The sequence below is a fragment of the Microtus oregoni genome, unplaced genomic scaffold, assembly GCF_018167655.1.
Source record: "Microtus oregoni isolate MIOR12 unplaced genomic scaffold, Mior012 000018F_ref0000195, whole genome shotgun sequence".
NCBI classification, from domain to species: Eukaryota; Metazoa; Chordata; class Mammalia; order Rodentia; family Cricetidae; genus Microtus; species Microtus oregoni.
The window spans coordinates 39,831,803-39,972,649 of NW_024543077.1; the positions used below are offsets into that span (position 1 = coordinate 39,831,803).

Consider the following 140,847-nt stretch of genomic DNA (forward strand, 5'->3'; position numbering starts at 1 on the left):
TACACATGAGGGAAAGTAAAACTTATCAATTTTAATATTGTTACATCTTCAGAATATGCGTAACGTTCTGGTTTTTAAAAAACGGTGAACATGAGGGCTGGTGAGATGTGTACCGGAACCAACATGGTAGAAGGAAAGAATTGACTCCCATGAGTTATCTTCTGATCTCCAAAGCACACTCTCCCACATACACACAACATAGGGATGGGTAAATGTTGCGTGATATTTTGTTTCTGTTCTGCCAACACTTGCCATAGAGATCTGGAGGTCTGTACAGACAGGAGATAGGAAGTGATAATGCTGGGTGGAGGGAGGAAGTGATAAGGCAGAGCATGAACAGGGTAGGTAAGAAGTGACCATGGCTGCCCCTTTGCTTCTCTGATCTTTCAGCACTTACCTCACTATCTGACTCCAGGTGTTTATTATTAAGACTAATTAGGATCATGCTTCATTCGTCACCCAGTGAGGTGCCAGACGTAAACGGTGACTTTTCTGTCCTGGCCAGTCCCTCAGCTGCTTTTAAAATAACCACTCAGAGGCTTAATACTAATTACAAACTGGCCTATTGCTCAGGTTTATTACCAACTAGCTCTTACATTTAACTTAACCCATTTCTATGAGTCTCTGAGTTTTTATTAATCGTGCTGCAAGATGAGGCACTTTTTCGGTAGCTAAGCCTTTTAAAACATCAAAGAACAGTCAGTATTAAAATTTCCCAATCTTGCATTTTTTACAGCTTGAATAATGATCTAGCAAGATCTTTATCTTGGATTTTGCTTGTGTTTCAATCCATATTAATGTATAGGTTTCTTCTCTATTTTTATATTTTTTTAAAAAACTGAGTTGTTTGTCCTACAAATTATTCTTTAGTATATATTTTTACTGAATTTGTGTTGGTAGAATTATATATTTTTATAAATAAACCGTCAGCGAGAAGAAAAGGTGGTTTTTAAAAAGTAGAACAACTTGTGAATTGAGCTTACTGTTTCTAGGGGATGGCTGTGTTGGCCTCTGCTGTTTCTGTTTTTTTTTTTTTGTTTGCTTGACAAATGGCATGTTCACGCGTGGGAAACATTCAGCCTCTAGTAATGACTTCCACGGCTGTGGAACAACATTCATAGTTGGCACTTAAAGAATCACTTCCACATGAAAAACACATTTGACCAGGCAGCGGTGGCTCACGCCTTTAATCCCAGCATTCAGGAGGCAGAGGCAGGCATGGGAGGAGGCTGGGGGGAGGCCGACCAGAGCCACGACGGGTTCTCCTAGTAGCCCTGATAGAGTCCAAGCCTTAGTTTCAGTTCACTAAAATGAGATGGTCCTCAGGAAAACCACAACGTAGGAACAACCAATCAGCAGGTGCCCTACAGCCTTCTGCCAACTCAGCAGGCTCCCAGAGCCCCTTTGCTGCCTCAGCAGGGGCCCCCATCCCCAGTCTCCTGATAACTAAAGATAGCTTTCCCTGCCCTGCAGCTGGAAGGTCCCCAACCACTAGAACCTCCCACCAATCAGCCCCAGATTAATCCCTCCTCCCTGGAATTTCCCTAACTCTGCTTCAAAGGAGCTTGTGACCCTCTTGGGGGTTGCCATGTGCCACCCCAATGTTGGAATTAATAAAGTGATCTTGTTATTGCATACGTGACTGGTTTTTCCTTGAGGGGCTTCTCTTGGACCCTAACAGTTCCAAGACAGTCAGGGGGGTTCATAGAGAAACCCTGTCTCGATAAACAAACAAAAAGCCAAACCAGAATTTGTTTTTTAATCAAAGGGCAGGCAATCCAATGAGTCTAAGAAATGTCGTGATGAGGGACGGCGTGGCTCTGAGTTCACCTCGGTTTGTGTAAGTCTCCACAGAGGCCTTGGCATCCTGCTTACATGATGGGTTCCTGTGTGTCCACCCCACTTCCATGTAGATGTTGGTCTCCTGTGGGTGTCTAGATTCTCATGATGATCAGAGACAGGGTAAATCGTCTCTTAGTCTTCTTGAGTCGTTGGGCTAAGGCGTATGATATATCAGCTAAGAAAATTTTTTTTGGAATTAAATCAATGAATTTTCGTGCTTGCTATGTGCCCTTGGGGGACAAGACTCACACCTCATAATGCATCCTTTAATAAGAATTCCCTTCAAGCCAGTCTCCGATCAAAATATGTAAGAAGCCGGAAAGGAAATATTTGCACAGAGCACAGAAGTTTCAACCCCAGGACAGACGACAACAGTTTTCACAGAAGATTCACGATACAATTGAGATAAGGTTTCAAACATTTCTAACCATTCTGGAGAATGCAAACTGTAAAAAAAAAAAAAAAAAAAAAAAAAAAAAAAAAAAAAAAAGAGACAAAAATAAAGTCGTAACAACCCATCTGCCTTTCTCCAGAAAGCCTTGCTGGAGTCCGTAGTAGTTCCGTAGGAGCTGCGTGGCAGCGTACACAGCTGGGGAGCGCGGTTCGTTATCTACGTTTGGGCAAGTCAGACTCAAGCGAACAAGGAGTAGCAGACGCCGACATGTCGGACATTTCACTCTTGGTCACCATCTTTTGCCTGTAAGAAGAACCGCACATTGCTGCTATAGCCTCAAAGGGTAGACGGGATACAGGGTGTTTGCAGAGAAGTGTGGTTTTTCTCCTGTCCGAGGAAGTAATCTCCCTTGTCATAGTTAAAATCCTGATGAAATGTGGTATCTGGGGTGATCATATTCCCAGTGGAAATAGGCATGACGACGGGTAACTTATCTTCTGTGTTAGTGGTTTAAGAAGCACCTTCAGGGGCTGGAGAGATGGCTCCGTGTTTAACACACTGGATGCTTTTGCCAGAGGACCCAGGTTCAATTCCCAGCACCCACGTGGCAGCTCAAAGCTGTCAGTAACTCCAGTTCCAGGGGATCTGACATCCTCACTCTGATGCATATGAAATAAAATAATATATGTATGTATATGTATATATAAACCTCCAGACATACAACACACTCTAATTAACCTATATAATTTAAAAAAACAATAAAGGAAGCCCCTTCAGGAAATAGTGATTCTGATTGGCAGCTGGTCTCAACAGGAACCAGAAGAACCAAATCTGAAAGTTAAAACCCATTCAACTCTGAAAAACAATCCTTAGTCACAAGACAAAGCCATTCAGAGATCCATAGGCAAACTTCCTGTGTTTCACACAAAAACAGACTGAGGGGAGAGGACTCTAGATACCCCACAGACAAACCTCCCACCTCAGACAATCTACCTCCCAGGTAAGCTTCTGTCCAGGCACAGTGCCACGCCTGCTCGCAAAAGTCGGGAGTCGCTGGCTTGTCTTGATCTAGCCCTCGCTATGATGCCCTCCCCACTCTTAGGGGTAACTCAGCCAAGTCCCCTGAGCGGCAGCACCCGTACCCCGTACCCCGTACCTGAGGCAGATGTTTTCCTCCGTCAGGATCTGGATGGTGTACTTGTACTTCTCTTCAGCTTCAGCAAGCTTTGTCTGAAACAGTTTCTCCAGGTTTCCCACTACGGTTTTCTGAAAGATAAATTTGAATAGCCATCTTCCCCCAGACCCAGCGGGGCGGGGGCAAGGCTCCTGGGCAGCACAGCACAACGCTCTGGGCTTCCTCTGTGGCCAGCACTGCCTTCTCTCTCCAGCCAGGCCTCACCTCTCTCTGGAGTTCCAGCTGGCAGTGGTAGAGGCTCGTGTTCAGTGTCTCCAAGACGATCGCTTGTGCCTGCAACTCGGCCTCCAAGATCTGCGCAAGAGGAAACCGCCTCAGGACGTCGTGCGGATGCAAGGTCCCCGAGACAGGAGGGAACTCAAGGACTGTTTCCCTCTCGGGGACGCGTGGAATAGAATGCAGTGTGTCAGCTTCGGCGACTTTCCCTGTATCACTGACAGCCGACCAGCCGCCATGCTGTCTGCCCTTCCTTCTCCTTCTCTTTCCCACCTGTGTTCTGTCCATCAGTCTATCATCAGAGTGCCGGGGCCGGTAGTCACGGGTCACCAGCATGCATTTGCAGGTGTGGTCCTTTATTTTCTTCTATCTCTCTCCATCTATCTATCTATCTATCTATCTATCTATCCATCTATCTAATCATCTATCTATCTTATTTATCATCTATCACCTATCTATCTGTCTCTGTCGTCTGCCTATTTATCATCTATCTTATCTATCTATCTATCTATCTATCTATTTGTCTATCTAGCTATCTTATCTATCATCAATCTATTTGTCTATCTTATCTATTATCTATCTTATCTATCATCACCTATATACACGTCTGTCTGTCTATCTATCTATCTATCTATCTATCTATCTATCTATCTATCTATTTGTCTATCTATCTTATCTATCATCTATCTAACTTATCTGTCATCACCTATATACACGTCTGTCTGTCTATCTATCTATCTATCTATCTCCCTAACTATCTATTTTGGTTTTTCAAGACAAGGTTTCTCTGCGTAACCCTGGCTGTTGTGGAACTGTAGCCTAAGTTGGCCTCGAACTCAGAGATCTGCCTGTCTCTGCCTCCCGAGCGCTGGGATTAAAGGCATGAGCCACAACCACATGGCTAAAGTTTTTTTTTTTCCTGGAACTAGTTCTTGTAGACCATGCTGGCCTCGAAAGGGAATGGCACTGTTAGGAGGTGTGGTCTTTCTGGAGGAAGTGTGTCACTGAGGGGGAGGGCTTTGAGGTCTCACATATGCTCAAGTCATGCCTGGTAAGACAGTTCACTTCCTGCTGCCTGCAAGATGTAGAACTCTCAGCTACTTCTCCAGCACCAGGTCTGCCTGCACGCAGCCATGTCCCATCATGATGATAATGGACTGAACCTCTGAACTGTAAGCCAGTCCCAATTAAATGTTTTCCTTTTCAAGAGTTCCTGTGGTCATGGTATCTCTTCACAGTAGTAAGCAACACAATGACCAGCACCTACTCAAAGCTCAGCAGACTTGTAGACAAATAAATCAGAATGGAAACAGACTCAGGGATTATAGCCTCAGACAGAATTAGTAGAGACGCTCACAAGAGCTGTTCTGAGATTACATTAGGACTCCCTGGCTCTGAGGCCACTCTCTGGACTTGTTCGAATGCTATAGTTTGTTTGGCCCTTACATTGCTGGTCCTGCCTGGGCTTGAAGATAAGATTTCTTCATGATGCCTGTTCAGTGGCATGTCTATTCTGGACACAAATTACATTTTCAGAGAAAACGAAAAACACAAATTACTTTTATTTAACAGATATTTTTTTTCATCTGCCTTCACAAATGACCTTGTGTGTCCCAGCAGAAGAGAGCCCTGCAGAAACCACCGTGTCTAAGGTACACCCAAAGGAGGGGCTTAGCAACAAGGTTCTGTTGGAGACATTTGGAAGGTTCAGGGCTCCGAGGGAAGAACATGGTGTTCTGTGATTCAAAGTTCTGTGTTTTAAGTTATTCAACATGGTTGATCCCGCAGTCTGTTGCTGATGTATTTGCTCACAGCTGGCTCTGAGAAGGGCTGCATCTGCTTTACATACAGTTCAAGAGTCATTATGACTTAGTGAGCCCAACACATGGGTTTCGCCACTCCATTCATTTGACTTCTTTGAGTAAAATGGCTTTTACTTTTCCCGAGAGTGTATCATTTGCAAGATACCAGTTGCACAGAGATGCTTACCTCCTTGGATTTTCTCAGCTCCTGCATTTGCAACAGATCTTCATCATGCTGTTTAATGAGCTCCTAAAAACAAGTTTTTGAAAAAGTCAGTACTGTGGTTCTGGGTATTCTTTTAGAGAATTAAGAAGCCGCTCAAGGGTTCAAGAATACAACACTCACTGAACTTACGGCATTATCAATGGAGATGTGGCATTTTGAAGTAATATTTTGTGACTATCTTATTTAGTATATATATAGTCTGGACTGGACAAGCAGGATACAAGAAAAAAGACTGCCAAGCCTTGCCAAGAGAGGGTAAGATGGTTCTGAAAATGTTCCTGCCTCTGAAAATGATCTGTCAGCTACTCTAGGCTTTAGCCAAAGTTGGTTGCTCCAACATTTCAATTTGAGGATTGCCTCCATCGGATCAGCTAGAGGGCATGCATATGGGCATTTCCTTGACTGCCAATTGATGTCAAACAGCCCAACCTACGGTGGGCGGTCACCTCTCTAGGCAGGTGGGTTTGGGCTGTGTGAGAAAGGCAGCTGAACATGAAAGAGTAAGTCAGTACACAGTGTTCCTCTGTAGTCCCTGCTTCAGGTTCCTGCCTTGATTTCCTACATTAGAAGCTGATGAGGGACTGCAACCCTGTAGGATGAAATCAATCCCTTTCCTTCATATTGTTTTTGGTCATGGCTTATCACAGCAACCAAAAGCAAACTAGAACGGTCATTATTTTTGCATATATTTCCAGAAAACTTGAAGGAGAAGCGTGTCTATTGGGGACAAACAGTCACCTAAGTATGTAGACCCAGAAGGCTCAACTGCTTGCACCACCTGGACCACACTCTCACCCTGAGAGCATTCTGTTACCTCTTTCTCTCGGGTGAAGTTCTCGAAGACGGCACTGAAGGATTCATTCATTTTCCTCTTTTCTTCTTCCGACTCTAGCTCAAACTTTTTTGTTATCCTGTGTTCTGCGGAGGAGAGAGCAAAGCAGGTTTGAGTGTAAATGTGGAGGAAATGGGCCAGAGAGAAAGCCCCAGAATGACTGAATCAAGAAGCAATGAGGGCCTTTCACACGGGTTGCACGCTCTGACCCTCAGCTGGGGAGGTCAACTCCTCCTGCGTGTTGTGACGGTAGCCACATGGGATTATCTCAGTTCTTCAGTGTGTGGTTTAGCCCTAGCTGTCCTGGAACTCTCTCTGTAGACCAGGCTGGTCTCGAACTCACAGAGACCCTCCTGTCCTGAGTGCCGGGGTTAAAGGCGTGCGCTGTTTTGATACTCCCGGGGAAAAGCCCTCAGCTTCTGCGGTACTCACTCTGTTGCAGCAGGATCTTCTCCCTCTCCAGCTTCTCATCCTTCTCCCATTCTGCCTTCCGCTTTGTCCACTTGTCTTCCATCTCATCATAAATGCTGTCCTGTAGAGGCGCAATGGATAGAGCTATAACGTGGGGGACACTGCAGAGACTGTGGCTGCGTCCTTGGGTGCTCGGCATAGCATGGGGGGGGGCTCACCGGGGGCTCCTGGGTGGGTGGTCCTTAAGACAAAAAAAAAAAAAAACGATCCCAGCTAAACTCGCTGGAGAGCTGGGATAAGCCCAGGGGTCAAGGGCCGTCTACCAGCAGCATTCGCCAAGCTGGACCCCGACTTCCTTTGGAGACAAGTAAGGCTCCCTGTATCAGAGAATCCCGCCCAGTTCCGCAATCACTTGGGAGAGAGCTCCGACACGGGAACTTCATCAGACTCGGGGAAACGTCCTATTTTGTTTTCTATTGCTGCGCTGCGATAACAGTCTGATCGAAAGCAATTTGGGTAGGAAAGGGTTTGTTTGGCTTACACGCCCAAGTTACAGCCCATCCCTGGGAGATACCAGGGCAGGGGCTGACACAGAGGCCTTGGAGGAGTGCTGCTTACTGGCTTGCTCCTGTGGCTTGCCCAGCCTGCTAACCTGCCCAGAGGTGGCCCCACCCACAGTGGGCGGGGCTCTCCCACATGAATTATTAATCTGGAAAATGCTCTACAGACTTGTCCACAGGCAATGGAGGAGGCAATTTCTCCAATGAGTTTCCCTTCTCCCAGATGACTCCGTTTTGCGTCAAGTCAACAACTCTGTGAAAAGCCAGAACTATGTCCCTTCCGTTGACCAGCACTCCACGGCTAGGACCAAAGATGTTCAAAGTGCTATTTCCTGATACGCCGAGTGATGGAAATAGCACACAGTCACCTAGAAGGGGACAGTGAGATCCCCAAGGCCCGTTCACTAGGAGAGCAGTCACGAAAAAGAAGGCACAGGCACCAATATGCCCAGTGAGAAGAAGATACAAAAATGGACCTAGATTCGCTATACCACGGTCTCAGTGAAAGTTGAGACTAAGCACAGGTGTTTGCAGGGTCATCTCTGGGGAGTGGCGATTCTTTCTTTTTGGTGTTGCTGTTGTTGGTTATTTCCACTGGGCGGGGGGGAAACGGATGTACTTGTTTTATGTGTTCTGCCTGCATGTATGTCTGTGTGCTTACTGTGTGCCTGGTGCCTGAGGAAGCAGAAGAGGGCATTGGATCCCCTGGAACTATAGTTATACATGGTTTTGAGCCACCATGTGGGTGCTGGGAACTGAATTTGGGTCCTCTGGAAGCAGCAAGAACTCAGCTGCTGAGCCATCTCTCCAGCCCTAATCCTCTCCCCCACTTCCTTTTGGAAAAACAGTCAACAGCTATTACTGTGATGACCACAAACATTTTTTTTTTCAGTAGATTTGTGTCAGGGACCAGTCTCGACAAAAGTACCTCTCACCAGGGTAGAAGCATTGGGAATTAGAAATATGGCAAAGAATATGAAGACGTGAATGAAAATAATAAGATGGAGAAAGATGGAGTGGTATCGGGAGGGAATTCCAGTGAGTACTGAAATTTGCTCCTGTTTAATTTCCAACTGCTTAAAATACCCCGACCCCAAAAGGTAAGACAAAAAAATTACATTAACATGATACAAGGAAAGAACAAACCAATTGAAGGTTGAGGGCTGTAGCCACAGTTAAGCCTTCTGTTGCTAGAACAAAACAAGTCACACTCATACCCTAGACCAAAACATTCTGTAGGCAAACCACTCCGTGGGTGCAATCCAGTGTTATCTCCTTAAGGGAACTGAAGCTTTAATTGGAGTCTTAGACTTTTGTTTGAGGTAGGAACAGATCTGCTTCTCTATTCCTGAAGTGCAAGGTTTGGTTATTAGCCACACCTGTTAACAATAACCTTGAGAGAGCAGAACTGTCTGGTCTACAGCTAGGTTGGACCTTCGTTTGGGGCAGAAGCACAAAAACCTTGAAGGAACTAGAGGTCAGTTTCCACTCTCTGGTTGGAACTTCGGTCAACGTGGAAATAGGCTCACATTTCCGGGCCTCTTCAGATTTGCATGGCTGGTTTGTCAAGCGACTCATGCTTCCTGCTGGGTTCATAGCAACGCTGTGGTGGTGGCCGCTAGGTACCACAGTGGCACCAGAGGAAGGATCTGAGAATCTCAACAGATCTACACTCTTCCCACGTGGTCAGCCAGGAATGAGCCTTGCTTCTCTCCGAATCTACCATACAGCTCTGAATCTCACCTGATACCTGTGGAACATATTCTTCAGGTACTTATACTCTTTGCCCATGTCCTCTGGAAGAAAAGAAAGAAAACAAGGGCATCACTTTCTGACAGGCGCCCTTTCCAAACCTCGCGTGAATGCCTCAGCACCACGCCCCTGCTCCTCCCAGCTGATAAAATCTTTACCGATTCCCAGCTGCTTCTGGAAGCTTACTAAAAGCCCGGATGTTGGACCCTGCCTGAGCTGACTGATGGAGAACCTCCGGGTACTTTCTGACAAACAGGCTTCTCAGAGATGTTGAAACTAACAAGTCCTTTTCGTAGGAGCTCCCAGGAGTAAATCCTTGTCTGCAGGAGGAAGGATACCACCTCCCAGCGAGCATCCGTTTCTCTTTTTAGCCACGTTTCTCCCTTTATGACGGTTCTGAAAACCACACGCTCTCTTGAGGAAATTAGCAAGCAGGCGAAGTATAAATAAGATGCTAACGTAAAAGAAAGGACTGTAGTATAGACTCTATAGCGTAGGGTTTCTCCTTCCCTCTGTGGACGCTAGACTATAATCCCAGAACCGGAACGGTGCAGACACTGGTCTCTCTAAGGGCGCTGTAAGCAGTGTGATCCGCTCAGTACAGCCCTATGTACTACAGAACCTTGCAATCACAGTGTATCAATCAGGAGGTAACAAAACACTATCATTTTACGTGGGAGCAAACCTGAAGACATTATAACGATAATATAATTTTAAAACTTTAAAACGCACTTAAAACATTTCACATTCTCACTTTGCAGATAAAAACATATCCTCAGAGCAAAGCAAGGGCATGGCTCTCCCTTTCCAGTGTCATTCTCAAGTACCTCATCCCCTGGGCTTTGGAAAGGAAATCTTAGACTCTGGGCTGTGCTAACCTCCCAGAGTCTGATAGTACCTAGCTTTTCCTGGGCAGAAGCTTTTTCCGCCTTCAGGGCATCTTTGTAGCTGTTCTCTAACTTCTCGAGCTCCAGTTTGTGAGCCTTTTGGAGATCCCTGTGGGACAAATCAGTGAACAGAAATCCAGAGTCGGCAAGCCTGCTCAGCAGGTAAGGGGCTTGCCATGGAAGCTAAACTCGACCCCTGGAAGCCATGGCGGAAGGAAAGAGCTGACTTCCAAAAGCGGTCTTCTGCGATCCACAGGCACACTGTGACCAAGTGTACACACACACACACACACACACACACACAGGTTCAGAGTTGATTTGTTGCACTGACACCACACACACACATACATGCACACACACACGCATACATGTGCACACTCATCGAAGTGGTACCCTCACTTCCTGGAGCATTCTCCTGCCTTCTATCCAGAGTGAGATGTTTCTTACAATCACTGTTATTTGTGAGACCTCAACAGTCAACACTTGCTGCTTACAGTTCACTTACAGAAGCACCCAGGATAAGTTTAGAACCCCAGGTCCAGCCAGGATCCATACGCTGATAAGGTCTGAGTATCAAAGTGAGAGCCTCCAGGCCATAAATCAGATGAAAGACACAAACGTATATCACTAAAGGAGAAAGGCTAATCTGCAAAGATTGCATGCTGTACTATCCCAATGTTAGGCAAGAAAAATCTGTGGAGATGACAGACCAATCAGTGGTTTCTAGGCATTGCCTTGGGAGGGCGTGGGGAGGGACCAGTAGGCGGGGCATGCTGAGATAAATCCTAAAGCCCCTTTGTCCAACACTCTCACAGTGAAGACGTGTCTGCACACGCTTCTTCTCCAAACACACAGCGTGTTCTGCACCAGGGCTGACCCCTGAGCAGGTGATAACCATGTACCAATGCAGATTCATCGATTGTGACAAACGTGAATCTCCTCCAGAAGCCAGCATGGGCTTCAAGATGCTTCTCCCTCACAGACAACACACTCCCTTCTCCCTCCCTCGGACTTGCTCTGTTCCTTTCCCCCCATCTCTTTCTTTGTTGGCCAAGATCAGGGAAAGCAGGATGGAGGAGGAGGAAAAAAGAGAGGAAGAGGGGAGAGAGGGGGGAATAGGATCACAACAGATCGTGTACGACAAAATTTTGTGGAGAACAAAAAAAAAAAACAAAAAAAAAACGGCTTTTCTCAGCAACCGATCAAAAGAAATATTACAGTGGAAACGAAAAGGATGCATGATGGAAAAGCAGGAACACGAAGCACAAACGGCTTCATCTTAGCGGCTTCATACGAAGCCGCCCTGCTCTCTGAAGTCATGCGCGTCGCTCACACACAGCAACCAGCTGCGCTTGGCACCACTGGGAGCCCTCAGGGAACCGGGATCCCGTCCAGGCATTGCCCATGCGCCTTTGCCAGGAAGCCTACCTGTTCTCGTTTTCGAACTTCTGTTTCATCTCGGCGCAGCGGAGATCCATCTCATTGGAGAGCTGGAAATGGGGCCAGTGTTAATGTCACATGCAGGACTAGGCTGGCTCCGATTTACGTGAAGCCCCCCTCCTTCGGAGGGGAAGCCTGCCTCGGTCTCTCCTGGGTGGGCTCTGCGGTGCTGAGGGCGCACACTCAGGGAGGGTCCCCTGCCTGATCGTCAAGGCGGTGCCTAGGCACCACCTAGTTCCTTCGGTCATTTCATTGTGTGGCGTCGTCTTTGGATTCGTTCACACTTATAAACAGCTTATTTAGCAACAAAGTCCAAAAGAACCAGCCGTCAGACTGCAGACACATCAAAGGCCTACCTGTGGCCATACACTCCCCCCTCACTCTCCTCCTTGCCTCTACTGGGAAGTTAAACCATCTTGGCTGCAGGATCCTAGGAGAAGAACAATCGTCCCCACACTGTGGACGATTTTCAGAGTCCCAGCCTGCTGAGACCATGGGGTGTGGCCTTTTCAGAATCTTTGCCTGCTGTTATCTGTCTGTCTGTGGTGTTAGTGACTCTTTCAGAAATGTCTTATCCCTAACCACCATCTCACGAATAGGAACGCTTTCATGGGGCCTGGGCTGGAAAGCCAAACGTGAATTTATCTGAAGTCCCGCCATCTTACACAGAGGATGCAAGTTTCTCAAACCTCAGTTTCCCTTTTGTAGGAGAAGACATCAAAACGGCAGGGTAACAAGATAACAGATCGGAGGCAGGAAAGGTCTGGTCACGAGGCGGCTCACTGTAAGATTCAAACGGGCTGGGACAACCCAGTCTGAGAGGCTGCTATGGGGAGGGAGAGTTTTGCAGCAACACCAGGCAGGGTGTGTGTTCCTGGTGTGACTCTGGATTCTCAGGCTAGCCCTGGTCACCAGATATACACCTGCCTGAGCTGGGGAAGAAGGGATCAAATCAGAGCCGATGACCAAAATGTTAAAAAGGTCACCTGCTTTTAAAATGCATCAAATGTCAGAGGACCCAGCGACCCGCCCAGGGGCATCAGAGGTGACCCGCTGAGAGCAGCAGTGATCTCTGGGAGCCAAAGCAGCAGCGGTGTCCCCCAGTGGCTTCTGGACTATCATGAGAATCATGAGGAGTTCCTCTGGGAAAGAGCACCCGTGCCACAGCCGGCATCCACTGCCCCTCTCGATACAAGAAACCCTGCTGCCACAGTGACCAATGGAACCTCAGCTCCACCTACACTTAGAAGAGCGATCACCAGAACCACGGCCGCATATAATAACCAAAACACTAAACATACAGAATAAAGAAATAATGTTAAGAACTGCAAAGGAAAAAGGCTGAGTAACATATAAAGGCGGACTTATCAGAACTACATCTGACTTCTCATTGGAGACAATGAAAGCCAGAAAGCCCTGGAGAGACGTTATGCAGACATTAAGAGACCACAGATGCCAGCCCAGACTACTATACCCAGAAAAACTTTCAATCACCATAGATGGAGAACACAAGATATTCCATGACAAAACCAGCTTAAAACAATACCTGTTCACAAATCCAGCCCTATAGAAAGTACTACAAGGAAAACTCCAACCCAAGGAAGTCAGAAACATTCAAAAAAAACACAGACAATAGATGATCTCAAGGAGCTGGTGGGACAGACTTAGTTGACTTCCCAGGGGAGGCCTTACCATCTCTGAGGAGCAGATGGGGGTGGGGTGTGGGCAAGAGAGGGCGAGTAAGGAAAAGAGGGTGGGTGTGGGGGGGGGGACTGGGATTGTGCTGCTTCTGAAGAAAGGGCCCCAAGAACTTAATAGTAAGTACTAGAGAGTGGACACCGGGGGGGCTTCCTAGAAGCTTTTGCAGGACACTGAAGGCATCCTCCATGCTGGGGTCATTATCAGTAGCCTGGCAACCCCTGCAGCTTGTATCTCACAACAAAGGCAGGAGAGGGGAGTAACTAGTGACCCCAGGTTGGAGAAGATGGTGTTCACCATAGCCAGAGGCAGCGGGAGGATGCAGGCAGAGAGATATTGCTCAGTGCACCGTCTTCTTTGTAGAATCTGTGCCCGGATAGCACGGCTCACTACAGCAGACTGCCTGGCATCTTGCCTGGCACACAGATGTTCTGATAGTGTCAGTCCTGAGGGTGTGGTAAGTGCCAAGGTCACTCACCAGTTTCTGGGCAGACTGGTGGTCTCTGTTCATTTGCTCTATTATTGCCATCAACTCGGAGATCTGCTCCTCAAGGTCGGAGATGATGTCTGTCCTGTGGGGCGAACACCTCCGTCACCACCAGAGCAGCCCCAGGTCGCCTGCTCCGCCGCTATAGCACGGGATGTCTTATTCGGGGTGGTTCCGAATAAGATATCTCATAACAGAGTGCCTGGACCTCGTGCCTGGCCCTTCGGGTGAGCTAGCTGGAAGCGATGAGGGCAGCGTGGTGTCCTGCTGAGCAGGGGAGAAATAAGAGTGTGCAGGGCACTTATCGGAGTTTGGTTGTTGCTAACTAAAGGCAAGAGGGAGAAGGGCAGAGGATTAGGAACCGGGGAAGCTGTGGGAAGATGTATGTCTACAGTCAACAAGGAGTGGTCATGGATGGGACTAAGAGGAGGGTTATATGATTATGTGTGTGAGGCCATGTCTGCAATGCCAGCACTCAAGAACAGGAGGATAGTGAGTTCGTGTCCAGTCTGGGTTAGACAGCAATATAGTATTTAAGAAAAAAATTTTTTTTCCTGAGACAGAGGTTCTCTGAATCACAGCCCTGGCTGTCCTGGAACTTGCTCAGGCTGGTCTCCAACTAAGAGAAATTGTTAGGATTCACGCATTAAGCTGGCCCGTCATGTGGCAGGATGCCCCGCCCCCTCCTATGACTGCTAAGCCATTATGTATTCTGTAAGGTGCAAAAGGGACAAACTCCGCCTGTTTCTGCTCTCTTTCCCATTGCTCTTCTGAAGAGGCCTCTTCTTCCTCTTCCTCTTCCTCCCTTCCCTCCCCTCACTCCCTTTATCGTAACAAAACTCCCACGTAAGCTCTGTTTGCGTGGTGCCATCCTCCCTTACCCTCCACGGGCTCTCATTTGCTGCGTGGTCCACCTCGGGCTGTGTTTTGCAACAGAGATCTATCTGGCCCTGCCCCCACAACCCTCCTCCTTCCACAGAACTGGTGTTCAGGGTGCCTGACCCCGCAGTCTTCAGAACAACAGTTCCTAGGGCAGACTAAAGCTGGAAGGAGGAGACACCGGGGGAGCCGCCTAGAATACAGTAAGGCGTGAGAGGTCTGAATTGAGGTAGGACAGTGGGGAAATAAAAAGAGAGGTCGTGGAGGTAGAATTGAAATGTGTGGGTACGTGCACGAGAGTGACGTCAGAGGGTAGCAAAAGAGGCGGGGCTTCAGGGAAGGCAATGGCTGGCCCTCAGCGGGATGGACCGGGTCTGAACCTCTCAAGGGTTCTCCCTGGGTCATGGAGAAACTGCTTTTGCCCTTAATCCCCCTACTCAGGATCCAGACTATTTGTGAATATTTCACCTGTCCCTGCCCTGGCAGGAGCACCTTCCTCTTTAATGTAAGTTATGTTAGCTGGGCTGTTTCTGAGCAGGGACCTGGGACCTGGACGTGGATATCAGGTGTTTACTGGGCAGCTCTCAGACACTGGTGTTGATCCAAAGACTTTACCTGGAAAACTTGACTTTGTTCAAGATGTCCGATTCCAAGTGCTTCTTCCTACTGAACATCTCATCTCCCAAGGTGACAGAAATCTGTTCCCGATTTCGAATGAGTTTATAGCCAGGTGACACGTCAATCACCTCCTGGGTCTCGAGGTGGAAGGCGGAGAGAAGCCTTGAGGAGCTGAGGTTTCTCCACCTCCTCTGGGCCTCCTCATCTCTTATACACAGAGACACTGTGCTGAGATTCCGGGGCCCAAGACCCTTCTGTGCCCCCTTCTCTAGCCGCTACACTCAAATCTCGCAGATCCACTCCCAACACTCACCCCCACGCTGGGACCCCTTAAGCTCAGCAGTGCCAACTGATCCCTCCACACCGCTCCATGCCTCCTCCCCATCCTCCACTGCGGCCAGTAGCCGGGCATTGTGGGAACTGCTCAACGTTTGGAATTGGATAGGCCAATTTTAAATATTTGGACCTGGTGTTACTCCACATCTCTGTGACTCAGTTTCCTCTCCAGAAAAAAAAAAAACAGTGATGATAACTTCCGCAAAGGATGTTTTCCAGGGTGAGAACCAACCAAGTAGCACACCAGGAAATGATTGGCATGGGTGCGGCAATGTAGTGAGCTAACCCTTCTCCCTTCCTTAGCTGCCAAGCTGGAATCCTGGCAGAGCCATTGGCTAACATGGATACAGTCGTAGCTTCTAGACACATACAGAACACCCTGCACTACCACAAATGACCCAGGCCATCCATTGGCTAACATTACAGTCATAGCTTCTAGACACATACGGAACACCCTACAGTACCACAAGTGACCCAGGCCATTTGTGACCATCTCCTAACTGGCATCTCTGCCCTCACCTCCCTTTAAGTCCCATCCTAAACTGAGGTTTCATCATCTTGTGCTTGGGCTCTTTTTTTTTTTAATTTATTTATTCTTTATGTATACAATGTTTTATCTGCATATATACCTGGATGCCAGAAGAGGGCACTAGATCTCATTACAGGTAAGGTTGTGAGCCAACATGTGGGAACTGAACTCAGGACCGCTGAGTTCAATTAGTGCTCTTAACCTCTGAGCCATCTCTACAACCCTTGCACTTAGGCTCTTAAGACCCTGTCCCCACTGATCTGCTTTCACTCCTGGGCTCCCAGTGACACGACATTCCCACCTGATACTATCGTGTTTCTCTTCACTTACTTGGTTCCTGACCGTTCCCGCCCTTTAAAGGACTGTGTGGTCCTTGTTTAGGAAGGGGAGGAACAGGTGGAATGATAAAATAAGTGGTCTACGAGAAAGCGCATTTTCTAAAATGCAAATATAGGCCGGGCGGTGGTGGCGCACGCCTTTAATCCCAGCACTTGGGAACTTGGGAGGCAGAGGCAGGTGGATCTCTATGAGTTCAAGACCAGCCTGGTCTAAAAGAGCTAGTTCCAGGACAGGCTCCAAAACCACAGAGAAACCCTGTCTCGAAAAAGAAAAACAAAAATCAAAAACTAAAATGCAAATATAACCTGGTCTCATGCGTATGTCGGAACCACGGGGACTCATGTTCTGAGGCCCATGTCTGTCTTTGCCTTTGCTGGCTTTAGGTGCCTTGATGGCCCCGGCCTCAGGATTTGTGGCTTCCCGGTATGGCAGAGGACTTCCTGTATTGGGGCATGAGTCATAGCATGAACAGCCACTGTCTGTTCTCCCCCAGAGACCCACACAAAATAGGGGAGAGTTCCAGTTTGGCCACTTACCAGCTATATAAAACGTGCACCGTTAATGCTATAGGTTCTCTGTTAAAATTTGGCAGAGTGAGTGTGTAAAAACCCCGTGCTTGCACAGGGGAGATGCGAGATAAACGCTCTTCTGGCTCTTACCCCATTTCTACTCACAGAAGGAAGTTTGCCGCCTTCCTCCAGCTTTTCTGCCTGGGCTTTTTCTCTGCAAGAGAAGGACGTGCTTGGAGACTCAGTGGAGCAGACGAAAGGCCAAGTTCAGGGGACGAGCCCTGCGGCTGCCACCTCCAATGCCAGTCCCTTGACCTTCTGGGGGAACCCTGGGTAGCTGGGGAACACAGCGGTTCAGGGCCTCATGAACGGGCAGTCCAAAGAGGATGTGGGTGGGGCTGCACCCTAGAGCTCCCAGGGGGAACTGACTCCTGGTCCTTGCCAGCTTCTAGAGGCTCCCCGTGTCCCCAGGGGTCATCTTCACAGTGGTCACATCTCTTTCACTGACACTCTTCCTCATAACTGCACTGGCCCTACTTGGAGAATACAGGTGAAGGAACTTCTTCATCTCATGCAGCTACCTGACGACCTCCATCCTCCACCCGGCTGCTTCATCTTCCCACTCTCCAGGGACCAGGCAACTCTCTGTAGGCTATGCTCTTTCTGCCAGACACTGCTTCCTCACCTTCTCTGAGCTAAAATCACCATGGATTTGGTCTGAGGAAAAATCAGTGGGTTTTGGCAAATCGTTGACATCCCTGGTAGCAAGTTAGTTAAAGTCAGCATGAAGGTCCTGTGTGTGTGTGAGTGTGTGTGTGTGCGTGTGTGAGTGTGTGTGTGTGACCCCCTGGGTAGTTGGGAAATCTGTTGGTACAGGTCCTCAGTGATAGAGATATCCAAAACGGATGTGACCAGAGCTACACCCTGCAGCTCTCTGAGGGTGAGTCAATTCCTCGTGTGTCTGTTGACTATTGTATTCATTGCCTCACGAGCTATATGTACTTACTTTGGGGAAACAACAGGTTTGGTTGGTTGGGACTGAAGGTAGTTGCGTTCCCTTGAAACTGGTGTAAGATGAGTTTGTCTGAAAGCAAGACATAAACACTGGGAATTAGAAAACATGCCTCAGCACTCCCCAATGAGGGCATATCCATGGTGGATCCATGAAGTGATAACTGGTATCAGGAAGATTCGAGGCCTTGAAGACCTTGGGTCCAAGGAGTTCTCCTACTTGTCCTTGCCTACTATCTCCAAGAACTCCTGGTTACCAGGGCAAGCCCCAAAGCCACTCGGGACAGCTGCCACTAAAGCTCGCTCTGTTTGGGTGTTTTACATACACACACACACACACGCACACGCACACGCACATACGCACACACACATAGAGTACTGCAAAATTGCAAAGTCAAGTCTTCTTTACTGAAATATTGATTCAGACAGGCCTGCAAGATCAGGACAGCATCCAGGCTGGCCAGGAAGGCGGAAAACTGGGCTTCCTGTTCTGTGGGGAATTTGTGGCAAGTTATCCACTGGGGAACCTTATAAGACAAAGGGGACAACTGCAAAGGAAACCATCACTTCCTGTACCTAGCCCAACCCGGCTTATTCCTACCTAGGCTTTCCTGTGAGGGTCTTTGGAAGTGGATGAGGGGTCTTGATTAGCTTCCGTGGTCCCAAGTTCCAGGGGTCCCAGCAGGTGCAGTAGATGAGAGAATTGGGATACATTATGGCCAGGGTCAGATGCAGTCTTGGTTGCTATGGCCAGGGTCAGATGCAGTCTTGGTTGCGAGGTCAGGGACTCTTGCTGGGATGAGAAAAGAACCACAGAGAGTTAAACCATGCAGAATCAAAGCAAGCAGAGACTGGGAAGGATCAAGGGGCAGCAGGAAGAACCACGGTGGAGGATGAGCTAATGTAGGCTTCTACTGCAGGATGATGTCTCGCAGTTGGCCCCTTGACCTGAAAGCAATTAAGCAATTAAACCTTGTCCACAGTGGAGTTACCACCGTCATTCGAGGATAGCGTGCTTGCTCAGCTCTTGCTACCCAGGCTTCTAGGTGACAGAGATGTCACGGAGCACATGGCAGGGTTGGAAGCCCGTATTCCCTCCGTCCCTATGACCTGTTCCTCCTCAAGCTCATACCCGCTCACTCTGCCTGACAGAGATTCCCCACAGCGGACCTTGTGCAGAACATCCTGGGAAATGGGCTCTACGTCTCCAGCGATGGCATGAATGAGTCGCCCTGCTTCTCAGTTCGGGTCGCCTACCTGAATTGCAGAAGGGAACGGAGAACAAGCTCCTATCAGGGCAGCTGCACAGAAGGCAGCTGTCAGGTTACTCCAGACGTGGAGAGGTTTGCTTCCTGACGGCATTGATAGGAAGGGAGCTGACTTTCCATACCAGATCCGTCTCGGTACTCACCCCCAGACCTGTGGTTTTAAGATCGGGTAGGCATGACTACACCTTAGATACAGGACTGCAGGAAACCTGCTTTGTTGAGCCTGTTGCCTGGTCTTTAAAAATCCTGCCCATGCTGGTTCGTGCCGGGTTGCACATAATGAGACCTAGGCGAGGCTCTTGGTCCTGCACACAGAGATGACTGTTGTGAACTGCAGTGGCATACACATAGAGACTCTCCTTTATACTATTTTTTCTTTTTAAAAAACAGGAATATAGGTTTATTTGTGTGTGTGTATTACGATGAAATTAGCTCATTTTAGACACAGCCACAACAGAAAACACCAAGAAAGTAAAAAAAAATATAAAAAATGTAACATCCAAAGCTGACCACTGGAAATATTTGAAGGAATACCTTCCAGAACTTTCTGTGTTCTAAACGAATAGATTTACAAAACTTTCTGCAAACAGAAGCAAACTATATTTATAGCCCAGATATATTTTTATAAGATAATGCCATGAGTTTCTATTACGCAGAAATGTAACATGCCCTCATTTTCAAAATGTAAGCTTTTTGCAATCAAGAAATTCAAAAAAGCCAAATGTAGAAAAAGAATAAGAAACCATCCCATAGTTTTAATAGTTGTCAGTGTGACTAATCTTATTCGTCTACACCCCACCTCCACTCCATTTCACTCCTCCAACATATTATTATTATTATTATTAGAGACAGGGTTTCTCTGTGTAACAGCCCAGCTCTGGCTGTCCTGGAACTCGCTCTGTAGACCAGGCTGGCCTTGAACTCACAGAGATCCACCTGCCTCTGCCTCCTGAGTGCTGGGATTAAAGGCGTGCACCACTATCACCCAGCCAACATCATATTATTTTTAAAGCAAACTTAAAACAATCTTTCAAGTAAGTCAAGATCAGTTTCCATATCATTGCAATTCAAAAACTGAAAAAAAAGATTTATTTTGATTTTGTGTATGTGTTTTTGTCTGTGTGGGTATATGTCACGAGTGTTCAGGAACCCATGGAAGCCAGAAGAGAAGCTTAGAAATCTGGAACTGGAGTGGCAGGCTATTGGGAGCCACCAAATGTGGTTGCTCCGAACCAAATTAGGGTTTTCTGGAAAAGCAGCGAGCACCGTTGACCACTGAGCCGTTTCTCTTGGCCCACAACTGGGAATTTCTATGGCTGCGTTTATTTCTATTTTAACCAGTTTCGTATTGATAAATGTCTGTTTCCTTCTTCCTCAGTATAAAAATGCCTCGATGCTTATCAATTTGTGCTTTAAAAAAGTTCCTTTGGCATCCTCTGGGATCATATTCAAAGCGTTTAAAACCAGTAATCCAAAACTAATGAGCCCTCAGAACAGATGTGGACAAGTCATGAGGTGGGGCTGAGATGTGGGAGGAACGGGACAAGCAAGGTGGAATGGGGTACCTGGAGAGCCTTTGGGCACATGTTTACTGGTGTGTGTATTGTATGTGTATGTGTGTTATTTGGTGTGTGTGTTATATGTGTGTGTGTTATGTGGTGTGTGTGTGAGAGAGAGTGTGAGGTGTGTGGGGTGTGTATGTGTCTGTGTATGTATGTTGTGTGTGTGTGATATGTGTATGTGTGTGGTATGTGGTTGTGTGTGTGGTGTGATGTATGTGTGTGGTATGTAGTTGTGTGTGTACGTGTGTGTGATATGTGTGTGTGTGGTATGTGGTATGTGTGTGTGTGGTATATGTGTGTTTCCCCTTCTTTTCCTTTCCGGTGTTTTCTCCCCAGTGTTTCCCTCAAGGCCGGGAGTGAAGCCACAGAGCTTCAGACAGGGTCTGAGTCATAAACAGCCCACTGGAAAATCTTCCTACGATCTTACCTTAATTCTTTCAAAGATTCATTCCCTGTGGTTCCTTTCCACGCTGAGAGTCTTAAAGAAACCGTAATCTTTTAGGGAAACGAGACCTCATCAGAACAAAATCAGGGCTCATTTTACAGCAAATCAAGATGTTTATCCCCCAAGGGGTTGAGATGCCAAGGCCGAAAGCCACAGGACGGTGAAGACCTGCAGACCCAGACGAAGGCTTTCAGAAGGGCTGAGCAGGCATGCCAGGAGCGTCCCTTAGAAGACAGCTCAGTTGTCCCCAGGTATTTCAGTGAAAGTCACACTTGGAGAGAAAGCCACCCTCTACCCAGAGTCCTTTGACAGAGCCTGCTGTAGGGAGATGGCGGGAGGTTTGTTTCTTTTATCACTATGGAAACAGAATGGTCGCGTCTCATTGGCCCAAAGCACTCAGCTCTTAACAGAAGATTGGAGAAGCAGCCAGTTCAAGCTTCCTAGATGCAAATCAGGGGCCGTTCCCAGCGGCAGGGAATTTATGCAAGATTTTTTTTAAAATCTCATTATCAGCCAGGAAGATGCTTAAGACACGTTTCCAGAGCACTGGGATTATCAGCACCTGGGTCCAAGTGGCAGACAGCCAGGCCCCAGGCTTTTGTAATTGATTTTAACTTCCCCCGTTTTCTCTAAATCCTAGAACTCTACAGTGGATGTATCCTTCCTTGAAGTTTAGCCTTTGACTGTGGAAGTCCGCAGGGATGGGCTATTTGTCAGCTGCATGTTGTCCTGGATTTCTTTCTCCCTCCTAAACGAAGTAGATCTTGCCAAATAAAACAAAAGAGCGAAAACAGCCAAGCTAAACATTTGCTTGCTTATTCGTTTTGATTTTTCCACGGCTCAACTAAAAGATGCCTAATGAAGGTTCACGAACGATACCTGTTCGCTTACTATTCTGTTTTTCTTTTCTAAATCAAGGCTGATTCTAATCCACGGACTCCTGGTTCAGTGATGGCCCCACATCCCATAGTTCACAGAAGCTGGAAGCTCACAACCTACATGTGTTCTGCCTGAATGCCAGGCTCCATCCTAGGCACGGGGAGTATGTCCGTGTTAGGCTCAATAGAGCTAAAAGGCAAATTCAGAAACAACCAGTAACACATAAAGTGAAATGAAATGAGATAAAAGCACAATTAATCTTTTGGGGTTTTCTGTTTTCTTTTTATTTTTCAAGTCAGGGTTTCTCTGTATAGCCTTGCCTCTCCTGGAACTCTCTCTGTAGACCAGACTGGCCTCGAACTCACAGAGATCTGCCTGCCTCCTGAGTGTGAGCCACCACTGCATGGTTAGCAGGGGACATACAGCTCAGAGGTAGAACGCTTGCCTACGCGTGAGCCCTAGCTCAGATCCCCAGGACCACAGCAGAGATGAGGACACTGAGTGAGCCTTTGTATCAATTCCAACAGCGTCTACACTTAGAAACAATGCCTGAGAAGCTGTGTAATCAGAGGGTAGTGAACTACAGGGAAAGAACCGCATTGTCATTTCTGAACCTTGCCGCACTTACTGTCTGCTTAGTGATGACTTTATCCTTGATTGGTGTCACTCTGGGACGGAGCTATCGTGATGTGGCATAGTCTAGATCTAAAAATACCTGCGGGCCAGCAAGTGGATCAGTGGGAAAAGGCACTTGACGCCAAGCCTGACCGCCTGAATTTGATACCCAGAAGCTACGTGGCTGAAGGAGAGAAGTGACTCTTGGAGACTGTTTCTGACCCCCAAGACGATCCTCACAGTAACAAAAATAATTTAATTTAAATTTAAAAGAGCTGCTTACTCCTTGACTATTAATGATCTGGGTTTTTTTTTTTTTGGTATTAGTTCAACAAATATGGGATGCTTTCTATAAAGACTTCATGCTGGACTGTATAGGACTGAAACAAAAATCACAGGGAGACACAGGACAATGTAAGAAGCTACTTGTGTTTATTATCCGATTTACAATTGATAGAGCAAAGGAAGGTGCATTAAGAGCTATTTGACAAAGTCAGGTTCCAGATATGACACAAGGCTATTTTCCTGGAGCCCCCGGAGCCCCACGCCATACCTGCGGCCACACCTGACAGCAGAGGTGGCCCAGACACAGGCAGCCCTGGCTCCACTTGTCAACCTGGTGTGAGAAGCTCTCACTACTGATTATGACTAGGAGCTTGAATACTGTGTAAAGCGTGCCTTCACTATGGGCGAGGCTCCTGGGAGCCTCCTCCAACATCTTCCCACGACAGACTCTGACCATTTGTGTCAGATCAAGGGCGGTCACAAGACTGAAAAACAAAAGCTACTTAACTAACACTGGTCATGAATGTCTAAGGATTTAAACCTAAGGCTATTTACATAAGATTTGGGGATCTCCAAAATTCAGGGCAATTTTAATTCTGAGCTTAAGAAGACTCTCCTAATCGGTGACAGGACACTCAGAAGTACCTGAGAAATAATCAGAAAATCCTGAAGGAGAAAGCTGGGTTTCCCCATGTGCGCATCAAAGAACACACCAGCCGGTACCGTAAACAGACTGAAAGCACGAGCAGGGTATCCGAGCGTAATAGTTCCACGGAGGAAGAACCTGTGGGAAGGCTCCAGGTCCTACTACATTTTAGAGACAGCCTGGTCTAACCAGTTCTCAGTACCAAAAATAATTTTAGGTGCAAACTTCAAAATCACCATTAGAACATTAAAAAAAAAATCAATTTAATTTTCAAAAACCCATCTGGATTTCTTTAACCGGACTTGCTCGCTCGGTGCTAAGGCACCACCCTGCCTCCAGCGGTCACTCAGGCACTGAGTATACAGAAGTATAGAACTCTCAACACAACTTCACAATGGCTAGCCCAACTTAGAGTGATTTATGTGACATCTATGAACCCGCTACCTCCCTGTCAAGTCCATGCTTCCCTCCTTCCTCCTGCTCCTCTTCAGAAGCTGTGAAGGTCCAAGCGATGGACGTGTCCTTTCTTCAAAGCCTGGAGATTTTGCTGACGGAGGCACTCAGTTAGAGACAAGAAAAGTAATTTTTTTTTAAAAAATGCATTGGACTATTTAGGAAACTGAAACACTAGAAGAAATTCTTGTTTGAATGCGTTTGTGCAAGGTTGCTGCTAACCTGGAGTCCTTTGTGGACGTGTGCGTGATGATCTGTTGACAGCAGCTAGACCAGGCAAAAGGTGACCACCCTTGGTGGCTGAGAAATTTAGTTAGAAAAGTTTTATAAATTCTAGAAATATAGAAAGCCTATGTGTCCTTTACCATCATGTAGATTTGGGTTTTATCTCTTCTTGGGGAGGAGGCTCGAGACAGAGAAGGAAGCAACTTTCCTTGGGAATGAAGAATTCCTCTCAAGCAGAGCATTTGCAAGTTAAGCACCAAGAGGACCAAGGGAGAGACTTCCTGCTTTCACAGACAGAACAAAGAGTTCCCTCTTCTCCTCACGTGTGACCTTCTTTCCTGAAGGACCCCTCAAGACAAAGCCATGGCCGGCCACCTCAGAAAGCAGAGCTTTCTTCCCAACTCAAGGCCCGCGACGCACTGCTGAATCCCGGGACCCGACTCCAGGCCTCGCCTGTCTTAGCCATGAACAAGGTCCTCGGCTTCTGCAGGTGCCACTGACACCAGAAAAACAACGGAATCTGACAAACACGCTCGAGCAAGTGCCTGGGTTTCACTTCAGTGTGTAATTTAATGTGCCTGAGAATTTTTGTGCAAATACATGTCATCTTTCATTAAAAATATGCATAGCACACTTTGGAAGAAGTTAGTTACGACTAACTTTTCTTAAAGATTTACAGATATAAATATACAACATAATCTAAGTACTATTGATTGCACTTCTGGTCTAAGCCTTATGGCCTCCAAGGAAATCTGAGAAACATGCATTGTGTCTGCATTCCTTGGCCACCATATCATCCAGAAGAAACGTCCTGAAGAGCTTTCTTGATCCCCATTTACCCCCATTTTCCGTCCTAAATCCCTCCCAAGCCCGCTCACATGGTTATTTTTTAAATTTTTTGTTATGTTGTACAAAAATACAAGTTTAAAAAAACTGAAGTTTTAGTAATCGCAAATACAAAGCAATCAGGGTGGTGTTTGGCTCTCGATGTCCGAGAGTGTTCTGAAACGAGAAAGTCTCCACTTTTGAAGCAAGGGACAGAACGCTTATTTTGCTAATGTTGTGAGCGCACCATTGGACGGGTACACAATTTGACCGCGTATCAGCGGGGAAAATGCCTGCAGTCCCAGTAACAGACAACGCTGCACCAACCCTCTGGGACAGCCGCTGGCCAGGACAGCCGCGCTGTTCCTGGCTCTCCTTCCAGGCAGGCTCTTCCTGCTTGTGATCTCTAGGGACCGAGGGGCCAGCAGTTCAGTATTACTGCTGTGTTCCATAGGGCTGGATTTGTTTTTCTATTCATTTTTCATTTTCAAGGCAAGGAAACTCAGCTGGAGAAGCACGCTAACCCTTCCTTCCATTTCTGTCATTTCTGTCTCCGACCTACTCATGTCCCTACCTCCTGTTTATGACTCCATCCTCAAAGACCTCACCCAAATGCCTCCATCCCCCCCACAACACCCTCCGCACATCCACAGCCCTTCTTCGACTTTCCTTTGCTCTCCTTAGCCAGTTCCCATCCTCAGTGCATCCCTGTCCTTCATGTGCTAATAATTTATATGTGAGGTCAGTCGGTGCTGAGCCTCAGTCTTCCTTCAAAATTCCCATTTTGGGTGAGGTTGTGCAAACTGGGGCTCCAAAGCCACCCATCATGACCGGAAGGCTCTGATTCCTCCTCAGCCCACCTAGTAAACTTCCACTTGAATTTAAATAAACAGCAGACTCTGGTTTTGGAAGACCCGTTTCTACCTCTCGGCTTTTCCCATTCTCCTGGGGATCAGGGGTCTTGACCGCCCTGGCTATGCCCAGTCTCTTTAGCCTGTCTACCAAGTTCATCTTCAGCTGGCCAACATCGGGCGCGGTCCTTGAAGGTCTTAAGCCATACATTTCCTGCAGGAATGTTTCAGCTGGTCGGGAAGCCAAAAAATTCTCGGAGACGTGGACTCGGGGTTCGAAGGGCAAGGGAGAGGAGCACGGTGACTGTGATGGGGAGTTTGGTGGTGTGGAAGGGGTGGCCAGGGCCTTGGGGCGAGGCCACAGAAGCGGGATTTCTGAAGCCGGGCTGTGGTACACCTTCGCAGAGATGCCTCGCTCCTGCAGGAGCTTGGCTAGGCTCCGCGTGCTACTGAGTGTTATGGTGGAGTCACGCCGGTTGGTGATGGATTCACCAGTGCTGAGCCGGTAGGACATGGCAGGGGAGTTCACAGCCGGGCTGGAGGAGCTGCTCCCACCACCTCCACAGGACAGTGACGGGAACCTGGAGCTGGAAGAAAAGAGGGAGCATGCTCAGGGATCAGGAACCCCAAGTCGGCACTTAATGTTTGCTCTGCTCCATCAAGAAAATGCACTAAGTGCTCAGCCTTGTATGGAAAGCAACCTGCATCTGCACGGGGATGGCCAACCAGCTAAGTTCTAAAGGTAGCCTTTCCAACTTCATTTCACTGAAAACCAGTCTAATTGCTAACTGCCATTTTCTCGGATAGTATTAACCCTAAACAACAGTAAAACAGGGGTACCCATGAACAGCACTGTCAGTTCTTCTTAGGAATGTGTATTTTTAAGAAATTAAAAATGATGAAAAGCTTCAAAGCTACTAAATCTTGTTTCTTATTCTGTGCTTAGTTAAGAAAAAAAGCTAAATAAACCATATATTTACAGTCATGGTGGAATGGAAGGGCTCATCTTTCATCAGCTTTATTCATGAACAAATGTTACCAGGGTTTAATACATTTTCACTGGTAAAAGATAATATACATATCACAGTATCAAGAGTTTTAAAGATTGTGACAAGTATAAGATTAATAAATTAAGTAATAACTTTCCAGAGCTCTAACTTGTGCAGAGGACACAGCACTTGTGAACATTTGACTTCCTGTTTAGAGCAGCCTGCTCAGAGTCTCAGCTCTCACCCCACTTCCTGCTCAGAGCCTCAGCTCTGACCCCAATTCCTGCTCAGAACCTCTTCTCTGAACCCACTTTCTGCTTAGAACCTCTTCTCCGACCCCACTTCCTGCTCAGAGCCTCAGCTGTCACCCCACTTCCTGCTCAGAGCCTCAGCTCTGACCCCACTTCCTGCTCAGAACCTCTTCTCTGAACCCACTTTCTGCTTAGAACCTCTTCTCCGACCCCACTTCCTGCTCAGAGCCTCAGCTGTCACCCCACTTCCTGCTCAGAGCCTCAGCTCTCACCCCACTTCCTGCTCAGAACCTCAGCTCTCACTCCACTTCCTGCTCAGAGCCTCAGCTGTGACCCCCACTTCCTGTTCAGAGCCTCAGCTGTGACCCCCACTTCCCATGACAGGTGTGTCAGGGATGGAGGAGTTCCTGTGAAGGGTGTGTCAGGGATGGAGGAGGTCCTGTGAAGGGTGTGTCAGGGATGGAAGAGGTCCTGTGAAGGGTGTGTCAGGGATGGAAGAGGTCCTGTGAAGGGTGTGTCAGGGATGGAGGAGGTCCTGTGACGGGTGTGTCAGGGATGGAGGAGTTCCTGTGAAGGGTGTGTCAGGGATGGAGGAGGTCCTGTGACGGGTGTGTCAGGGATGGAGGAGGTCCTGTGACGGGTGTGTCAGGGAAGGAGGAGGTCCTGTGACGGGTGTGTCAGGGATGGAGGAGGTCCCGTGACAGGTGTGTCAGGGATGGAGGAGGTCCTGTGACAGGTGTGTCAGGGATGGAGGAGGTCCTGTGACAGGTGTGTCAGGGATGGAGGAGGTCCTGTGACAGGTGTGTCAGGGATAGAGGAGGTCCTGTGACGGGTGTGTCAGGGATGGAGGAGGTCCTGTGACAGGTGTGTCAGGGATGGAGGAGGTCCTGTGATGGGTGTGTCAGGGATGGAGGAGGTCCTGTGACGGGTGTGTCAGGGATGGAGGAGGTCCTGTGACGGGTGTGTCAGGGATGGAGGAGGTCCTGTGATGGGTGTGTCAGGGATGGAGGAGGTCCTGTGACGGGTGTGTCAGGGATGGAGGAGGTCCTGTGACGGGTGTGTCAGGGATGGAGGAGGTCCTGTGACGGGTGTGTCAGGGATGGAGGCAGTCTTGTGACGGGGTGTGGCACCTCACACCATGCAGCCTGGTTCACTTTGGGCACAAACAACCTCAGGGGAGTCACCTACATGTCAGCTCCTGGCTCAGTCACTTGACTTTTCTGTGCCTCAGTTTCCTCTCTATCCAGCATAGTCTGTCTACTTCAAAGGGTTATGATCAAATGGGAAAGTACAACGTCAAAACAGTCCAAAGACAATCAGTCTGTGACTACAGAACACTAATTAAAACCCTGGGAACTTAAGAAGGAAACCTGTGAGGCCCCTGCTTTCCCAGGCCCTCTTACCTAGGGGTGACCTGGGTGATGTCAGAGGGATGTAGGATCCTACAGGTGGTGAAGGTGAATGTGGAGTTTGTGCATGACAGACACTTCCCTGGGTTCGCAGTTGCAACTGAAACAGAGACTTTTAGGAAACCAAACACAGAAAAGAAAGACGAGGTTAATAACACAAAAGGCCTATCATTATTCTGTTAGCAACACAGCGTTTGTCAGCTGCCTTGTGTCGTAGAAAGCAAATGGAAACAGAATATATGTAGACTATGCTAGTATTAACTGATTAGTGTATAACTGAACTTCCAGTACTTTGAAATTATAAATAAAAGGATTAAAAATAACTCAGAAATGAGAAAAAAACACATTAAAAAAATAAGATCTAGTTATGCAGGTGCCTAGGTCAAGTCACTCTCCTGGTTCTTAAAGCATCGCATGTTGACTCTAGAAAACTTCATGGTCATTTGAGAATGAGGCTTTCTTTTTTTGATGGGATTGACATTTGCATGCCGGCACAAAAGCAGTGATGGGTGAAAATTCTGGTTCCTTAGCACGAATCAAGGCAATGACACCAGATTACACTTGTATTCTTCACCCTTATCTAGTCAAAGTCAGGTTTACTGAAGAAGGTTTCTGATGGAGTGAAATTATCATGAAGCCTTCAATCTTTTTGCTATGCAGTATGTGAACACAGGAAGTGTACACTAAATTCCCCCGCTGCCTACAATGCACCCGATACAAACAACAGTCACCTACAGAAAAGCATTTGTGCAGCTAAGTACAACACACAAGCTATAGTAAGTCAGACTTGGGAATCTGGCAGGCATTTCCTTGGGGGTGGAAAGCTGTCAATATTTAGTACCAAGCCTCAAGTGAAAATCAGTTTTGGAAAACTTACATCCATGACTGAGCATGAGAACACCCTAACAGCCTTTCAACCAGGTCACCAAACCATGCATGAGCAAATGTTCAAAGTGTGGAACAAACACTTTTAATAAAACCCAGAATGAAATGCATTGCCAGGGTTTCGGAGTCCACATTGCTGTAACTATTTAAGAAACTACCATTTACCAAGTTTTTATCTGAATTCAAACAATATCCATAATTCTTGAAGACTATTAAAATATTTTTTATGTTCTAGCTGCATATTCATATGAGGGTGTATTTTCTCACGTTGTTCATCTAAACAACATGGCGACAGACTGAATACAGAGAGTCTTCTACTAAGTCACAAATTAGACTTGCAAAATTGTAAAACAAGACCATTTCCTTACTATGTATACTATAGTTACTTTTCAGAAAACAGTATTTGTATAACAGAATTTTTATTTATTTATTTTGTTTTCTTTGAAACAGGGTTTCTCTATTTAGTCCTGACTGTCCTGGAACTTCCCCTGTAGACCAAGCTGACCTCCAACTCAGAGACCCACCTGCCTCTGCCTCCCGAGTGCTGGGATTAAAGGCGTGCGCCATTGCCAATCAGCTCAGAATTTTTATTCTTTTTTTTTTTTTTCGAGACAGGGTTTCTCTGTGGTTTTTTGGAGCCTGTCCTGGAACTAGCTCTTGTTGACCAGGCTGAGAATTTTTATTCTTTTTTTTTTTTTTTTTTTTTTTTTTTTTTTTTTTTTTTTGGTTTTTCGAGACAGGGTTTCTCTGTGGTTTTGGAGCCTGTCCTGGAACTAGCTCTTGTAGACCAGGCTGGTCTCGAACTCACAGAGATCCGCCTGCCTCTGCCTCCCGAGTGCTGGGATTAAAGACGTGCGCCACCATCGCCCGGCGAGAATTTTTATTCTTAAATAAGCTAATTTTTTTGGTAAGTTCTCAGTTTTTATTTTAACTTAATTAGTATCAACAGACATAACCCATATAGATAAACCTGGAGGCTCACGGACTCGTAAGAACATCAAGGGCCCTGAAAACAAAAGGCTTGCAAACCACTAATTGACCTGATCCATTTCTCTTCCCAATTTAGTTTGCAGGCTCGTAGGATAAAATGGAGAAAATTAGGAACGTCCGCGATGCTACAGATTTCTACTGTCTTGCTTCCGCTAGTATACGCGCCAGCAAGATGGCACAGGGGTAGCCGGGTAGCCACAACAGGACCACGCAATGCGCCGTGTGCAAGGCCAAGTGTCTCACCTGTAACGGGTCCACCTGCTGAGGTGATGGGTGGCAGGAAGATCCCTGTTACTGGCGTGGGAGCTGCAGGTTTCTGCTCCACATGAAGCGGCTGCTGGACCTGGAAAGTGATCCCCTCCTCCTCATCCTCCTCTAAATCTGAGAGGTGGTAGATAACCTCCTCGGGCATCTGGGTGAAGCCTTTGGTAATGACCCCTGGTCGTGGGTCAAGGATGGTTCCCAAGTTTGGTTGAGCGAGCTGCTGCCAGTGATGGAGAGTCTGCGATCCTGGACAGATGAGCAGGGGACGTAAGCGTTACATTTCCCACAGAGCCTCAGTCTCTAAGAAGCTAGAGTTCTGTGAGTCATGGCAATAATGATAAAGACAGTGACACTTATTTGGTTTTGATGTTTTGATAAAAGTTGTAAATTTAAGATCTCTGTAGAAAATGACATGGTGTTGGACGTCTGAGCGATAGCTTTTCTTTTCTTTATAAGATTTATTTATTTATCATGTATACAGAGTTCTGCCTCCATGTATGCCTGCAGGCCAGAAGAGGGCACCAGATCTCATTACAGATGGGTGTGAACCACCATGTGGTTGCTGGGAATTGAACTCAGGACCTCTGTGCTGTTAACCTCTGAGCCATCTCTCTAGCCTGCAATAGCTTTTCTATTTCAAAAGATAGTCTTCAAAGGGACATCTAAAGAAGAAGAGAAAAAAAAAAAACACTAAGGCACTTTTAACAGGACCCAGGCTGCTCGGGCAGGAGGGAGGCCGTGGACCTTAGAGGCGGGCTGCCCCCTCCAGGTGGTGAAAACCAGGGTTCGCCTGGCTTAGTCTAGGAACTCGGAAGCAAACGCTGGGCACTTAGGTCGGAAACTAACTTGGATTTCTTTATGCACTTCTCTACTTGCTCATGACTATTTCCCCTCAACTCCCAGAGGAGCAGGGAAATGGAGGCGACAGAGTAGAGAATGTGTCCCTTTAGCTGCGGCCTACGGGATGCTGACGAAGGTCATCCCTTGCCCGGGTACCAGACGGACACCTAATTGTGTCACTATGGGGATGTCATCCTGAAACTGGCAACTCTAACCAATACCTGGAGTCCCTACAGGCGGCCTACTCAAACTTTTGTCTAATAAGAAACTTTTTACCACAGGATCAGAGAATCACTCAGGAACCATCACGATCTCCTAAGTCAGATATTTATTCTGATTTTAACTTGCATCGCAGATAAAACTGAACTGAAGGAGAAAGAAGTACAGGCATGCACGCGTGCCCCTGTGTCAGTGACACCCCTTGGGTCGAGTTCTTTGCAGGAAGAGATGCAGTAGTAGTGATCACATCCTGTTGGGCTCACCCTGGTAACTGCTATCAGTGATTTGCCATAGCAACCGTTAAGAAAAGCCTGTTTCCCTCTTCTGCTGACACCGCCACACAGACAGACAGACAGCTCGTGCACACAGTGCTCTCGTAACTACTGGACAGATTTCCATTCTAGGAGGGACGTCTAACGCACACACAGCTTCTAAAAGCTGCTGTGGAATGATTACCTTCTAAAGGCTTGACGATTTGCAATTTTTCTGGCATGAAGCCTCGAAGGCAGCTGGCACTGCCAAGGTCTGTGGTCTCCGACTGATCAGCGCAGAATGAGTCGAGGGTCCCTGTGGGGGCGTCGCAGTTACTGACTTCTTCCTTCTCGGCCAGAACCTGGATCTTCCTCTCCCACTCTTGGGCGAAGAACTGCTTCTCACTTAAGTAGTTCTGTCTTCGCAGGCTAAGGCGATGCAGTGCCGTAGCCAAATCGCTGTCCTCAGTGGGTCCTGGGTGGCTGGTGGGCTGCGAGTTCCTGTGGGAAAATCACATTCGCTGACGAGACTGTAGGTTGTGTGTACAGTCTAGACCTCTGTTTTCTACAGAGCTTTCTACTCCATGGACTGACCTCAAGAATGAGCTGCTTTTAAGCTATTTGAAATACAGAAAAACAAAACAAAACCGTCCACAATACTATATTCCAGTACGTCTTTTCCAATTGTCCTTGCTAACTTTTCCATTCCATTTAATGATGAAACTGCAGGCATGTCTTCTTTTATGTTCAGGTGAGAGACTCACAAAGCCAAGTATTACTAGAGTCACCGAGGGCAGGAGGGTTCACTGTTTTACTCTGAACGAAGGGAAGTGCTAGCCATGAACTAGTCCATGCTATTAATCACAAAATGTAATTACTTAAAAAACTGTGAGTAGGGTGTGGTGGGACATGCCAGGAAATCTAGCACTCAGAAGATGGAGGCAGGAGAATCATGATTTTGATGGTAGCCTGGGCTGCATAGAAAGTTCAAGGTAGCCTGTTTATATAATAAAACACCCACCAAAAGCAAGCAACAATAGATGAAAAAAAAAAAGGAAGGAAGGAAGGAAGGAAAGAAGGAAGGAAGGAAGGAGGAAAACGGGAAGGAAGATGGGAAGGAGGTTAAGTGATGCTAAAAATGTGTGTAAAGATTTAGTCTGGGCCACAAACATCCCATATATATATATATATATATATATATATATATATATATATATATATACACATACATACAGAATATTTAAAAGAAAGCGAGGATTATAAATGATAAAATATCGCATCCTCATGGGTCTCTGGAATTAGGAGGTGGCTCAGAGCTGATGCAGCAGGAATGGGCCCCCCAACCTCTGCAAGGGAACGAGTGTGAGTCTGCCAGCCCCCTAGGGATGCAGGCCCACAGCTCGGACCCGGGCTTACCCTGGAGTCTCCATGCTGCTCCCTTGGCTCAGGAGTGCTTTGTCCTCTGTCTGCTGGACGCCAGACTCAAAGGGCTTTGCTGTCATGATGACACTTGAGCGGTTGGAGCCTGGGATGGGAAGCAGGGCTGGGAAGGGGACGGAGCGGCTCCGAGTGTCATTGGCAACCTTGACAGTGTCGAACACCCGCTTCTGCTGGACCCTGTCAAGGAGAGAAGCATTCGTTTCTGTCGCTGTCACCCACTAGAGGGCACCCACGAGACTAACGGTGACAATAAACTTTGGTCCAGGAGGGCTCCCACCTGAGAGGACAATCTGCATGGTACAGCAGCATCACTCCTAACTGCCACTCCTCATTCTAGAGTGTCGTTTCTCCCCTCAGTGCCCAGGGATCGAACCCAGGACCTCACTCGCCTCGCAAGCCTCCACCACCATTGTACTCTGGCCTGTGGCTTCTTTGGGATTTCCACCGCAATGGCGCAGTGACAGCCCTGTGACCTGTGCTTACTGCAACGGTGCAGCGACAGCCCCGTGACTTGTGCTTACTGCAACGGTGCAGTGACAGCCCCGTGACCTGTGCTTACTACAACGGTGCAGCGACAGCCCCGTGACCTGTGCTTACTGCAACGGTGCAGTGATAGCCCTGTGACCTGTACTCACTGTCCACTGCAACGGTGCAGTGACAGCCCTGTGACCTGTGCTTACTGCAACGGTGCAGTGACAGCCCTGTGACCTGTGCTTACTGCAACGGTGCAGTGACAGCCCCGTGACCTGTGCTTACTGCAACGGTGCAGCGACAGCTCTGTGACCTGTGCTTACTGCAATGGTGCAGAGACAGCCCCGTGACCTGTACTTACTGCAACGGTGCAGCGACAGCCCGTGACCTGTACTTACTGCAACGGTGCAGTGACAGCCCCGTGACCTGTACTCACTGTCCACTGCAATAGCGCAGCGACAGCTCCGTGACCTGTACTTACTTTTGTTTAAACACAGACTCCTCATCCAAACTCAGCTTTTTACGCATGGTCCCTTCAATCTCAGCTGCCAACGATTCCTAAAAAAGGAGTTTAAGATTTGTAAAGTGACTACCACCCTCAAATGAATTAACAGCCTATACAGTGTGTATTTTTATGATTTATGACATAATAAAGGAAACACAAGAAAATGTAGACTAAAAACTCGTGAACAAGAACCAACTACTTTTTCATGACGCATTTTTTTTTTTTTCGAGACGGGGTTTCTCTGTGGCTTTGGAGCCTGTCCTGGAACTAGCTCTGTAGACCAGGCTGGCCTCGAACTCACAGAGATCTGCCTGCCTCTGCCTCCCGAGTGCTGGGATTAAAGGCGTGCGCCACCATCGCCCGGCTCATGACGCATTTTTCTAAGGTGGCAATGGACAAGACCCGTAGATGAGAAGTCAATATTGTGTATGTAGAGACACAAACACAGACGGTCTGACAGCCACACACCACGGCAAACCTGTCAAACACTTTCTCTCACTCTTTTGATAATTTGCTCAGAGATGAGGATCCAATTGGCATGGATGTCATGCCTCGTGGGTTTGGACCGAGGGTGGCTGGCTCTGCGGGGACTGAGCACCTGACTTTTAACATCCAGGGATGCACAGACGGAAGGACAGATATGTACATCTATCCCCGACCTGACCGCCTGCGAGAGTCCAGAAGCCACGATACTTCAGTGATAATGGCACATCTGGCACCCAGGTCTGCTGAGGAACATTTGTTTGCGCTGTCTGAAGACGCGTCACCGTGATTGGTTAATAAAGAGCTGGAAGGCCAATAGTTAGGAGGAGAGAAAAGGGGGGACTTCTGGGCAGACGGAGGACATCGGGATGAATGTAGGTGCATGAGAGATGCCCGCTGGACACTGAAGACAGACACATGGTACAGAGCAGAGGTAACCGAGCCACGCCACAGATATAGATTAATCTGTTATTAAGAGCTGGCTGGGAAAAAGCCTAAGCTAAGACCAAGCTTTCACAATTGATAACAAGTCTCTGTGTCATTACTTGGGGCTGGTAGTCCAAGAAAGTTCAACAAGAAAGCTTGCTACACAGGCTTTGGACTCAGAATGTCATTTCTCAGTTATCAAAGTTCCTTGGAGCAATGGCTGATTCGGTAGTTGTGTTTCCCACGCCTCCCCACTTTGTTTCCCTTTGTAGTTGATGGAATTGGAAGTGACTTTGTAGGGTCGTCTTTCCCTTCCACCGTCTGGGGCCTCGGTTGATCTCAGGTCGTCAGTCATGGCGGGTTATATCTTTACGCACTGACCCATATTGTTTGTTTTTTAAAACGTGTATTTATTTAGCAGTGTGGGAACTGAACTCGGGACCTCGTGCATGCTAGGCGAGTGCCCTGCCACTTACAGCGCCAGCATTCTGTGCTTTAATTTTTGATTTTAAAATAGTTTGAAACTTAGAATAAAATTCTACAAAATAGCACAAAGAATTTTTATGTATTCTTCACATGCATCATTAATATATTTGGTATTCCCTCTCTCAGTGGTTTTTGTTGGTTGGTTGGTTTTGTTGTTGTTTTTCCTGAACTGTTTTATAGCAGGTCTCAGATATCCCTGTGACTACTTAGTGCTTAAGTTTCTGTTTACTAAAGACAGGGACAAAGTTTAGTAGAGACAAGGACTATAGTCGATAATGGCACTATAGTCGTCTGTTATTACGACACTGTCGTCCATCCACAGAGCCCGGTCAGATTTTCCCAGTTCTCCCAACAATGCCTGTTAGTCTATGACTTGTGTGTTTATTTCCTCATTATTTATCCAGGCATTCATTTCAAAGGGGTCTCTCGTTTCGAAGTTAGCTCGGCTCAGCTGATCCTCTTGATTTCTAGAGGTCACATGTGCAGGCCACGGCACCCAGCTCCAAAAATGCTCTTTGAAGGATATGTTTGGGGTCTACCAAGATCTGGCTTCGTGGTCAAAGGCCTTTGCCACGCAAACCTGGAAGCTTGTTCGATCCCCAGACCCCACTTAAAGATGCATAAGGAACGGAGCCAGAGAGAATGACCAGGAAAGGAAGAAAACAACTGTTAAGATATGTTAGCGCACGCCCACGCACACACGCACGCTCTAATTGTGTTCTACCAGTCCCCAAATACTGTTTATTAACAAATTAAAAAACTCAACGTTCCTATCTGCAAGAGCCTTACCCTCTAGGTAGAGTTAAACCACCAAGAAACTTGTACTTGGTAGAGGTGCGGTCTTTAAAGTGTGCCCAGGGCTCACCCGGCAGAGAGAGAACGCCTCTAGACAGTTGTCGTGGTCAGAGTTTCTGCTGCTGTGACAGATCACTGTGACCAAAAGCAACTTGGGGAGCCAAGGGCTATTTCACCTTAGGGATGATGAGTCTAGCAGCCAGGGAAGTCAGGGCAGGAATCGGGAACAGGAGCTGGTGCAGAGGCCGTGGGGATTTACTTCTCCTGTTTTCTTCAGGACCAGTGGCCCAGGGGTGGCCCAGCACGGTGGCCGGCCCTCTCCTATCAACCGTTAATTAAGAAAACACCCCACAGGTTTGCCCACTGGCCTATCATCTGGAGGGATTTTCCCAGTCGAGAGTCTCTCTCCCTGAATTACCCTAGCCTGCATCAAGTCCACAAGCTATCTTCTGACCTCCATATGTGCACACGACACATGAGAGGCACATAGACATGTACATACTCTAAATGGGGGTAAATTAAAAAAAAAAAAAGGTTGTAGCCAGGGAGATGGCTCTACAGGCAAAGATTTGCTTCCATGTCTGACGACCTAGGATCCACATCGCGGTGGCAAGAAAGAACCAGCTTCTACAAGTTCTTCTCTGACCTCTGCACCCGTGTGATGGATCATGTGTTATTAAACACACGCAAAGCAAACAGACATACAGATTAAAAAGCATGGCCTAAGTGGTGGGTCTAAGGTAGGGGAACCTCGTTTGGGCGAGCTGTGGCACGCAGATCAAAATCCAGCTCACTTAGACTTTACCTCCAACACTGCAGCGAGTCTAGACTATCATCTGGGACATTTTAACACGAGTGATAAGGAAGATGTGGTACACAGATTAAATTCTGACTCAGTAACTGCATCCCAGAAGCAGAAGCAAAGCATGGTCTCTCTTTTCTAGCTACCTGATGGCATCATAAGCCACAGCGCACTCTGGAGACAGAACACAGGCTTCTCTCCCCTTCTAAAGCACATGGCGGCTTCTTGTCTCTTACCCCCGTGAAAACTCCGTAAGCCTGCGAGAAGCCGAGGTGAGCGGCCGGGCCACACTTGCTGCGAAGCTCTTTTATTTCTTCTTGGGACTCGTGTAACATCCCCAGGCACTCCATGTTTCTGTCCTGTAAGTCATGAAGCTGAGGGGGAGAAGCAGCACAGTTACAACCTCTCCAGACAATCCTGTCAACCGTGAGTCCTGGAAGGAGGAGCCCTGAGGGTATTAATTTATGTATAAATCATTCCAACAAAACAGTTCTAAAGCAAACTCAACCACATTCATGTTAAGAATCTGAGCTGTCTTGGGCAAGTGCTATAAGAACATGACCTCTCAGAACCTGAAACCATCAAGGGACAAGATCAAGAGTCTAGAGAGTGTGTCCCATCACCCTAAACAAGCCCTTCCCCATGCCTTGTTTGGAAGCCTTTTACAGCAGCTGGCAAAAGCTCAGAGCGCATTAACTGAAAAGACTTCCCACGTGTAGTGTGTGTCAGCAGGGCTGGTGTGCTCATCTAAAACGTACATCACCCCACCTCTCATTCTGAGAGACTCGACAGAGGCCTCCCTCTTTCTTTCTTTTCCATGTGCTGCAAAGCCACTGTGAAGGAAGAAGACCAGGACACACACGGATGCATGGTCCACGCTCACTGCTGCATTAGTAAACACCGGAAGACCAGCAGGTGGGGCAGAGGCTGGCGGGCTGGGGCAACACTGGTACCAGGCCCTGCCACGCCATCAACCTTGGCAAACATCAAGGCTGCGTTGAGAAAGCTGGTGTGAGACATTCTTGCGTAAAGAGGAACCAGGGATTCCGCCTGTCAGCCTTGATAAAACTGTGGGCTCTGGTCGGTGGGCAGACAAGTAAATGAGGGAAATGCTGCCCAGAGCAAAACTGGAGCTGCTCTCCTCATCGGGGTGGTGTGAAGCTTGGTGTGTGTGTGTGTGTGTGTGTGTGTGTGAGAGAGAGAGAGAGAGAGAGAGAGAGAGAGAGAGAGAGAGCGCGAGAGCGCTCCCTAAGCAGCCTGTCTGTCTTGGTGAAAGCTAAATGCTTCAGCAGAAGAGCTGAGGAGACTAAGCCACTGGGGGCTGCTCTGTCCACACACAGGGAGGTTCATTAAATGCTAATAAATCTTCATAAAATAAAACGTGCAGCTGAGGTGCTGGAGGCATACGGAGTACTGGGGAGGCCAAGGTATATAAACACAGTTACAGCCACTTTGTTTTTGACAGATGGCAAAAACACATATTGAAAAAAGACAAAAAAACGAACACAAAAATCCCAGTGTCTTTGACAAAAATGGTGCCGGGAAACGTGTGTGTGCAAATACAAAACCAGAACAGGGTCCTGCTCTCACCCTGCACAAAAAACAACTCCACCCAAAACAATCAAAACCATGACTGTCAGCCCTGAGACTGAAGAGACTTGAAGACACAGGCACGGGCAAGGACTTCTTCAACCGGTCCCAGGCACTCGGGAGATCAACAGATGGGGCCTCCTGTGATCAAGAGGCTTCCGCACAGCAAAGGAAGTGAAGAGACTGTCAAAGGACAGGGAAAACCTTGGCCAGGGATGACCTCACAGAGCGTTAATGTCTACAGTACACTATGAAAACTAGACAAGAAACCAATCAATCAAATCAATCAGGTGATCAATAAAAGAGCTAAGGAAACCAAGTCCTCAAAACACGAGCCACAAACAGCCAATAACACCCAAGAATGTTCAGTCTCACTGGCCGCCAAGGGAACGCGAGGCAAAATGATACTGGGATTCCGCGTTACCCTAGCCAGCATGCTACCCTTAGGAGAGCAAGCAACAAATGCTTGCAAGGAGGTGGAGAGAAGTGAACCCTTCCGCAGCGACGGTGGGAGTGTGAGTCAGCCCATCCACTATGGAAATCTGCCGGAGGTTCCACAGAAAACCAGAGACCCACCATGTGACCCTGCCGCCAATCTGTGCCTTTACCAACAGACTCCACTTCAGCGTATCACAGACACTTGCTCACCAGGGTCTGCTGAAACCAACAGATTCCACTTCAGCGTATCACAGACACTTGCTCACCAGGGTCTGCTGTAACCAACAGATTCCACTTCAGCGTATCACAGACACTTGCTCACCAGGGTCTGCTGTAACCAACAGATTCCACTTCAGCGTATCACAGACACTTGCTCACCAGGGTCTGCTGTAACCAACAGATTCCACTTCAGCGTATCACAGACACTTGCTCACCAGGGTCTGCTGAAACCAACAGATTCCACTTCAGCGTATCACAGACACTTGCTCACCAGGGTCTGCTGTAACCCCACGCACAACAGACACACTATGGAACCAGTGAGCGTCTAAAACAAAGGCACGGTTCAAGAACACGGGGGTCAGTCATAACTCAGAACAAAGTTATGTCATCTGAAGAAAAAGGGATTCAGCCAGAGAGAGGCAATCACGCTGAGTGAATTAAAACAGCCTCAGAAGACAAATCTGTTTCCCCTCATTTGTGGTTTTAAACAAATACTATATAGCTACATAAAACCATGCGTGTATATGCGCCATAGAAGAAGGGGTGAGACTAACCAGAGGCGCAAAGGGGACAAGAAGAGTGGAGGAGAAAAGTGAAGGTGGGAATGGAGGCAGTAAGCCTGGCGTCCGATACACACTTCTATGAGAAAAGCTCTCAAGTCCTATAGTCTTAAAGAAAGCCAGGTTTTCTCTGTTACTCAAGAGGAGGGCTGCCATGATCAGCTTTAGAAACAAGACTTTTTAAAGCTTTAATTCTCAGATCTCATGAACGTCATCTTAACTACTGACTGCTGCTGCTGGATTCCAAATGTGGCCGTTCTCTTCCGCGACTCTCACAAATGTGACGACAGCCCCATCTCCCCGTGCGTGGCAAACACAGAGGCAGGCTGTATTACCTCCATCGTCAGCTGTCGCTGGGCATCCTTGGAAGCCTGCAGGTGAAGTCTGAGCTCTTCCTTCTCGATGACATGCTAAGGACACAGAAGAGGGACACGTGAGGCATTCCTTTAGAAGACATACTAAGAGTCTCTATCTGGGGTGCCGTCTTAGGCCTACGACAGTGACCCCAGCAGAGGCCAACTAGAGTAATAGTGTAAGAAGAACACAAATACATGTGTTCAGAGGGTACGGACCCGAGTTCCTCCCTGACATCAAAACTTGGAGAAAATCTGATGTATTTGCAAAAATAATTAGTACTTCAGAGTTCTTTATGATATTTTAGCAGAGGGCAATACTGAAAGAACAGAGTAAAGCAGTTAACGGGGGAGAGGCGGGTTTACTCTGCTCGGTGAGGGAGCACTTGGCACGGGGAGAGTGCAGGACAGAGCTCGGCTGAGGGAGTGCACGCACCTCTTTAAGCTTGTGCTGCAGATCCACGATCTGAGACAGCAGGGACGAGATCTCCTCCTGGTATCGGAGCAGCTCATCACTCTTGCCCGACAGTTCTTCCGTCATTCTCGACATCTGCGCGTTGGTTTCACCTAGGAACAAAGCCAAAGTTTAGAAGGCAACACAAAGGAGCTGATTTGGGACGACCAGGGTTGAGCTGTCCTATTGCGGCTCCAGCCTAAGTATATCCTGGCTTCCCGATAAGTCAGGGTACCCCTGCAACACTACTGTAACACACCCCTACAGTTATGCTTTCATCCTCTAAGTTTGTTTGGAGAGCGTGGTGCCCAGCATGGTGGTGCTGAGGTGACAGAAGGCTTATCAGGTGGAGCTCAGCAGGAGGAATTCGGGCCCTTGGGTGCTGCCTTCGGAAAGGATCAACGCTGGTCTCTCCACGGGGGCTAGTTCCCTAAACAGCAAGCTGTTGCAAACAGGACTAACTCATGTGTTTGGCTCCTTCTGCATACAGTCAAATCCATTCCTGTTTCTCCATCATGTTTAAACAGTCAGGGGACCTTGCTTTACTTCATAAATAGGCCCACGGCAGACAATTTGTAGATATTTGCAGATACATTTGCAGACCAAGACAACAAGCACTTATAACTGTTTCTACGGAGACCGGGGGTCTAATTTCTGAGTTGGAGATAATCTCACCAAACTGCCCGAAGCAGAGTGACGATGTTCCTACTCACGTAATTCTTTAACGCAGTCGTTGACCAGCTGCTGCTCCTTCTCTTCATAGGTGAAGGTTTCTGTCTTGATGTGGCAAGCCTTCAGGGGAGGGGAAACAACAACCATTGACGTGACAGGTCTTCCTAATGAACCTGAAGCCAAAGCTACAGAAAGCTTTGCCGTTTGAACATCCACCATGAAGGGATCCCATCGGATTTGCGCGTTCACAGAACATGGACTAGAAAAGGCGGGACAGACGCCCCCCTTGACTCCGCGCAGGGCTTGCACCTGCCTGCCCATGCATCTCCATCTCTGCTGGCTGCATCTCTAGCTCAGAGAAAACGCCGCCTGCTTACGTAGGATGCTCTTGCTCCATGGCCCTTTACAGACCCGAGGAATCTGTAATGTTCCCACATGACCCTTCTCGGCCAGTTTCTGTTAGCCACACATGATGGGCACACAACACTGGTACTCTTTTGTCTGCCTACGGGCTCCTACCCGCTTCTCAGCTAAAGGCACAGCACTGACTGAGATGTATTTCTCCTCCGTATTACCCAGACCTGACCACGTAGTGGTAATGGGAAGGGACGCCAGCCGCACCTTGGATCGAAGGGCCATGTTCTCTTCCTCCAGTTCCCTGAGCTTTTCCTGCAGCATGTCCAGTTGCAGCAAACCTTGCGATAAGCTGAAGGACTCGTTGAACCGAAGAGGCGTGGAGCAGCTGGAGTCGGTCTCACTCTCCTCAGAAGCAATGGAAACGATCCGAAGCAGTTCGTCCTTCTTGGACAGCTCATGCTGCAGCTGGTTAACCTGCACACAGACTGCGATTAGCGCATCCTCCATGGCTTATGTGCAAAACGGCTTCTAATTCACGGAGCGACTGTGTTTCACCATAAAAGTCCCCCCACCAGCCGGGCGGTGGTGGCGCACGCCTTTAATCCCAGCACTCGGGAGGCAGAGGCAGGCGGATCTCTGGGAGTTCGAGACCAGCCTGGTCTACAAGAGCTAGTTCCAGGACAGAAACCAAAAAAAGCTACAGAGAAACCCTGTCTCTAAAATAACCTCCCCCCCCCCATCCGCTGTTAGAAAGGACAGCAACAAACACTACACCCTTCCTCAGCTACCCAGCTGGGCCCTCAACTCCACAGATACAGCGTCTTCCAGAGCAAGTGTGAAGAAAGTCAATGTTCAGACTCAGTAAAACAGTAATACAGGACTCTTCAAAGCCTTACAGCATACCTCACTCTAAAACCCATGCCCAGGGCCTGGGCTTCCTGCCAGCTACCTGGGGTGAATGGTGAGCCTTTACATGCTGGACACTGACGTGCCCAGCAACTGAGCTGCACATCCGCAACGCTCCTGTTTTTTAAATTTATTTCGTGTTTTAGCTTTTGAGATGTGGTTTCTTGATAACTCTCCCAGGCTGGCCTTGAACTCGCAGAGCTCCTGTCTCAGCTGCAGAACTGCTATGAGGACAAGTCTGTGCTACTGAACTTGGTGACGACTTGAGTTTTTAAGCGGTTCTGACCATGTAGATCTTCCCACTGTAGATACCCTCACTTCTAGGAAATCAATATTTTCAACTTAAAGGACTGAATGCATTCACAAAATATAAACAAAATTAGATAAAAAAAATTATTGCTGGGCTGCACGCCTTTAATACCAGCACTGGGGAGAGAGAGGCAGGTGAATGTCTGTGAGTTCAAGATCAGCCTAGTCCACATAGTGAATTCTAGGCCAGTCAGAGCTATATGAAAAGACTGTTTCTTTAAAAAAAAAAAAACTATAGGAAACTTGAAATTTATCTACTCAACATGATAATAAATTACTTCTTACATTTACTGATATAGAATACATAATACATATATTTTTAATTTTACATTTTTCTTTTTGTTTTGGTTTCTGTGTAAGAAGCATTTGAGTATTTTAACACCACAGGCTGTCAAATGAGAATACTATTACCCCTTTGGGAGCCTGTTGTTCAGTGGAGTCCACAGACCCTGAAATATTACAGGCTGTGGCCATTGCCCTTGATCACCCCAGAACTGGACGGGGAGACCCTACTGCTGAAGATGCTCCACAGACTCAAGTCACTGGGCATGAGATCAGAACTACTGGCTAGTTCTGCAGGACTGTCAGGAGTGCTCACCTGGAGGTCCCACCCTACTGGCTAGTTCTGCAGGACTGTCAGGAGTGCTCACCTGGAGGTCCCACCCTACTGGCTAGTTCTGCAGGGCTGTCAGGAGTGCTCACCTGGAGGTCCTGTCCCTACTGGCTAGTTCTGCAGGACTGTCAGGAGTGCTCACCTGGAGGTCCCACCCTACTGGCTAGTTCTGCAGGACTGTCAGGAGTGCTCACCTGGAGGTCCTGTCCCTACTGGCTAGTTCTGCAGGACTGTCAGGAGTGCTCACCTGGAGGTCCTACCCTACTGGCTAGTTCTGCAGGACTATCAGGAGTGCTCACCTGGAGGTCCCACCCTACTGGCTAGTTCTGCAGGGCTGTTAGGAGTGCTCACCTGGAGGTCCTACCCTACTGGCTAGTTCTGCAGGACTGTCAGGAGTGCTCACCTGGAGGTCCCACCCTACTGGCTAGTTCTGCAGGACTGTTAGGAGTGCTCACCTGGAGGTCCCACCCTACTGGCTAGTTCTGCAGGGCTGTTAGGAGTGCTCACCTGGAGGTCGTACCCTACTGGCTAGTTCTGCAGGGCTGTCAGGAGTGCTCACCTGGAGGTCCCACCCTACTGGCTAGTTCTGCAGGACTGTCAGGAGTGCTCACCTGGAGGTCCCACCCTACTGGCTAGTTCTGCAGGACTGTCAGGAGTGCTCACCTGGAGGTCCCACCCTACTGGCTAGTTCTGCAGGACTGTCAGGAGTGCTCATCTGGAGGTCCTGTCCCTACTGGCTAGTTCTGCAGGGCTGTCAGGAGTGCTCACCTGGAGGTCCCACCCTACTGGCTAGTTCTGCAGGGCTGTCAGGAGTGCTCACCTGGAGGTCCCACCCTACTGGCTAGTTCTGACAGGACTGTCAGGAGTGCTCACCTGGAGGTCCTGTCCCTACTGGCTAGTTCTGCAGGGCTGTCAGGAGTGCTCACCTGGAGGTCCTGTCCCTACTGGCTAGTTCTGCAGGGCTGTCAGGAGTGCTCACCTGGAGGTCCTGTCCCTACTGGCTAGTTCTGCAGGGCTATCAGGTGTGCTCACCTGGAGGTCCCGTCCCTACTGGCTAGTTCTGCAGGACTGTCAGGAGTGCTCACCTGGAGGTCCCACCCTACTGGCTAGTTCTGCAGGGATGTCAGGAGTGCTCACCTGGAGGTCCCACCCTACTGGCTAGTTCTGCAGGGCTGTCAGGAGTGCTCACCTGGAGGTCCTGTCCCTACTGGCTAGTTCTGCAGGACTGTCAGGAGTGCTCACCTGGAGGTCCCACCCTACTGGCTAGTTCTGCAGGGATGTCAGGAGTGCTCACCTGGAGGTCCCACCCTACTGGCTAGTTCTGCAGGGATGTCAGGAGTGCTCACCTGGAGGTCCCACCCTACTGGCTAGTTCTGCAGGGATGTCAGGAGTGCTCACCTGGAGGTCCCACCCTACTGGCTAGTTCTGCAGGACTGTCAGGAGTGCTCACCTGGAGGTCCCACCCTACTGGCTAGTTCTGCAGGGCTGTCAGGTGCTATCCTCACAATTGGGCACAAAGGAAATCATCCCTTTACACAGCCGAGGACCCCACCACCTACAACAACAACCAGCCCAGCAAGATGCCCACGGGTACAGAGGCGGCACAGGCGTCATGGGAGACACCAGTCGCTCTCTGAGTAGATTCACAACTTGTTCCACAAGATGGAACTCATTTGTGACAGCATGAATTTAGGGTCGAGAACCCATGGTCAGGTAGGTCACAGACCTAGGGGAGGACCTACTAATATCATCCAGGTAGACAGACATGGCATTATACTAACTCCTAACGATCTAAGTTTCATTTGTGAATATATAGAAATATATAAAGTCAATGGCTACTGGTGTCACCTGTGGTATTTCAGGAACACCCAAGGAAATACACCTATCCACTGCAGAAGACCTCCTTATTACTATTCCTGTTCCAAGCACAGGGTCAAAGGCTTACTTGATCAAAGGCTTGTCCCAGCTGCTCCTCCAGGGCTTCATTCTGCTCAGATAAGACATGGTTCCTCTTTAGGAGAGCTTGTCCAATCCGAGCAGCTAGCTCTAGATCTCGATCCCTCTGCAAAGCAACAAACACACCTTTTCTATGAGTATTTAAAAAAAAAAAGCAGATAGCAGATTAGAAATTCTGCAGTGAAATTTGCTAATATTAAGAGCAGATCTCCTATAAAGCATAGAGATTCATTTTATAACCCTAATAAATAAATGGACATGGGCCAGGCACATAGGTAGTGTTTGGTAAACCTTAGACAAGTAGGTGACTATGTAATTATGAATTAGTTCGTAATTACACCTCTCGGTATCAAGTAAGGTTTTGCTGACATCCTATCAGTTATGGCCATCAAACCAACTTTGCAGTTAGAACTTTAAGATTAGGCCAGGAAACCAAGAGAAGCTTAGATATGAGGGTGGGGGCTGAGGATGTAGATCAATAGGAACAGTGCACTTTCAATACTTGGACTTTGGGTCAGTATCCAGTGCATCCCTCAACCTCCGACACCCAAAATAGAAAATTAGGGTGGATGGAGCCTGCACTGTAGAAGTCCAGCCAACACTTGGTGAGTGTGCCAAGTATGGCAAGGACACAGATCAGGAGTTTGGGATGTGGGTCGGTTCCATTTAGGGGAGACTATGCATCCAGGAGCAGCAGCTGAGAGGAAGGCCTGGCCTAGAGCCCAGTCCACAGCTAGCGCAAGAGGATAGAATTAGAGGCTGGAAATTACGAGGCCACAGGCTTCCACCTCGAGCGTGTGAAAGGGAGTCTAGGAAGCTGGGGTAATGACCAAGCCGTGTGGTGAGGCCAAGCGATGGCGTTCTAACTGGGTAGATCCTGATATTAAGCAAGGGTATGGGAGATCCCATCTGGGGATCATGAGGGCCTTACTTCTACAGTGGAAAACTGTTAATATACCTTTAACTGCCTTCTACGTGAATATGAGCTGCTTACATTAATGATAGATGAATACAATTAAGCTTCTAACTGTTTTCTACCTAATACATGAAAATCGATCACTTCGGGGCAACTCTTCTCACTTTGATATGAGCCAAGAGGCACATATGGAAAGCATCCTGAGGAGACGTATGTCAGAGAGAAAGTCTCCCACAAGACCAATGAAACCAAGCTATGGGAGAGAACGTTACTGCCTGCCAACTGGCAAAGACAGAGTATGCGTGCTCAGACTTCCACATGAGGCTGGAGAAATGCTCAGTGGCTAAGAGCACTGGCTGTTCTCGTAGATAACCCAGGTTTGGTCTCCAGCACCCATGTGGTGGCTAGCGACCAATCTGTAATTCCAGTTCCAGAGGATCTGATGCCCTCCTGACTTCCATAGGTACTGTACACACACACAATCAGGCAAAACCCCATATATGTTAAACGAGCAACAAACAGATAATAAAAAACCCTTAAAACTTCCACAGGCAAATATGGAAATAATGGCCTGAGCCGGAGGTGAGCAGGAGACGCTCCAAACTGCGGGGATCAACTGAACCACAGCTGCTTTTTCAACGGCAGCTTGGCCGAGGTGACTAGCAGCAGGGACAGCTTAGAGGTGACTTTGGGGGTGGACGTACGGCTCAGTGGTTAAGGCTTTGGACTGCCCTTGCAGAGGGTCCAGATCTCAGCTGCAAGCAGTCACATAGGCAGCTCACACGACTCACAACTCCAGCTTCCAGGGATCCAGTGCCTTCTGACCTCCCAGGGCACTGCACTCGAGAGTGCTCCCCGGCCCCAGTAATCACAAATAAAAATACAAGCTTTGTAAACAATCAGAGAGGTCAGCTGGCATTGGGTCTGCCCATCCACACACACCATAATAATGAGCTTCAGGAGATCCAGGCCACTTTGGGAAGCCGGCTGTGTATCACTGGGTCAGCTGTGTTTACATCTTATGTAAAACACCCTGGAAATCCGGTGGATCATCATGGTGTAGCTGTGCGAACCGGGTACAGTCTGAGTGAGCCTCACGTTTTAGTCTTATACTGGAGAAAGAAGTGATATACTCATACCTCCGCCAGGAGATGTGTGACCATGTCGATGTCATTGTAGGTTTTGGTCATCTGCTCCACTCTGTCTGTGCCTAGAACTGAGGCAGTCAAGACAACTCTTTAGAGGCTTTCCGCACACCAGAAAACACGTGATACTCATTACCCAAGTACCAACCAAACCCCCAGATTTCTAAAGAAGTCATTCAGGAGAATAAAAACACAAAAACAGAAAGAGAACAAGGGTTCATGTACATAGCATCCAAGATTCACCAACCATTACAAAAAATGTACACATACAATAAACTGAGAGTGTGTCAAGGGTCAGGTGTCAATCAGGTCCACTCACATCTGAAAGTGTGAGCTGGGAATCCAGTTACCTACTTTATAGTTGGATCAGTTAAAGTTACTGAAGAACAGCCGGGCGGTGGTGGCACACACCTTTAATCCCAGCGCTCAGGAGGCAGAGGCAGGCCTGGTCTACAAGAGCTAGTTCCAGGACAGCCAGGTCTACACAGAGAAACCCTGTCTTGAAAAACTAAAATCAAAACAAACAAATAAAACCAACAAAAGTCCCGAAGAGTTAAACTGCTGTCACAGAACAGAATTATAAAGTCCTCACAGATTTAAACTCAAGAAACAAAGAGAAATGATAACAGAATAGTTTTATTCTAAAATAAATTTCCAGAAAAATATCAGCAACCAACAGGAGCAGCACTAAAGGCCTCAGTGTGGTGTGTACAAACACACGCATATAAGTGTAACAGTGATATTACTGAAGAGGAGGAGGTCATGAATTTGAGAGGGTACAGGAACTGGAGGGGGCTAGGAAGAGGGGTGGAAGCAATGTAAAACTCTAAAAAAATCTAATATTTTTAATAAAAAGACAATCTTGAGAGCCTTAATTTAATATACTTCAGTTATTTAAACTATTAAGGGCAGAAGTCCATTTTTATTTGGCCTTCTTGATATTTCAAGTTTAATCAGTATTTACACCCCAACACTCTCTCCCTCGTCTCTTGTGCAAACACACGTACACGCACCCCCGCGCGCGCGCGCACACACACACACACACACACACAGTTTGAGGAAACCGCCACCCAGAGCGGGTTAATAATTTCTATGCAATGAGCACTCACGGCAATCATTCTCCAACACAGTCTGTCATTAAGAGGCACGAGGGCACAATGGCTTATCTGGCGAAGTCGTCTGTCGCCAGGTTCAATGACCTGAGTTTGAACCCTATTCCCACAAGTTGTCCTCTGACCTCTACACTAGATTATGGTACAAGAGCCTCTCCCTACTATAAATAAATACATGCAATAAAAAAAAAGCCACCTAAAATGCTCCCTGGGAAAATGTATAAGATTTGATGTAATCTTCCAAGTAAGTCAAATTTCAAATTATCGGAATTTCACAAACATTAATGTGGAGCTCAGGAACTTTTATTACACAGTCCGACAGCGTCCGTGTACATAACATCTTATACTGGACAGGTAATGGAACAAGTAAAAAAAAGTGTAAAAAGGAAAACCAAACTACAATAAAATGGAAATAAGTCTCTGTGTATGGGACAGGTCTGGCTCAGTTCATCATCTCTATGGATCACTGAGTGTGAAGATCACTACATGGCTCCCATGCGCCTCTCCTCGGCGTGACGGGAAGTGTTTAGACGCATGCGCCTCTCTGTGGCGTGACGGGAAGTGCTTAGACGCATGCCCGGAATCCCTGGCACTCAGGTGGAGACAGCATGGTAAGGGGTTCAGGCCTGTATGCTCAAGGCAGTCCAGGCTGTAGAGCAGCCCGCCTTTAAAAACGAAAACACTAAGTACGTATGCGTCTAAGAATTATGCTCTTTACAGAATGGCGTGGTTCCTGCGACTGTATTTGATAGGGAAAGCTAGGAACCAAAAAGCCAGACAAAGTCAGGCAATCATAAATAACTGCACTGGTTTTAAAACAGTTCTGGTCTCTCTCAGGTGACAGACAAAGGCAGGGTAAACTCAGTCATAAGCATGGCAACAGGTTCTTCTCCCAGTCATAAGCACTACAACAGTTCCTCTCTGCCTGTCAGGTCAGGCTGAGCTACAGCAGGTAGACACAGGACAACGGCTGTTGGATGCTCACTGACTTAAAAGGCAATACTAAGATATGGCCTGTCTTAACTCCATGCACAAACTCTGATGGGTCACAACAACAACCACAACAACCACAATAACCACAACAACCACAACAACCACCATGACTTACTCATGTAGCGGAACGTCTCCTCGGCAAGGACGGGAGACAGGGTCTCCGGCGCATCCTGAGGCTGGTGCTGGTGTGAAGACTGCACCCAGTCTTGGTTCTCGTAGAGAAAGAGGGAGTCGACCCTGAGCTTATACTGCGGCAGCTGCTCTTCCAGCAGGTTCACCAGCTCGACTTCAGGGAGATCCTCGCTGGAGCAGACATCTGGGAAGAAGAGAGTCACTGTAGATGAAGCTAGTGTGTTCCATCTGCCCCGCTGCAGGGAAATTAGCTTTGCGAAAGTAGGAGACCAAGGATATGTTAGACGAGATCATCCCTCCCCTGACTTATTAGTGTCTTCTAGTGACACCGAGGAGGTTTGAGTTGCAGTCTCCAGCTCTCCATCTTGATCTAGTGATGAACTATGACAAACACTCATACCGTGGTAGACAACACCTGGCTCAGGTGGAGACTCTGACTAGATGCTGTAGATGCTGGCAGTGTCACTGTGCACACGGAGGTCAGAGGACATGGGGGTGTTGGTCCTCACCTCCTACCCCGTTTGCTGCCGCTGTGTAGAGTGCCAGGCTGTACAGCCCGTAGGCTCAGGGGACTTTTCTGTCTCCAGCCCTCATCCTCATCTACTGCACCCGGTTCCTCGTGCGTGGGCGTGTGACAAGGGCTTCACCGCCTGAGCCACTGCCCCAGCCTGCCTCTTTTTACTATTGCTGTACTGCCAAGTCTTTAGACTCTGGCATGGTCAGTGTTAACTGTCAGCCTGGCGGAACCTGCAATCACCTGGGACACGGACCTCTGGAAATGCCTGCAGGGGTGGGAGCCTGCACACACAAATTCTTATGCATTGTCTCTCACATACCAAACATACCTCTATCCAGAGCCTCGATTCCCCAGCTGCCCACTGTCCTGTTTTTCAGTTTTAATATTAGAAAGTCCGTGGGCTCTGGCATCAAATCTAGTGTCTAGATCTAACTCCTCCACACGTTAGTGATGGGATATTAGACACAGATTCATCCTTCCTGAGCCCCATTCCCCACACATTCGCAAAATGAAGAGGATCTATTACATCCGGGGTCACACCTGGCACACAGTAGGCACCCACAGCATACTGCTGATGTCACTAGTCTCTCCTCTCACAGGCTGGCTCTGAACACAGTCGGGACTCTCTTGTATGTCTGCTCCTGGCTTCCTCCCAGATTAAATGTTTACAAAGAAGAGTTATCTCTTTTAACACAATTAGAACATTAGGGCTTAAAACGGAGAAAGTGGAGCAGGATGGCAGATCCTCCCTCTCGCTTCTGGGAAATCTGGTATTTCCTTTGTGGGCAGCATAAAGAAACATGCTCTAACCCTGAGAACAGACACCACTTTAAGAAAATAAACTCTGAAAGAGTACATTTTTATTAGTTGGCCTGAACTGACCAAGGGCAATTTAATAAGTTCAATACAAAGGCGGGCACTATCACAGATCTCCATTTAGCCAGAAGATAAGCAGTGGCCTCATAACCACAAGAAGAGATGTGGTCCATTTAAGCCTTCATCATAGTTCCAAAGACCCTTCATGCCTTGGTCCATTTAAGCCTTCATCATGGCTCCAAAGACCCTTCACACCTTGGTCCATTTAAGCCTTCATCATGGTTCCAAAGACCCTTCACACCTTGGTCCATTTAAGCCTTCATCATGGCTCCAAAGACCCTTCACACCTTGGTCCATTTAAGTCTTCATCATGGTTCCAAAGACCCCTCACGCCTTGGCAGAGCTATTGCACAACAGCTCTATATCACTACAAACGCCAAGCGATTATGCACACTTTGCTTGGTGCACACACATTACAGATGGTCCTTCTAACACTGGAAACTGACTACAGATGCACGGACAGACGAGGTGTTCCGGCATATGAAGGAAAGGGAGACCACACACAATACCCGGTTGTTTCTCATTCTTCAGAGACTCTTTCACACACTCCCTTCTCCCCAGTCACACTGACTCCATTTAGGTTCAGGGATCCTTTTTGGTTTTCTTAAGTATGACTTTAGAACTGGGCTGCCGTTAATACACTCAGATCGTCCGCCACGCTTCCATCATATGACTCCCCCACTTCAGGGAAAAAGGCATGTGAATTTCATCTCTCCAGAATAAAAAAAAATACACAAACAACCGCTGAATGCCTGAGCAATTAAATTAATTCTAGAATAAATACTATTGACGTGGTGATCCATCAGCAAAGATGAACCAGTCCTGAAATGAGACCCTTATCACCAAATGCTTTGTGAAAGCAAAACTGAACTCTAAGAAAAACCACTTATCCAGAATATATCAGGAACACAAGTTTTAATGTTTAAAGATTCAGTCATAAACGGGTGGTGGTGGCCCACACCTTTACCACAGCACTCGGGAGGCAGAAGCAGGTGGATCTCTGAGGCCAGCCTGGTCTACAGAGTGAGTTCCAGGAGAGTCAAAGATACACAGAGAAACCCTGCCTAAAAAAGTCATCATCATCAACAACAACAAAAAAAAACCCAAGCAAATCTCTAAGAGCACCTTGCCACAAAAAAGAGAAGCTAATTCATCTGAACTTCTAGCACAAGTAAACTGCATCCAACAGAAGTGCAGAGCAGGCTGAGGGCTGCCTGGAGCCAGAGTGAGGGCTGAGATGTGGATGCAAGAGAACCTGCACGGGATGCTATGGTGTCCTGAGAACCTGCACGGGATGCTATGATGTCCTGAGAGCCTGCACGGGATGCCATGACGTCCTGAGAACCTGCACAGGATGCTATAACGTCCTGAGAGTCTGCACAGATTGCTATGGCATCCTGAGAGCCTGCACGGGATGCCATGACGTCCTGAGAGCCTGCACAGATTGCTATGGCATCCTGAGAGCCTGCACGGGATGCCATGACGTCCTGAGAACCTGCACGGGATGCTATGACGTCCTGAGAACCTGCACGGGATGCTATGGCGTTCTGAGAACCTGCACGGGATGCCATGACGTCCTAAGAGCCTGCACAGGATGCTATGATGTCATGAGAACCTGCACGGGATGCCATGGCGTCCTGAGAACCTGCATGGGATGCTATGATGTTCTGAGAACCTGCATGGGATGCTATGGCGTCCTGAGAGCCTGCATTGTCCGGTCATTTTTTTTTTTTTTGGCTTTTTTGGTTTTGTTTTGTTATGTGGATCTGGGGTTGAACCTGAGTTGTGAGGACTGCATTCCTCACTGAACCACCTCCCTGGCTCCATTTGGTGATTTTAAAACAAAAACCTTAGGGAAAAAAACCCTTCTAAATACTTGGAGTTTTTCAAAAGGATGTATTTATGTCTCTATTTTTATCTGTTTGTGTCTATGTGAGCAAATAAACATACGTGTATGTAGGTGCACACATGTGGAGACCAGGAGACACTCGGTCTCCCTCTGCCATTCTCCTCCTGTGCCTTTGAGGCAGGAGCTCTCCCTGGATTCGGGGCTGTATTTTCTAGCCGAGCTGGAAACCAAGCAAGCCTCAGAGGGCCTCTGTCTCGGCTGCTCAGATCAGGTGCAGCGGGCGTGCACAAAACATCCAGTTTGCCCATGCAGGTGCTGACCCAGCCTCTGGTCTGACTGCAGAGCAAAGCACTCTCCAGTCCCTGAGGTTTGATTTTTTTCTTAATTTTAATTTTTAAAAACTTATTTATTCTCATGGATAAAACTTAAGGGCCTACAACAATGTCGGTCCCTGCAAGCTCCAGGGGCCTCCTGGGTTCCAGGCACTGTGCCCAGACGCTTGCAGGTTCCCAAACACAGGTGCGTTGCTCTGACACAGTTCCTGCTCTCAGGGCCCAGTGGGTATATGTGAGTCCAGCACAGACAAAGGGCTGCACAGAGGGAGGAGCTGGATAATGTAACTGGACACCCCGTGATGCAGTGATTAATTCAGGCTGCCTCTGAGGCCGCCTGGCTGGACATGGAGGCTGGGGATTCGTCAGAGCAGGTCACACAGGCCAGACTGAGGCGCCTGCGCTTGGTCCTGCAACGTCGTGATCCTGAACTCACCAGTGATGCTCTCCGAATCTCTGTGGTTGCTATTCATGGGGTTCTCTTCACCTGTTGGCGATGTGAAAATGGCATCCTGGGAGTGACTCATGCAGAATCCTCTCTCGCTGTGGTCGAAAGGGGTTGCTTTGGTACGCACTGGGGTAAAGGAAATCCATCAAGCCATTCGGGAAAGAAATGGACGCGGTCATGTGTACGCTCCCTTTAGGACAGGGTTTCCGTGGTGAGTCAAGTGACATCTGCGGCTGTCAGTGCTCATGTGGTTGTCAGCCCCTGGACAGTCATGGCCTAAAACAAAGAACAGACCCAGTGGTTAGAGTCCAACACGCCCCTTAATAACAGGACTCTCGTTACCTGGCATGCCTGTCATTAAGGATGTTTTTCTTCTAAGATACACACAACAACAGGAGAGAATCTCAATGGAATTAGGCTGGACGAAACAAATAAATAAATCAGCTCATGATTTATGATTCCATTTTTATAAGAATTCTAAAAAAAAAAAACCCAACAAGTCTATAGTACCAAAAAGTAGATCAATGGCTGGGTTAGGAAAGGACTTACTAGTGCACAGGGGAATAGCTTGGGGGATAATGCATGGAGTCACCCTGACAAAGGACAGTGAGTCTGAGGGCAGCCTGGGCTGCACAGAATTTCAGGGGGGGGCCTACACAACTTAATGAGATCTGGTTTCACACCGACTAAAGCCAGGCCCGGAGGCACCTCCTTTAATCAGGTCCTTGCAAGGCCTGAGGGGGCAGATCTCTGTGATAGGCCAGCCAGTACTATACAGTGAGACTCTGTCACAAAGAACATACAAAACAAACGAAACAAAATAAACAAAGGTTGCAATGCACTAAATATATGTCTACTTAAAACAAGCAACAACAACAACAAAAACGGGGGACTGTTATCAGTTAGGAAATGTTCAGTTCAGCTAGGTGGGCGGTGCACACCTGTGGTCTCAGGACTAGGTGGCGGGTGTGTGTGTGTGTGTGTGTGTGTGAGAATTCATGGCCACAGTGGGTGTGCTAGGGAGCCCGTCAGAGGTGGCAGCGGAAGGAAGGGGTGTTCACTCCTAGCTACCAGCGTTGCTTACATAAAAAGACAGTCTGCTAAACTGTCAGCCATTCGCAGCTTGCATCCTTGTGACTACTACTTAGAGGCATCAATACTCAGTTATGTCTAAGAAGTAGAGAGCACAGAAAAGAACCAAGTAAGAGAGTCTGAGAAATAAAAGGTCAGAGAGGAAGAGCAGAGACATACTTAAAACACTAGGCACACACGTTTCAGAGACAAAGTGAGCATCAGAATCAGAGAACTCAAAGGGGAAATTTGTCACCCTGAAGCCAGTACAGTTAAAGAGTTAGACCCCAACCAGGCTGGTGAACAGACTGCACAGTAAGAGAGGGGCTTGGGGAACACAGATGAGAATTTTCCAACACCTCAGACCGGGAAACTTTCAAAACCTTCTGTGGTGACGGGCAGAGGGTTTCCTGACTACTTCTACTACACCCTTTCTTTTGAGATTTTATTTTTATTTTATGCGTTAGTGTTTGCCTCAGTGTGTTTGCACACCACATGTGTGCAGTGTCTGTGGAAGAAGTCAGAAGAGAGCATCGGATCCCCTGGGACTGGAGTCATAGGCAGTTGTGAGTCACCTTGTGGGTGCTGGGAACTGAACCTAGGTCCTCTGGACGAGCAGCCAGTGCTCTTAACCATTGAGCCATCTCTCCGACCCCATTCTATTACTTCTTAAAACATTTTATAAGGAAAAAAAGAAAAAAAAAACAGACTAGACAGCAGTCTTTTCTCCCCAAAAGTTTGTAATTTCATGCTGGCGTAACAAAAATTAAATTTTCTACAAATGACTCAGGAAATTTTAATAAATACATAAAGATTCTTTTATGTGTGTGACTATTTTCCTGGAATAAGTTTGCAATACAGTAATGTGGATCAGCCGGGGCAACGTGAAGCAAAGTTAGTCGTTGTTAGGGTCTTCGAAGGTCATTTTCAAGTTCTGAGGGCACTTTGGTAGCACACCCTTGGTTTCCCCTCAGTATCTTGCTATTCAAAAGCTTGTTATTGTCATTTCTAAACCAAGCACTGCAAAGGGAATAGAAAGATATGTGGAGGAAACCATTAAAAATTCGCCTCTGAACCTGGTACAGAAACAAAACATGGACGAAGCTCCGCCCACAGAGGGCGGGAAAAACGATTCGTAGGTGGATAACCAACTGCCATCTTACACGTGTGTGTTCATGTCAAGTGCGGTTTTAAACAATCTTTTGGGAGGTTAAACTACTTCCAAACCTGGACTTGAGATAGAGGGAGTGTCTGGGGGCTAGGGAAGTCACTTAGCGAAGGGCTTTGTACTGAAGCTCAGGGCCCCTTACAAAGCCTGCCACGGTGGTGCGCGCTCCCCCTGGTGGGGAGGCAGAGAGAGCTGCACCCCCTGGAGCTTGATGGTCCCCTAGCCTAGTCTACGAGATGAGTTCTAGGCTAGTGAGTAATTGCCTCAAAAAATAAGGTGACCGGCTCTTGAGGAACACCACTCAAGGCTGACCTGTCCCCTCCCCCGACGCACGGGACCCACACACCAGTGAACACACAGGTAAGCAATGAAGCTAGCGCTGTGTTCTGTGCTGAAGTGACCTTGTCACCAGGCAGGTCATCAGTGCACGCTCAGCAAACTGCTGCCAACATCCACATTTGGCCGGCCACCTGTTTTACAAAGCGTGTGAGCTAAGAATAGCTTTTACTTTTAAATGGTTGGAAGAAAAAAAAATTACACAATGTAAAAATAAGACAGAATTTAATTTCCAGTGTACAAATGAAGTTTTCCCAAGACACAGACACATTCCTGTTTAAACAGTGTCCATTGGTTGAGTTCAAACACCATGCAGCTTAGTAAGGTCATTGTGCCACTGGATGTAGACACACAGCCTGCAGATGTGAGAATCAATCTCTCTCTCTCTCTCTCTCTCTCTCTCTCTCACACACACACACACACACAATGTGATAATGTGATATTTGATTGAAAAAGTTTTCCAATCATTGATCACTAGTAAAATAATTCAGTCGCTAAAATACTATTATGTAGAACTAAGCTTTCTAAGACCAACCTCTGAAAGCTGGGCTCCTTCTACATTTATACCCTTGTAATCTGACTAAAAGGACAGACTACAACTCGCTACACTTCTAAGCACATTTAAAAGGTACTTTCCAATTTCTAAAAAAGCCCCCTTTGAAAGCAATAAGTCACAGATTTGCCTGTGAAGGAAGGGAAGGGGGCCGTGGAGAGGGAAGGACGAGGAAACTGAGGGGAATTAAAACAGAGTGTCTCTAACTGGTCCGAGGTGATTCTTAAACAGAGTTTTTTTGAAAAAAAGATTTATTTATTTATTTATTTATTTATTTATTATGTATATAGTGTTCTGCCTGCATGCAAGCCTGCAGGCCAGAAGGCAGCACCAGATATCATTACAGACGGTTATGAGCTATTATGTGGGTGCTGGGAATTGAACTCGGGTCCTCTAGAAGAACAACAGCCAGTGCTCTTAACCCCTGAGCCATCTCTCCAGCCCTCCGTTTTTATTTTTTAACTTTGCCTTTTCAATTTATACATTATCATCTAAGAACACAGAAATTTATATATGTATTTTGGTTCTGTTTCCCAGACCTTTGCTCTAGGGAACTGCCTTTCAAATTAGCTCTGGAGTCTTATTGCTGGTCTGAACGCTGGCATACAGGAGCAGAGAAAACTGAACTCACACGGAACTAAGTCCACGGCGAGAGTCATGCGGAAGGAATGCAGACCTCCAGGGCAGTCCAGGGACCTGCCAGGCTGCACAGGGTACCAGGTCAGGGGTGGCTGAGCAAGGCAGCATTTTCCTGAGAACACTGAGCAACACGCCCCGCCTGACTTGGTATCCTCAGGAAGGGCAGTCGGGTAGCAGCAGGGACCGCGGCACATTGAAGTCTGAATTTTAACCTGGTTCATCGTGCTGCTGACCTTGTGCTCGGTACTTACTTCTTCTGAATTTTATTTCTTTTTGCCAAGATAAGGTTGTTCACAAACAAGAAGGGTCAGATATGAAGAGTAAATAAAAAAATAAAAATCCCTATTTCGGCAACTGAGATGCAGGAGAAACTCAAATGCTGTTTTTTTATTATTATTATTATTATTATTTTTATTTTAGCTTTTCTCTATCCCTTAAGCCTGGGGAAAGCATGTTTTCTGCCTAATATTTCCTAAGTTCCCAGCATGTCTGAATATAGACAGGTGCATCTCATGTTCAGCTCTGAGTAATTTTTAACCTGAAAGAGACAAGATCCAAGAGGTTGGAAGAAGTGACCTCAGGCTGTGACCACTGAGGAGATTATCACTGGAGTCATTCCCTGTGGACTCTCAGGAGGTCCTGTTTGCAGTAGCAAGTCTCCCACTCCTAGCCATAAAGGCTTTCCGGAAGCTCTGACAAGCTACCTGACCCATCTTCCACACGCGGCTGTCCAGTTCTGGGTGTCAGAGGCACGGACAGCTCTGTTGACCATAGCAAGGTGACGGCAAGGCCATGCTCCTTTGCTCTGCAGGCTCCAGGGAACCTTCTAGCTGTTGCAGCTGCATTTCTCGGCTCTGGGCCTCTCCTGCTTTCCTGAAAGCCAGCCGCAGGCACCTCCAAACCTTCCTCTGCCTCTGCTGGCACACTGCTGGTTTCTGCCCCCAGATCTCCAGGATAAACTCTCTCTCAAGCGCCTGCCCGCAAAGTCCCTCTGCCTAATGTGACAGCCACGGGTTTCCACGAGTCAGACAGGGCGCTGGGGTTGAGCTGTGATTCAGGAGACCGCAGTGTTAAGAATGTGAACCACAGTCCACCACTCACAGCTCGTATCACTTCTCCTGCTCCATCACGTGTCCAGGGATGGAACTCAGACGGACAGGCCTGGTGGCAAGTGTCTCTCCTGCTGAGCTACCTCACAGGCCGTGGTTGTGTAATTCTGCAAACTACGTAGCCGTGTTTCTTCATCTGCTGAATGGGTTTACGAACATGATCTACTCTAGGGGCTTAGGTGAGGATTAAAGGGGCCATGAGAGCAGCGGCGGCCTCGGAGGGTCACTGGGGCAGTTACAGAACTCAGTTCAAGCAGAGCACAGAATGGCTATGTGAATCTTGTTATCATTATCTCTGCACTACCCAAGTGCTGTTTTATTACAATTGTTATTCATGTTACCGTACCCTTCCCAACATCCAGCACAACACAAAGGCTACTGGACACTGCTTGGTGGCGTTTTCCTTTGACACAAGAATTCATGCCTCCTTCCTGTGTTCTAACAGTGACTTGGTCTGGGGACAGTCATTTTCCCCCTTCAGCTGTATGGATAAACAGGAAGCACAGTCCGGAGGCCTAACTATCAGGAGCCAAACTGTGGCAAGCACAGACAGCAGGTCCTCAGCGCCCGAGAGCTGCACACGATCCTCCCTCCTTCCTCGTGTCACTGACTCTCCACAAACAACTGCTCTTCCCTATGAGCCGCCAAATCGAGCACGGCACATTTAACAAGAAACGGACCTCTGAAAATCATGAACATCGAGGGGAAAATCAAGCAAAACAACCAACAACTTCACTTAAATAGAAATGGGACTTAAGATGAACCGCTCAAACGTATCACTGTTATAGTCACTGCTGGCAGACAGCAGGGCTGAGGACTCACTCGGCCAGTCCCGCGGCCAACAGTGCCTAAACAGTGCTGCTACCTCCTTACAGCGGGGCACTCTGGACAGAACAGCCACGGGAACCCTGAGTTACAGGAACACAGAGCCTGGAATTACAGTAAACGTAGATTTAATGAAACACATTGAAAATACATCTCAAAATTTCATTTTGCAAACAAGACTTTGGGGATTAATTTGAAACACATGCTGGCTGCTGTGTTGCATGTAAGGGTGGGAATGACGCCAGGCAACTCTCCAGGCAGGGGCGAACTGCGCCAGACCACAGATAAACTCGAACTTTTAAAAATGAAATACATTTATCATGCTTCTACATGAAATATTTAACTTTTATCACGACTAACTGGTTGTAACATATATGGCTACGCCTTAGACAAAATTTACCAAAAACTCACAGGAACTAAAAAAACAAAATCAGCTACTGTACCACACTGGGACTGTCATGGCTGTAGTGCTAAGACATGAAGACTGTCACCACCAAAAGCTAAGGAGGCCAATGAGCAGCAGATATCTCGAAGGCGGACATCACACCGCTCAGCAGCAAGGTAGCCAGCCAATGGGCTACACCCAGCCCGGCTGCGCTAACGGTCATCTGTCCATATTTCTTTGTTGCCTGATTATCATTTAATTTAATAACCATTCATGTATGAAATACACGGAGGCAGCTTTTACTTACAGATGGACTGGACCCCAAAGACAGTGAAATCCACCGGGTGAGCATTCAAAACCATAAATAAGATCTAGGCTTCTGGGGCCAACATTTCCTCCTGCACGGTATACTTTGGGCTTGTTTGTCTGCGAACGGCAACTTTGAAGGGGCAGGCAACCCCTCCCTGCCACAATCTCCACCAGCAGCAGGGAGGGGACCTCTGGCAAGGAAGGCATGCATGCCAGAGCTTCACCTAAAGATAAGGAACATCTTGAGCCCAGGGTGCCACCTGTGGTTTTGATTAAGTTTCTGCAGAAGCCCTCTGTCATCCACAACATACACTTGGCCGTTATGCTCTTAAACTCTTGCATTTTACCCTTTACGACCTTTATGGGCGTATTCCACATTAACATGATCCTCGGCCCAAGCCACCTAGATCACCACATCATGGTTCTTTATTTCAGGCTGGTCACTAACGGCAGAGGCCTCTGTCTTCACACACCACAAAACTGTCCTTCAGAGCCAGGACATTATCTAGTCAAAATATGTAAAATGGTATTTTCATTTTGCATGCTATTCCTATTTGAATCCACAAATCTGTTACCAACACTGCTTCTAGGACAAGAGAAAATTAGTAATACTTTCATACTTTTTGAAGCATGGTTTCATGCAGCTCAGGCTGACTTCAAACTTGAACCATCGGATGACAGACGTGCGCCACCATGCCTGATTTACTCAGCTCTGGGGATGGTACCCAGGCTTTCCTACGTGCCCGCCAAGCACTCCACACCTGAACTGCAGCCAGAACCTTGGTTCTAAGTTTTAAGGATAGCCTGTGCTTCAGAAGACTTGCAAGAAAGTTAATCCACAATGCAAGAGCAAGGCTTGCTGCACTGATCGCCACAACATGTAAGGCTTAGTGCACTGCCCGCCGTGACACTCAAGGTTTGCTGCACTGCCCGCCATGACATGTAGGTTTGCTGCACTGCCCACTGCAACACGCCAGGCTTGCTGCACTACCCGCCGTGACATGCCAGGCTTGCTTGGCACACACTGAAGGCCAGGAGAAGTTTGGCCTGCCATCTCCCGAGCAAAAGACGTGCGTTATTTGTAGTGTTCAAGTGTCCAGCTCAAAGCGCTGAAGGGCAATGGATGCTGTTTCTGTGTCCTGTTCAGCAACAGAAGGAGAAGAAAGCAGGAGACTGCTGCAGGTGCCTGTGGCTCCACCTGGGCACAGCTGGCAGGTCTGGAATGCAATGGTGAAGAAGGCTCTGTAGGCGAGGCGCCACCATGAGGTGGTCACTGTCACGGAAAAGGGGCAGCAACACAATCTTGCCTCTGCTTTCCACAGTCACCTTTTATCTGAACTTGGAAAAAGCCCAAAGCAAAGGGCTATTGTGAACTTTTCTCAAGAAAGCCAAGTGTGGCCTTTACTGGATGCCACTCTGCATCATACGCCACATCTGTGTTTTCATCTAAATTAGAAGAATTACCAAAATACGGCCCCATTCTGAGGAAATGCTAAACCACGCCTTAGCACCTATCATGGAAGAAGTATTTTATAAACATTTAATAGCTGCCCTTTGATGTCTACACGTACAATAATAATAAAACAATAATAATAAAAACTTAACATATTAAATACATAATGCCTACTATGTATTAAATACCGCTATATATGTTTTACAAATATTAGCTTATTTAATGCACAGAATGATCCCATAAGGGGTAAATACTGTTCCCACTTCCATATTGAGGTGAAAACACAAAGAGTGAAGCTAACCAAATACAGTTTTTTCAGTTTCAGTTCCTTAAAAATTAAAGAAATAAGGAAAACTAGTAAAACGTGATGAAAGTGAGTTTGCAGTATGGATTGTTTCATAGTCCTTCAGTAAAGGGGCGATATTGAATGTTTCTAGCTTCAACTTTGGATACCAGTGCGTGCATGTATTAGCATGCCTAGCTTTTGCAGTGCTAAGAATTGGTACTATAAAAAATAAGCTCATGGCAGACTCACGCAAAGACTATCGGAAGGAGCTTGGTGCCTTCAGACCAAGAACTTTGCTACTGGGTACACTGTCTACCCCAAAGAAAGTGATGCCAGCTACAGAGACATGGCTGGTGTTGTTTCCTGCAGCACTGCTCGTGACGGGAAGACAAGGGCCTATTTTCTTCAAAGTGCAGGTAGAATGTGTGGAAACACACTGTGGGCGACATGCACCAGAATCAAATGCTAAGTGAGAAGAGCAATAATCAGTTCCACTTACATAAATGAAATATTTTCTGCATTTAATTTGTATACTTGGTATTTATAAATAAATTAAAATATTTACCTTTGATATGAGGAATAAGAAACTTTGAAGGCCTATGGGTTAAAACAGAAACATCAAACACCTATGAAATGTTTAAACCTGCTGCCCCTATTTGTCAGTTGGCTTACAATCATTGTCACACCCCTCCCATTCTAAAGGCTGACTGCTCCTGGACATAACAACGTCGCTGGATGCCCTGACTGCAGAAGCACAGGTGAGCTCTGAGATGGGATCTATGTGGGCACAGCCCTTGGCATTTTCTCAAAGAGTCACGATGTTTTCTGCCGTAACCTAGCTGCGCTCTAAGGAAGGAAGGAGGGTACAGATGTATAAATAGCAGGCAAGTCTGTTTCGGTGCCTGCCTCCCTCCAAGCCCTCCCCGGCCTCTCGCTTCTGCCTCCTGAGCCCTGGAATTGCAGGCATGTGCCACCACATCCGGCTCTTTGGAGCCTTTGAGTATGACTCCTCTGTCCTTTGATATTGCTACTCTGAGACATCAAGCATCAAGTAAGATTCCCATCGAGAAGCGTAGTTTTCAAAGTCTGGCTTTTTTCAGTTTGCTTGTGTGTGCTGTGTGAGTCTGGTGACCTCGTAGCTGTCTGCTCTATGTACAAAATGCTGTGGCTGTGGTTCTAGAGCAGGAGGCAGCCAGACGAGGTTCTAGAGCAGGAGGCAGCCAGACGAGGTTCTAGAGCAGGAGGCAGCCAGACGAGGTTCTAGAGCAGGAGGCAGCCAGACGAGGTTCTAGAGCAGGAGGCAGCCAGGTGAGCCTGGGAGCCACAGTTAGTCAATCCTATAAATGAAGAACGGTCTTTACATTTTTTTAAGGAGTTAACAAAAGAGAACAACAATCTCATGCGACAAACAGTGCACAGCTTCACTGAGACATCCAGTACCAGACTTTTGCAGGAAACATTCACTGAGTCTTGTTACAGATTCTTGAGTTGTTTTGTTTGCTTTTTTGAGACAGGGTTTCTGTGCAGCCCTGGCTGTCCTGGAACTCTCTCTGTAGACTAGGCTGGCCTCGAACTCACAGAGATCTACCTGCCTCTGTCTCCCAAGTGCCGGGATTAAAGGTGTGCGCCACCACTGCCAGGCGGATTCTTGAGTTTTAAAGTAGATTAAAAACCTGTTAATTGGAAATCATCTATGGAAATAATTGATTGTGTAACTGTATATTCTAAATACTAGACAGTCACAAACACGATGGCCAGGTGGCTCGTATGCTAACACTGAAGATAAATGTTTCCTAACAGCTAGCTCTGTGTGACTGTGTCCTGGGACGGACGGTGAGAAACCATGATGAGTACGTTTCATTGGATTCTTTGTGTGCTGTCTGAATTTTTTAGACACATATATTGTATTTATGACAAGAAGCAAAATATATACATGAATACGTACATGTTATGTTTTCTTCTTGTGTTGGAAAGGTGAAACAACTGGACAGAAACATTCAGGGCTGCTTGTGGCTGACTTTGGTAAATGAGATAGAGCAGTACACACTTTTCTATATTCCGTGCTTACACTTGTACAATCTTCCCTCAGCACCTACTCAGGAGCACACTCCTGAAAATGTCCACACTGACGCTACCTGCTTGTTTTCGCTGTCACGACTGCTGAACCTACAAGTTTAGTGTGCACTGTTTAAAGAGTTAAAAATGACTGGTCGCCGATGGCACACCTTTAATCCCAGCACTGAGGCAGAGGCAGGAGGATCCTTGTGAGTTCGAGGCCAGCCTGGCCTACAGAGTGAGTTCTAGGACAGCCAAGGCTACATAGAGAAGACCTGTCTCAAAGCTTGATAACCGAAGAAAATAAGGGTTACTAAAAGCGTTATTTTATCAAGTCTTCCTGAGTAAAGTCCACATTGTCCACAGCGAAGCAGCTGGTGGTAGAGCGTCTCTTAGAGAGAAGTCGTGGGGAAATGTTTGGTAAGATGTGCGCCAAGACTGGGCGATGGTCCAGCCACCAGGGAGTAGGCGGAAAGGCCACTCAGGGTGCAAGGTCAAAGAAGAGTAGGGGAGCAACAGGCTTTTCTTTTTTCTGAGGAGAGGGAACACCCTCTGGGAGATGCAGCAGCGCGGGGCCCTGGGAGTACCAAGACTGCAGAGATTACAGAGAGGGATTTGGCCATCTCTTTAGTATTGGAGGGTCCCATCTAGACCAGTGGTTCTCAACCTGTGGGCTGTGACCTCACTGGGGGTTGAATGACCTTTTCAGGGGGGTTGCGTATCAGATATTTACATTATGATTCATAGCAGTAGTAAGATTACAGTTATGAAGTAACAATGAAATAATTTTATGGCTGGGGTCACCACTCCCTGAGGAACTGTATTAGAGGTCACAGCAATCGGAAGATGAAAACTGCTGTGTCAGACATTCGCTGAAACAAGAGGCACAGGTGATGTTAGCTCACAGGTTACTTTCAGCGCAGGGTATTAGTAAAACCATCAGTTACTTGAAAATACTTTTAAAACAAGGAAGATAGACATCTGTTTGACGACAGCAACAGATCAAACAGGGGAAAGTGAGGTGAGGTCTTTAGATTATGGGTAACACGGAGGAAGTTGTATAACACATGCGTGGACTTCCTGTTATCTCAGCCATGCCAGAGAAAACACCTCGGGCAGAGGCATCTGACAGAGAGGTTCTGTAGATATCGCGGTACAGATGGACTGAGAAACACCTCGAGCAGAGGCGTCTGACAGAAGAGGTTCTGTGGGCACCGCGTTACGGATGGACTGAGGTGTTTACCTCGAGTAGAGGCGTCTGACAGAAGAGGTTCTGTGGGCACCGCGGTACGGATGGGCTTCTGGGAGGGAACAAGCCCACCCCAACCAGCCAGAAAGCACTATCAACGCTGAGTGACAAAACTAAGATGTCAGAGACATCAAGAAGATGGTTGCGTTTCTAAGACCACAGAATATCGAAAACCAACTCAACAGATGCAATTGTACTGTCAGGCTTAAGATTATTACCGCAAAACCTGCCCTTCATCAGCTAAGACCCTTGAAACAGCACTTCAACACAGCAGTAAGGAATATCGACCTTCTAAAAACAACAGCAAGAAGGAAATCTATCTTCACGTTTTCCTCTAATAATAATTCACGTATGACCTCTAACAATAAAAGCAATTTGCTTTTGGTATTACAATCATCATAAATCCTTCAGTTGCTTAAAAGCTGTAGAACTTAGCATTTTCAGAAGCAAAAGTTACATCAGGTGCCAAAAGCGAAACCACAGGCACCATGTGGTTCGTGTCAAACAGAGGAGGCTGTGCTCGCGAACATCGGGAAGGCTGAGTGACAGTCAGGATGGAGGGACGTTCGTTACAGACACAGTCAGAAGCAAATGCAGCTCGGCAACCTCACAGAAGGGTTTACAGCTGCATCTCGCACTGACCCGAGCCTTCCTTTCCAACACCAGCTGTCACAAGCATCCCCAGGATTTCAAGACAAGACCACTTTTTTTAAAAAAGATTTATTTTGTTTTCATGTGTGTGAGTGTTTTGCCTGGATGCGCACCACAGGCATGTCTGTCCCCATGGGGTTCAGAAAAGGCCACTAGGGTCCCTGGAACTGGAGCTTTGCATGGCCACAGTAACTGGGGAAGAAGTCTCCCCACCTGCCTCCAACAGCCTGTATCCCCACACTTTCCAGCTTTTCTCAGGAGCCTTCTTTCTCACCTTAGAAGTCACATGACTTCAAAGACCTTCACTTCCGGCTCCATGAGAGCCACACCCACGCTTCTGTCTTTAGCTCAAACTGACATTTTATAACTTTACATTGGAAATGTCATTCTCAATGTATATGGGTCCCATAAAGCCACCACATTCTAAACTCACCATTCCCCAGGTGCTCAGATACCTGCTGTATTATCACTATTTTTAGTTGCTGCACCTTCTAGGTACACGTAGCTCCAGAATCATCCACGTATCCCAAGCTCACCCACGTCGCAGAGGCCCTCTTCTCTGCTCTCCACCTGGTCTCAGCACCCACAGATTTGCTCCCCATCCCATTGCTGCTGTCTCGGCTCATACCTTGCCCTTCAACAGCTGCTGGAGCCCTGCTGTGCTCACCCACTCTCTCCGCTTCCTGCCCCTGTGCCTTCACGGTCCTCAGTTCTAGACTCGGGGCAATCTGGGTTCTGGGGCAGACGTTCCTACAAAGGAGAATAGTTAAGTATGGGAAGCAGCTAATCCTGCTCACTGTGACACTTCCTCCAGGCCTGGAAGCCGAGGACACACTGAGGCGCCTGTCATATCCACACCTGCGTAGCTGGAGAAAGGGGAAGGTTTCTGGACAGCACTAGCTTTTGACATGGAAGGCACAACCTCAAAGACTTTCCTAAAGAACATGCCAAACGAAACTACACTCACAAGTTTTCTAAGATCAGCTTTTGGCGGAAACAATTTATAATAATGGCGTAAGAGAGTCCAGAGTTTCAGTGAAAAGCTATACTCACATTTCTGCTCCAAACTGGCTTTCCGAATACAATGCCCAGTGTAGCCTGACTTCAAAGCCGTCTACCCACAATCCCCTTTAATCCTCACAGCAGCCCCATGACGTGGCCATTATTGCCATTACTTTATAGAAAAGGATGCCGAGGCTTAGGAGTCGCTTACCATGCTGCAGGAGTAAGATGTCAGGAATGAAGGCCAAGCCTGTTTTGCTACAGCTGACATCTCTATCCTCTGAGGTAGGACAAGCGATCGACAAGGGGATGGAAGGGGGAGAGGGGCAGAAAGCTTTTGTCATTTGAAAGGGCTTCAGAGAACTGCAAAACAGTTACCCACGTTTAAGTAACACAGTGATTTCTGAATAAAAAAAAAATCAAACAAATCCTGTTTGTTCATGGGCATATATATATATATATATATATATATATATATATATATATATGAGTTATCTGGGGCCAGAGAGACGGCTCAGAGAGACGGTTCGGGGGTAAAGGTGTTTATCGCCAGGCCTGACAGCCTGAGTGTGATCCCCGAGACGTACATGGTGGAAGGAGAGAGCTGACTCCTGCAAGCTGCCCTCTGACACCCACATATGTGCCCCCCACACTAATAACAACCATAATAAATAAAGGCACAGATATAAGATGATCTCCATTTCCAATCGTAAGGAAGCAAAATGGCTAAGGGAGGGGGAGTGGCCTTGGGTGACTCAGGCCTCTCCTGTAAACAGCAATCACCACATAATGTCACGTGTGCATGCGTGATGGTGTGACGTGAACTCCTCCAGGTCGGCTTTCAGAGACCTCTTTCTTTCTGCACTAAATGTCCAAATTGCTTTTTGTTTACTTATTTGTTTATTCTAGACTTTACAAACTCACTCCTAACCTTGTTTCTCGTTCCGTGTGAGGTGCCAGCACATCCCCCCTTTCCAGCCTGAGGTTGGGGCGAGAAGCCAGATAACCAGGTTATCAGAGCACCACAGGAATCTGCTCGAGACTGAGCCCAGGACCTGCTTCCTACACTGGCGCTTTCTCAAACGCCCGTTTCTTACCCGTCCAGCACCAGGGACTAAGGTGGAGGCAAGTGCCCTTCTCACCTGGCATTCTTTCTCCTAGGCTGGCTAGGAACACTCTCTTTCTCTACTGACTCCCAAGGAGAGTGGAAGTCCCCTTTCTTCCTTTATAAGGTTTCCTGTTAATCGATATATAGACTAGGAGTGGACTATAAACATGGGAAAAAGGGTTGAGAAATCTGAAATTTTCTCACTGTGATTTTGCTGGTGTTTAGGGAATGCTTGTCTGTGGACTAAATGATCCCAGAAGACAATAACCTCATCTGTTGTCTTGGCCTCACTGAACTCAGAGCTCTTTGGTGTACCTGATTTTGCACGGCCCAAACCTAACAGCAATCGACACATAAGGAGATGACAAACAAGCCTACTGGATTACTGATTAAAAGTAGGGACACTAGCCCAATGCAGCGGCACATGCTGGTACTTTAATCCTGGTTCTCTGGAGACAGAGGCAGGCAGCTGTCCGTGAGTTCTAGGACAGCCAGGACTGCAATCTGATTTAACTGATTACTGATAAATTTTCAATCCAATACCCATGAAATGAACTGCCTTACAAAGCAAACTTAAGCCAATAGCGAACACTCTAAAGAAACGCTGCATTGGCCTTAGGAAAAACTACGTAAGATGGTCTATAATCTCAGTCTGGGAGGGTGAGACCAGAGACTCTAAATTGGAGACCATCCTGGGCTACACAGTGAGACTCGTTAAAAACTCCAATGTCACAGAAGAGGGTTTGGTGCTGAGTGGCCTGCGTTTCTGCAGTGATTACAGTATCCGCTTTTATAGTACGCACAGTAGTGAGGACCCATTCCTCTTGGAGCTGGTTTTGGCTCACTGCTATGAAGCATGTGCAGCTGACTGGCAAAGCATTTCAAACAAGCCCCACATCGAGAGACAACAAGATAGCCTAAAAAATTCACAGCTGCAAGGATCAGCCTCGCTTGTAGCCTTTGCATTGTGGCTAGGAGAGAAAACGAAACCAAACACAGCGATTTAGTAGGATAACAAGCTTTGGACCTCCCCTCTCCCCTGCAGCTGTTAAATCTCTGCTTTCTGAAGAGCAATCCCATCTCAGATACACCACACATCATTGCTGTTTCTAGGCTCCTCCCCCTTTCTCCAGACAGAGGGCTCTTTCTTAGGCGACCAGCTTCCTTTTGTTTTGATGTATAGCCCTGGCCTGAACAACCAGCTCCCCAGCCCTGACATGGCAGGAGAGCGGAGCTTTGGCGCTGGGACCCCAGACACATTCACTTTAAATAAGCGATCCATCTTTGAATTGTCTACTTTGTGAAATTGACTACATTTTAAATATAAAGCAACCAAATTCTCCAGAGGTGTCACAAAACCACATGGCATGGGGTTACTGTAAACTCGGCCAGCAAGCGTGGGCATCACACCAAGACATGGCCTCCATGATCTGCTTAAATACCCTTTCTCTTTGGGGACAAAGCCAGGTCCCCTCTTCTTCCCCGCCCCCAACAAAGCCTGGACCTACAGCTCCCTTCCCCTCCAGTGCACGTTTGATTGGGGTAAAAACCAATCATCTCTGGAAGGAAGATCTGGAGCAGGGTGTGGTCATGGATCCCTCAAGTCCCTCAGAGGCCCCCAACTATGATGTCTGCCTGGGTTTTTCAGTTTTTCCACGGTGCGTGTACATACACCATGACAAATCATGTAGTCACTTAGCGGCCACTGCTGCCTGCTCCGGACCGTGGTCCACTGGCTACCCTGCCCACTCCACCATCTTCCCTGGCTCAGCGCCACACCCAGAATCTTCTTTATGATTTCTGTAATCAGGGTCTCACTTTGCAGCTAAGGTGACCTGGAACTTCATACGTAGCCCAGGCTAGACTCCAACTTGTGGTTTGCACGCTCCTACTATTAAAACCACAAGAGAACATACAACCCTCCCTTCCTCAGGGCTTTGGAACTTCCCATCAGCCACCGCCCTCCCAGGAGTGCTCACCCAAGCTTCTCAGCATTTTTTCTCACTCTTCAGCCTTCATCTCTCATCCCTCCCTCCAGAGACGGCTCTCCTTCCCACAAGCCCCTCTAGTCACAGCCGAACCCACCTCTGTAGTCTCTGCATCACTTCTACCTCAGCATGGATGCCCTCCTTACTTCTTGTGGCCTGCATCTTCCCACACTTATTCTCAGACCTCGGTGGTTTGGGCAGAAAATGCTCCTCCCCCCCCCCCCCCCAAGATTGCGTACCTGAGCCCTCGGTCCCCAGGTGGTGGTGCCCTTTGGGAGGCTCTGGAACCTTTAGGGGAAAATAGGAGGAAATGGGCCACGAGGGAGAGGTGGGCTTTGAGTTTCTAGCTTCATTCCACTTCCGGGTTCTTTCCTTCTCTTCCCCTATCCGTTCCCCTCTGTTCCCCCCAATCTCTGCGTCCTGTGCTCCTGCCTCCTCCTCCCCCACAAAGGACTCTGTCCCTCTGGAACTGTACAGCAAGAGAAATGGTTTCTTAGGCTGTTCTTGGTCACATGGTCACAGCGACAGAGAAGTGACTGAGGCCATCGCCCCAACTCCCTTAGACCCTTGTGTTTGGGACTCCTGGAGTTCGACTGCAACATTGTCTTGTTCTCGTTGCTGTTTCTTTTTTTCATCTACGTTGTATGAAGCTGTCATTGCCACAGTTAGCTCCCTCTTCAGTGTTGATGACACCCAGTGCGGCCCTTTGGTCCTTTTCCTGAGTTCCACTTAAGAGGGTAAGTGCCCTCCATCCCGATTAGAGTCTATTGGGTCTTCCTCACCGCACCACACCTGATGCATTAGCAATCCGCCAAGCCTACCATTGTGTGTCTCAAATCCATCCGCTGTTCCTCCATGCTTTCTCCTCCATCCCATTCCAAGCCATCGTCATCACCTCTTGGCCTTCAGGACTAACAGGACTAACTCCTGACAGGACTCCAGGCACGCACGGCCTCCTGCTTCCCTTTCTTCTCTAAAGGGATTCCAAAATGACTTTTAATTTTAATTAAATAATTTAATTTTAATCCTTCTCTAAAATAATTTTTAAAAACAAAACTACTTTTTTAAAAAAATTAAACTGTTTTTTCTTGATGACAGCCATTGATGACGGGGCAAGATGGATGTCTAAAGAGTTTCAGTTTACATTCCCTGGTGGTGAAGGGCGTTGAATAACTTCAGATATTTCTGGCCATTTTTATTTCTTTTGAGAACTGTCTATTTGGCTCATTAACACACGTATTGATCCTACAGGGGTTTGGAGCTAGATTTTGGACTTCTTTCTATGTTCTAGCTACCAATCCCCTGTCAGATCTACAGCTGGCAAAGATTTTCTTCATCCTGCAGTCTGTCTCTTCTCTTTGCGGCGTTTCCCTTGTTACTGAGAAGCTTTTTAATTTCATGTAATCCCAGTGACAACTTGTGGGATTGTTTTCTTGTGCTGTTAGGGTTTATATAGCTCAAGACTCCACACTTTTATACACCCAAAGGACTAAACCAACACAGCACAGAGATACGTGGATACTTGCCGCACTGTTCACATAGCTAAGAAGCAGAGCTAAGAGGTGGGCAGTCCTTGGGCTTCCCACAGGTCAGGGAACCCTGATTGCTCTTCGAGCAGATGAGGGAGGGGACTTGATTGGGGGAGGGGGAGGGAAATGGGAAGCGGTTGTGGGGACGAGGCAGAAATCCTTAATAAATAAATAAATTTAAATAAAAAAAGAAAAAAAATATCCATCAGTAGATAAATGGATAAGGAAAAGAAGGAACACATACACAAAGGAATTGATCGACCATCAGGAATGAAATCATGGCACCTGAAGGAAAATGGAAGTCATCACATTAATAAGCCTGACTCATAAATATTGTGTGTTTTCTCTCATATGCAGATGTAGATGTAAACTTATGTGTTTGTGAATGTGTGTGGAGGGACAGACAGGGTCTACGAGAGGAGGTGAAGAGAATACATGTGACATGATAGAAAGGGAACCACTTACAGGGGAGGGGGCCCAGACAAGGAGGGACACACACACACACACACACACACACGCACGCACGCACGCACGCACATATGCATGACAACATCATAACGGAACTCACTGCTTTGTATACCAACTTTTTTTTTTTTTTTTTTTTTTTTGGTTTTTCGAGACAGGGTTTCTCTGTAGCTTTGGTGCCTGTCCCGGAACTAGCTCTTGTAGACCAGGCTGGCCTCGAACTCCCAGAGATCCTCCTGAGTGCTGGGAACAACTTTAATGTAGTAGCAAAAGCCCCACAGTGGGCCCTGCCTGCTCCTCCTTCCCACCTTGCCTCTGTAGCTGCTCTCTGTGTGAATGCTCTTCCTTCCTGCTTTAACTACTCTCAAGGCCAGCCCCAGCCTAGCAGTTACTTTGTTACTAACGGAGACTTCATCTTGGCTAGGCAGCCTTTCGGGCTTACCTCCTTGCCTGGTCGGTTACTTTCACGTGTGTATTGCCTTTACTCCAAAGTCTTCTTGGGAAGAAAGGGAGGTCCTATCGCCCTTTGTCCTGGCTGGCCAAAAACGGGAATCCAAGGACAGGAGCCTAAACAATTCAGTAACTTGACGAAATAAACTATCAGAGGCCTTTAATAAATAATTCGAGTTTTGTTTTTTCAGTGTTGGGGGGAGTAATCCGGTAGCTCCGGCAAGTACCACCACCAGCAGCTACATCTCCAGGCCAGGGGTGACCTAGTGACTAAATTGTTGGGCAAATTCTTTCCCCGCTGACTTGCATAATTCATCTACTCTGAAATTATCACTTAAAAAAAACCCAGTTTCTTCCTTTTTATCTGACTCTCCAAAAAGCTCTCTAAACAAACAGAACTCAACATCTGGCAAACATTAGCAGATAAACACAGACAAGCTTCAAAGGCTTCAGAGTGTTCCAGAATGAACCAGTTCTCCACTTCTACAACACTGAAGACTGTAGATTTCTAGCATGAGTTACCTGCAATTCTCAAGGATTAAACGGACGTCCTTGAGGTTCTGTGTGTCAGTACTAATGCTAGGAATGAAGTCCGCGTGTTACACGTTAAGAGGTTAATTATTACATAATTTCAAAAAAAATTCTACTAAGAACTAGTCAATAGCGATACGCCTAACAACTTCCAATAAATGCTTCCTGAATTAAACTCAAGGTATTAAAATAGATACACTAAAAAAATAGATACAGTATACAACAGTGCCTACCAAAAAGATTAAAGAGCTAAGAAATCTGAGCTCTAACAAGGAAAGGGCTAATGATCTCATGATCTAGATAAGATCTCAAACGTGATGACCTAAGAAATCGAAGAGAGCAAGATAATTTATATTTAATGGGTACTACCACGCCTCTATCCTATTGAGAGTTCTCAGAGGAGGAGAGGTCATTTCGAGCTAAAAGGTCTCTCTTCATACTCCATTTAGTAGACTTCTTTCTTTTTTTTTCTCTCCCTTGCTCTCATTTCTTTTTCTTTTGGTTTTTTGAGACAGGGTTTCTCTGTAGCTTTGGAGCCTGTCCTGGAACTAGCTCTTGTAGATCTGCCTGACCTCAAACTCACAGAGATCCACCTGCCTCTGCCTCCTGATTGCTGGGATTAAAGGCGTACGTACACCATCACCAGCCAACTGTTGGTTTCTTAAGTATGAAAGACTCAGAACAAGAATCTATAAGTCAGTGGTTCTCAACCTTCCTAATTCTGGGATCCTTTAATACAGTTCCTCATGCTGTGGTGACCCCAACCATAAAATTACCTTGTTGTTACTTCATAACTGTAATTTTGCTACTGTTGTAAATTGTAATGTAGATATTTTTGGACACAGAGGTTTGCCAAAGGGGTCAAGACCCACAGGTGGAGAGCCATTGCTATAAGACAAAGTAAACAAACAAACAACAAAAACTGAACCCAACAGAATGAGAGAAAAAAAAAAAAAACAGAGGCCCCAAAGTATGGATATTTGAAACTGACTAGTCCAAGTCAAGAAGTCTGACCTTGATCCCAGAGGAAACGGCGCTTGAGAGGAACCAAGTTGGGGACAGAACTCAGGATAAATTTCAAAAAGCAGGACCAGAGAAAGAGAGACAAGTGGGAAATTTTACCACTTACACATGGATTATTTAAGAAAGACCTAGGACGGGGGATGAACAGCAGGGACCTGTGAGGTGGTGAAAACAGAATGGGTTATGGATGAGTTTCCTTCCTGCTATGGGAGATGAAGGCACCCAGCATATGCAGATCCATTCAGGCTAAAAATGGGGCTGGAGGGATGGCCTCTCGAGAACTTGCTGTTCTCGCAGAGGATGCAGTACCCACATGGCAGCTCACAGTTGTCTATCATTCTAGTCCCAAGGGATCCAATGCCCCCTTCAAACTCCCAAGGGTGCCAGACACATGCGTGAGCAAAATGTTCACACGCATTAAAAAAAAAATCCACCACCTCCCACAAGCTGGCTCCCACTTCCTCTACCAACCAGACAATATACAAAGGGCAGCGTTTACTGGCTCTCTGCAAACACCCGGAAATTCTCAATCCTATAATTGGCCACAGTGTTTCCTCAAACCCTAATGTCCTCTCTCAGTTCTACAAACCCAAATTCCAACTGGCTCAAATGCCTTTCTCCATCTGTCTTCCCAGGAGCCTCGGTGCAAAGCCTGTCATTAGCTTTGCTTCTTTATAAAATAAATATCTCAAAGGCTTTTCTTATAGTTATTCCTCAGCCTGTCCATTCCTTACAGCAAACACACTCATTTTGACTCCTCCTTGCCTCTTGGTACACGTGGTTGAAGATCTTGATTAAGTAGTAAAGTTAGGAACCCAGATAACGAAGACAGGAGAGTTGATTCTGTATCTTCACTTGGCCGTTCCTTAGTTGCATGTCTTTCAATAAACTACTTAACCTATGTTTCTGTGTATTTATTCATAAGTGAAGAAGAACAGTATATATATATATATATATATATATATATTTCATAGGCAGCCACAGGATGAGCTTACAAGAGTATTGATATTATAAAAGCACCCACTAGATACCTAATAAAACAAAAATCACTTCTCAGGGTAGCAAACTCCTGAATATTTTGTGATAGTTGTGTAAAGCTTTACTACGAAGGCGAAGTTTTAAAAACAATCAAACATAAAGCCAAACTTTAAGAAAAAACGGATACATGCAAATTCTTGCTAAATCATCCTATATGTGGCCTAGGGGTTGGCTGTGACTTTTTAAGACACAATTTTGCTACATTTACTTATTTGGCGCGTGTATGTGCTTGTCCATGCCATGGTGCACACTGAATGCCAGAGGACAATCCACGGAAGTCAGTTCTCCCATTCCATCGTCTGGGTCCCAGGAATCAAACTCAGGTAACAGGGGCCATTACCCAGGGAACCTCTCCTGCATCCAGCTGTGACTTTTACAGTCTTAGTTTTTGAGAATTAAAGTTCCTACGGTAAATAGCCATCTGAACCGGTCTCCCTGCCTCAGCTTTCTTCCCATTTGCCATTGTCTTCCTAAGAAGCAAGCGTAACGTTTTCCCAGTGCTACCAAATCCTCCATTTTATCCCTCCGGTTTAAAGGTCTTTCGATCTTATACAAAGTCGCCCTAATCCTCCCAACCCGGTCCCCAGCTTCATCTCTCAAAACTCACCGCGAAACCCGACCCAGCCAGTCACATCTTTCTGTACGCCATGCCCGCGGGCTGCAACACCTACTTGTTTTCTGGGGCTGCAAGAACAAAATACCACGGACTGCGCAGGTTAACGAGCAATTTTCTCTTCTCTTAGTTCGGGCAGCCGGAAGTCCAAAATTCAGGTTTGGTTTCTCCCGAGGCCTCTCTTCTTGGCCTTGATAATGTTATAGGTTCCTTCCTATGCAAGTGTATCTTTTTTGTGTCCAGTCCTTTTTTTTTTTTCTTGTAAGCATACCTGTCAGACTGCATAGAATTCCCATTTACGGTCTCATTTCAACTTAATCTCCTCAGAAGCCCTATGCAAATATAGTTACATTCTGGGGCAACGAGGGTTAGGTAGGGCTTCCAGATAAAAATCCTCAGAGGACGTTATTGAGCCCATGACAGTTGCTACCCCTTTCTCTGCCCACGCTAACGCCCATCTGTTTTTCCAAGACTGGCCCAAACCTTTCCCTCCCGGCTGATGCAGCGCCCTGTGTTCCCAGTCTCTGGATTCTGCTGTCATGTTGCTCAAGACGCTAACATAACTCCCCCTCTCTTCTCCATATACATAAGGATATAACAGTGAAGATTATATCCTTATAACCAGGACAGCGATACAGAAAATATTTAATAAAGACTTGATGAGAAGTAAAGAGAAGAACATGGACCCTGAAGTAAAAGATATATATATATATATGCTCAAATCCTGACTCCATTGTTTCCCCACGAAGATAGGAAAGTCATTTAATGTTGACTCTCCATTCTAAATAAAGCAGTCGTAACGACGACACTGTAGTTAAAATAAGACTCCTTCGCCACGGTTTTGTTACACAATTAAGAGCTTTGATGTTGAAGCAAAGGTTTGACCATGGCTGGTGTGACAGCCACTTCTACCGTTCAGTGATTAAATAACTTCGTTAATATTCTTCTGCTTTAGCTGTCTATCTGTTAAGAGCCAAAACCCCGATGGTGCTATCGTGGCAATAACCAGGTAAAGGATTCAGTGGGGGTATGCAGCAAGTGCATTATTTTATGTTTCCTATTATTGCTATTGCAAGAACACTGCAGGTCTGAACAGATATGATGGACATCCAATGAGACTATCGCTTCAAGGTCTCAGGTTTCTTTCCAGCTAAATATAGGAACTTAATGAGGTCCAAAAACTGGTCCAGGGACAGCAAGGTGGCCGAGAGATCAAGGTGCGTGTCACCAAGACTGACAACCTGAGTCTGATCCCCAGGACCCACACAGCAGAAAGAGAAAACTGAATCCCTACAAGTTGTCCTCTGACCCCCCACCTGCGCTCATGCATGAAGGCTCCCAGGCACACAGTCACAGCAATGAACACACAAATGCAATTTTAAAAACTAGATGGGCACGGTAGCGCACAACTTTAATCTCAGCACTCAGAGAGGCAGAGGCAGGCTGATCTCTGTGAGTTCCACGCCAGTCAGGGCTACAGAGTGAATCACTGTCGAAAGAAAGAAAGAAAGAGAAAGGGAGAGAGGAAGGGAGGGAGGGAGGGAGGAAGAAAGGGAGGGAAGGAAGGAAGGAAAGAAAGAAATGAAAGAAAGAGAGAGAAAAAGAGAGGGAGGGAGGGAGGGAGGGAGGGAAGGAAGGAGGGAAGGAAGGAGGGAGGGAGGGAAGGAAGGAGGGAAGGAAGGAGGGAAGGAAGGAAAGAAAGAAAGAAAGAGCCGGGTGGTGGTGGCGCACGCCTTTAATCCCGAGTGCTAGCACTCGGGAGGCAGAGGCAGGCGGATCTCTGTGAGTTCGAGGCCAGCCTGGTCTACAAGAGCTAGTTCCGGAATAGGCACCAAAGCTACAGAGAAACCCTGTCTCGAAAAACCAAAAAAAAAAAGAAAGAAAGAAAGACAACCACAACAAACTCAAAACAAAAAAACCGTTCAGATGATATAAGTGAGCCGTGGCTGAGAAAAACAGCATGAACTGCGATGCTCCCAGTAGTCTCACCTCACGTCTCTCATGTTGGTTTTAACTTATTTGGGGTAGGGAAATAAAAAAAAAAAAAAGGCAAGTTTCCCTAGTCCCTGTGACTATGATGTTACGCATCCATAGTGAACCATAAAACCCAACCGCTGGAAATGACCTTTGTGGTACATGTCCGATCCTATCATTTTTTTTCTTTACATAAGTACATCCAGGAGGATTTGGAATGAGCTCTTCATGCCTTAATGAGCAGTTCTAAGAGGGGCGAAACGAGCTGACAGAGTGTACAATTTGTTCGGAGTACCAAAGTAGGGGTTATGGGTTGATCCCTGTCCAAGGTATGATGGAACTCGTGCTAGCAAACAATACGAAAAAATTCTTTTCAACCACCAGTATAAAAGACACCTGATTCATAACTTTGAAGCGGATCAAGTCGAGATTTACATCTTCACTTGTTACGTCAAGTTTTCTGAGCTTCACATTATTGGCTTAAGGGGTTACGGGAACCACACAACGTACCACTCTGAAATGGTGTCTCGCGGGTTTCAAGTATTCAGTTGCCGGTCGTCCCACCGCACAAATAAGAACACGTAAGACTTAAAACACCGTCTTTCACATAGCTATGTTACGGGAGGGTTAAACGTCTGAGACTTGTTGGATACTACTTAATTTTAAAAATAGAAAGCTGGATAGTTGCTGGGATGATAAAGTGCTTTGAATTTTGCCCTTCCTACCACCCAGCGTCCTTCAAAATTTGTTTCCCAGTGTCAGGTCCACCATCACTAATAGGCTACGTGGAGATCACTGTAGCTCAGACTTTCGATAGAACAGCAAAGGGTTGAAGGCCACAAAAATTTTTACTGAGGCAGAGCAAGAACTCTGAGTCCGGTTCATTCTGTTCCGTGGTCCACGTAAGCTAGATGAATTTCCAAAGAAAAATTACCAACTTTCCTGATGCAGAAAAATGTGCAAATGCAGGTCATCGATTTCACTACCCTAATTGTGATTTTTTTTTTAAAGTGGGACGAAAAAGTTTTGGCAATGATAAGGACACCTGCCATTCTTATCGCTTCGACCTAAGTCTACCTTTTCTTTTCCCTTTTAAAAGACATGTGACGTTTGGCTCCAAATCAATTGCAAAGCAAAGCCCAACACAGAAAGCTCTTTCTAGTGTCCTCTCCTCCCGTTTACACCACAGATGGCCACCGGGAGCTTAAGGTTTATCGTCCAGACACTAAAGCCTCTCATCCTAAAACGGCAGAGCTCCAGATGGGAGCTGTCTGGCAGAGGATGGGAAGCTGCCCATCTTCAGAGGTGCCGATGGGGGCGAATCCGGAGGCTAGACCCCAGTGCCCATCACTTTCCACCTATCCTTAGGAAACATCCCTTTCCCATCTCGGGGCGTGGAACTCCCACGAGTGACCTCCGGGGACCGGAGGGACCCAGGGCAGAAAGGGAGAAGTTGACAAGGGCAAGTCCGAGTCGCGCGCGGGAGGTTACTCACGGCAATGGCCCGGCGTCCTCGCTCCTCCACTCACACTCGCTGAGGAGGAAGAAGCCCCTAATGCTGCCACAGCCTGAGAGCTGCAGCCGAAGCTGCCGCCGCCGCAGCTACCACACAGTCCGGGCGTGGCAGGGGACTGGCGGGCGGCTCCACCTCATCACTCGGCGACCTTGGATCTGCGGTGACGCCGGGTCGACGGCAGCACCCACCCAGCTAGGGAAGCTCGCGGACCCACTTTCCCAGAAGCCTTCGGGGCCCCGGCGCACGGCCCGCTGGGAACTGTAGTTTCCTTTCAGTCCCGCCTACAGCACGGAGGCTCCACCTCCCCACCGAGCTGGAAGGTGGAGGCGCGGCGGGGCGGAGCGACGGGCCCCGACCCCGTAGGGGTGGGGCGGATCCCGTCCCGGCCGGTTGCCCCGGGCTGGGACAGAGGTCCAGGCCAACGGGCCTTGTCGCGGTCGTGCTACGCTTCTGCGCCCTGAGGCCCGCGCTGGGAGCGGGCCTGGCGTTCTTGCCTCGTTCGTCCTCGAGGCAGGTCCCGGGGTTTGCACGCGTCGCAGCCCCTCAGCGCCCGCAGCCTGGAGCCGCTGGCCTCGATCGCAGCCGGGGTAATGAGGGGAGGCAGGCGGGCGGGGGACGGTGCAGGGATCCCCGGGGGTGGGGGACGGGACAGGGTGCACAGCTCGGTGGGTGCGCAGCGGAAACCTGCGAGGCCCGAGCTGGGCGAGCAGTGGCCGCAGTCACAGCGCACCGGGGCCGCGGTGCCCGGGTGTCCAGCGGCGGTGCAGGGTGCAGGAGCCCAGCAACTCTCACCTTTGGTGGTGCAAACAGGCCTGGCGACTTCCCAACCCGAAGACACCCTCTGGCCCCAGCCCCGTCTGCTCGGAGACTTCGAAGGGACGGACCTTTTCCAAAATTAAATGCCCAGGCGTCGTTTTTGTCTTCAGTATTTACATATGGTGTTATGTTTCCCCGTCATGGGTTTGTTTGTGTCGAATATCTTTCCTCCAAACTTGATCACGATTTGTGACAGTACCTACCTGGCACGGTGTTTGGCACTCCGTAAATACTTGTTGAAACCCTGAGTCATGATACTAAGTTTGGAAAATTCTACTGAGCTACCTGTGTGCATCGCTTTAATCTTTGTTAAGGTTTTATGAAATTTCAAGATCACCTTGAAAATGAACATAATTTTGAAGCTTCACAAAGAGAATTGGCAGGGTTTTGTTGTTGTTGTCGTTAGCATTTCCTGAAATAGTAGACCATTGAATGCCTAGATTAACTCAAAACTCAAGTCCTGTAAATACATAGACCCTTTGGGGTCGTTAACATTTCAAATGAGAGGCTATTGATATGCACGTCCATGTTATGAAACAAATTAGATTATTTATAAAGCTGTATTGTAATAGCTTTTTAGGTACAACTGCATTTAGGAATACAGGCTTCTTAAATTTATATACATATACACTCATATATATTAAAGACAGGATCACACTATGTAGGTAGCCCTGGCTGGCCTAGAACTCACAAGGATCTGCCTGCTTGTGTCTCTGCCTCTTGAATGCTGGAATTAAAAGCATGTTCCATTAAGCCTCAGCAAGCTCCCCCCACTTTTTAAATTTTTCTTTCTTTTTCTTTTTTAGCATTTAAAAATCATAGTGTAATAGTGAAAGCTAACAGCAAATCTTTCGTTTAGTTCCTTTGTCCGGTACAACCGCTGTCTCGACCTCAAAATGTCTTGTAAAATTAACTGTGTAGTGTGGTCTATCCAAGGCGGAAACGTCTGAGATTAAACCACCCCACAGAAGCAACTCTTTGGTTAGCAACAATCCTAGAAGATTGTGACCTGAATCCTCCCTCCCCCAATTCTTTTATTGTTTAAAGCAACCAACTCAGTCACAACTTGCTGATCCTGAGTGAAAAGGAGGGGCAGAATCACGCTAACCACAAAATGAAGTTAAGCATAGCATCTTTCTGCCTCAGGTAAAGCCAGCAGCTAAAGGGTAGGGGGCACTGTGTGGATTCCTAGTGGGGTCTTCAGTGCTCAGCACTGTCTGGCCCACAGTGCCTAAGCCTGTGGCGAGAATACAAACTTCCCGCGTGTGATTTCTTTCATTATTTCGATATCTTCTCAAAATAGATTAATAAAAGTGAGCTTTTACTGTCTCACAAGTAAAATATTTTCACAGTTATTCAGATATTTTTTCTTAACTTGTTGCACTTGTTTTTTTGTTTATTTGTTTTTGTTTTTTGCTTCTTTTTTTTTTTTTGAGACTGTTTCTACTGGTAGCCTTAGTTGTCCTGGAACTAGCTTTGTAGATCAGACTGGCCTCCAGTTCAGAGATCGGCCTGCCACTGCCTCCTGAGTGCCGGGATTAACGGCACGCACCATCCTCACCTGGTGCCCAGAGTGAGTTCAAGGCCAGCCTGGTCTATAAGAGCTAGTTCCGGGACAAACTCCAAAGCTAGAGAGAAACCCTGTCTTGAAAATAAACACACACACACACACAAACAAAAAACAATGTATACATTTATTGATCTCAGTCATACTGGAGGGTAAGCTATACAGGAATCGCTTCCTTTAAACTGCTCCTGCCCATCATAAATTGACAATAATGCTTGCCTGGGGAAAAAAAATAATCTTAAATTTTCTCCTCCTTCTTCCCCTTTCTCTACCTTTGGAACCCTGCGGACTAGTGGACACCCTGCGAAAATCCACATCTTCCCTCAGCAGTAAAATTAGATAATATTTTATAACACTTATGGTCTATAAAACCTTCCTTTTCTCATTTTTCTTAGCTATTTGTAGATACCTTGATCAAATATGGTATTTGACTAAAATGAGATAATGAAACCCAGTTTCAAGAGATGATGTTTAGGAAGGAACAACCACTACACATACTGCCCTTGCTATCGGAGAAGACCCAGAAGATCATGGTGGTGGTCTTGTAGCTCCTTGAATCTGAAGACGTTACCATGCTAAAATTCCAACTCTTGTTAAAGACGCCAGGCGATGGTGGCGCACGCCTTTAATCCCAGCACTCGGGAGGCAGAGGCAGGCGGATCTCTGTGAGTTCGAGACCAGCCTGGTCTACAGAGCTAGTTCCAGGACAGGCTCCAAAGCCACAGAGAAACCCTGTCTCGAAAAACTAAAAAAAAAAAAAAAAAAAGGACAGGAGTTGTTTGCATAATTATATACACAATAGAATGTCTCTCAACACATTCTAAGTTGAATACAGTTGAGAATGAAAAATCAAGGTTAAAAGAGTCAATCTATGAAAAATGTCATTTTTTACGTGAAAACTAAGAAGTCTCTTTTTGAACATGTGGCAGCAAGAACTAATTCATTTTGAGCCCAGTACGAGTCCTGCTTTGGATTTGTGACTTTTAGGCCCCAGTGAGGTAGTAGGTAGTTGATTGGTCAGCGTTCTTTGGAGACTCTCAAAGTCTGCGTGTAAACGGAATCACTAAAGATCCCGAGGATTTGTTTGCAAGCGGCCGCACTTCTATAAGGAGGGTCCGAAATTGCTTCTCTATGGTGCCTTTCTGTTAATACAGGGCGGAAAAGGATAGGAGAGATGCAGTATCTTCAGGCTTTGGAGAGAGTAAGAAGCTCTTTTTAGCTTTCTGCCTTTTGGGAGCCACGTCAATGCTTACTAAAGACAGCTCAAGGGTGTCACTAGCCTAAGCAGCTGATAAGTTACATAATCTAGTTCTTCGAGAAGTGTATGTGAATCTAAACAATTGTGCTTTTGTTTTTATAGTAGGGTATCTTGGCGCCTTGAAGATAAAGCAGAACTCGTCTTTGAAATAGATGGCATTTTGTCACTTTCTGTGAACTAAAGCAATTCAATGTCTCTTCTGGTAAGTTTTGTTATAATTTTATGCCACCGGAGTAGTTAGATCAAAAAAAAAAAATCGAGAACAAAGGACAGTCATTCAGGTTTAAGCTCTGGGATGTTTTGACCAGAATGATGTGTGGCCTTGAGGATGATGTAAACTCTCAATGAGTTTTGCCTTTTTCAAAAAGAGTTTCTCCTACACTTTCTTTTTAAATATACTCATTATTGCAATTCTTTGTCCCAAACCGAATTTTTCTCATTTATTTTTCTCAAAGTCTAGTCTTTTTGTTTTTTGTTTTTTCGAGACAAGGTTTCTCTGTAGCTCTGGCAGTCCTGGAACTAGCTCTTGTAGACCAGGGTGGCCTCAAACTCACAGAGATCCTCCTGCCTCTGCCTCCTGGGTGCTGGGATTAAAGGCATGCACCACCACTGCCTGGATTAGAGTCTAGTCTTATCTCATAAAAAGGATCCCTTTTATAAATTTCTTTGTGTCCCAAGGCAGGTAAGACAGGTAAGATAGCATTTAAAATAAACCTTTGGCTTAATCAGATAAAAAAAATTGAATCGTTCTATCATATAAACTACAGATGGAATTTATTTGTTTGTATATTAGATACATGACATCTGTTTTCGATTAAGTAGCTTGGGGACTTTCTGTCATATACAATTTGACAAGTATTTGGAAAGGGGTTTGATATTAAAACGGTGATCTTGCTCTTTAAAATTGTGGGGCTTAGCAGGACGGGCAGCAGCTTCCTCATTTGTGTTGGCTCGTGATTGCCAAAGATTAGGGCAAGTGTTCAGACTCATGCCTGCCGTCCTACCCTTCTAGGATAGGATAGGAAGTCAGGCGACTATAGTTACTTTGTGTAGAAAAGATATATTTGCTTTAAATGTGTGTAACTGGAAAATACATGCTTGGTTCTTTAAAGCAGGGTCAGCAGATACTTTGTAACAGGCCAGGAGATGTTACCAGGCTATGGCTCTTCTTCTGCTCTGGTAGCTCCAAAGCAGCCGTGGATAGTGGGGAAGTGGAAAACTAAAACCACCGAAACCCTGAACACATACCAACCATCCTTCGTTGACCCCTGTGCTAAAGGGATTTTAGGATTTACAGTTTTACATCCTTTTGCCAGTGAGGAAAGATAGGTGATGCCTTTTTCATTAGTTCCTTTATCTGAGTAATGAAGACTCTGAAATCCGGAGTGCTAAATTCAATGTAAAATAATTAGTAGATTGGCCTAGCTGAAAAATACTAGTTTGATTGTTGAGAAGTTTTGGTATATTCCAAAAAAAAAAAAAAAAAACAAAAAACAATGGAATTTGATTTCTTTGAAGGAACTGACAGTCCGGTGTTGGCAGAAGGGGGTGGACTCTGAGGCTCACTTGTTGCCATCTTTCAGTGCTCATACATGTGAGGGTTGATGAGGTGCTTGAAATTACTTATTATGAAAGTCTTATAGAATGTGCTTATACTTTCCTTTGGGCTTTTTCCTTCCTATCACGTGGTCAGTATCATTCCACTAATTGTTGATGGAACAGACAACATACAAATATTGTATTTTGTTATAAGTAATAGCTGATAGTAGAACCGTGTGTTGATATTCAGGGAACTGTAAATTTTGGTAATAGAAGAAGGTCTCTTAATTTGCTTTGAGTTGAACACGTTTGCCACCTTAAGAAACAGAATTGGTTACAAATATATTTAATGTGTTTATAATTAAATAAATGGTTTAATGTAGGAAAACATGGTTTTTACATTCAAGAAAATAATCTGAGGAAAAAAAATAAGAATATTGACTACAGCAGAGTAATGTTTAGCTAAATATTCAGCTGATAATCTTAAGCCAGATATTCAGGAAAGCTAAGACGAGCAGTTAAACTAGATCATAACCTCAAGTGAAGCCAAGGAGCGGAGATGGCATTAAACACAAGTATAGAGAGTGATGCCTGCCTTCTGTGCACCCGCTACTCTCTGCCCCCTCCCATGACCACCTCCACCTGGGCTTCCAGCCCTGATACCAGGTCTCGTTGTATATGCAAGCCAGTACCATGCGTGTGCCATGTGTGTGCCTTGCTTTTCGCTCACCTAATGCCTCTCTGACTTCCAGGATTGCTTCTGTGCTTCACGAACCCGAGTCGAATCTCTCAGACCTGAAAAACAGTCTGAAACCAGTGTCCATCAGTACTTGGTAAGCACGGGTTGGAGCACAGCTACGTCCCTCCTGTGCCTTCTGCGATGCTCCTCATCCCGACACCTCTGCTTTTCACCGTTTCTTCTTCTCCGTGCTGGCCTCCCGGAGTCTGTAACTGACCTCTTAACCTGCCCTCTCCGGGCAGGGTCATCTATCCCTGGGGTTTCCGTGGCGGGTATTCTGAGAGGACCGCAGTGATCGCCAGTCTGTCTCTTTCCCGTGCCCTGGGATTATCTACAGAATACATCCAGTTAGATTCCCCACCCCCCAGGGTTTCTACTGATTTGAGTGAAACTTTAATCTGCTTCCAAATCTCCCAGCCCCGTGTGTCTTGCTTTGGTTAATGAAAGCCTGACTCTTGGTCATTCATGCGTACTAGGAACTTTGGTGCCCTCTTCACGCTTGCTGCACCCGCCCCTCAAGAGCGGGAGCACAGCTGCTCACTCCTGTCCACCTGGCCTCTTGGGTAGAGAGTCACTGCCTGTGGTCCATGCACACACGCAGCCTCTCCCGCAGTACTCACGCCAGCTCCCAGCACTGGCCCAACACGTCTGTTCATGCCACCTTAGCATGATATAGAGACTCTCGATGGTATGGGATAGGACCAGTGTTTGAGTTTCCTCCTGGGTATAATCTCTCTGCTTGAAATAACATGGTTCCTGCCTTCCCCCGAAATTTCATCTCGTCCATCAAGAGTTGGTTCAGATTGCATATCTGTAAACTCTTTCTTCTCCCTAAGATCCTTTTCATTTCATAAAGTAGTTATTACTGCGTGGCCTTACAGGGACCGGGGTCTGCATCTCTTCAACCACAATGTGACCCCCATGTGAGGGGCATCCTGTCTCACACGTCTTTGTCTCTCTGAAGCAGTAGCTGGCATTTTAAGTAATATTTAAAGGGACACACTGGTAATATGTGTCTGAAATCCTTACTCTGCTTATTCCTTAATTTATGTAACAGTTTTTGCTATGCAGTGAAACCCGCTGTGAAAAGTTTGTCACAGCGTAAGGTAATTCCAGTTATTTTTTGCTTATAATTTTTCTCAGGACCGACGCTAACCATTGTCATTTTTAGTCGCCATCCGGTCCTCAAGGTGTAGTAGGAGGGTGGTTTCCAACCCTCCCTACCCTTCAGACGGAGGGACCTTTGTCCCGTGACTTCTCTCTATGCCGTTACGAAACCCAAAACTGGAAATTTCCATGCTGGTATCCTTCAGACCTCTGTATTTTAAGTTAGACAAAAAACCTTCAGTAAGGGAAACGGAGGTGTAATTTGAAGTCTCACGTGGAAAGACAAAGTGGAGAGGTTCTGTAATGTAAACTGAGCCCGGCTGAAAACTGGTCCTAGGGACTGGGAAAGGCGTCCCGGGCCCTCCCCGAGTCTCGGCTGAAGGACACTATCAAATGTTTCCTATTGGTGGTTTGTCTCTTTTCGTCAGCCCGGATAAAATGTTGAAAACATACAAATCAAGTACTTTTACACCTGACATTTGCCTCCCATTATAAACTACAAAACTTCTAATTATGACTTTGTTTCCCATGACTTCCCTTACGCCTAATGATACTAAACAGCGTGGCTAGTAAGAATATACCCTAGGTGTGCTGACTAAATCCAGTTTCTGACTCTGAGATAAAGAACAGACCTCGCTACACGGTTTAAAAACCAAACCAGTGTGTACCGTCTCTGTTAATTCCACCTACTGGGAATAAGACCATTACCACAGTTTAAAGCCAAATTTGAAGCAAGCTTTAAGTAAATACTGGCTAGGTGGCTGGGCTCTGGCCAAGTCCGCACCCAGTTTCCTGGAAAATGACCTTGAATCAAGGTTTGAAGCAGCTTAAGTATTTTTCCAGCAGATCCAATCAGGAGCAAGCATACATCCTGACAGGTTTCCTGCGTGTGAACCTCTGGCCCACAGGTGACCAAGCACATAAGTGCAGATGGGTCAGACAGACTTGTTCAGGGAAGTGAAAACCTGTGGCTTGTTATCTTCCCGACCAACAGCCTCCAGAATCTCAGGAACAATCTGCCGTGAGCAAGAGGCTCGTCAATCAGAGGCATTTTTGTTTCGTGGAGCTCTTAGGCTTACAATGTAACTTTGGCTCTCGATTTTCTGTCAAGTTTTTTAGAGAGAACAACCAGATTTTTCTTCCTTTTTTTGTTTTGTTGTTTGTTTTGGTTTTTCAAGACAGGACTTCTCTGTGTAGCCCTGGGTGTTCTGGAACTCACTCTGTGGACCAGGTTGGCCTCTAACTCGCAGAGATCCGCCTGCCTCTGCCTCCTGAGTGGCAGGATTAAAGGCGTGAGCCACCACCAGCACCCAGCTCAGATTTTTCTTCTTAAATTAGGTCTTTTGCATCTTCAGGAAGTCATTAAAGAGCCTTCTGAGGTAAAGATGGTTGTGGCTTGAGTATGAAATACCCTGGTAGGCTCACGTGTTTGAACACTTGGTCCTCAATTGCGGTACTGGTCGCGACCTTTAGGAGGTAGAGCCCTAAGAACGAAATACATCACTGGGGGTGGACCTTGAGGTTTTACAGCCTGATCTCATTTCCTGCTCCCCCTCTGCTTCCTGACCTCTGATGCAGTATGGTGAGCCAGGGTCCTGCTTCTGCAGCCCTGCTTTTGCTGCCACAGCAGACTATCCCTTTGGAGCTGTAAGCCAAATAAAACCCTCTCTTCCCCAGTTTGCTTTCATATTTTATCACGGCAGGAGATGAACCAGAACAGGGAACCCTCCACGGTTTTGACCCTCAGTTCTCTGGTCATTGCATCACTAAGAGAAGTGAGGTTAGTTTGAGATGGTTCAGTCTCTGCGAACCATGCTGTTTCTTGTGACCGCCATGACTTTTTCTCCAGGATTCCAACTTTTAATTTGACCTCAGCTTCTTCTGGACAAATGCATCAAACTTGCTACTTTGCAGTGTTCTACTTTTTGAAAGTTGGGTCTGTTGCCAGGTATGGTGTCTCATGTCTGTACTCCTAACACTTGAAAGATGAGACAAGGGTTGCCACAGGTTCAAGGCCAGCCTAGGCTAGGGAGTGAGGCCTTTCCTAGGGAGAAAAGGAAGGAAGGAAAAGCAAACTAGATGAGGGCCTTAAGTACAGTTGCTCTTGGGTGAGCGCTTGGTGGTTCAGTACATGCTCACACTGAACAGAGGTTGGTGTGAGTGGAATCGAAGTTCACGGTCAGTTTGGGCCACAGCGCTAGACCCTGTCTCAAAAACAACCCCAGCTTTTGAATGCTTGCTTGTAACATCTGTACTCTGTTTTAAGAAGACTGTTTCCCTCATGCAGTAGATGGAGGGAATTAGAGGCAGGCTGGTTAGCTGATTTCAGCCCATCATGCAGTAACATGACATTTTTCTTTAAAAAAAAATTATTTTATGTGTGTGGGTGTTTAGCCTGCATGTATGTCTGTGTACAACATTCGTGAAGTGCCTGCAGAGGATACAAGAGAGCCTTGGATCTCCTGGAACTGGAGTTACAGACAGTAGTGAGCTGCCATTTGTGTGTGTGTGTGTGTGTGTGTGTGTGTGTGTGCGCGCGCGCGCGTGCACACACACATGCACTGGGAATCAAACTCTGGTCCTCTAGAAGAGCAGCCGATGCCCTTAACCACTGAGACATGAAAGTAAACCATGGTGCTTTGCGTCTCCAGTCTTCCTAACAGACCTACGGATTGTTAGCACTTCAAATTGTAAGTCACTGTTACACAGTCTTCCCTTCACGCCTGTCTATCCCAGTGCTTCCTGTTCTAAGTTGACTTATGGTGGCACCCCACCCTCACACGGGGCTTATTTTCAGTCGTGAGTTAGAATTTCTCTTCCACTGTGATTCTTCCTGGATACCATCCACCTCTATAGATGTTTGGGAGTTAGCACGATTCCTAACACTTAGTAATGCCCTTTCCCCTCCTCGCCTCTCTGGGGGCTGTAACAAGATTCCTGCCGCTTGCTAGTTCCTGTGAAGGCTTCCAAGTGCCCTCTGGAGTCCCGGTGTCCTTTAGGAGATCCTCCTTGCTATCGTATTATACCAGCGGGTTAGGCCTCTTCTTTCTGCTTTGTGTGTGATATTTCACTGACCCTATATTTAGATGCACACTTGACTCGGACTCCAAAGCACCCCAGGAGACCTCTTTGCTGCGGGCACCTTCCGTCAGGAGGCCTGTACCCTGAGCTCCCATCTCCTTGGGCTTCTTTTTCCTTTTGACCTTGCTCTTCCTTCATTTCACCGCGTGAAGGACTTCCTCTGCTAACAGATGGTGGTGTGGAAGTTGTCCTTGACTGTTGACACAGAGCACAAACCTCTGACTGAAGGCAAGAAGGCAAGCCTGGACTATCCTTCCCTGTCCTGGCAAGTCCTCCCTTAGGTTTTACAGTTGTCATCCACTCTTGGGCCCATCTAGAAGTTTTTCAGGAAACTGAGGTGGAAAGTATCTCTTGCTGTTTATAAATCTGCTTTTCCTGCGTCTCCCTATTCAGACTGAAATCTCTTTGACATCAGTTAATGTGTGGTAAATTCCTCCCAGATCTTAAAACAACCTCTCCCAGTACCTTCCTGATGACTGTCAATATTTCCTACTGGGATAGCGAGACCAAACTAGGGGACTCGTGATGTTTATCCTGTTTTATTTTCATCCTGAAAAAACGCAGGTCGATGAGCCAACCGCTTCCTGGTCACCTCCATCCGCCAGAGCCAGTGAAGCGATACGCTCCACCGATGCTTCTCACTACGAACTGCAGGTGGAGATAGGTAATGGTGTGGAGCTCACGGCACAAAGACTGTTCCGTGGGCGTCTCTTTACTGTCGCCTGCAGCATAAGCTAGATTTTAACCAGGTCTGTTAGGTGAATCTAATGCATTTTATCCAAAAATAATCTCATATTCTAGTTTACTCTTCCACTGAAGTACATTTAGAAAAAAAAGATGACATTAGATAATCTAAGTACTTACTTGTATCATTTTTTTTTAAGAAAGCTTCTAGTTTTATGTGTTTAATTTTTACAGGGCAGAAGCTTAAACCAAGTACTAAAAAGTCTTTTCAGTAATGACACTTAACCCAAATGACTTGCTAATTTGTTATTTAATTTATATATTTTATAATTTTATATAATTCATATTTTAATCTAAATTTTCAGTTGTACAAATCATTCTTATTTAAGTACAGAGCAAAACCAGTTCCTTTTTATAGGTTTAAATTCGTGAAACATTTGCTCCGAACATTCCGGAGTATTTATTAACCACTAAAAACTGGTGGCCGTGTTGGGTGTGAGGATACACGAAAGCTCTATGACTTGAGGTCCATCCTCTCTGGCAGATGAATACATTGAATGATGCTTTTTCATTCACTGAAGTGCATTGGAGTACAGCTATATTAAAGGAACCCATCTGATATAGACATTGCCAATATTTTCAATGGCTTATCATTTTCTTCGTTTTTATCTTTGTATTTTACAAAATATATTCATATATATTTTATATATTCATTTAAAAATCAATATATTATTTATTTACACATGTGTATTTTTTACATACACATACACCGCTTCCTGGTAAGAACATTTCAGTTCCCAAGTAAAATTTTAATAATGATAAAAGTGAACACAGAGCAAGTAACTAGAGCCTGAACGTCTTACTGACACCCCGACCTTCATCCAGGTTTGTCGGGCATTGTGATGCACTGACCTTACTGTGTGTCTATGGAATGTCTTCCTCCAAGCTCTCAGGGTGCCTTTCCATTGCCTGCTCTGTAACCTCCTTTAAGACATGGAGTCTGAGCCCCTCCAAGCCAGTGGAAGGAAAGCGTGAGACTTGTGAACATATGGCATGTGACCCTTCGTGCAAAACCTGTCCAATAAGTTACATAACTCTTTTAGTTATCCCAAAGACGTTTCCTTAAGATGGGTGACCAGAAAATCAAGGAGGGAACTCAAGTTGACTGGATGGGAAGGTAACAATGATAGAAGGAAAAGAATGTTTAATTTTTGACATAGGAGGCGTTAGGGGGCTAAATATGACCAAGATACACTTCTGAAATCCCCAAAGAATTAATAAAAAAATATCATTTAAAAAAGTTGAGAGGCACAGTGTGTTGAAGTAAGGGTCATGTCTGGATCACGATATCAGTAGGCAGTTTGAGCCATGGGCATCGAGATCTGGGCTTTACCATGGAGGACCTCTGACAGCCAGACCGTGCTGCCCAGAGATGGAGGGCCCCGCCTTCCCAAGCTTGCAGGGTAGCTGGGAACGGCCCGGGTTGTCATGTTGGTGAGTCTGGTGTTTAAGTTCTAGGCTGTCACTATGGTGCTGAGAGTGTTCGAGCCCTTTTGTTTGCTTGGTGTATTTCGAAGAGCAGAGGGTTTTAAATTTTGCTGCAGTGCATGCACAGCATCGACATTTTTTCTGCTTTGAGGGTACCATGGGCTTTGTGTCTGATTCCAGGAAGAGGATTTGACAACCTGACCTCTGTTCACCTTGCACGGCATACTCCTACAGGAACACTGGTCACTGTAAAAATCACCAACCTGGAAAACTGCACCGAGGAACGTCTGAAAGCTTTACAGGTAATGATGTAAAGGCAGGAAGTGTTGACTAAAATGTCTATTTGTGGAAGCTGCATCTGTAAGAAATTTTATCCCCTGACTGATAGTTCTTTTGGGAAAGTAGATTTAATAAAATCATGCAGTTACCAGATTGGGTAGAATACGTGGAAACAAGATGCATTACCTGATAGATCAAATATATTCGAACTTTTGGTAGATACTGTGAATTCCTTCAAGGGAATGACATATTTGGTGCTACGCGGGAGACTGACAGCACCCTCAGCCAGTCCAGTGACAAATGGCCGTACTGTAAAACACAGAGAGACAGGAAGACACGGGAGTTTATCTTCTATCATTTAAGCAAAATCAACCTCAGAATTGATCAATTTTAATAGGATCACATTACAGCATATAAAATTATTTTCTTGTTTTCTAATAGTTTTTCATGCAAAGGGGGAAATTTTTTATTTTGCTGTCATCTCAATTTTTAAAATATTGATATGGTGATAAAGAGATGCCTTACCAGGTAAGGCTGCTTATCCCAAGCCTCATGGCCTGAGTTTGATCCTTGGAGCTCACATGGTGGATAGAGAAGACTGACCCGCAGGATGTCCTCTGGCCTCCAACTGTGCACTGTGTTATGTGCATGCCTTCCCCAGCCAATCAGTCAATCAATCAATCAATCAATCAATCTGAAGACACTTATATGTGCAGATAGACACATGCATACATATACATACATACATACGTACATACATACATACAATAGAAAAAAAAGGACAGGAGAAACTATATGAGACTATTTACAGTAAGTTTCTCCATGGTGTGGTGTTAGCAGTGGCTCCCCTGTCCTCATTTCTGTGTTTTAAACATTTCTACAACAAAAACGTAAGTCTTTAGATATATTCTCTTTGGGGGCAGACTAAGTTCACATTCCTCTTTCACGGTGTGTTCTGGACAGGTTTTCTAACGTTATAAAAGCACCGTTTACAGCACAAATCAGTGTTACATATTTTTTGGAGCAGCCATGAAATTTAGAAGCAGAGGCCGCCCTGCCCCCTGGAGTGTTAGCCGAAATCACCGCTACTGTGAAGAAGAGTGACTTGTAAATGTCTTCTCTCCTGTTGTTTATCCCAGAGAGCGCTGGTTCTGTCTCACTTTTTCCAGCACCCCAATGTCACAACGTACTGGACAGTGTTCACCGTGGGCAGCTGGCTTTGGGTGGTTTCTCCATTTATGGCCTATGGTAAGGAGATGGTTTTAAATAAAACAACGGATTCTTTAACCTTGATGCTATCATTGTAAAAACCGAGTGGTCTCTTGTATCTATCTACTGCTTTTAATTTATAAATTTAGTGACCAATTCTATATTTCATAATATATATTCATAATAGATAAAATATTTGTATTTTTTAGTTTTAAAATAGAATAGGTGTGGTGATCCGCGAAACCACCGCTGACTCTCAGAGTCCCACGCCTTGGCACACACTGCCCCTCCTTCAGTGTTCTCTCCTCTCTTAGTAGAGAAGAGCTCTTGTTTTGCCGACAGAAGTAATTTCTCCACCCAGGCACCCTGTCCTTGTTTCTGCTTCACTGTACTGTAGACATCCGTGACGTCACTGTATTGTGAACACCCATGACGTCACTGTACCATAGACATCCATGATGTCACTGTATTGTGGATATCCATGACGTCACTGTACTGTGGACATCCATGACGTCACTGTATTGTAGATATCCATGACGTCACTGTACCGTAGACATCCATGATGTCACTGTTCCGTGAATAGCCATGTGTGGCCGGCTCTCTTACTTCTGCCTCTTGGAGGAGGTAATCATTTATGCTCCCTGTTTTGATATCCTGAGGTGCTTAGATGGCACCTTGTTCACTAAGTGTGCTGAACTCGTGAGGAAATGGATTCCGGAGCTTTGGTCACTAGAATAGCGCTTGTGAGTTACTTCTAGGTTTAAAATATGATGTATAGTATGCATTTTTATTCAGCAGTACTGAAAAATGTTCTCTTACCTTTCAAAAAGTCACTCTTGTATGTGGGGTGTGTGTGGGAGAGACTATGGTTGGTTGAAACCCAGGGCCTTGAGCGGGGTGGACAAATGCTCTACCTCTGAGTTATGTTCCCAGCCTCTCCTCCAAAAACAAACAAATAAACACCACACAAAACCACAGGAAGGAGCAAGGGGGAGTGGGATTAAAAAATAAGATTAAACATTTCAAGCCAGACTTGGTGGCACAGAATTATAAGCTACTGGGGAATTGAGACAGGAGGATCACAAGTCAAGGCTGACCCTGAGCTGCAGAATAAGTTCAAGGCCAACCTCAGCAACTTAGATGGGATCCTACCTTAAAAACCCAAAGATGTGTAGAGGGCTGGGGATGTAGCGCAGTAGCGATATGTTTGCCCGACATGCGCGAGGTCCTAGATCCAAGCCCCCGACCTCATTGTGGTGGTGGTGATGTTAATTCGTGAAGGATGTGTTTGCCTGGGAAAATGTCTGGACTCGGAAGGCAGCACGCCTGTGTTTGTCTCCCCATGATTGAAAAGCGTATCTAGAACATTCCCAGCTTCCGTCTGAATGTCAGGGCTTTCTTCCAGGCTCTGCAAGTCAGCTCCTGAAGACCTACTTCCCAGAAGGGATGAGCGAGGCCTTAATAAGGAACATTCTCTTTGGAGCAGTGCGGGGGCTGAGCTACCTGCACCAGAGCGGCTGTATCCACAGGTACTGGCTGGTTCACATCCACACCTGAGCTTGAGGTCATCAGGGAGAGCAGCTGAGCATTAGGAAAAGGAGGGGTAACCCTGGTTCCACCTCACACCTGTTCACACTGCAGCAGCATGCTGGTGTGCTTGTCTTAGTGGGAGGCAGGGGCACTGAAAACTCACACGCCCAGATTATGAGCTGGGATTTTGTTGTTCTTTTTGGGGAAACGATGAGCTTCTTCCCCTGCTTTCCAGCTAATGTCACGTTTCCGTGAGTTGTAACAGCCCTTCCTCGTCTGACTGGTCTCAGGCCTGAAGAGCACCACGTACCAAACACCAGCTCCCCTGTGCCCTTCTGGACCCGTTTCTCATCAGAGACTAATTTTGGGTTGACGTGCTTGCTGTAGTTTCCAGCTCCATAACGTTGGGTGCTGTGCCGCTTGTTCCTCAGCGGCGTTCTGGCTGAGGATTCCAGACAGACTGGATTCAAATTGAGATTTGCTTCACCTCACCGGATTATTGGCTGTGCCGCTGTTAGTGTCCAAAGTTAGTGCTTTAGATGGAAAAGTAAGACATGGACTATAGACAGTTAAAGGAACTTTAATGTGGTGTATATCTAAAAATGATGTTATCCCATAGACGCTTCTCTTGTCTTTCAGTTAACCCTAAATAATAATAGTATGCTTCAGTGCACCCTAAAATAGCAACATTCATGATTCATCTTCATTTCTTAAAGAAGTCCCCCAATTCCAAGCTTGTAGCTTGTGATCCCCCCCCCCCCCCCCGTTCCCGTACTGTGTGCGTACCTAAGTGAGCTCCTTGACTTCTTGGAAATGTCATGTATTTTACGGGCACACTGTCCACCGCCGTTTTATCCGGGGTTGTTTGCTTCCCGAGGGGACGTAGGGATGTGTTCTCGCCAGACTTTTGTTCACTTTGCGTGGGCCAGGTTCCTAGTACTTAGGACTGTTTCTTTTTGTTCTAGGAGTTTTAAAGCCGGCCATATCCTCATTTCTGGTGATGGCCTGGTGACCCTCTCTGGCCTGTCCCACCTGCATAGTTTGGTTAAGCACGGACAGAGGCATAGGGCTGTGTTTGATTTCCCACAGTTCAGCACGTCAGTGCAGCCGTGGCTGAGCCCAGAGCTACTGAGACAGGTCAGGTGTGGCTGTGGCATCGGGTTGTCTGTGCGTCTCACGTGTCTTTGAGTTTGACTAGGGGACGGCTGCCACGAGACCTTTTCTCTTTTCGAGACTGTGTTAGGGATCTTAAATTGTGAGGGCATCTGTTAGGCGGACCTTGATTTTGTGCTGGGGGGGCTCCTCCGTTGTCACCGTCCTTTGTCAAGAGGACACCAGTACACCACTCTTTGCTATTCATGCTAAGGCCTTCGTATTGTGTTCACAGGATTTACATGGATATGACGTGAAGTCAGACATTTACAGTGTTGGGATCACAGCATGTGAACTCGCCAGTGGGCAGGTACCTTTCCAGGACATGCACAGGACTCAGGTAACCGAACTCCCTGAACTTACTTTGACGGCTTCCTTGGGTCTAGATGACTTCCATTGAACATTTTGTTGTAGACTCTAGAAATTGACTGTCATTTTTATCTAAATGTTTCCCCTAGAAAGCATTTGAGAGTGTTCCCCTTCCTCCTAGATGCTGTTACAGAAGCTGAAAGGCCCTCCGTATAGCCCGCTGGACATTGGTGGCTTTCCTCAGTCGGACTCCAGAATGAGAAATTCCCAGTCCGGGGTTGACTCTGGGATCGGAGAGAGCGTGCTGGTCTCGACCGGAACTCACACAGTCAACAGTGACCGTCTCCACACGCCAGCCACGAAAACGTTCTCTCCGGCCTTCTTTAGCCTGGTGCAGCTGTGCTTACAACAAGACCCCGAGAAAAGGTAAGCTTGGCCATCTATAAACAGCACAAAACGTGTGTGTTTTATATCTTAGAGTGGTTTTGTGGTATATCCTTCCCATAGAAGTTACATCTTTTCATCAAACACTTAGCCTAGAGACTATCAGTGCTAAGAACAAGTCAGTGAGAAGCAAGGGTGAGGAACACGGGCGGAGTTCAAAATCACAGGCGTTGGACATTGTTTGTAGCCACACTGCACCCAGTCAGAGGTTCTTAGTGTGTCCGTGTAAGGCACTGTTGCTATTGCACTTATGTACATAGGTTTGTAAACGCTGATACGCTCCCGTTAGCATTTTAGAAAGAAGATACAGACTCTTACCTTTTTTAGAACCTTCATCCTGGCAGGTTCCTTACAAATAGTTTGCGTACAGTAAAAGTTGAGTATGGGTTAATATAAAGGTATTTCCAGAATTATTTCTTCTATCAGTCAAGGCTGTTGCTAAGAATTACTGCTAATCAATGTCCTTTTCTGTCTAACTTTTTAACATTGAGTTTCTCAGTTCTAAGCCTCATTTCTAATGTAATTATATACATGAAAAAAATCTACGTTCTAATATTAGGTTTTATTTTCTAATAACTCTTTCAAAAATTTCAGGCCATCAGCAAGCAGTTTGTTGTCCCATGTATTCTTCAAGCAGGTGAGCTGATATATTGTCCATGGTCTTAAATATTTTTAAAAATTATTTTTTAAAAGCCATTTTTGTTGACTTTATAGAGTTTAGATAATAACGTTCCTATAAAATAGAGTTAAAGCAAGAAAACATTTTAGTAGTTTAACTTATTTTATTGTTTGTCTGTGTTAACTTGGGTGTCATGTTCCTGCATGGTGGGGGTCAGAGGATAGTAGTTCTACCACGGGGATCCATGTAGACCTTGGGTCTTTAGGTGTCGTGGCAGATGCTTTTAGCATCTTTGTCTGCTGAGCCATCTGCTGGCCCTAATAGTAGAATATCTGAAAGATTCTTATTCTTCAAAACCAGAAGAGTAAAAGCAGTGTATCATATTACAAATTCCATATTTGCATCAACTGAAAACTGGTGTCTTTTGACTTATCTACAAATGATGACAGGGCAGAATAATTCTGATTAAAAACTAGTTTATTTAGCTTTTAAGCCTTTCTGTTTCCTGATTATCAGAATTGGAGGCATTTAAAGGAAAATAATTTTGAAGTTTTATAATTTCTTTAAAAGCTATTTGTTGAGAATAAAATCCGTGTTGAGTCTGTGCCCACATCACTATTCTAAGTTTCTTTAACAGATGAAAGAAGAAAGCCAGGACTCCATCCTCTCGCTGTTGCCTCCTGCTTACAACAGGCCATCCTTGGCGCTGCCGCCAGCGTCACCGTGGAGTGAGCTGGACTGCGAGTTTCCCGATGACAGAGACCCAGACTGGGAATTCTAGGGTCACCACCTCATGTCCTCTATACTTGACAGCTGCTCCTTGCTGCTTCTCTCCTGTCTTGCTGGGGACAATGCCAGATCTATACTTGAAAACACCGTTGGTGCACTGGAGACTCGCCCGCTCTGTTCACGCGGTACACCCATCACCTCTGCTCAGATCGGAGCACCTTCACGGTCCTTCACGATGGCAGCATCAGAATCTCAACCAGCTGCACTTAGTGTCATCCGTCCCTTCCTCTCTTTAAGCTGTGACTGGAACTTTCTGGATCTCGGTGTGATTTTTGAGCCAGCGAGGTTTCTTCTACATTTTGCTGTCCTCTGGGGAATGAGCCCTTCCTCCAAGGACTGTGCTTCCGAGAGCATCTTTTCTTCAGACTCTCTAGCCTTTTTTTTTTTTTTTTTTTTTTTGAGAAGGGAAACTATTGTGCTGTCCCTGTTACATATGGTGACATCAAACTGAGCCTGGGCTCCCATTAAATAATCCACTTGAAACATGAAGAGAAGACGCTGTCTGCATTTTAAACGGGGGGGAGGGGGGGCTAACGTGAAACATGAAGAGAAGACGCTGTCTGCATTTTAAACGGGGAGCTAATATGCCACTTTTCTACCTGTGTAAATTATAGATTCTGAATTCATGCACCCTGTGGGAGCTCAATAAAGATTTATTAGGCCAAACGTATCTTTTGTATATTCTGTGTGATTTAACAAAGCTAGAACACAGATTCTAATGGGTTTGCCAAGAGGAGGTCTTTTTTCTCAACTTGAGTTATGTCACCTAATCAAGTGTAGGCAATCTCGAGGAGATACAGAGACAGAGGGTGTCTGGTCTTTCACGATTATTCCTGTAGTGGGGTAAACCATGCGGTTGTTCGTGACCTGGCCTCTTTAGCAGGAGCTGTTGTGTGTCAATCACTCTCCTGCTGCACTGGAGTAAACTGTGCAGTTGTTCATGACCCGACCTCGTTAGCAGGAGCTGTTGCGTGTCAATCACTCCCCTGCTGCTGTGATATAATACCGTGATCAAAAGTGGCGGAAGGAAGAGCTGCAGAGGGCTAGCTGTCCACCATGACAGGCATGCAGGCAGCAGGAGCGGAAAAAGACCGCATTTCAGCTCCACACACAGGAAGAGAGCGACCCGGAAGTGGGGCAAGTCCATAAACTCTGAGAGCACCCCCAGTCACGTTCTTCCTTGAGCGAGGCTCAGAGTTCTAGAAGTTCATTAACCTCCCGATAGCATCACCGACCTTTCAGATACATGAGCCTGTAGAGTACATTTTCACCCCAAATACCACGCCGTCTCAAAAATGGTGTCAGTTGTAATAATGTCCGTTGGTTTCTTAATCTATATGACTATATACATAGCAAGTGACTATATGAGTATATTATATTGGAGGAAAATGATTAAGATTAAATAGGCAAGCAGTTAGAAGCAATTCTGTTTGTGTTTGTTGGCTACACCCCCCTGCCTCAAGAATGAATGTTAGGGACGCTCTGTGCTCTGTGTGCAAGTCCACCAAGACCTGCTGAGATGCCAAGTGGAGCAGGGAGCGGACAGGAGCATGATGGGAGCTGTAGTTCTTAGTTACTGTAGTTAACGCCTTAGCATCGCCCCCTCTGGGAGGGTCCTGCGAGTGTAACCTGACAACAGTGGGCGGGGTTGTCATGAAACGTTGCCTGTCAGATTCTACTGTCGGAATACTGGGAATTAGAACGTGTACATGTTTGCATGTGCATAGAAAACATGCAGTATCCACACATATGTAAACATTTAAAGAATTGGATCACAAAATGGTGGAGGCTGACAAGGGTCTGCGCATGAGCTTAAGGTCTCAGACAAGACAGCCTTGAGTGTGTCCAGGGGCTGTGAAAAGCTGAACCCCAGCTTAGAGTCAGACAGGAGGACCTTACTTTGGGGGGGGGGGATGTCAGAATTTTTGTTGTATGGAAAACTTCAGGGATTTCCATGGTGGAATGTGTTAGAAACACTGCCCTCAAGTGACAATACTGTCATAAAATTTTAGTGAGGTGCAGGAATTTGAGATTTCCTTCTGGGGAATGTAACTTTGCTGAAGTCAGACCTGCGGTTCCTCTTTACCATCGCTCAGTTGCCTTCTACCCCCAATTCGCTTCTCTGCTCTCCTCAGCCTCACTGGAATTGCTACTCACGTTATACCGCGTACCTTTGGAATCTTGGGCAGAAACATCCCATATACCTGTTCCTTTCGCATCCAGGGCAGAAACAGCTAAACTCTGTTGCTTTTAGTTCTCACAGCTGACCTCACTCCTGATCCTCTTGGCAGCGGCTGGTTCTCTTTAAGACCCGGCAACAGCGCTTCCTTTCCGGGTGATTGGAGCACATCTTGCTTTTGCTAGCTCTGCTCACTCTTCCTTTTGGCTTCTCAGCCTGCATCTACCGCTCAATAAAATGAGTCCCTGCATTCTTTCTGATCGGCCCAGGGAAGTGCAGACTGTTAAAGCTGGAAATTTAATGAGAGCTACATAAAGTTTAGTTGCTAAGCGCAGACAGCTGCGAATGGGGAGCTGGCGAGCTGAGTGGGTAGGGATTACCAAGTATGGCAAACACAGGGGGGTTAAAGACTCGTTCACCCCCAAAGGGACAAACTACGCAAACTTTGCTAATGAACACCAACCGTATATGCATTTCTTTAGTTTGTTCTGGAGAGGTCTATAAACAAAAACACGCTTACATAGGATGTGTTTATTTTTCATTTTAATCGTAACAAAATGGTCTCACAAGATGAAACTTAGTTGCTGACTTCTATCACACGTGGGGGATAGATCTCCAAACCATTTTGTGAGTGCAGGAATTATATTCTGACTGGTGGCCTCACATTTCATCCTATAGTATCTAGCATCTGGATAATATCACAAATGAGCGGACGTTTTTCAATATTCTCTTTTAATTTTCTTTTGGACCGTATTTTACGTATCTCGTACTCTGGGGTGGTATCGTGTATATGAACTAAGCCCGCTGAAACCATCCTAGGACTTGCGAATTTCCCAGCGACACTTTCTCGGCGTTTGTTCGGCGCAGTGAAGGGTCGTGCACAGTGCTTTGCCTGGTAGTAGGGATCATCTGGACTCTTGCCTAAAAGTCTGGCTCTTGATTTTGAGTTTTTAGGATGTTTGACTGAAGGCACGTGTAAATCGTCGAATCTATCCAAACAGTCCTACATTTTGAAACAAAGCATCAAAGGGGTAAATTAGGCTTCTTGAGAATACATTTTAATACATTATAAGAATACATTTAATACATTATAAGAAGTAATGCCTGTAGGATCAGCAGTTAAGAAATGAACGCCCTGATGTTTCTTAGGCAGTCTCAATGTGTGCTGTACACCCGGGGCTTCCCATTAGACGCTCCCTGAGGAGTGGTTGGTTTTTGTCTTACCTTTTTAGAGGACTTGCTTCCAAGGGTGAAAGATAATGAAAATGAACCCTGACCTAACTAAGGAGCTGTCCTCTGGGGTCAGACCCAGGCAAAGTAGGCCAGCCTAGTCTCTAGCCTACAGTTCTTTTCCAAGCTATCTTTCCCATGGCCTCAAATGTAAATTATAAACTTTGATATTTTTTACTTTTATATCATCTAAACTTTTATCTGTCTCTAGAAGTCACTTTAATAACCATCTTTGTTAATGTATATATATGTGTGTGTGTGTATATACATATGCAGATATACAACATAACATTCTAAGACTGTAATTGTAATATTTGTATGGGACTGAATATCGGTATATAGTCTAAGCTGGCCTCTTACTCTAAATCTTCTTGTCTCGGTCTCCAGATTGGTAGTATTCTAAGTGTATATCACCACACCCAGATCGATCATTATAATGTTTACATTAAAAATCATTGGCCAAGTGTGGTGGCTTAGTCCCCGTGCTCACGGTAGAGGAAGAGGGTCACCGTGAGTTCAAGGTCACCAAAATAACAAGAGGGGGAAAGTGACAGTTGTCTTCTTTACATGTTCTATGGCTGTGTTTTTAATATGAAGGACAATCTAATGTGTTCCTAAAAGGGTGCGGAGCTGTTGGCCGTGCAGTGGTGTCAGCTAGTTTCTTCACAGAGTAGTTCACCCCATTGGGGGAATGGCACACGACAGCCACTCACAGAGATGAGTGTTTTGATGAGAGATAAGGCAGGCGTGGCTAATTATAGGGTCAAGAAGGTTGGGTAGGACTAGTAAGAATCTACAGAGATCTACAAAAGACTACAGCCATCTGCAAAAGGAATCCGACCGACTTGAGTTTTTGCCTGGGTTTGGAGATGGCAGGAAGATACTCTTTTTCTTTCTTCTTGAGGAAAAAAAGATCTTACACTCTAGCCCGCATAAACCTGGTTTGGAACTCCCTGGGTAGCTTAGGCTAAAACTAAACTAAAACTTGAGATCATCTGGCCTTTGGAGTTCATGGTGTATACTCCCATGTCCAGAGATTCTTTTTCCTCTCATGTAGGTAGGACAAGCAGCCCAAGCTGATTCTTCAGAGGTTCTGCTACATTAGTAAATAACAACTTTAATCCATAGCTGGTAGCCAGGATGTCAGTGGGAGGCCACGAGAACCACATCACTGGCTTGAAAGAAGTCCCTTCTATTCTTGGATTTTTAAAAGGGACATGCTGCTTCAAAAGGAGTGGAAAATAAGAAGCTAGAAGCCAGGGCTGGAGAGATGGCTCAGTGGTTAAGAGCATTGCCTGCTCTTCCAAAGGTCCTGAGTTCAATTCCCAGCAACCACATGGTGGCTCACGACCATCTGTAGTTGAGTCTGGTGCCCTCTTCTGGCCTTCAGACATACACACAGACAGAATATTGTATACATAATAAATAAATATTAAAAAAATACATTGTAGGCATGTAAGAAATTTAAAAAAAAAAAGAAGCTAGAAGCCAAAACCCTTTAAGGAACTGTCCCTCCAGGGTCAGGTCCCTCCCAACAGCAGCTTTTCTGTCTTTTGACTGATTCATTTCAGAATTTCTTAGGTTTCAGGAAATAGAAGGACATCTTTGTGACCATTTGACAAAAGCTCTAGTACCATTGAACTCACTTGTCCATTAGAGACAAAAGTTCAGAAACACTTAGTCCTACTATAAGGAGATAACTACAAGCTGTCCTCCCTTGCTCTAACAGGAAGGGTTGTGAGTGCTGAGGAGTTGGCTCGGTTGGTAAAATGCCTGCCATGCAAGCATTAGGACCTGAGTTCAGTCTCCAGAACTCATGTTAGAAAACAAACAACAAACCTGGGCATGGTTGTGAGCGACTGGAATCCCAGGGCTGGGAGGGGGGAAGGCGGGGGGGGGGGGGGATGGAGGGAGGGGAGAGAGAGAAAGAGAGAGAGGGAGGGAGGGAGGGAGGGAGGAACGGAGGGAGGGAGAGAGAGAGAGGGACATAGAGAGAGAAATGGAGAGAGAGAGGGAGATGAGAGAGAAAGAGAGAGAGAGAGAGAGAGAGAGAGAGAGAGAGAGAAGAGGATCCTTGAAACTTGCCAGCCAGCCCACCAACCCTAATCATCAAGTTCCAGACCAATGAGAGATCCTGTCTCAGACCAAACCAAACCAAAAGACCAAGTGGATAACACTAAGAAGCTACAGCCAGGGTTAATGTCTGGCCTCCACAGTATGGGCATATGCACTAGCATACATACACACACACGCACATACACAAAGGGTTATGAGATCATATATGCTTTTATACAATTTGACATGAACATAATTTACTCATTTGGGAAAAAAAAAGTCTCTAAAGGACCTTGATCTTCTTTCTTCAGAACTCAAATTGAATCTGTTTCTTTTCTTAATACGCACATGCCTGTGTATACACAGATACACTAGCTCAATACCAAATGACTATATTTAGATAGAAAAAATCTAAAATTAAGAATATAAATTCTTATCCCACCACTAAGAAGCTGTCAGAATATTTATATTACATGTAGCATAGAGCTATGTCAGTCCTGCCACTATAAAGTTGGTAGCTTGCTTTACTACATAAAAAGTATCAAAGTAACTTCTGAAATTAGATTTATTTTCCCATTCAAAGGCAGACTAATGTAATCAAGTTGTTGATTTAAGATCGGTTTCGGATCTTAAGAGTTTTCCAAATTATGATTCATGTGCACTGCACAAATTAAGGGAGAAGAGCCATGATCCAGAGAATCAAAATAAATGCCTGCTGCTTCTATATTTTCTTGCTTTAGAATGTACACACAAAGCCTAGCAGTCATGGAACAGGAAGGGTTAAATTGGGAAGGGATTGGGAGAGTGGAGTAGAGGAGGAATATGGGGACCTTTGGGGAAAAAAAAAGTCGCATGGAGAGCTGTCTACTTCTCTCTCTCTCCCCTCCCCCCTCCCCATATAATGGAGTTGCCTTATGATATGATGGGATCTATAAAGGGGTAGCAGCCACAGCTAAATGCCACAAGTTAACAAATTAAAAGCCCAATGCCAGGAACAAGTTGCTGCTTTTGGAGTTATTTACTGGTGAGGTCCTATATACCTCAAACATTACAGGCTATTGCCAATGCTATTTGCCCTCCAGAATTTGATAAGACCGTATTGCTGAAGATACCAGAGACATGAATCATGGGACATGGAGGCGTCAAGATGGTACTGGCCTGGAAGCCTCATCCCTGTTAGCTGGGTCCACAGTGCTGGGAGTACTATTCACGCTACCGGAAGGGGGAAAAAAAAAACAAAAAAACATCAGTCAGTCGTACCCAGCTGTGAACCCTGTAAAAGCTAAAAACCACATCTGCTTGGCACAGCATGCCCGCGGATGCCATAGCAGCACCGACATCATGGGAGTAACCACACACTTTCTGTTTGGGTTTCAATCCCACTTGATGGACAGAACCTGTAGCTGGCATCCCTGTCAGGCCCAGAAGCTGTTATCGGGCTATCAGTGACTGTTCTATCCGGAGATTGGTGCCTCTCTCTAAGCTCGTCAAAGAAGCCTCTGTAACTCACTGTAGGTGGTGACTAACACAGAGATCCACAGCTGGCTGAGGTACAGAGAACAAGAGGCCGTGGAACGCTCAGCCATAAATGGGACAATCTACATCACATCCCCTCTTCCCAAGACTGGATCATTGCAGAGGAGGGAGCAGAAAGAGGGTAAGAGCCCCAGGCAACGGGTGAACACACAACGGGACACAAGGAACAGGCGTGCACATTTGAAAGCACAGTGGTTGTGGTAGCCTGTGTGAGAGCAAACCAGGACAGAAGTCCCAGTGTGGAGAGGGTAGGCTGGAGAAGCCTCACCCCCTTTTCAAGGAGATGTTGCAGATGAACAGACAGCTTCCAGGAGAGAGAAGTCAGTTCTCTTGAAGAATGTAGCCCCTAGTAAGCTGACCACGCTCCGTGTCCACGGTTCACACGTCCAATAGTGTCTGGGCAGCACAGATGGGACTTGATGGGGCTTGGGAAGAAGACACACGTTGGGTAGGTAGAGAAGGAAGCTGGGCCTGAGGGGAGCTGGGCAAGCGAATGTGAACAAAAACACTGAAAATTTCAAAGAACTAACAAAACCTAGAATTTAACTCCCTAGATCTCAGAAGATGATCGAGCCAGGAGGGTAAAGGGCCAAGCAAGTAGAGCTAAATTTAAGAGTTTCAACTAGTAATCCAAAAGAGTGTACGTTGTACATATGATTCTAATTCCTAGCAGAATGAGAGCTTCCTACTTCTTTACTAACCAAGACAATCCAGTTATCTGAAAGAGCCATGTATACAGTTCTGCCTCTAGGAGAAGAAAATCTCAGTTATGTTTCCATGGTACCTGGCCTCCCATGGTTGTGTAGGCGCAACATGGCACAGTACCCTAGGCTAACCTCAGTCAGGAGGGCCAGCCAGCCAGGCTTCCAAAGACACAACTGTGTGCCTGGGCTTCAGATTTGTTAGCCCGAGGGCTTTCCTAGAAAAAAGAACACCATTTTCTAAGTCATGTCCCAGATGAGGTACCCTTTTCCTACTTCATAAAAGACATTCTGGTTTTGTAATTGTCTTTTGAATCAGTTGAGATATTTGAACACAACGGAACATTTTTAAAATACACAAGTCTGTATGGATATTAGAGGTACACACACACACACATACACACACAGACACACCCTACACACACACACATACACACACACACACACACACCCCTTCATTTAGAAGGTATACGTATTCTAAGGCAAAATTATTATAAAACTTTACAGGAGGAAAATACTTAGGAAAAGCATGATTACATGTATAGTTCTCCTTGCAGTCCAGTGAAGCAAAGTCCTTGGGACAGACTTCCGGAGGTGAGGTCTTGTGGGCAGTGTGGCTGGCAGTATCTTAACTAGCTTGTAAAATGACTTCTTGGGTTTGACGGTGTAATCTCTTCTTTTGGATTTCATGTTTTCTCTCTTCAGTACTTCTGGGAAGAAGGATGGCCGTGAGTCTCTCCCCTCTTCTTTGTTTTCGAATGGCGGCGATTCAGAGATCTCGGTGCATTTTTCACGGTCTTTGTTTTCGAATGGCGGCGATTCAGAGATCTCGGTGCATTTTTCACGGCACGCTTCGTACGGGTTTGTATAAAGAGTTTCCATTTCGTTTTTGAATTGTGCAAATGTTACCAAGTGTTTTTTATTGTTGTTATTGTTTCCTTTCCACTTTGGACAGTACTTGTCTAGTTTCGACTGTTCCCCACTCTCTGTGTTGACATAAAGGAAAGTGTTATTCCGCCAGGTAGGGAAGGGGAGTCTATTTAAGTGTTCATTTTCTCTTGACATTTTGGAAGTAGGAAGCTTTAGATGAGGTGGCCATCCCATATCGGGTTTTTCCTGAGCAAGCAACTTACAGATGTTATTGCTCTCCCTTTTGTCAAGTGACTTCGCTCTTAGTGTCTTTTCAAAGCAAAGTTTTGATTGAATTTGTTTTGACCGACCATCCCAGCTGTAGGACTCTTGAGTCTCTGCTTTGTAAACAGAGTTTTCTGCTTGAGGAAGTTGCATGAAACCATGATCTTTCTGGTGTTTCTTAAGTAATAGATCTGCAAGTCTTTCTGGTGACTTGTTTAATGGATTTGCCTGGATATTTTTATTGGGATGAGGTTGTACTTTTATTAGTGTTTTAACTTCCCTACTATAAACATGCTTATGTTCCCAGACTGCTGGTGGATTTTCTTTCAAACTGTGTGAGAAAGAGCCCCCCTTTTCTTCCTCTCGGGTCAGTTCTTTTTCTCCGTATGGATCTTCAAGGAATGTTGGTGACATGGGATTTTGACAGACTTTTGGATATTTCTTTTGCTTTTCTGAATCCTCCCTCATAAAGTAACTTTCATCTCTAAGAGGTAAATCTGGTTTTGTGTAGTTTAATGACCTGGAAGATGAATCAAGAGAATTAACTTGCTGGCTGATCCCCTCTAGTTGTTTTTCTGTAATTAGTCCTGATTTCTGAAGTTTTTCTATAAAGAGAACCTGGACGTATTTATTCAAATCCGTTTTTAGACCTAATAATTCATTTTCTGGTATAACATTGAGGCAATTTTGTAGAGATTCACTTAAAGGGTATTTCATGTTTATTTTAAGCTTTGAACCCAAACCCCCACTGGCAATGTCTTGTTCCAGCTCAGGCAAACACCTTGGGGTGCTCTTACTTCTCAGTGAGGACATGCTGGGGCGGAGAGCCATGCTATCTGCCTCATTGAATAAATTGCTCCCTGAAAGATTCCTCAGGCAACATTTTTGGAGAATTTCATTTAGAAAAGATCGAAGTTTTGTTTCTAAGTGTTTATCTATGAAGTGATGGTTGAAACTCTTCACAAAAGACACGACTTCCTTGATGGTTTCCGAATACCTGTCCTGGGGAGGGCTTGGCTCTTTGGCCTCTGCTTTCTCGCTCATCTGACCCAGGTTTCCGTAAACTTTTGGTAAATCCTCCTTGGTGATGTGGCCCACCTCCGAGAGCCTTTCTATAAGGTAATGCTGAATGTGCTTACCTAACTCGATTTTCAGAGTTTTGACTTCCGACTCTGACAGTTTCTCTAGAAGCCCACACAGCTTCGGATCCAAAGTGGCCTTCCTGTCTACTCTGTCTGCTTTGTTTAAATCCCCTTGAATTTTTTCTAGGTGTTCTGCACCATGGGGCACAGAATGTGAAATTAGTCTGTCAAGCTCTTTCTCTGACTGGTTATATTTGAAGAACGCCCTGAAGATATTTTTTAGGAAGGATTTTAACATTACTGCATCTATGTCTTTAAGTTTGCCCACGAAGCTGCTACTTAAAGTCTCCAACGTGGAACTTAGCCCAGTCTCCTCTGTATCCAGATGCTGCTGCTCGTTCAGGAAGTCTGACTGTTTGTTGACTCTTTGGCTGTCTTCTTGGTAATCAGCTCCACTCACAAAGGTATCTGTGGGCTGAGTAGTAGGCGTAGTCTGTCTTGAAAGCAGCTTTGTTTGGCTTTGGATGTTAGAGTGCTGCTCTGTCAGGTTCTGTACCTTGTCCTCGGGAGAGGCCGTCTGTCCGTCCAACAAAGAACTCTGGTTCTCTTTTTCTAGTTCTGTCACGCTGATCATCCCAGATTCCAAGAGAGTTTCTACGGGAAAAGACTGTAAGATTCCGCTTATACTGGATTTGGCCGGCGACAAAGGAACTTCATTGTTGTCATAGTTATCAATCTGTGACGACGAACTTCTCTCCGAGGAAGCGAGCAGCTGTTTCTGCAGGGCCGTCTGTGCCTCACTCAGCGCCATCCCTGCCTCCAGGTGTGATAATAGGGGCCCAGTGAATATTTGCTTAATGATGTGTTCATAGACACCACCATTTAAACCCAGACTGGAGCTTGACACTTCGCTTACTAAATGCTTTGTTTTAAAGCTGCTCTTTCTGTTCGTTGGAAAATTTATTTCAGCAGCCTCTAAGGGTTTGCCGGAGACACCTTCTATGTCTGAAGATGTTCCCGGTCCGCCTTCCGGAAATACATCTTGAGGAACACTTTTAACCACGGGACTTAGAAGAGCCTGTGAATTTAGAATGTCTTTGGACGAAAGCCAGTTCTTTATGTCTTGGACCTTTTCAAACACTTTGTCTTCCACCCCATTTGAGGGCCTGTCGCGCACACTTAGAGACAGAGAGGAGCTTCCCCGTATTGCCTCGGCAGTGTTTGTGCTAGCGTCCGGCTTAGAAAATAACTCGTCTGAGAGGTCTTGCAGATTCCTACTGAAAATTGATTTGAGTGCTATGGACGGTCTTCTATTTTCAGCATCAGAGGTCAACTTGGTTGAGCTCGAGGGGTGATAAATGTTTACATTTTCAGGCGAGGACGATTCTTTTTGGTAGTTTGGGAAAGGCACGTTTGGTAGCTGCATATCCAAAGAGTACACTGTGAAGACAGCGGGATCCCGCACTAACTTATCCCTAGAAGCTGGAGTTCTGACTGTGTTGGTAGTCAGATCTGAATGGGCGGTAGGGGTACCACCTGACAACTTATTCTTACTACCTAAAGACTTTGTTGATATGATACTAAGAACTAGGGACGATGTGCTAGTATCTGAAGACTTTTTGGCATTATTACTAGAATCGTGGCTCACAATACTAACATTGGAAGGCTTCGTCAGAATGGTACTAGGATCCTGGGACAGTGTATTCTTAATATCTGAAGACTTTGTTGAAATGGTACTAGGATTATGGGGCAACCTATTAGGGACTGAAGTCTGTGATGAATTGGAACTAGAAGCACTGGATAGCCTCGTATCTGAAGGCTTTGCCGTATTGGAACTAGGAGCACTGGATAGTCTTGTGTCCGAAGGCTTTGCCGTATTCGAACTATGAACACTGGATAGCCTGGTGTCTGAAGGCTTTGCTGTATTGGAACTAGGAGCACTGGATAGTCTCGTGTCTGAAGGCTTTGCCGTATTGGAACTAGGAGCACTGGATAGCCTGGTGTCTGAAGGCTTTGCCATATTGGAACTAGGGACACCGGATGGCCTCGTATCAGAAGGCTTTGCCGTATTGGAACTATGTGTACTAGATAGTCTTGTGTCCGAAGGCTTTGCTGTATTCGAACTATGAACACTGGATAGCCTGGTGTCTGAAGGCTTTGCTGTATTGGAACTAGGAGCACTGGATAGCCTGGTGTCTGAAGGCTTTGCTGTATTGGAACTAGGAGCACTGGATAGTCTCGTGTCTGAAGGCTTTGCCGTATTGGAACTAGGAGCACTGGATAGTCTCGTGTCTGAAGGCTTTGCAGTATTAGAACTATGAACACTGGATAACATTGTGTCTGAAGGCTTTGCCGTATTGGAACTAGGAGCACTGGATAGCATCGTATCTGAAGGCTTTGCTGTATTGGAACTATGAACACTGGAGAGCCTCGTGTCTGAAGGCTTTGTCGTATTGGAACTATGAACACTGGATAACATCGTGTCTGAAGGTTTTGTCATATTGGAACTATGAACACTGAAGAGCCTGGTGTCTGAAGGCTTTGCCGTATTGGAACTAGGAGCACTGGATAGTCTCGTGTCTGAAGGCTTTGCCGTGTTGGAACTAGGAGCACTGGATAGTCTCGTATCTGAATGCTTTGCAGTATTAGAACTATGAACACTGGATAACATCGTGTTTGAAGGCTTTGTCGTATTGGAACTATGAACACTGGATAACATCGTGTCTGAAGGTTTTGTCATATTGGAACTATGAACACTGGAGAGCCTGGTGTCTGAAGGCTTTGCCGTATTGGAACTAGGAGCACTGGATAGTCTCGTGTCTGAAGGCTTTGCCGTGTTGGAACTAGGAGCACTGGATAGTCTCGTATCTGAATGCTTTGCAGTATTAGAACTATGAACACTGGATAACATCGTGTCTGAAGGCTTTGCCGTATTGGAACTAGGAGCACTGGATAGTCTCGTGTCTGAAGGCTTTGCCGTATTGGAACTAGGAGCACTGGATAGTCTCGTGTCTGAAGGCTTTGCCGTATTGGAACTAGAAGCACTGGATAGCCTGGTGTCTGAAGGCTTTGCTGTATTGGAACTAGGAGCACTGGATAACATCGTGTTTGAAGGCTTTGCCGTATTGGAACTAGGAGCACTGGATAGCATCGTATCTGAAGGCTTTGCTGTATTAGAACTATGAACACTGGAGAGTCTCGTGTCTGAAGGCTTTGCCGTATTGGAACTATGAACACTGGATAACATCGTGTCTGAAGGCTTTGTCGTATTGGAACTATGAACACTGGATAGCATCGTATCTGAAGGCTTTGCTGTATTAGAACTATGAACACTGGAGAGTCTCGTGTCTGAAGGCTTTGCCGTTTTGGAACTATGAACACTGGATAGTCTCGTATCTGAATGCTTTGCAGTATTAGAACTATGAACGCTGGATAGCCTGGTGTCTGAAGGTTTTGCTGTATAGGAACCTGGGCCACTGGATAGCATCGTATCTGAAGGCTTTGGCGTATTGGAACTATGAACACTGGATAACATCGTGTCTGAAGGCTTTGTCATATTGGAACTATGAACACTGGAGAGCCTGGTGTCTGAAGGCTTTGCCGTGTTGGAACTTTGAACACTGGATAGCCTGGTGTCTGAAGGCTTTGCCGTATTGGAACTATGAACACTGAATAGCCTGGTGTCTGAAGGCTTTGCCGTGTTGGAACTTTGAACACTGGATAGTCTCGTGTCTGAAGGCTTTGCCGTGTTGGAACTAGGAGCACTGGACAGCCTGGTGTCTGAAGGCTTTGCCGTATTGGAACTATGAACACTGGATAGCCTGGTGTCTGAAGGCTTTGCCGTATTGGAACTAGGAGCACTGGATAGTCTCGTGTCTGAAGGCTTTGCCGTGTTGGAACTAGGAGCACTGGATAGTCTCGTGTCTGAAGGCTTTGCCGTGTTGGAACTAGGAGCACTGGACAGCCTGGTGTCTGAAGGCTTTGCTGTATTGGAACTATGAACACTGGATAGCCTGGTGTCTGAAGGCTTTGCCGTGTTGGAACTAGGAGCACTGGATAGTCTCGTGTCTGAAGGCTTTGCCGTGTTGGAACTAGGAGCACTGGATAGCCTTGTATCTGAAGCCTTTGTTGTATTGGAACTAGGGTCAGTTGACAGTTTATAATCCGTATCTGATAACTTTGTTATGGTGTAAACGGGATGATCACTGGTGAATATTTTCTTCATATCTGATGTGTCTGTTGTGTTGAGAGTAGGATCGAGTGACCATGTATTCTTCCTGTCTGCAATCATTGTGTTGATGGTAGTATGTTCAGGAGGCAAGTTACTTTTCTGGTTTACCATGTGGGTTGTGGCGAGGTTAGGATCTTCAGCCCAGGATGTGTGAGATCCTGCAGACCTTGAATGTTCTGTGTAAGGAGGGTCTTGGTCTTCGTGTTCTGCGTCATCTGCACTTGAAATGCTTGGAGATCTGTGTGCGCCTTGGCCTTTCTTCTTTCTGAATGGCATTTTGCTGTTTATGTTCCTTAGAAAAGGATCAAGACCACTCTTGATGAGTTTCTGAAAATGTAATATAAAAGAGGAAAAGAAACTCCTTAGCATTTATTTACATCAATTTAATGACCTTTCTGGTCAGTCTTTGTAGAGCAAGTTGTCAATTGATCGAGCCTCCCACCTATTTTTATAAAGCGAGAGAAATCAACTTTATTATAAAATATTTGAAGTTTGAGTGAAAATAAATTTCAGTAAAAAAACATTTAAATTCCTAATTCTGACACTATACCCCCTTTTTTTGCTACTTGGAATTTTTCTGGTGAGGCACTGGCATTGTTAGCTTTTAAATTTAATTTTTTTGTATATTTATTTATTGATCTACTTATTTTTGAGATGAGGTCTTCCTATGTTACCCAGGCAGGCCTGGAATGCCTGGGCTTAAGGGACCCTCTGTCCTTACTCACCCTGTCTACAGTGAAATCGTTAACTACTTGAAAGTAGTTAAATACTGTAAATACTTTTTTTTAACAATTACATTTAGTTGTGTCTGCTGAGAGAGTAAGTGGTTGACACCAAAGTTAAAATCTCCTTCGCTATAAATATTTACCACGTAGTAGTAATCTGTGAATTTTAAAAGATGCACACAGCAGTAAATGTCCACGATATTTTTCTTTAAGGATCATTTTAGGGACATATATCACGTGCATTTAAGTCTGAGTTCAAACAGTGAAGGCCTCTGCTCAGCCCTTAATATGCCACAGTAGAAGGGTGCTTTTGAATATGCAGAGATGATTAAGAGAATAACGTAAAGAAAAAAAATCTCTGGCTTACAGTGAAATTTCAGTACAATAGCTATACTAAATTGAGATCTATGTATTCAAACGTCGGAACAATCTTTAAAATGAAATGTGTCTGTTTAAAAATAAATTTCAATTCTCGTGGTTTCTTTTCCCGTGGAGAGCAAAAGAGGCTGGTATCTCTGGAGCTGGCATTGTGGGTGGTTGGCGGGGGGCACCAGACGTGGGTACCCAGAACCAAACTCCGGTCCTCTGAGAGAGCAGTGAGGATTCCATCACCCAGCTGGATGGATAGCTCACCTGTTAAAGGTTTCTAAAATCTTTTTCTTAAAAGCCTCTTATTTAGTCTCTTTGTGCAACATCTACAGTGTGAGATCGAAAAAAATGCAAAACCTGAAACAATCAGCTTAATATTTCACTTCAACTCAGCTTAAAGTGCATGTTAATGATCATAATTTATTATAATTATTTTTCAAGTGCTAATAGATACTCAGGTGATATATTAAGAATGCCCTGGTGTTTTTTTTTTTTTGGTTTTGTTTTGTTTCTTTATTTTTGTTTTTCAGAAATAGATACTCTAAGGTTTCATTTTCAAATTGAAATTGATTAGGTCAAAGGAAGCTTGGATATACATATTTTAGAAGGTAATCCAGCTTTTCTAATGACTAGTTCTGGTTTGAGAAATACATATATGTTATTTATGTGCACTGGTATATACACATATATTGCATATAAGCATATGTGGTATTGGAAAAACCTAGGGATTGACTGTAATTAGTACCAGACTAGGATAAAAGTACTCGCCTGATATTTTGGCTTGAATTCTCTAGAGTCCTCTCTGAAAACAGGTGTAGTATACTCTTTCTGTACAAAAGCCACCTTGTAAAAGAGGAAGTTTTAATTTTAGACAACTCACAATACAAACATATTTTCCAAGATCACTTTACTCTCAAGAGTCCCTAAAGGTATAAGCATTCTTTAAAGCTAAACAAGAATTCTGTCTCCTGATTACTTTGCTTTAGAGATTTGTAGTATCCTTCTTTACCTGGCTTGAGGTTTAATTAGTTAGACATAGCTACTCCTCTTTGCTTTCATGTTCCATTTGCTTGGAATATCACGTGCAATCGCAATCATTTTAGTCTGTGCATGTCTTTGCCACTGAGCCTTGCTTCTGGCAGACAGCAAACACTTAAACCTTGGTTTTCATTCTGTCAGCCAGTCTACATCTTCTAATAGAGTTAAGACAATTCATCTCTAGCTTCGTTATTAAAATCCACATACTAACCCTGGAACTGGAGTTACAGGCATTTGCAGGGTCCTTGGATTCTGCCTACGTGCTTGTAACCACTGAACTATTATTTCTCCAACTTCCTCAAAAATATTTCTTACTAGATTTTTGTGAATCTATTATTTTGCCCTTCCTTAACTTAGTTATTTTCAAACACCAAGCAACTGCAATAAACAAGGCGCTCTCTGAAGTTCTAACGACGGGGAACAGGTAAGTATTAACCAGCTTTCCCCATGCCGTGTGTACATTTGACTTTGAAGGCCTCAGTGGCTTTTATGATGCTTGCTTTCAAACAGCACGCTTCATTAAAAACGAGAAATGCTCACTTAACTAGGAGGTCTAAGGGTCAGGCATGGTTGGTTGTGGCAGCTGCTTGCAGTCAGGACTCATCCACGCCTCTCCATCTTGGCTCTCACAGGCATTCCCTCTTTACTAGATAGAAAAACAACCCCTACTAGCTACCAATATAAAAGGATGAAGCTTTTAAACATTCTTTTTTTTTTTTTTTTTGGTTGTGAACCTAGCCTTTACCTGCTGAGCCATCTCTCCAACCCTTTCAACATTCTCATCTCAATTATATGCTACTCGTTTTGTCCTGATGGCAAGATAAGGGTCAAAGATTGCTAGATATTGGGGTTGTGATGGTTTCATGTGTGTTGTTAGGCAAAAGGTATGTTAACCACTCGGATAATTTTATTAAATAGCATCGAGACAATGAGATTCTTTCGTTATACATAAAGAAACAGGTGGTTTGGAAGCTAAACATGGTCTGGGGACACAGCTGAGTTGGTAGAACACTGACCTAGAATGTCTGAAGCCCGGGGTTCAGTTCCCAGCACCCCCCCCCTCCCACACACACACAGAGGTAAACATAAAAAGCATATAACAGAAAAATCTAGACTACCGACGTCATCTTGGGAAGAAGAAACGTTTTCTAAACAAACTATCAAAACTAGACATAAGCTAACAGCCGTGGAGGAAAAGCTACTAAATTTGACCCCATCAGCATCTAAACTAAATCCTATAAATAAACATCACCGGTAAGAAAGCATTGTATTTTAGAATACAAAATGGCTTTCAAATGTCAATAAACGAGCATAGAACCTTATTTGTGAACACGGATGATGTAAGCAGTCACGTAATAGAAACACGCATGAAAACTGTTCGCCCTCGTTAATAACCAGAAAATGAAATTCAAGCGTTGGTGGCATGTTATTGTTAGCCATCAGTGAACAGAAACCTAAAATGTAGAGGATGCTCTGGGGATTCTCCCACATCTGAGCACACGTGCAGGTTAGTGTGTCGGGGTTAAAGGATAAATCGGCGGTGTCTGTTGACATTACATATGCTCCTATTCTCTGATACACCGTCCCTACTTCTCGTCTTGTGCTCTCTAGGGGGTAGAAGGGTGCTTGGCGTTCAACAAATGCCTGAAATGTTTCAAGTTCTTCAACGTTTCTTGAAATAGGTGATAGCGTATGGTGTACATTACTCCAAGTTTTATTGTGCTACAAACAGAAGACTACGGAACTGAATCTAGGTATTTCTGCTGGATCCCTCGTGATTACTTGCACAAAGCCTGCACGAGATCGGATCTATTGACACCCTTGGCGAGAGCCAAGGCAGGAGCATAACCCGCGATGACCGCTGGGTGGCCGTTACCACGAGTACCACGGACGGTGGTGTCTTTCAAGCTATCCGAGGGGGAAGTAAACAGTACACTCAAAGGGTTTAACAGCTATCAGCACCAGAGATCCACAGTTAATGTGCTTTTGAAGCTTAGTGATGACTGCTTTCCATGGAGAAAGGAGAATATCCGGAATTCCATCTCTAGTGGTACCTTAGCAGGAGACACGCTGCCAGCAAGAAATCAGTGGTGGACATGGCTGGCTCAGCGGCAAGGCGTTCTCCAGCTTAAGGAGCTGGTATCATGCTGATCTGAACACGGACCGTTTCCCATGGCCCTCAGTTTGCTGAAGATGCTTCCCGGTTGTCATCCTTACCTTTCGGAGACTACTGGTAAGGTCCGTAGGATGTCTTTCCCAAGTTTGTCTTATCTGGGTGGGCTGTAGTTCAAGAAAGGTTTCAGAAGAACAAGTTAGCATCTGTTTAAAGCCATAGGTGGGATGACTGGGCTATGCAGGCCATGAAGAGACATTTAGCCCCCCCCTTTTTTTCTACTTAAAAGGAACAATGAGAGGTAGATGATATGTGTTTATTTATTCATACTTAGACTGCATTTATGATCAAAATAAAAGTTTTCTGTCATTAAAGAACATTTAACTACTTAGAAGGTGAAAGACCAAAGGGCTAATTAATGGGCACACATGGCCGTCATTTTCTTGGTGACTTTTCTGCTTGCTTTACTGTTTCTGGGTATGTACAAAGAGTCAGATATTAAGAAGCTCCTGGGACTTCACTCTTTCTTCTAAAATTATAAAGTTCTTTTTATGCTGGACATACCTTATGTGATGCTTGTTTATACCAGACCATCATATCATATTATATGAATTATATGAGAATTATGCAATCAGGATGAATCCTTTGACAGTTAAAGCTTTTATGGATTTGAACACTTCTAAATATTCATTCTTTGTGGGGGCTGGAGAGATGGCTCGACCATTAAGAGCACTGGGTCCTCTTCCAGAGGACCTGGGTTCAATTCCCTGCCCTCACATGGTGACTCACGACTGTCTGTAACTTCAGTTCCGGAGGCTCCAACACCCTCACACAGATACGCACTGACAAAATAGCAATGCCCATAAAATAAACATTTAAATATATTCATTCCTTGCTTTGAAAGTAAAATGTGCTATGTTTTCATTTTGAAGATGCTGACTATAAAACTCTTTTACTTGAAAAAAAAATTGGACCTAGCAACACCGGTTATGGAGGCAGGAGGATACCTATGAGGCCCCACTCCTCCCTGAGGAGACAGGCAGGCAGTTAAGGGTCCCTGGAGAGGAGACATTTTCTCCTACAGTAAGGTGCCTGTGCCCCTGTGAATAGCCCCTCACTGGCTCCTGAGACATGAAAATAGAAGGGGGATCAATAGAAAAGGGACAAGGGATCAGCAGGAAGAGGAGGACAAGGGCTGACAAGAGTGGGCATGGCCAAAGACATCACAGACGCGAGTGGGGAGAGAGAGAATGAAACCATCGCTGCGGATCCTTAATATACACTGATCGTTTTTAATCTAAGTATTTTGTTTACATTATTCTACACATCACACCGCGTCATATCAATTTCTCTTTGTCATTCCCAAATACTGTCTTCGTTGAGTAAAATGAAATCCCCATCCCTTCCAGCCTTCCACGCATCTGACCTTGGGAGCAGGATTTAGGATCCAGTCAATGCCAGGGCTTACACGGAAGTTAGCTGAGCCACATCGTCAAAGTTTTTAATTTCTGAAGGGCTCAAAAACCATGAAGGTGTGATTGAAAGATGGCCACCTGGATGAGCCGGGCGTGGAAAGGGGCACAGCCGGTCCTTCCTGGTTCAGCTTTGTACTCCAGGCTTTGGTCTCAGAATTGAGCATTTCTTTAGCATTGCCGTCCACTTAGGTTCATAAAAAGTACTCCTTTTTCAACATCAAATTATTCCCAAGCTTGTTTTCTCATAGAATTCTGAGGAGTTTGCAACTTGCTTGTGAAGCTTAGCTGTTTATGAATTTGTTCTAGAACTCTGACATGCCTTCAATTTATAAATCTGTTGCCCCGGTGATAGATTCTTTCAAACTTCTAAGTCTGGTGCCTGTAAGCTGCCTTGTAGGCTGCCACTTGAATTTCTCTTGGTCATGGGGAGCCTGTGTACCCCTTAACAGGGTCCCCCAGTAGTGGCATCTAACTTATTTCACAACGAAGGCACCATCACTATAAAGGTAAGACACAGACTATCCCACAAGAAGACCTTTCTACAAACACATTTAGTTCCTTCCTGCGTCCATACACAACCACTAATCCGTCCTCCTTTTCATAACTGTACCGGTTCAAGAATGATAAGAAAGTAGAATCTATAAGTTCAAGAATAATAAGAAAGTAGAGCCTATAGTGTTTGATAGCAGTCTACTTTTACTTGGCATAATTCTCAAAAATTCAAAAAGGCTATTGTATGTGTCAATAACTTTTCCCCTCTCACTACTGACTACTGCTCCGTGGTTTACTTGAGTTGGTGGACACCTGCTTGTTTCCGAGTTCGAGCGATAAATGCGGCTGCGGTGTGCAGAAGTTCCCAGGCTTTTCCCCACAACATGTAACTCTTAATCTCTGTAGGGTAAGCACCCAATAACTCAGCTCCTGGCAGGGACAGATTTAGTTTCTGTCTTCCGTTTTTGCTTGAAGAAACTATTCGTGTTCTTTAGGCGCGACCGTGACATTTTCCACTATATTTTCCTCCACATTTCACTAGCATTGAGTTTCATTCTGTTTTAAATTTTAAACGAGACGTAGGCCGCTCTTCATCGACGCTTCTGTCTGTGGCTGTCCCGTTGTCCCAGACACAGCTAGGAAGGTCTCCCTCTTTGTCCCACCGCTCCGTGCGCCATTATCAGCCATTTCATCGCACCTGTGGGACTATCCCTGGCGTGGTTTTGTAAATGCATTTTATTTATTAGAGTTATTCATTTTACTTTTTTTTTTTTGTTTGAGAGTTCGCCCTGGTGCTTTGTTGTTGTTGTTGTTTGTCTCTCGAGACAGGCTTTCCCTGTGTAATAGCCCCCCACCCAAGAGTGCTGGGATCAAACACCATGTGCCTTTGTGTTTTTATGTGCACCATGTGTGTGCTTGGCGCTCAGAGAGCTCAGGAGAGAGCATCGTGTCCGAGAATTGGAGTGAACCACTATGCGGGTGCTGGGAAGTGAACCCCAGTCCTCTGCGAGAGCAACCAGCACTCTTCACCTCTGAGGCACCTCTCCGGCCCCCGCTGGTGTATTTATTATCTCCAGCTGATCTGTGTTACTCCTATGCCTCCGAAATCACACTCCTGATTCCTTACTATATACTACAAGGTAATTATTCCTATGTCGTTCCTCTTAAAGATTATTTTCAAATATTCTGGGGTCTTTTTCTCTCTACATAACATTTCCGGAGTGATATTTTATCTACAAAAGCTACAGTTTCGACCAAATCTGCGCGAAATCTTTGGACCAGCTTGATGCGCACTGACCTACTTATTTAGATGTTCAATGTCTGCCCCTCGTCGTTTTTTTTACTATATTTCGTACATGTTTTGATGCGTTTATAACTATTTCATCTTTTCTGAGTTATGTCACTGTAAGTTATTTTTTCTGGATGTTTGTGTTAGTGTATGGAAATAATACTGATTTCTGCACAACCGAATCTGTATTCGTCGGCTCTTCTGTGCTCCCTTACTAGCTTCCTGATTCCCATCTAGGCTACCTGATGGTTTCCGTACAGACTGTGCCATCTGAAAATGCAATCTGTTTCCTCCTTTCTATTCCGCATGCTTTTTATTTCCTTTTCTTGCCGTGCTGCAACGACCAACATTTCCTGCATCCCACTAAAGACAACCATTAGCAAACACTTGGCCTTGTTTCGGATCTTTGGGGATAAACACTCTTTCACTATTCAATATAATATAATATAATATAATATAATATAATACGTGAGCTTTTTGAGAAAGTTACCTTTTATTACAAGTTTGTTCAGGATTTTCTATAATGGCCGGGTGTTTCTGAAAAGCCTCCCTCCATATCATTCTGGGTTATTAAGTTCTTAAAATCGGTTGGCACACATCTCTTTAACGCTCAAAGGACTCGTCAGGCTGTCTGCTGTATTATGGGTTGAGTAGGGAGTTCGTACCCCATGCTGCGCTGAGACATTCATTTCTATAGCTATCTGGTCAGAGACAGTGATCCCAAGATCGTATTATTGCCTAGTGTTCTCGTAGCAGTCTTGGGTTTTCGGGCAGTGAAATTGCACTCCTCAGACTGAGTGCCCATCGTTAAATGGGATCTGAGTATCTTCAACTTCTCAAGGCAGGCAGGCGGGAGGTGGTTGGCTGCATGCACACTAGGATCAAATCCTGACATCCCTGTGCTGTTTATGCAAAGTCCACTCCAGGGTCCTCGCCTGTAATTAAAACCAGTAGAGATTCCCACTTTGTGAGCATTAAATAAATGCTCATTAACAGCTCAAAATGGTGCCAGTGTTAGAGTGTAACCTCATTAAATGTTAATTCCCAGGGTCTGCTGCATAGTAGGTATTCCCATACAGGTACCGTGGACTCTGTCAGCTTGCTCACAGCTAACAACAGAAAGACTGGCACCTAATCCACATCTTCTAACTTGGAATCTCGGCCTCCTGTCTGGGCATGATCCGTACAGAAGTTGTGAGCTTTCTTCTAATACTCGCACGGACCGTGACGCCAACTGGAGTCTTTGTGTTGTTTTTAGATGCATGAGTTAGATGTGAACGCCAAACGTCAAACTCTCCAGGACATTGTAATGGCTTCCTGGGTGAAGATCAGAGCCGGGAATGTCCTAAGGAACGGAGGGTCATTTGCACATTCTGTGGCATGGGGCCCAGTACGTTCCCCCATCAAACCTACTTCCTACGACAGAGAATTGGCATGGAATGCCAATGCCCTTGTGATCACTGAATGCTGTGAGAAAGAACGCCTCTGCTTCCTTAGCGCTTGGAAACTTGCCCTGTGAGCGTGGTTGTTCCCTTCCAAACGCAGATCTGAGGTAGATGAAATTTTCTTTCTCATTGCCTTTCATCTAGATATTCCTTTCTTGCTTGATCCTTTTTCCAAGCCACACAATTCCTGTTATATTTCTGGAGTACTTATTGCGGTTAGCTTGACAATGCACGTAGGCAAGAGACAAATCCAAACAGTGAACTTGAAGTATAAATGGGCAATTGGGATGAGCAAATGGCCTTTTCAAAAGTTCATATCGTGGGAGATGGGCTTATACCGCCCGCTTCCTGGTCTGTGTTTTGCTGGTTTATGTGGCTTGCTTATAAAAAAAAATAGCAAGGCAGAAAAGCTGAATTAAAATGTAGGGCTTGCTAAAGTCAATGGGACATTTATATTGTTTTTTTGTTTTGTTTTGTTTTGTTTTTGTTTTTCGAGACAGGGTTTCTCTGTAGCTTTGGTGCCTGTCCTGGAACTAGCTCTTGTAGATCAGGCTGGCCTCGAACTCCCAGAGATCCGCCTGCCTCTGCCTCCCGAGTGCTGGGATTAAAGGCGTGCGCCACCACCGCCCGGCTCATTTATATTGTTTTATAAGTGTACAATATAACCCTAAAATTGATCAGCAATGAGTGAATGGATGCATATTGAAGAAGATCAGTAAATATTAATAACTCTTAAAAAATAGAAGTGACAACCATTTTTAATGGATATATCCATGTACTTACAGGTTTTCCCTTTTGATTAGTGTTTTCTTGTCCCAGGGGCTTGTCAGTTACGATTATCTCATCTGAAAAAGAATGGCACAAACACCAAAATCATATCAGTTGGTTGGCATGTGTAACATTTGAGCAGTGGGCTCTGAAAATGCATCTCTTGGCTAGGAATGAGAAAGTACAGTGGCCAAAAGCCCAGGGCTTGGATTCCATGAGTTTGCACAAAGCATTCAATTAGTGAGTCTGCCTCTGGCCTGATTCTGCTGATCTGTAGGGGACAAGGGTTTTGTGATATAATGTCCAACGTTTAACACAGTGCCTGGCACATAGGATGTGGGGACATAGTGTGAATGCCGTCGGTATCTTTAACCATCATTAGTGCCCTCTGGTCCCTGGGTGCATCCATACCCTTGGGTCTTCACCTACCAACTCCATGATTTTCACTATCCCTGTTGGGATGGGTGTGGTAAGAAATAGAAATTCCATGTCACCATGCTCTGTATAGTTAAAGCATGTCAGAAATTAATTTAGGTCTATGTCAAGTGTTTCCACTTTTAACCGGCTCTTGATGGCCGTTCAAAAATGATCAATTAAAACTATCGTTGTGACACTCCTAATTACCTTCTTTTGGAGGGTACTAAATAGTAAGTATGTTACACAAATCTGTGCTTCATGACTTGTGTGAAAGGTGGCTTGTATACGTCCTTCGGAGCTGGGCCCCGTTCTCTGACAGACGTTCGGGTAATTTCCCGTTGTGACTTTGCTGCCCTTACCCGATCCTAGGCAGACAATCTATATTCGAGATGCCTTTCGTGAGTAATTATGTGTTTCGTTAATAATTCAAATTGTGATACCAGAGAAGCCTCTCCTGCAGGAACCAAGAGGAGTACAGAGTAGGGGAGTGGAATGAACGTAATGAATTTATTCAATGAATAAATTTCAATGAATTATACGGCTTGGCCGGAATGCGTGCGCACAAATTCCGGGACTCAGGACTCAGAAGGTCTCAGTGAAAGGAGCTTAAAAGTACCATTATCCTGGCATCGTGGTGCATGCCTTCCATCCCAGCGCTCAGAAGGCAGAGGCAGGTGGATCTCTGTGAGTTAGAGGCCAGCCTGGTCTACATAATGAGTAAATACCAGGACAGACAAAAGAAAGAAAGGGAAGAAAGAGAAAGTAATTGCCTTGCTCCACACACTCCTACCTTAACTACCGATAATGGTGACTGAAGGAAATTAGTAAGGATAGTCTGTGAACTTCACTAAATAAACTCTCTAGTGCACTATGTTTTATTTTATATAGTGTAAACATGCCATGTATGTTCGTATATAAGTTGTTAGGTTAATTATAGAAGATTGGTCTGCATGGACAAGTTTAAATATAGTGCAAGGTATAGCAAAACCACTTTCTTGTTGTTTTGTTTTGGTTTTTGAGACAGGATCTCTGCATGCAGCCTTGGCAGTCCTGGAACTTGCAGTGTAGACCATGCTGGCTTGGAACTCAGGACGCAGACCCCGGTAGCCTGGAATTTACGAAGATCTACCTGCCTCTGTCTCTTGAGTACTGGGATTAAAGGTGTGTGCTACCATGCTGCCACAACCATTTCACCTTTAATTATTCAGGGGACCTCTTGAGACAAGGTCTCATGTAAGCCAAGGCTGGCCTCTGATTGGCTTCATAGATGAGGACGGTTTTGAACTCCTGTCTTCCTGCCTCCACCCCATCCAGCTGCACCTGGACTACCACACCCAGGTATTAAAACTACTTTTAATACATAATTAGAAGTCCTGTTTATGTAGGGTTTTGTTGTTGTTGTTGGGGCCAGTTTGCACGTAGCCCAGGCTGGCCTCAACAGGGTGACAAAGCTGACCTTGAACTTCTGATTCTCCTCCCTCTACCTCCCCAGTGCTGCTGTTACAAGTGTGTGTCTCCACACCTGTTTTCTGCTGTGCTGAGGATTGAACTCAGAGTTTGTTGCATGTTCAGTGAGCCTCCTACCAGGCGACCACACCCCAGCCTCGGTGGCCTTGCCTTTGAAGCAGGAGCATCAACCTCCACGGGTATTGGCAGATAAGATAGATGCGTGAAATATTTATTTACAGAGTCCTGGAGTCTGACTAAGGCAGTTTAAAGCACCAGAGAAGTAGTCTTAGCGTATAATTCCATGCTTTGATTGATTGATTGATTGATTGATTGAGGTAGAATTTCCTAGGTAGCCCAGGCTAGCCTGAAACTCACCATGTAACCAAATCCAAACTCACAATCCTTTTGCTTTTGCCACTTCCCTAGGACTACAGGCTCTTGTCATCGTCTCTAGCCCACTCTTCCATCTTAACCATGGGAAAATGGAGGGGACGGGGATGTAACTCTGTGACAGGGCCCAGACCTGGCATGCGAAAGGCTTGCTCTCCGTATACGTGGAAAATTGAGGCGGTCGCACAACAATGACTTGAGGTCACCGTCACAGTGGCAGAGCTGAGATAGGATCTACTTTATAACCTCACTTTATACAAAGAACAACACCCCATTTCTGACACCTAGTTGAAAGTGATAGAATATAAAGTCTGTCTCGCCGGTTTTCTCCAAAAGTTCCTCTATGGAGGTTTCCGAGCCACCCATCAGTTTTGCGTTACCGCTACCAGAACAGAATACCCAAGGCTGGATCAATTATCAGGAGCAGAGATGTATTTCTTAGTGTTAGAAGCTGAAAATTCCAAAACCAAAGGGCCAGGATCTGGGGAGGTCTTTCTTACTGTGTCACTTCCTGGCAGGAAGGAGAAGGGCAAGAGAGAGAGAGAGAGAGAGAGAGAGAGAGATGAAGAGAGAGGAAAGGGGGGCCAGGCTTGCTCTAGAGAGACAAAGTCATGTCTGCAACAGCAAGGCCACTCTTGGAACAACAGTATTAAACCATTCACCCTATTCTCGAGGTAGAATAGTCTCTCATTAGGGCCCATCTTCCAATACCTCTACCTTGGGAATAATGTTTCCAACACATGCATTCTGTGAAACACAGTAAAACCATAACATTCTGCTCCCGGCTTTCAAAATTCAGACATTTCTCACGTGAAAAATCCATTTATTTTAGCCAGTAACTCCAAAGTCTTAACTTCTTTTGGATTGAGAGAAAATGGCCCCCAAAGGGAGTGACGCTATTAGGAGGTTTGGCCTTGTTGAAGGTGTGGTCTTGTTGGAGGAAGTGTGTCACTGTGGAGGCGGGCTTTGAGGGTTCATATATGCTTAAGCCATGCCCAGGGAGAACAATCTACTTCCTGTTGCCTGCATATCACCATGTAACAGCTACCTCTCAGGTATCATGTCTGCCTGCTCGCTGCCATGTCCCACCATGATGATAATGGACTGAATCTCTGAACTGTAAGCCAGTCCAATTAAATGTTTTCATTTATAAGAGCTGTTCTGATCATGGTGTCCTTTCACAGCAGTAGAAACCCTAAGACACCATCAACCCAAAAGTCTAAAGTCCAAGGTCTTGTCTAAATCAGACTTGGGTGAGATTTAAAACATGATTCATTCTGTGGCAAGTTTCCCTCTAGCTGTTAAGTCTGGGAAACAACTCACCTGCTTCCAAAACAAAATGGCGGCACAAGCATCTAATGAGTGTCCAGTCCAAGAAGAAAAAGCATCAGATACTAAGACGCCAGAAGAACCTCCTTTGACCTCACGCCCCATTTTCTGGGTATTTTGGGGTGAGGGCTGGGACCCGATGGCCTGACTTCAGCCTAGACATCAGTTTTCCTAGGCTCATGCCTACATGCTGGCCGCCATAAGCTTTTCTCCTTCTACTCTGCTTTGCCCTAAGGGGGATCTCTGTGGTGCCTCTGCTGTGGGAACCAGTCTTTACTGGTTCCCCTCCCCAGGTATCCTGCCATCTGTTTACACCTGCGTACTTAGCGCTCCATGGCCTCCATCAGAGTAGCCCTTTAGCCTCGTGATGCAGTGGCATAGACCATACTCAGGGTGGTTGGGTCATGGCGGGCGTGACTGAGGAGCACTGTGGTCGATGGTGGGAAGCAGGCCTTTGTGGTGGCACAGAGAAGCGAGATTCTGCAGATTCCTCTCTGGAAACCTTGCTTGTCTTGAAACTCTCTGGGATGCCTTTGGAGCTGTCTCCCAATCATCCCGATGAGGAGAGAGCTCCTTTCTGTTTGCCATGATCTCTCCTGTCACCAAACATGCCTTTCTTTCCTGACGTGATCGGATTCCAAACATCCCGAATCTGGCCAGCCTGCTTCCCTTTGGATGGTAAACCCTTTCTTTACGTCATCCTCGTCTTTAGTGTTTTGCTATATTTAGTTGAGTAGCCATCCAACAACTTTGGGGTTTCGGCTTAGGCATCTGTCAGATATTCTGGTTTACTAGTCGTTAAATTTCGCTTTTCTGCGAAGCCCTTGGGCCTCACCACGTCCCAGTCACGGTCTTTCCCCTTCATAGTGTGGGGTCTTTTCTCTGGTTTCTACTATCGTTTCCTATGTTCAGAGGAAACTTATCTGGATTGTCTTCATCATCGTTATCTCTACCAATATCCTAATTACAGCCACTGAAGTCACCTCTTAGAAACCTCAGATTTTCTGAACAAGTTTTGCTCTTCTGAGCCCTCACCAGAATTCCCCCACACCAGTCCTTCTGTGACATCTAGACCTTTTTATACTGTGTCCCCCTCACCCCAATTCTTCATTTCGATCCCCTGTCCCTTTTATTTTATTTTTGTTTTTCTTTTTTCTTTCTTTCTTTTTTTTGTTGTTGTTTTTGGTTTTTTGTTTTGTTTTGTTTTGTTTTTGAGATAGGGTTTCCCTGTGGCTTTGGAGCCTGTCCTGGAACTAGCTCTGTAGACCAGGCTGGTCTCAAACTCACAGAGATCCGCCTGCCTCTGCCTCCCGAGTGCTGGGATTAAAGGCGTGCGCCACCACCGCCCGCCCCCCCCCCCCCCCCCCGTCCCTTTTAAAGCAGCTTCCACGCCTTCAGGTACTTGTTGGACTAAAAGCCCACTCATCCACACCCATATTATATCTTGATCTATCCTGCATGGTGATAATAAGATACATGGGACCGTGTAATTGAGAAGGAACAGAAATCTGCAATGCTAGAAGCCAGGAAGTCCATGGTTGGGGGCCACATCTAGGGAAACGCTTCTCACTACATCCTCCTGTGACAGAGAACAGAAAGGCAAGGAAGGAAGGGGGGGAGAGGAGAATTAAATCCCCCTCCAGTAGATCACAGATTCCCCCCAAAGAAGCCCACTGTGTGTGTCACCCTCACTAGTCCCTTACACTGTCACACTGGGGATCACACACATGGTTTTGGGGAGACCCCTTCCAGTCCTATCAGTATCCGTGTTACAGGAAACCAGATATCCCAGTCTCCTGAGTTGTTTTATTAAGTCTGAATGATTTTTCAAACAGTCATTTGTTTTCTATAATAAACAACTCTTTCATTGTACCTTAAATTTTCTTTACCATAATTTAAAATGTTAGCCCCTGAAAGCGATATCCTGTTCTGCAATAGACACAGGATTGAAACAGTCTTAGAACCATGTTTAAATCCTCCGTTTTACCCCATTCTGCTTCTCAAGTTGAATGAGGTTTCCCGTTTGCTGAAATGGTTCTAAAAGTCACACCTGTGTGCTGGCTGACTGGCATTGCGTCAGCTTGGCACAAGCTAGATCCTTTTTAGAAGCGGGAACATCAGTTGAAAAAAATCGTCCCCACCAGATCGGTGTGTGCGCAGATCTGTGGTGTATTTTCTTGATGGATGTGGGAGAGCCCAGCTTACCCCCGGGCTGGTGGTTCTAGGTGAGAGAAGGCAGGCTGAGCAAGCCGTGAGCAGCATCCTGTGCAGCATCCCGGTGAGCGGCACACCTCCGCGCCATCTGCGGTCGCTCCTGCCCTGATTTCCTTGGATGTGAACGGCAAGCTATGAGATGAATTGAGCCCTTTCCTTTCCGAGTTGGCTGTGACGTCTTATCCCAGCAAGAGAAGCCCTCGCTGACAGCTCTTCACTTACTTCAGCTGTTAGATTTCCAGATACCACTTTAGCTTACTTGCGCTGTGCTGGCTGCCGTGGCTCCTTGGGAATCTTCCGTTTCCTTCAACCAAACTTAATTCCTCCGGGGGCCTCTGGAACTCTGATTCACCAGTTTGTATGATCTTAGTTTTCCATCTTTATCCTGGATTACTTGTTAAATATATGTGTTATTGCTTTTTGGCTTACGGGTATATTGACTGTGTCTTCATAATGATATCACTGAGAAAAGAAGCCTTTTGAAGTAGGAAAATGAGTTCGTAGGAAGATCTATAAGGTCGGCAACAGCTTTGGAAACAGATAAATGTAGTAAGTGACTCTCTAATTCCATTGGAACATATGTTCAACAGAAACCATCCAGGGCTCCCGCTTTTAAGCCTCTGTATTTTGTTTTGATTTCCCACTGTTACTCAGAGGCTGTGTTTTTATAAGGAGAAAATAGATTAATTTATACCTTGAAAGTAATCGTGATACTCATTTTATGACCGTTAGTGTTCCAAACGTTGATGGCCCAATATTTGAAAATTACAATTTATAAATAACTTACCTGAAAAATGAGGAACTTTTTCCTTCTTATGCTTAGCCTAAAATAAAAATGAACAGAGAAAGTTGATAGAAAAAATTAAATATCAATATAACTTAAAAACAGCATTATTGGTGGCAATAAGTGAAATTGTTAACATGTGACTCTATGTTATATTAAAATAATTAAATGAGTGCAATTATGGGCTGTAAAATACAGGCCTGGCTGAAGCATCGTACAAATAGACTGCTAAGTAGCAAAGTCTTCATATAAAAAGAAAATAAGTGTTATTACATTTATTACTATTTTCATTTTTTCAAGTCTAAGGAAAGAAAAAATAATAATTTGACGGATAAATAGAAGCAAACCAAATAGGAAATAAAATGTACATCAGAAAAAAATGCTTAACGAATTGATCTCTAAACTGAAATAAAACGAAACAGTCAAACCCTGATATAGCAACTATTTTAGATTCTAGAATATAACCCAAAACTTACAGCAAATCAGCAAACAAGGGACTGTTTAGAGAGGGGGGCTTTTTCTTTAAAAGGCGACTTCTGTATCTCAGGAATCCTGACTAAAAAATTAATTAAAAAGAGGAACAGTCTTTGCAAAATTACTTTCAACCAGTCAGTAAATGTATCCTTCCACGGTCAACAGCTTTTGAAGGAGGAGAAGAATTGGTTCCTAGAGTTTAAGTACCCAATTTTTAACAAAAGGCTACAAGATGTATATTAAATATGGCCTATTTGAGAAAAAAATGAGTAAATAGATAAAATAATAAATCACGAAATATAAAATATAACCTACAAAAATTAGAAAACACATCAGAAGCAGCCCAGGTTTTGAACACAGAGTAGGTATGTGTTTTATGCTTTCCTAAAAATGCTCAGAAATATAAAAAGAACCAGGGACTCAGAAGGCAGGGGGTAGTGACACCTACTACTCTCCCGTCAAACCTGGAGGCCAGGGAAGCCACAGTCATCTCAGAAAGAAAAGAAATACTGACCAGATTATACTATTGTTATTTTCAGATTTTCAATTTTTTTTTTGCTAGCTTGGGTTGGGTTTTATTGAGTTATCTCTTGATGTTTGTTTTTAAAAAATTAGGATTTGTTTATTTCATGTATATGGTGAGTTATCTGCATGTACACCTCTATGCCAGAAGAGGGCACCGGATTTCATTGCAGATGGTTGTGAGCTACCATGTGGGTGCTGGGAATTGAACTCAGGACCTCTGGAAGAGCAGCCAGTGCTCTTAACCACTGAGCCATCTCTCCAGCCCCTTTGCTATTTCTTACGCCGTCATTACATATGGTTTTCCTCTCATTCACATTTTGCTTTGCCGTTTTATTTTACCCCATTCTCTTTAAAATAAAAACATATAAGGTTTTAAGTGGATGCATGTTTATCTGTGCCCCGTGTGCTTGCATTTCCCACAGAGCCCCAAAGAAGGCATTAGGGTCCCTAGAATGTGAGTTACAGAAGAAGGTTATGAGCTGCTAATGTAGGTGCTGGGAATTGAACCCAGGTCCTCTAGAACTGTAACAAGTACTCTTTTTTTTTTAATTTATTTTTATTTTCTGAACATAGTTTTCACCTGCATGTGTGTTTGTGTGAGGGCGTCGGGTCCCATGGAACTAGAGTTGCAGACAGTTGCGAGCTGCCGTGTGGGTGCTGGGAATTGAACCTGGGTCCATTTGGAAGAGCAGCCAGTGCTCTTAACCTCGGGGCCATTCCTCCAGCCCCCGGCAACAAGTACTCTTAGCCACTGAGCCATCTCTAAAGCTCTTCATTCTTTTTTATTTCTTATTTGTAAATACCGTTAACTTTAATAACCTTTAAAATCCTGGTTTATCCTATGAGTAGCCTTGTTCACTTACATCCACGCCTTTCGGAGGCTGTGAATAAAGTCCCCAGCTGCTTTACTGTTACCGACTGCTTTCTCTCGCCTATGTGGGGAAGAAGACTACCCCTAAGAAAGCATAAAGCAAAACAGCAACAAAACAGCAGGGGAGAATCGGAAGGCACAGCCATTACAGCAGAAGCTCAAATTACAACGTAGAGACACACGCAAAGAAAACGTGAACGCAAGCTCTTAACTCCCCAGTTGTTGAAATGTTGAACAAGGAATTAAAAAACAAAATCTATTTTTGAAAATGACCAGTTACTTCAAAGGGGACTTAAACAGATAAAGTAGGGAAGTCAGTTCAGGACCTGTATACAGAAGTCGGCAACACAGATGAGAAATTTAATAACCTGGAAAAAAAAAACTTAAGCAAAGGAATTTAAATTCTGGTGGGGGGGGGGGGGCGGGCACGGGAATCAAAGCAGATATACTAGGAACAACAACAACAACAAAAAAAAAACTTCAGTAAGCCAAACTCTGTTTTGTTGAGTGAGCCCTCCAACCGAGTCAGCAGTAAAAAGAAATCCCTTTACATCACTCTACCTGATATAGCGGGGAGTGACCTAGCAGCACCCAGAGAGAGAATCTATTGCTAAAATCTGAATTAACCCGAGGACCTGAGATCAGGGAATAACCGCTATCAAGGAGCCTGTATTTGGCTTGTTCCCAGACTCAGGGTGGGTAAAGGCTTCGGGGAAACAGCTGTGGAGAATGGGAGGGTTAGGTCCTGAGAGGTCAAAGGCTGTAGGCTTAGCTCAGAAAGGGAGAGCACAGGAAAGACAGCCCCTCCTTCGTGGGCAGGGAGCAGACAGTATCACCCCAGGATGGGAGTAGCCCTGGTTTTGACTCTGGAACAACTTACCTGTACTCACTGATGTGGAGCCCAAGAGCTGAAGTTGCAGGGATGCATTTGGTACCCACAGCTGCATCCATAAGGCAGGTGATTGGCACTTAGGAAGTCTTACTATGAGAAGACAGTCTCTGCCCTTACTAATCTCCACGCTACTGTTGCTTCCCACATTCCCTGCGCACTTGGGAGACCCTTGCGGTTACAACGTTAGCCATCCCGGGAATTATCATTCGGGGAGTCTTGGGAGGATCAGAGCGCCCGTCTAGCCCACAGGGAGAAAAACTAAATGTGTCCAGCAGAGGCCCGCAGTATACAAAGAAACTCGACCAAGGTGAGGACAGTTCTGTGGGCGGCAGTTACTGTGGAGTACACTCTCCACAGCAGCATAAACTGTAGAGAGAACACGGGAATGGAGTCCAGAAATTCGGCGGAGTTCCAGCCAGCCTCCGTGTAACTGGCAATCCCCAAGCTTTGAGGACACAGAAAGCTGTTCTAATACCACAACCTTTTTTGTCTCTGACTTTTTTTTGTTATTTGTTTTCTGAAACAGGTCTCTCTCTGTGTCTCCATTAAGTTTCTGTCTGGCAGTCCTGTCCATTTGTGAGAGTGGGGTGTTGAAGTCTCCCACTACTAGTGTGTGGGGTTCAATGTGTGATTTAAGCTTTAGTAATGTTTCTTTTTTTTTTCTTTGGTTTTTCGAGACAGGGTTTCTCTGTGGTTTTGGAGCCTGTCCTGGAACTAGCTCTTGTAGACCAGGCTGGTCTCGAACTCACAGAGATCCGCCTGCCTCTGCCTCCCGAGTGCTGGGATTAAAGGCCGTAATGTTTCTTTTACAAATGTGGATGCCCTTATATCTGTGGCATATATATATATATATATATATATAGTAGATGCCCTTATATCTGTGGCATATATGTATATATGTAGGGAATTCCTACCTCTGATAAACATCTTCTGTAATGTGGCAGGATACAAGATTAACTCAAAAAAAAATCAACAGCCCTCCTATAGACAAATGGTAAAGAAACTGAGAAAGAAGTCACAGAAACATCACTCTTCACAATAGCCACAGATACAGAGGCAGGTGTATCTCTGTGGATTCAAGGCCACCCTGGGTTACACAAGATTGAATCTATCTAAAAGAGAAACAGAGCTCACACAAATGTGATCCCAGCAAGGGATCACAGGAAGAAGGAAGAAGGGAAGAAGGAGAGATATGGCTGGGAGGAGAGAGGAATATAAAGAGGAAGACATAGGAACTCAGTGTGGTGTGGAGTTTGGGAATTCTTGGAGACAGTCTCTTGCCACACTTTGGTCTGAGGTAGAGGTAAGAGTCAGTGACTGGCTGCTTTGCTTTTCTGATCTTCAGGTTGAACCCCAATCTCTCTCTCTCTCTGGTTTTTTATTATTCATGCTACATAACCAGTAGCATAGACACTGAGATAGACAATTAATAAATGGGACCTCCTAAAACTGAGAATCTTCTGTAAGGCAAAGGACATGGTCAACAAGACAAAATGACAGTCTACAGAACGGGAAAAGATATTCACCAGCCCCATATCTGGCACAGGGTTGATCTCTAAAATAAACAAAGAACTCAAGAAACTAGACACCAAAAAACCCAAATAACTCCAATTTAAAATGGAGTACAGATCTTAACATAATTCTCAACAACATATTCTCAAATGGCCTAAAGACACTTAAGAAAATGTTCAACATCCTTGGTCATCAGGGAAACGCAAATCAAAACAACTCTGAGATACCATCTTACACCTGTCAGAATGGCTAAGATCAAAAACACTAATGAAAGCCTATGTTGGAGAGGATGTTGAGTAAGGGGAACACCCCTTCATTTCTGACGGTACTGTAAACTGTACAGTTACTTTGGAAATCAGAATGGTGGTTTCTCAGAAAACTAGGAATCCATCTCACTCAAGACCCAGCAATAAATCACTCTTGGGTGTATACCCAAAGGATGCTCAATCATACCACAAGGACATTTGTACAACTATGTTTATAGCAGCATTATCTGTAATAGCCCCTCAACCAAAGAATGGATAAAAAAAATGTAGAACATTTACACAATTGAGTCCTACTCAGTGGTTAAAAAAAAATGACATTTGAAATTTGCAGACAAATAGATGGAACTAGAAAAAAACATCCTAAGTGAGGTAACCCATACTCAAAAAGACAAACACAGTAAATGGATATTAGACATAAAGCAAAGGGTAACCATCCTACAGTTCAAAATCCCTGAGAAGTCAGGAAACAAGGAGGACCCTAAGAGAGACATACATGGATCTTCCTTGGTATGGGAAATAGACAAGATCTCCTGAGTAAATTGGGAGTGTGCGGGGGAGGTAAAAAAGACAGTGGGGAGAAGAGAAGGGGGAGGAGAACATGAGGGATCAGAAAGGTTGAGTTGGGGGAAGGTCAGGGGGAGAGCAAGGAAAGAGATATCTTAATAGAGGGAAGCCATTATGGGTTTTGCGAGAAACCTGGCGCTAGGGAAATTCCCAGGAATCCACAAGGACGATCCTAGCTGAGAGTCTAAGCAGTAGTGGAGAGGGTGCCTGAACTGCGCTTCCCCTGTAATCCGATTCATGACCACCTTAATTGTCATCATAGAACCTTCATCCGGTGACTGACGGAAGTAGATGCAGGGATTCACAGCTAAGCACTGGGCCGAGCTTCTTGAGTCCAGACATAGAGGAGGAGGAGTGATAATATGAGCAAAGGGGTCAAGACTATGATGGGGATACCCACAGAAACAGCTGGCCCAAGCTAGTGGGAACTCAGTGACTCTGGACTGACAGCGGGGGAACCTGCATAGGACCAAGGTCGGCCCTCTGAATGTGGGTGACAGCTGTGTGGCTTGGGCAGTTTGTGGGACCACTGGAAATGGAACCCGTATTTATCCCTAGTGCATGTCCTGGCTCTTTGGAGCCCATGCCCTATGGGGGAAGACCTTGCTTGGCATGGATTCAGGGAGGAGTGCCTTGGTCCTACCCCAAGTGATTTGACAGACTTTGCTGACTCCCCAGGGGAGGCTTCACCCTCTCTGAGGAGTGGATGAGGGTGGGGTAGGGGAAGCCAGAGGAGGGGGAGGCAGAGGAAACTGGGATTGATATGTAAAATAAAAAAGATAGCATCGTTAACAAGTGGTGCTGGTCAAACTGGAGGGTTCCACGCAGAAAAATACAAATAGATTCATATTTATCGTCCTATGCAAAGCAACTCCAAATGAGTCAAAGACCTCAACACAAGGCCAGATAACCTGAGTCTGGTAGGAAAAAGGTTAGCTAGCAGTCTTGATCTCATGGGCACAGGAAAAGACTTTCTGAACAGGACAGACCCTAAAAACAATTGATAATGGGACCGCGCGAAATGAAAATGCCCCCGTACGGCACCACTGCCAAGACAGAAGACTAGCATTTTATCCTGGCTAATTACCTGGTGGATAGATCAATCAAGTCTCTCCAAGTGCAGCAAGTTCCTCATGAAATTATATATACTGGGTTTTTCAAGACAGGGTTTCTCTGTGTAACAGTCTTGGCTATCCTGGAACTCACATTATATACCAGGTTGACCTCAGACTCTCAGAGATTCACCTGTCTCTGCCTCCCGAGTGCTGGGATTAAAGGTGTGTGCCAACCAGCACCCAGCTATGAAATATATATATATATATATATATATATATATATATATATATAATCCATACATCTTTACTTGTAAGTGTTCATTGCAATGAGTTATTGGTCTGGTTCAAGGCTATCAATACTGGACCCTCACTGGGACTCTTCTTGGAAATCCCGTTGCTGCCCTGTGTCATGGAGGTCCTGCAGCTTTAGTTCTGTGGGACCGGCTTCTTTGTGTGCTCCAGTGGTTCACAGACGAGGTGGAGGTTGGGGTGGGCCAACTCATAAGCCGTGGTTCCAGGCCTGGGTGGTAGCTGGGTTCATCAGCCTGCCAGCTCTCCTTTATCCTCACCACCAGGGCGAGCTCTCCAGCACTGACCCAGCTGGTTCCCCCACTGCAGCAGGCAGCAGCGAAGAGCAAGGCCAGTTCTCCTGCTCTCAAGACGGCTCACCCACAGCACTGCATGGCACATGGAAGGGGGGGCATCGCCTCTCCCGTTCTCAAGCCTGTGAACCCACCAACAGGGTCAGCTATAAATTTTCTCGAATATTTTTAATGTGCAGTTGGCTGGATACGCAGTTGTGATTGATCTACACGTATGGAAGGATGGCTAATATTCATATACTAGATATAAATGAGTACCTCTAATAAAAAACTTTAAGCTGCTAAAGCAGAAGTTTCCTGCTATAAATAAATTTGTAGAGAGAGAGTGAGAGACTCTGAGACAACACAGAGTTTGGGGCTCAGCCATCCTGGGATCCTGATTGGTGCCAGGCCCCCAGCCATTTGCAATAAGGCACCAGACAAGCGAAGACCCATGCTGGGGATGACGAACCCCAGGATGGTATTTCTTCAGCGGATGCTGGGTGAGCTTCCAGAACTTCCCAGAGAAGCACAGGCTCTGAATCAAGTCTTGAGAATAAAAATGTTTTCAGACACTACGTTTTACGATAGTTGCTATGCAAATACTTAGAAATGGGTATCAAAAGCTGGATTGCTACTAGAACAGAAACCCCAAACATGTGAAATTTCTCTGGGAGGTGGGGGGGGGTCACATGTTGGTAAAAACAAAAAATAATGAAAGATCCCCCAAGAAACTGGTTAGATGATATGGGGAAGACGTGAATGTTTTCCGAGAAACTGAACGCTGCAGCCAACTCTTCACAGCGACAGAAAATCTGACAACAGGAACTCTCCCTACTCACAGGGAGAACAGAGAATTTGAGTGTTTGGCATCAAGTCCAGGTTTCGTGCTGAGAGTGTCAGCTTCCTCTTCAAGGACAGTGAACTAGAAGAGCGACGGTTGCTACCGTCTGCTGGTGCGGGAGGATAAAACAGCTATGCCCTCACACTACAGGTCGATGAGCCCGAAAGGAAGAAACGATCTCACGGCAAAGATTAAACCTGAAGCGCTGCCAGCGAAACACGGCTTCAAGGCCAAGATCACAAGGTTTTATTATTGCCGAAACCCTCAGAAAGATTTCATCCGTTGTCGAACAGACATTATTTGGAGAATCTTTAGGTGGCGCCTCGGCCCTGTCTGCCCAAAAAACTCATCCAGATTTCTTCAGGTTACTGTGCTACAGCAGCCAAATGCTCAGCCCAAGGAAATGCAGGCCTATCTTAAAATATATGGGTGTGTGTGTGTGTGTGTGTGCAATACTTCATTATTCAAAAATAATTTGTTACATAAGAAACCCATGCTTTGTATGAAGTATAGCACCTCAAGCTGAAGTCAGGTTAAAGTGAGGTACTTAAACCAACAACTTCCTCCAGAAAAAGTCACAGTGTAGACAATGAACTACATAAAAGCATCATTTCTTCTGAAAAGAAAAAAAAGTATTAAAGGCGTACAGCCAAGACCCTAGGGCCCGCTCGAGAACTTGGCAGATATTAATCTGCTGCCTGGTCTCTGCGTCTCCTTTCACTCTATGCTTGGGATGCCAAGGATGTCCCAGCTAACAGAACACGCAAATTCTGTTCCTGATTCACTGCTGTGGGTGGTGGACAAAGAACTGAGAGCAACCACACTTGAGGAGCCTGACCCTCGTCCCTGGTTTAGATGCTGACATTTCTGTATTTCGAGCCTGAGTCCGCGAAGAGCAATAGCATGGGACTAAGTGTTGCGAATTAGCTTGATACAGGAAATAACCAGGCCAGCTTGAGGATAACAATTATATTTTTAATTGTTATAAGGGGAAACTCACGCCACAAGAATGGGAAGCCCGACTTCCTCTGTGGGGAATCACCCAACAAGAGCGCGCGCACCTGGTCCCTCTCTGTTTTCTCTTCCTGGGCTCCAGGTAGCCACGCCTTAACTGGGTGTGACTGGTTAACAGAGCTTCCCCATCAACTAAGTATGTGGGAAGGAAGAGTATTTTACGTGTGAAGGGGATGCTCACTGCTGGGAAATTAATCTATGGTAAAGTATATGTAGTAGCATCTCATTTGTATTATATTAATATATATTATATTATTATATATATTATTATGTATATATATATTAAAGCTTGCCTGAGGATCAGAAAAGTAAAACAACCACACTGGCCAGCCTTACAGACCAGGCAGCAACGACACAAACCCTTAATCCCAGTAACCACACTAGTTTGCCATAGAAACCAGGCGGTAGTGATGCATGCCCTTAATCCCAGAACTAGAGAGGATTATAAAATGGGAGGAGACAGTCTCAATCTGTCTCATTCTGAGATTCTTAGAGGCAAGATCACCATTCCAGAATGAAATGGAGGTAAAACAGTCAGGGACTGGCTGTTTTGCTTTTCTGACCTTCAGGTTGAACCCCAATATATGTCTCTGAGTTTTCACTAATCATGCTACATGCAAATTCTAATATGGTCCCCAGTGGTAACGCTTCCCAAGATTCAAGCAGTCTGGGATGCAGTGGAAGTAAATCTAGACTAAGATTAAGCCTAGATCTAATAAAGTCCTGTGGCTTTTGCTTTTTTGTTTTAGAATTCCTACACTGCCATGTAAGAAGTTCGGTTGTCTTGTTAAAAGACTTAGAGAGACCACATGAAGAAATCCACGGGGAGAATGTGAGGAACGATCCCTGACATTACACGACAGAGGGACAGGAAGAATGGAGCAAGTGGGGGAGAGAATATTATACTGCGGGGGACTATCAAAGCAGAAGACTTCAGACCCTGAGCCTGTCTTGTGGAAGAGTCAGCCAGTCATGTGAGCAAACCATCGTGAGTTCCAGCCCAGTCAAGTGTCTAAATGATTTTAAATCCATATAACATGCGAGATCTTGGGACGCAGAACCGTCCTGCTAAACACAATGGATTCTACGGGTTATTTAGAGATGAGGAAAGGTTGTTTTAAGCCTTTGGGTTGATTTGTTATGCAGCAAAAAATGACTCGCTGATCACACGCAAACTGAACACTGTAGAAGTCGGACCGGACATACAACATACATTTGAGAGCAAACTATAAACCATGGGAAACAACAGACGTTTACGTGGTTAATATCCTTAAGTTAAAATGGACTCATTTTAAAGTCTAAGAAAAAAACCAAGTCTTCAAAGGAAATTTAGACAAAGGACACATAACCCATTTCCTAACAGCAGGAAAATAAACATATCTGGTGAGCACAAAAATTTTCATTATTATTTAAAGGACCATTAATCCTTAAGTGCTGTTGTCGAAAATGTAAAATAGCATCAGAGAATATTCTGCATCTTAAAAACTTCTGAGAAAATTCAAGTATAATGTTTAAATTGCTAAGTCCTTTTATGACGTGTGTGTGTGTGTGTGTCTGTGTGTGTGTGTGTGTGTCTGTGTATGTACATTACGCACACATCCAAAAAACCCAGTTAGGCTACCTGCTCTCATTTTCTAGCCTCTGACATGACATTCTGGTCTCCCAGGCCCCACCACTTACCAGGAACTCAACAGATTCCAGCCTGCCCCTCGCCAGGGATGCTCCTGCCACCACAGGTGACCCAGAGATCGAGAGCCTTGCCAGTTACTGGATAGAACCCTCTGGTTGCCTGACTGGGACCCTCCACTTGCCCAGCTGATTGGCCTTAAGACCTGGGATCAGAACACCCTGCCTGGAAAAAAAGCTCATTTCAAGCTCCATGACCAAGATGCTGAAGGCTATAAAAGATTGAAAACCTGGGAACTTTTCAATACCAGGCAAACAGGAAACTGAGATACCAAACCTACTATGGATGTGCCCCTCTTGAACACTGTAAGTCCTTCTGTTAAAAGAGGAGAGGGGACTGGAAAAGAAAAGAAAACTCTGATGTGGGATTCCCCTCTGTATGATGTGAATATCACTGGCTAATAAAGAAACTGGCTTAGCTTAAGAGGGTAGAACAGAGCTAGGCGGGGAAAACTAAACTGAATGCTGGGAGAAAGAAGGGTGAAGTCAGAGAGAAGCCATGGAGCTGCTGCCTGAGGTAGATGTGCTGAAACTTTGCTGGTAGGCTATGACCTCATGGTGATGCACAGATTAATAAAGATGGGTTAAATTAAGATGTAAGAATTGGCAAATAAGAGGTCAGACCTAACCTCTGAACTACGGGTGCAGAAGGAGAGTACCACAGCGAAGGCACAGACAATATTCTTAATAAAATCGCAGAAGAAAACCTAGAGAAAGAGAAGCCCATCTAGATGCAAGAGAACTACAGAAAGCTAAATAGATGAGACCAGAGAAAGAAAATCCCCGTGTTACATCATAGATAAAACATAAAAAAAAATACACAATAAAGAAAGGGTATTAGAAACTGCAAGCCACAAAGGTCAATATACTTACATGGTCAGGTGCATGAGAGAAATACTTGATTATTCTGCAGCAGCTGTTAAAGCCAGAAGGGTCTGGAAAGATTCCAAGTCTTGAAAGACGGCTACTGAGAGAGCCGACTGTTATACTCGGCAAAATTATCTATTAAAACTAAGGTTGAAATGAAAACGTCCCACAGTAAGAAACAGAATAAAAGAATTTATGGGTACAAAGTCAGCTCAACAGAAAATACTAGAAAGAACACATCAACCTGGAGAGAGAGAAACACACCCAAGAGGTCACAGTGAAAAAAAAAAAAAACAAGCAATGTCGGGAGAAGGCAACCAGAACAACAGCACGAAATCCACAAAATGACGAGAGTTAATACACAGCTTTTCAGTAATAACTCTGAATATTAGTGGTCTCAGTTACCCAATAAAGACATAGACTAAGGTTGGATTAGAAATCAGGACCAGCGGGGGCTAGAGAGTTGGCTCAGCAGATATGAGCACTGCTGTTCTTACAGAGAGACAAGGTTCAGTGCTTGCACCTACAGAGTGGCTCACAACAATTGAACTCCGTTTCCGGGGTGGGGGTGGGGGGTCTGACATCCTTTTCTGGACTTTGCAGGGTGAGGCACATACATACGTGCAGGCAGAACACTCATACACTATACATATAATATATATATATCACATATAGACATATTTGTATATACATGTGTGCGTGTATGTATACACACACACACACCACACATATATATACACATACATTTTTAAAGGAAACAGTATCCATCCTTTTTCCCCTTTCACACCGCCGTACTGCACCATCAATGGTAAATGATGGTTAAAGGTATGCCAAGCAAACGGACATAAGAAACAAGCAGGCATAGCCATTCTAGTACCTGAAAAAACAATCTCCATGCTGTAACTAGGTGGAGGAACTAAGAAAGGAAACTGTGCCTTTATTAAAGAAAGAAGCAGTCAACAGGACATTCCAATCCCAACAACAAACGCGGGGGCACCCGATTGCATAAAAGAAACATGTTCAGCCGGGCGATGGTGGCCTTTAAT

At 45.7% G+C, this 140,847-nt stretch overlaps 3 protein-coding genes across 4 annotated transcripts; 1 reads left to right on the top strand and 2 right to left on the bottom strand.

The window, feature by feature from the left end:
- Positions 1–2,434: 2,434 nt before the first annotated feature.
- On the bottom strand, positions 2,435–18,693 carry LOC121459068 (flagellum-associated coiled-coil domain-containing protein 1-like). Its single transcript, XM_041668577.1, is given in 13 exon segments — positions 2,435–2,539; positions 3,393–3,502; positions 3,636–3,806; positions 5,625–5,699; positions 6,490–6,593; positions 6,940–7,039; positions 9,222–9,274; positions 10,129–10,226; positions 11,546–11,607; positions 13,734–13,827; positions 15,237–15,376; positions 17,922–18,036; positions 18,565–18,693. Coding segments are annotated over 13 exon segments (1,326 nt in total). The 5' UTR covers positions 18,678–18,693; the 3' UTR covers positions 2,435–2,448.
- A 4,455-nt stretch (positions 18,694–23,148) lies between these two features.
- LOC121458755 (trafficking kinesin-binding protein 2) lies at positions 23,149–79,754 on the bottom strand. The gene is made up of 16 exons (XM_041668107.1): positions 79,576–79,754; positions 54,259–54,546; positions 50,232–50,432; positions 48,006–48,082; positions 45,940–46,056; positions 42,431–42,640; positions 41,851–41,929; positions 41,120–41,250; positions 40,666–40,740; positions 37,760–37,897; positions 34,508–34,584; positions 33,532–33,732; positions 32,321–32,616; positions 30,785–31,051; positions 28,661–28,778; positions 23,149–26,604 (listed from the first exon to the last, which is right to left on the bottom strand). The coding sequence occupies exons 2-16, from the start codon at positions 54,347–54,349 to the stop codon at positions 25,926–25,928; spliced, it is 2,757 nt and encodes a 918-aa protein (XP_041524041.1). The 5' UTR covers positions 54,350–54,546; positions 79,576–79,754; the 3' UTR covers positions 23,149–25,925.
- Positions 79,755–79,917: 163 nt separating this feature from the next.
- Positions 79,918–98,708, top strand: LOC121458910 (STE20-related kinase adapter protein beta). 2 transcript variants are annotated; one of them, XM_041668295.1, is made up of 12 exons: positions 79,918–80,183; positions 83,340–83,439; positions 85,529–85,609; positions 90,268–90,367; positions 92,056–92,177; positions 93,294–93,402; positions 94,769–94,892; positions 95,859–96,030; positions 96,281–96,385; positions 96,536–96,780; positions 97,393–97,435; positions 98,055–98,708. In XM_041668295.1, exons 2-12 carry the CDS (start codon positions 83,428–83,430, stop codon positions 98,196–98,198), a joined length of 1,257 nt encoding a protein of 418 aa, XP_041524229.1. In that variant the 5' UTR covers positions 79,918–80,183; positions 83,340–83,427; the 3' UTR covers positions 98,199–98,708. The 2 variants fall into 2 exon arrangements, with proteins under 2 accessions (XP_041524229.1, XP_041524230.1); XM_041668296.1 differs by having other exon boundaries at positions 83,343–83,439.
- Positions 98,709–140,847: the final 42,139 nt, after the last annotated feature.

Excerpts from the sequence above, each read along its gene's own strand:
- LOC121458910 (XM_041668295.1), top strand. Across the intron at positions 96,386-96,535 it reads AGGACATGCACAGGACTCAG|ATGCTGTTACAGAAGCTGAA; the intron begins GTAACCGAACTC and ends CCTTCCTCCTAG. Across the intron at positions 97,436-98,054 it reads CCCATGTATTCTTCAAGCAG|ATGAAAGAAGAAAGCCAGGA; the intron begins GTGAGCTGATAT and ends TTTCTTTAACAG.
- LOC121458755 (XM_041668107.1), bottom strand. The coding sequence starts at position 54,349 with ATGAGTCACTCCCAGGATGCCATTTTCACATCGCCAACAGGTGAAGAG. Across the intron at positions 42,641-45,939 it reads TGGGACAAGCCTTTGATCAA|GTTAACCAGCTGCAGCATGA; the intron begins GTAAGCCTTTGA and ends GTCTGTGTGCAG. Across the intron at positions 28,779-30,784 it reads AGCAGGTGGACCCGTTACAG|TCTCTGTTTCAGTTGCAACT; the intron begins GTGAGACACTTG and ends GTTTCCTAAAAG.